At 41.7% G+C, this 133,523-nt stretch overlaps 11 protein-coding genes and 1 non-coding gene across 19 annotated transcripts in view; 3 read left to right on the top strand and 9 right to left on the bottom strand.

Moving 5' to 3' along the window:
- Window positions 1-1,222, bottom strand: part of LOC107394667 (leucine-rich repeat and immunoglobulin-like domain-containing nogo receptor-interacting protein 1) — a 16,526-nt gene extending 15,304 nt beyond the window's left edge. For 3 of the 4 annotated variants that reach the window (XM_070547432.1, XM_070547433.1, XM_070547434.1), the window contains exon 1: window positions 803-1,222. The gene's annotated coding sequence lies outside the window, so the exon portion shown is untranslated. The remainder of the gene's footprint in view (window positions 1-802) is intronic. The other variant, XM_070547431.1, reaches the window with a different exon arrangement.
- Window positions 1,223-11,890: 10,668 nt separating this feature from the next.
- Window positions 11,891-20,237, bottom strand: LOC129157310 (uncharacterized). 2 transcript variants are annotated; one of them, XM_070547421.1, is made up of 8 exons: window positions 18,669-20,237; window positions 17,920-17,976; window positions 16,962-17,298; window positions 16,738-16,852; window positions 15,673-15,872; window positions 15,307-15,524; window positions 14,458-14,617; window positions 11,891-14,127 (listed from the first exon to the last, which is right to left on the bottom strand). In XM_070547421.1, the coding sequence occupies exons 3-8, from the start codon at window positions 17,296-17,298 to the stop codon at window positions 13,985-13,987; spliced, it is 1,173 nt and encodes a 390-aa protein (XP_070403522.1). In that variant the 5' UTR covers window positions 17,920-17,976; window positions 18,669-20,237; the 3' UTR covers window positions 11,891-13,984. The 2 variants fall into 2 exon arrangements, with proteins under 2 accessions (XP_070403522.1, XP_070403521.1); XM_070547420.1 differs by having other exon boundaries at window positions 16,959-17,298; window positions 18,669-20,232.
- Window positions 20,238-21,174: 937 nt separating this feature from the next.
- On the top strand, window positions 21,175-22,708 carry LOC139064254 (cathepsin S-like). 2 transcript variants are annotated; one of them, XM_070547424.1, is made up of 7 exons: window positions 21,175-21,333; window positions 21,458-21,580; window positions 21,659-21,808; window positions 21,874-22,098; window positions 22,171-22,336; window positions 22,413-22,515; window positions 22,574-22,708. In XM_070547424.1, the coding sequence occupies exons 1-7, from the start codon at window positions 21,220-21,222 to the stop codon at window positions 22,674-22,676; spliced, it is 984 nt and encodes a 327-aa protein (XP_070403525.1). In that variant the 5' UTR covers window positions 21,175-21,219; the 3' UTR covers window positions 22,677-22,708. The 2 variants fall into 2 exon arrangements, with proteins under 2 accessions (XP_070403525.1, XP_070403526.1); XM_070547425.1 differs by lacking the exon at window positions 21,175-21,333 and having other exon boundaries at window positions 21,490-21,580; window positions 21,656-21,808.
- A 323-nt stretch (window positions 22,709-23,031) lies between these two features.
- LOC139064252 (synaptic vesicle glycoprotein 2A-like) lies at window positions 23,032-60,264 on the bottom strand. Of its 2 annotated transcripts, XM_070547417.1 has the most exons (14): window positions 60,099-60,264; window positions 52,194-52,926; window positions 50,887-51,067; window positions 49,025-49,176; window positions 46,560-46,693; window positions 46,359-46,448; window positions 42,507-42,614; window positions 38,161-38,249; window positions 37,911-38,075; window positions 37,702-37,835; window positions 28,657-28,863; window positions 28,422-28,581; window positions 27,115-27,337; window positions 23,032-24,278 (listed from the first exon to the last, which is right to left on the bottom strand). In XM_070547417.1, exons 2-13 carry the CDS (start codon window positions 52,798-52,800, stop codon window positions 27,154-27,156), a joined length of 2,211 nt encoding a protein of 736 aa, XP_070403518.1. In that variant the 5' UTR covers window positions 52,801-52,926; window positions 60,099-60,264; the 3' UTR covers window positions 23,032-24,278; window positions 27,115-27,153. The 2 variants fall into 2 exon arrangements, with proteins under 2 accessions (XP_070403518.1, XP_070403517.1); XM_070547416.1 differs by having other exon boundaries at window positions 23,032-27,337.
- Window positions 60,265-60,924: 660 nt separating this feature from the next.
- On the bottom strand, window positions 60,925-63,446 carry sf3b4 (splicing factor 3b, subunit 4). The gene is made up of 6 exons (XM_070547422.1): window positions 63,178-63,446; window positions 62,613-62,741; window positions 61,985-62,527; window positions 61,720-61,890; window positions 61,348-61,494; window positions 60,925-61,252 (listed from the first exon to the last, which is right to left on the bottom strand). The coding sequence occupies exons 1-6, from the start codon at window positions 63,209-63,211 to the stop codon at window positions 61,104-61,106; spliced, it is 1,173 nt and encodes a 390-aa protein (XP_070403523.1). The 5' UTR covers window positions 63,212-63,446; the 3' UTR covers window positions 60,925-61,103.
- Window positions 63,447-63,678: 232 nt separating this feature from the next.
- On the bottom strand, window positions 63,679-71,927 carry lix1l (limb and CNS expressed 1 like). The gene is made up of 6 exons (XM_070547423.1): window positions 71,312-71,927; window positions 68,921-69,084; window positions 68,697-68,837; window positions 68,407-68,502; window positions 67,275-67,352; window positions 63,679-67,038 (listed from the first exon to the last, which is right to left on the bottom strand). The coding sequence occupies exons 1-6, from the start codon at window positions 71,646-71,648 to the stop codon at window positions 66,787-66,789; spliced, it is 1,068 nt and encodes a 355-aa protein (XP_070403524.1). The 5' UTR covers window positions 71,649-71,927; the 3' UTR covers window positions 63,679-66,786.
- A 5,099-nt stretch (window positions 71,928-77,026) lies between these two features.
- On the top strand, window positions 77,027-78,957 carry LOC139064256 (type-4 ice-structuring protein-like). Its single transcript, XM_070547429.1, has 4 exons — window positions 77,027-77,118; window positions 77,844-77,914; window positions 77,989-78,064; window positions 78,252-78,957. The coding sequence occupies exons 2-4, from the start codon at window positions 77,866-77,868 to the stop codon at window positions 78,436-78,438; spliced, it is 312 nt and encodes a 103-aa protein (XP_070403530.1). The 5' UTR covers window positions 77,027-77,118; window positions 77,844-77,865; the 3' UTR covers window positions 78,439-78,957.
- On the bottom strand, window positions 78,621-85,511 carry LOC139064253 (polyadenylate-binding protein 1A-like). Its single transcript, XM_070547419.1, has 14 exons — window positions 84,833-85,511; window positions 82,186-82,379; window positions 81,568-81,683; window positions 81,294-81,433; window positions 81,120-81,214; window positions 80,892-81,029; window positions 80,526-80,621; window positions 80,079-80,445; window positions 79,895-80,005; window positions 79,673-79,812; window positions 79,490-79,574; window positions 79,272-79,402; window positions 79,093-79,192; window positions 78,621-78,999 (listed from the first exon to the last, which is right to left on the bottom strand). The coding sequence occupies exons 1-13, from the start codon at window positions 85,023-85,025 to the stop codon at window positions 79,100-79,102; spliced, it is 1,899 nt and encodes a 632-aa protein (XP_070403520.1). The 5' UTR covers window positions 85,026-85,511; the 3' UTR covers window positions 78,621-78,999; window positions 79,093-79,099.
- On the bottom strand, window positions 80,704-80,837 carry LOC139064323 (small nucleolar RNA SNORA5). The gene has a single exon (XR_011517391.1). It is a non-coding gene; the product is annotated as a small nucleolar RNA SNORA5 (small nucleolar RNA).
- Window positions 85,512-89,438: 3,927 nt separating the features above from the next.
- Window positions 89,439-98,657, bottom strand: LOC139064255 (14-3-3 protein beta/alpha-B-like). Of its 2 annotated transcripts, none has more exons than XM_070547427.1 (6): window positions 98,523-98,657; window positions 96,271-96,566; window positions 95,386-95,509; window positions 92,670-92,833; window positions 90,926-91,021; window positions 89,439-90,850 (listed from the first exon to the last, which is right to left on the bottom strand). In XM_070547427.1, exons 2-6 carry the CDS (start codon window positions 96,559-96,561, stop codon window positions 90,764-90,766), a joined length of 762 nt encoding a protein of 253 aa, XP_070403528.1. In that variant the 5' UTR covers window positions 96,562-96,566; window positions 98,523-98,657; the 3' UTR covers window positions 89,439-90,763. The 2 variants fall into 2 exon arrangements, with proteins under 2 accessions (XP_070403528.1, XP_070403529.1); XM_070547428.1 differs by lacking the exon at window positions 98,523-98,657 and adding an exon at window positions 98,182-98,355.
- Window positions 98,658-102,997: 4,340 nt separating this feature from the next.
- znf706 (zinc finger protein 706) lies at window positions 102,998-110,019 on the bottom strand. Its single transcript, XM_070547430.1, has 3 exons — window positions 109,870-110,019; window positions 103,748-103,883; window positions 102,998-103,667 (listed from the first exon to the last, which is right to left on the bottom strand). Exons 2-3 carry the CDS (start codon window positions 103,880-103,882, stop codon window positions 103,572-103,574), a joined length of 231 nt encoding a protein of 76 aa, XP_070403531.1. The 5' UTR covers window position 103,883; window positions 109,870-110,019; the 3' UTR covers window positions 102,998-103,571.
- A 6,806-nt stretch (window positions 110,020-116,825) lies between these two features.
- Window positions 116,826-133,523, top strand: part of grhl2b (grainyhead-like transcription factor 2b) — a 23,728-nt gene continuing 7,030 nt past the window's right edge. The window contains exons 1-8 of the mRNA XM_070547412.1: window positions 116,826-116,958; window positions 118,260-118,449; window positions 119,136-119,203; window positions 122,547-122,913; window positions 123,157-123,215; window positions 123,278-123,434; window positions 125,287-125,398; window positions 131,279-131,373. Coding sequence (XP_070403513.1) covers window positions 116,939-116,958; window positions 118,260-118,449; window positions 119,136-119,203; window positions 122,547-122,913; window positions 123,157-123,215; window positions 123,278-123,434; window positions 125,287-125,398; window positions 131,279-131,373 — 1,068 coding nt within the window. The 5' untranslated portion in view covers window positions 116,826-116,938. The remainder of the gene's footprint in view (window positions 116,959-118,259; window positions 118,450-119,135; window positions 119,204-122,546; window positions 122,914-123,156; window positions 123,216-123,277; window positions 123,435-125,286; window positions 125,399-131,278; window positions 131,374-133,523) is intronic.

Here is a 133,523-nt window from a genome sequence, read left to right as displayed (position 1 = left end):
GTTCTAGGAACAGCTACGATACCGCTCAGAAGTCTCAAGCTCCCAGTTGCCTGGTAGAGGACCTGAGCTTGGAAAGATGAGACCAGCGTGGAGGGTGAGATGTGAATTTTTTTTAGAGGAAACCAAGAGTCTCAGAAAGTAATCTGCAGATCTGCAATGATTCAGCTCTTCATAGAATGTGTGACTTGCTGAAAATCACTGCAGAAGTGACCGCCAAGAGAAAAATTACACATTAGTGTGCTGCCCCCCATCATCCCACCCACACAAACACACACACTCAGTGTTGGCAGCTCAGCTCACATTTTGCAACGTGACAGAAAATGCGGTATGTCAGAGAAAGACTTGACTTGTTGACTAATTTTCCTCATTTCTTCCAGGAAAAACAGTGATTAGAGATAAAAAGTGTCATGTTCGTTAACACTGAAGAGGAGGATTATGTGTTTTCTTAAACATGCGGAATTACCAGCTCTGGCTTAACTGTTTAATGCATCTAATTATGAACAGGTGGTTTCCCTGAACACCTGAGAAGGTCTGCCAGGCAACTCTCGTGCAGGTTGAAGTGATCCGACACGTTTCAGACAATAAAATCATCTCAGGGCGGTTTTTTGTTAGTAGAGTCTGTCTGCTGTTGTGATGACAGCAGCTCTACGCGGCAGACATTTTAGGGATGGAATATGATGCTGAGAGGTAAAATTGCAGTATCTTCTGCAACAGTGACTCAAACCCAATGATTATTTACACGAACGGAAAACAAGTGCAGTCCTTTTTGAAAGAAACAAGACAAACAAGTGTAAGGACTCACCTTCTCTTCAGAAGGAAGGGCTCGTCATTCTGATCATTCACTTTTCAAATAAATTATAAGCGTAAAAGATCATGCAGGAGCAGAAAATACACAGAAGTAGAGCAACAGAAAAGCTCCGTCGCCCCTCCATCCCGAGACTCTAAACTCTGAGGGAAGCTTGATGCTGCAGCTCGGTTCCCCCGTAGCTCGGCTGTCCTCATGGCAACAACAACAAGCCGGCTGTGGACTGGCCCAGTGCATGCTGGGGGATCATATGCACTAGCTGCTGGACTTGTGCCAACACGCTGCACTGGATGTCAGGACGCAGGTGAGCCGTGCAGAGATACCTGAAGGGGAGGATTCTGAGACCTTCAACAGTCGATTGTTCATCCTTTCAAACGTTCTGCAAAGCTTGATTAAGTCAAGTTTCAGCTGGAAATTCCTCAATGTTTATGTTTGGCAGCAGCTGCTCCTTTCATCTGAGCTACTTTATTAGGATTAAAGTATTAATGCTTCCTTATAAACCACTGCAGCTAAATCCTTTCTTAATTGAAATTAAAAATAAATATAAGATATATTTCTTGCTGAAAGATTTTGGCATCTTCCTTGATGGTCATAGCAACTAAATACAGTTTCCAGTTCATCTTAAATCTGTGGGTATCCCTACTATGATTTACTTTATTTGGGCACTAATTCAGATGCTAAATTAGTATCAGAAACACAGTTTTCAAAGCGTGTTTTCATAAAGTCGATTAGCTGTGGCGGCCATCTTTAATCTAATTATCTCCAAAAGTTAATCAGATGGATTTTGATTAGTCCATGTTCACATTAAAATGTAGTGTTGGAGACATTAGGAATTTGTTTTTACTCTTTTAATGGCAGAACTGTTAATTAGCAGATTTTGATTTTAAACAAAAAACGTCTTCAGCAACTTCTCCCCTAACTCAAAATGTCCAAATATGACAGATCTGAGGTGAAGGGTATGAGATATTTTTATTTGTTTGACAAGTTAAAACAAACAAGGAGATACAGGAAGTTAGTTACCTAAAATTATTTAGTTTTTTTTTTAAAGATAGGACGGGTGCATAAATTGGTACTGGTTTACATTGATGTTGGAAATTAAGAGCAATAATACATTGGTATTAGGGTACTTCAGTATATCTATGTATCGATACGTTGGTGTATCAGTATTTCAGTATATATCCTCTGGACCATTAGTAGTCAGAATCTGTGTTAATTAAACGCTGAAGTTCTGGTTTTACACTGTCAACAATAAAGGTACGGAAGAAACCCACCAGGGTACAATTTGAACAAATGTCCTCTTTACCGTTGAAAATTTGACCTCAAGACGACCACAGAGGATCTGAAAGGACTATTTTTATACCAAAGTAGTAGATGGTAGTGAATGTTAAGGTGATGCCAGAAGATTTATTGTTTTTGGACTGGAAGCTAAGAGCTCAAATTCTAGTCAGGGGGACCTTATCACTACCAGATGGTACCTTCAGCTGAAGATACAAGAACAGTACCACTACTACCCACCAATGTCAAGCCTCAATACTCGTAATGGTGCAATTGGATACTTTTTTATTTCTAAGAGTGATAGATGATTAGTTTCTTTTGGGCGACGGTGGCACAGGAGTTAAGTGCTCGCCCAGTAATCGGAAGGTTGCAGGTTCGAGCCCGGCTCAGTCTGTCGTTGTCGTTGTGTCCTTGGGCAAGACACTTTTACCCCCCTTGCCTGCTGGTGGTGGTCGGAGGGACCGGTGGCGCCAGTGCTCGGCAGCCTCGCCTCTGTCAGTGCGCCCCAGGGCAGCTGTGGCTACATCGTAGCTCATCCCCACCAGTGTGTGAATGTGTGTGTGAATGGGTGAATGACTGATTGTGTTGTAAAGCGCCTTGGGGGGTTCCAGGACTCTAGAAGGCGCTATATCAAATACAGGCCATTTACCATTATCAAAGTGTGTTAGGAAACAATCATTTATTAAAAACACGAAAACACCCGATCTGCACATTTCATTCTAAATAGATAATTTAAAGAACGTTTTAACTACCAGCCAGGCTCCAAAACTACAAAGAGTCAAACCAAGTTTACTGAGATTTTGGTGGATTAATGAATCGGGGCGGAAAATAATCTGTAACCACTGAAACACGAGTAAATAAAATTCAGTTTTAGGTCTCAACCTTTTAGCCTAGAAAAGTAATATCTGTGAAATGAGTCAATGAATCAGAGCTATAAAATCATCTTTCAGTGAAAGCTAATAAAGAAAGACAATAAGGTGAAAGAGCTGATCATTCACCACAGAACAAGAGATTGTGCTGAGTCAGAACCTTACCATCTGGTACTGAACCTCAGGGAACCTGCATCCGTCAGCAAATCTGTCCAGGACCGGGATTCGGGACGGGGGGGTGGGGATCAGAGGTGAACACTTGCAACCGTGGAAGCCCAATCGGAGTTCAACATACTCATAAGATGTGTTACATCATAGCTGCTTCCTGTTGGCGGTGACCGCTGTGACGCGTCTGGGCTTCCTGAGATTCCATTACGTAGTAAAAACTGGAGTGGCAGCACAAAAGGACATGAGGGATAAGTGAACCAAACAAGGAGCAACATGGTCACAGCTTCACCGTTGATCCAGCTGTTCAACCGGAGGAAAGAAAGTAGCACTAGCTTGTAAATTAACAGACAACAAATTCAATTCTATTCAATTCAAAAATACTTTATTAATCCAAGAGGGAAATTCTATTGTTTCAGTACAGACAATTCCAAGATAAGACATACATACATGGACACTAGGGTTGTCACGGTGTGAAAATTTAACCTCACGGTTATTGTGACCAAAATTACCACGGTTTTCGGTATTATCGTGGTATTTTTTTAAGCGTGTTACATTTTCACACAATTAAATAAACCCTTTATGTCAGGAAATATTGTCCCCAGTTTGTGTCTAAATTTTGTCTAAAATGTGTTATTTTGTAATTATGTTGTTTATTTGTTTACATTTTTCCCTTTAGTCTTTAAAATACCAATATTTGCCCATAACTTCTTATTTGTCGGTTTGATGTCATCAGTGCTCAAGTAGCCTTCTAATCAGATACTTTTTTTACCCTTACTTGAGTAATAAACCCTATATCAGGAAAATATTGTCCTCGGTTTGTGTCCTTCCAGTGAGCTTTGCAGATGTGGGAAAATGTCATCAGGCAGTAATCATTGTTAAATTCATAATTATTCTCGGAGAGAGACCAACTCTTATCTGCCCCTGGGAGCCCCGTAATGCATAGCGTCATTTCAACATGGGGGTGTCCGCGACACTGTTTATATGCAGGTAGCGGTGCTGCGGCTGCTTTATATAGCGACTCGTTGCATTCTCCCTCAACCCAAATCCTCGGATCACGCATTTTTAGCTAAAACGCTAACGTTAGCTTCCCCTGCGTTGACTGTAGAGTTGTGGGTGATGGTCACGCAGATGTGTCATGAGATTTGAAGCGTTGCTGCCTTTCACAGACACTTTTTCTGCACGTGCTGCAAACAGGATAGCCGTCTTCTGTCAACTGTCCCTCGGCATTCTTCAGATATCCAAAAGATGCCCGTACTTCCCACTTTGTCTTCTTTGAGGGATAATAAATGTCCTGAGCACTGCCGTCTCCTCCTTTGACCATTATTTCAGCTTTAGCTTCAAGAAACTTTTGGTTGTAAACAACAAAGTGCACATGTGCCGCCGGCAACTTCAGCAGATGATACGGTGGCTGGTAAGGGTCCCCGCGCCTACACTGCAGCCACGGTAACCCACCGAGATAATGTAGGTTTTTTTTTTAAACAAGACAGTTATTATTGTTGTCAACTTTTTTACCGGGGTTTACCGCTACACCGGTTACCGTGACAACCCTAATGGACACATGACAAGAATCGGTGACTGTGGTCATTCACAACCTGAGTCGAGCTACCGTTATAGATCAAGAGGGTTTATATGAGGATAGAGTCAGGGGGAGGGGAAAAAGGCACTTCAGAGTTACCCCCAACAGAGAGGGCAGCTTTGCAATGCAAAAAATAAAAAGCCACCTCAGACAGAAATGCACACAGACTTTCAGACGATACACAACATAAGTGTCTTGGGACTGTCACTTCAGAGCGTGCAGCGGCAAAAGCAGCGCTCATCACCTCCGTTTGGACAGGGGAGGGAGATAATGGGTTAGAGAACATATTGAATCCTAGATACGGTTCCATGGCCTTCACCGGTCAGTCCCGCCCAGGCCGGGATAGGGAGAAGAGTTAACATAGCGACAGACGCATTCCACATTTCTTCCGAGGGGGAAATTTTTACTTCAGCCTCACGGGCTCAAGGGCACCAGATTCAGATAAGAATTGTTTTGGGGACAGGCAGAGATAATTTCCTCTATGCCTTAGAGTTCTGTGGGTCATCAACCCCTCTAGATCCAATAATGGCGTAATTAATCTATCCCACTCTGTGCTGATCCATCAACAACTCTGTCCTTGATGGAATCCACCTTCTGGGTCAGAGTCTGAATCTCAGCCAAAGTTCCACGCTTACGACTCATCTCAACAATTATACGAGTCTGTGAGTTTACAGACTTTTACTTTAGGAAGTCAAATTCAAAAATACTTTATTAATCCCAGAGGGAAATTAGAGCACAATTGAGATCACTGCCGAACCTGTTATCACTCTAATTGTGAGTTCTGAATGGCTCTCATCTCCACCCACCTAAAATGTGATTTAAAAATGACAGAAATTTAACCAAAGTTCAGTTCTGTACTGTTACTGTTGAGTTAAGTTGCAGTATGCTACACCCACCAGCTGAGGGCACCAGACCCAACAGCACCCAATAACTTCTAATTCCTCTTTAAAGTTCAAAAGTAAGCCACACAAATCTGAGAGAAAACAATTGAAAACATTTTCTTTGGTCCACATTCTTTGCTAGACCTCGTTCTCAAGAATATCCACAAAAGATGGCTGGATTTGAGGGACTTTTTTATCAGCACCACTGCTGGGATATTTCTGGGCTGCTGCAGCTGCTGGTAGATTGACTTCACATGACTGACCACAGAGCAGATGCAGAGGGAAAACAGGTTTCAACAAGGTTTATAAAAAGAGGGCGAATGTGATTAAAACTAAGGTGCCGTCTTCGTAGATCAATCTTCTGCACCACTGCTGATTATCCAGCATTAAGGTGGGTCTGGAGCCAGTCTTCACATCGATGCTTTACAGTGTTCGCTCATTAAACTTTGTGATTGGATGAATGCAAGAGGCTAGTGAAACACGGCTGAACTTCCCTTTTAAACGTGACGTTTATTATTAGTTCTGATGCTAAAAACTTGAGCTAGTGCACATGACTACATGTATGACAGAATGATGGTCTGTTACTGGGGGGAAAGTGTTTTATATCAACAAACTGAGAAGAAGTTTGTACTGAGATGTTTTTTTTTTCATTCTGATTTGATTTTGTTGTATTTGATGTGTATTTTTTAGGTTTCTAAGCGCTCTTTAACTCTTTTTTTTTTAAGTGTAATATGTATACACATGTGGGCTAACATTAACCCTGGATTTAAACATCCATTCATTTTCTTCCACTTATCCGGGGTTGGGTCATGGGGACAGTAGCCTAGGCAGCGAGGCCAAGACTTCCCTCTCCCCAGCCACTTGGGCCAGCTCCTCCAGGGGAATCCAAGGCGTTCCCTGGCCAGTTGAGAGACATAGTCCCTCCAGCGTGTCCCGGGTCTTCCCTTGGGTCTCCTCTCAGTTGGACGTGCCCGGAAAACCTCACCAGGGAGGCATCCTAACTAGATGCCTGAGCTACCTCAACCGGCTCTTCTCAATGTGGAGGAGCAGCGGGTCTACTACGAGCCCCTCCCGAATGACCGAGCTTCTCACAGGAACATAGATCGACCGGTGTGTAACGGAATGAAATGACTGTTTTCCACCTAAAAGTCATTTCCCCTCTCTCCTCAGCAAGAACTAATCTGCATGAGATATTGTTCAAGGTCTCATGCATCTGCTTCTAAACTGTTTTCCATTCCAGCGCAAGAATGAAGACAAAGGACTCGTTCTTTTTAATAAATCAAAGAACTCTATTTTTAATAAGCTAATCAAACAAACTGTTAGTCAATAATAAAATGTGAACCAATCTGTGAAATGAAAATATTCGTTACTTGATATTATAATCCTACAGAATATAATAAGTAATATAACTTTAAATGTTTCCACTAGAGACTGATTACACGTAAGGTTAAGCCACATCACACATTGTTTTTACTGATCCAATCAGAATCTGCCAGATCTGACGGAGGCGTGGTTTTGGCAGTGCTTGGTAAATCTGTCACCTTCTCACCATAAATCAAAACATCCGAATTATAAAACTATGCCCACGTCATCTTTAACGCCAGTTCAAAGCTTTCTAGAGAAGTTGTCGGAGTGGCCAATCCGTAACTTTCCTCTTCAGCCGAAAAATCCAACGACAAGCTGGAAAAATCTGCTGCTGTTCCAACTGCTGCAACGGTTCCTTTCAGAATAAAAGCTGAACCATCACGACCCCATTTTGGGTCTCGCTAGATGCCAACAAAACTGTTGTGACCCGGAAGTATCTCAAAGACTGGTCTGGTCGGCAGCCGCTGCTTTTCCTACCGGCTTCGGTTCCAGAGAGGGTCAAGCTAGACCTTGACATTCCTGATCTAACAGGGACTTCCGAAAGGGTACGTAGGCCGACAAAATGGCGTCTTCTGTGTTTATGAATCTCCAAATCAAAGCTTAGCGCGAAGACATCACCTTCACTCCCACCAGAACTAATCGTTTCTCCGGATTTGCTGGCTCTGAACATTCCACATTACACCATTCTCCATCTCAATTCACCTTAGTTACACCATACATTTAGTGTTAAAGTTAGTCTAGTTTAAATTTGTTTAGTAATAAATCTTTAAACTTTTAAAACTTGACTCTTTCTTTTGTCTCTGAGTTAATACGAAGTTGTTGCATAATCCCTGCAACAAAAAGTTCCAATCTTCTGGTTAAAAGTACCCAAAGATCCATAAGATTGATTTCATATTTATTATGGAATCTCATGTCTTATGGTTCATTAAATAATATGTATAATAAATTCTTACAGGTGAATCTTCACCACGATAAACCGGTACAACAGTCGCAGCACCAATCTGGCTGTCGATCTCACGCTCCAGTTTTCCCTCACTCGTGTACAAAACCCTGAGATACTTAAACTCGTCCACTTGAGGCAGGACCTCATCCCTGACCCGGAGAAGGCATTCTACGCTTTTCTGACTCAAGACCATGGTCTTGGATTTAGAGAAGCTGATTCTCATCCCAGCTGCTTCACACTCGGCTGTGAACCGCTCCAGTGAGAACTGGAGATCACGTTCTGATGAAGCCAACAGGAGTAATCAGCATAAAGCAGAGACTCGATCCTCAGGCCACCAAAACTGATCCCCTCAACACCTTGGCTGCAACTAGAAATCCTGTCCATAATAGTTATGAACAGAATCGGTGACAAAGGGCACCCTTGGCAAAGTCCAGCTTTCACTGATGAGCCTGACTTAATGCCGGTAATGTGGACCAAGCTCTGGCACCGGGCAGAGAGGGACCCCCCCCCCCCCCCCCCCCCCCCCACAGGGTCCTCCAAGGGATGCGGTCGAACGCCTTCTCCAAATCCACAAAACACATGTAGATTAGTCAGGCGAACTCCCACTCACCCTCCAGGACCCTCCTAAGGTTGTAGAGGAATAATTATCCAAAGAGTCTAATCTGCTTCAGAAGTATTTGCTTTGTTCAGTTTTTTCTAGAATGGACGTCTTCTACATCACGTTTCCTTTGACCTTCCTGATCCTAGCTGGTTCTTCTCCCGCCACTAGCAGGATGTGGGATGAGTGGAAAGGTCAACACAACAAAGTTTACGATAATCAGGTGCGGCTTCAGAAAAAGAGGCGCTCGTTCCTGTTGTCTCCTGTACAAACTCAAGATGCTTCTTTCAGACGGAGCTGGTCTTCGGGAGAGCAGTGTGGGAGAAAACCCGGCTCCTGGTGCTGGAACACAACCAGGAGGCGTTGGAGGGGAAACATGGATTCACAGTGGGACTCAACCACCTGGCTGATATGACTCTGCTGCAGAATAGTAGCGCCAATGTTGAGATGCTGCATGGATTTTAATCAAAGTTACCAAAGGTACAACATGCTGGTTCTTCCTCAGTTATATAAGGCAAAAAACAAACTCCAAATTCCAAATTCTGACTTATTAGATTGGAGATTTTTACTGGATTCCACCCTCGGAATTCAATATGGCTGCCAATGTATAAAAATAGCCAAAACCAGAATCCGCCGGGGGTTTTGGTTGTGACCATAACTCCGCATCTGATTTTCTGTTTCGTGTCCTGCTGATGTTGCTGAACAGGAAGGAAGTGGGGGACAAAAAGTATGCTTCAGGACACAAAACCTGCAATGTTTTAAGTGTTTACATTACATTTTAATAATATTTATACACATTATAAGCTCTAAAATAATAAATTATGTCACTCTCTTTGTCCCAAATGGAAAAAATTGCACAAAAGAAAAGGTTTTGTTGCTTTTTTCTTGCCAAAACTAAAAGGTCAGGGTTTACATCCAGCTAAAAGGCTTCTTCGTTGCATGGGTTTTGTTTACACCAATTAGAAGCATAAGATAAAGACTCAAGGGCATTTTTAAAGAGAATTCATAAGAAGGATGCTGCTTATTTTGTTGGCGAGGACCACAGGAAGCCCAAGCAGAAAAGCCTGTATGGGTGTGACGTGTCAACTCTCTGTAGGAATCTGGCAGACGGGTTTGGAAAACTCACAAGCTTTTGGCCGACAGTCAGAGGACGGAGCGTTGCAGTGGCTTTAGGGAAGGGAATTGAACAGCAGCTAGATCCATATTAATGTTCTTTATTTAATGGTACGGAGTTTATAAGCTTCTTGGATAGGAGAGGAGAAATTCAGCAAGAAATTATTGTTAGAATTTTGTAAGATTTTAATTTCCAACAGTATAAAAGGAGTAAACAAAGTAAGAAAGATGATTTATGCTTTTTGGTAAAGGGTCAACATGTTTAAAGCAGGAAAAACAAATGGTATTCCTCTGTCATAGAAATTCAATATTTACTGCAACAACCACTTTCAATCCAGAGGAGCCATTGATATCGTTATGTTCTATGGTGTTGGAATGGTTGTTTTTAAACTTGTGAGGTAGGGAGGAGGGGTATTCATAAGTAGTTTCAGCTTGTTAAACAACAGACAGCTACAGTTTATAAGCTCAACTCTCCCATATTCCAGTCAGAATTGACAAAACTCCTTGGATGAGAAGCAAAACATCATCAAGAAAACAAAAGAAGTTCAGTTTACTTCATTTGAACCCTTTGGATTACCATGACCTGGATGACTGAGAACCTTCACCAGCACCACTTTCCAATTTCTGGGTCACAATAGTCACCATCATCTGTTACTGCATATTCCATGAGAATATCCTAAAATCTACACAGAGACACCAGTCCTGGGACTGAATCCAGCGACCTTCTCTTTGCATGACAACTGTGCTACCAGATGCTCCACCCTCAGGCCCTCGTTTGATGTCATAAAACTGCTATTTAAGTGTAATTTGGTCACTGCCACAAGATCCTGTTCTGCACAGATTTATAATTGTGAGCTGTAGGGGTTTTAAGAACTAGTCGACTTCACTGCTCTGTAGTGACTTTTTATGCCCGTTATTGACTAGTCGCTGTCACGTGATAATGACTGACAAGATGCAGTCCTCGGAAAAGACAGCAGGTGACAAGCTCCTGCGCATCGGGAGGCAACGCGCTGTGCCAGAGCGTCGGTACTGACACCCGCCGTAAAACGGACATTTAACCAAATTGTGACCTTTACCCTCTTGCAATTTAACCTTCCCCTCACCCCCATCCTAACCTTAACCAGCTTGCGCATGCAAAGCTCTGATTGTTGACGTGCTCCAGACATCTGCGTCCTGAGCACGGCCACAGTAACATGATCAAATCAGGTGTCGCCACCTCAAAAACTAATTCAACACGCGATTGTTCATGTCGGCTCATTTCCTTTCATGTTTTCTGTCTTTTATTTGTGCCTGATGCTTTTCACTGCTGTGGAGCGGGGCGCATGGTGACGCACCTCACTGATGCAGCCGGCGAGCAGCGCACACTCCGCTGTTTATGCGGTCGGTAGATCTTTTAGAACAGCGGTTCAAAGGTAACTGTGAATATATATGAACCCAGGTAGCAGTTTTTCTTTAGGATTGAGAGGAGATGCAGGAAGATAATAAACAGGCAGGACAGAAAAATAGTCCAATAAAAACAAGTTAGTTTTTGTACCTGGTGGTTGCAACAAACAGACACCATTGAAGGTAATCAGAAGTGAGGAACAGAAAATGAAATAATTATTTTAATGTTTAGAGCAGCAGGAACTCTGAGAGACTGCAGGCGCATCAGTGAGTTTGCGGCCGCTGCACAGGGGGAGGGGGCTGACGAAGGATGCAGAAACTACCGTTAAAAGAGATGCGTTAACTTAGAAAATGTGGGCGCAATTTTAATTGTCAAAAACTCCAGCGAACCAAACGACCCCCCACCACTTCAGGTGTATGACGTCATCAACGACTAGTCAAGTCGACTCGATTTTCATTACTTGACTGTCGACTTAAAAAAAAATTAAGTCATGCAGCCCCTTGTAACGTGATGAAGGAGCTGTTTCCACCAAGGTTATTTAACCTCTTTCCACAGATGCCTCTGACAGTGCTCAAGTGCATGCATTTGCTTCTAAACTGTTTACTTTCCAGCAAGAGAAGAAAGATTAAAAGACTCTTCTTTATTAAATCACTCTATTTTTAATAAAGCTAATCAAAACAACTGTTAGTCAATAATACAATGTTGAGCGATCTGTGAAACAACAATGTTATGATTAATATGTTTTAATAAGTAAATGACCTAATCTAGTTCACTAGACACACTGACACACGTAAGGTAAACCACTCACACATTGCTGTTACTGATCCAATCAGAACCTTCCTAGTCTGAAGCGTGGCATAAATGGTAATGGTAAATGGCCTGTATTTGATATAGCACCTTCTAGAGTCCTGGAACCCCCCAAGGCACTTTACAACACAATCAGTCATTCACCCATTCACACACACATTCACACACTGGTGGGGATGAGCTACGATGTAGCCACAGCTGCCCTGGGGCGCACTGACAGAGGCGAGGCTGCCGAGCACTGGCGCCACCGGTCCCTCCGACCACCACCAACAGGCAACGTGGGTTAAGTGTCTTGCCCAAGGACACAACGACAGCGACAGACTGAGCGGGGCTCGAACCTGCAACCTTCCGATTACAGGGCGAGCACTTAACTCCTGTGCCACCGTCGCCCCACATAGTCTCATTAGTTTATTAATCTGCCAGCTTTGATTCGACCAGTATTCAAAACATCCAGATTGGTAAAACCAGTTCCAACGCCATCTTAGTTCAGTTCAAGATCTCACTGGAGTTCACCGCATGCTAAGCAAAGTAATCGGACCGGCCATCCGGACTTCCCTTTTTATGCTGAGAACCAACAAGCTGGGAAAGTCTGTTGCATTTTACCAACCAAGCAACGGTTCCTTTCAGAATAAAAGCTGAACTCACTGACCCAAGGAGGGTCCCCTTTTGACACTGTGAACCACCTGTCGCTTTTTCCCTGGAGACGATCCAAGGACTAGTTTGTCGTGCTGTGACGCTGTACCACTGGCTCCAGTACCGAAAGGAGGGTCCGTGGACCTGACATTCTGGATCTGTGAAGGAGGTCTCATTCTAAGGGTATGTGGGGATGCGACAAAAATGGAGTCTCATGTGTTTATGAAACTCCGGTCAAACTCTGATCATAGTTAAGAGCAAAACATCATCTCACTCAGACTTGCTTCTCCGGATACGAGAGTTCTGATTAACACGATTCACACACACCATCCATCTCACATCTCATTCATACCAGATACATCCATAATTAGCAGAGTTAGTCTTGTTTAAATTGTTTTAAATTATTTAGTAATAAATCATCTTAAACGTTTGAAGGACTTTCTCTTATCTTGTCTCTCAGTTAATACAAAGTGTTACAAATCCCTACATTAAAAAGTTCCGATCTTCTGGTTAAACAACTCAGTGGTCCGTAAGATTGATCCCATACTCAATATGGAATCTTAACGTCTCACGGTCCTTTATTAAATGTAAATTAACTTTGTTACACCCTAGTGAGCTGTAAATTCAGGGTATTTGTCTGTTTTGTTACTTATTAAAATCACCAGAGACATGATTAAGTTTTATCGCAATTCACATCAAACCATTTCCGGCCTTAAATCATCCAGATGGAGTATCAGGAATAGTACCTTCACCACAGACATGCCATATCCAGTTCTAGACATGCCTACTGCCCTCTAGTGGAGGATGTACAGGTGACAAGGGCCAAATTTATTTCTTTAGAACTCTTGTTAAATTACAAAATAACATTAAACTGTTCGTTATATTGAGGTTTTAACATCATTAGCCAATAAACATTATTTAATTCTTATTTTAAGGGATTTAAAGTAACACTGAGTTTCCTGCTCCTCTGCCCTACTGGTTAACAGTGTAATTACAACTGTCGTAAACAACCCTGATGTAGCTACCCAGATAGCAAACGGACTCCAGACTGGATCCGTCCTGGAGGTACCGTAAGCTTTGGAACGGATCAGCAAAACGGACCCATAACGGAGTCCACTTGCTCTCCGGAAAAGATCTGGCACGGATCCGGATCATATCTGACCGGATCAACTCCTTTGGCACATCATCCGATCCGGATCCGTTTTGGACCCGTGCATCACCAGGTTCGCCTTTGTGTGCGCTTTCATAAAGAAAATAATCCAGCCTGTTTTTTATTTAATAATTGGAATTCCTTAATGTTTAATTAGTAAATGAAAACATGCAGTAGCTGAGAAGTCTTTACAGAAAATAAGAGCTTCGCTGTAAATGATTTAAAATTGTCTGTCACACCACACTTATCGTTTATGTTAAAGGAAATACACATCCAAACCATAAAAGTATTTTGATGAATATTTATTAGTAGTAATACAAAATGTATAAAAAAAAACTGTTACATGTGCAAGTATAATAATAGTAACGCAAACAGTATTAAAAAAATTGTGTTACCAGACTAATTTGTGTTAAAAAGCTAGTCAGCGGGTTGAACTTCTTGTGTACCACTACGTCGCCTTGAGCAGTCTCGATCTGCTGCCAAGTTAAACCAGCGGATAGCATGTTTACAAATGTCGTGGTCAGTGGAAGCGAAAGCGATGGGATTTTTTCTCACAGAATCTGCAATCACAAAAGCAGATTTAAATGTTAATCATCCACCACAATTTTCTATTGCAACAGGACACAATCTCCACTAATATCATCTTTCTGTAAGCAGAAAATAATTTGTCAACTAAAGATCTCAATACGATTTCTTCTTTTATTAAACCAGCTTTAGAAGTAGCTATACACGTTTATATTGACGCTGTGTAGCGTTTATAAGAAGTGAAACGCTAATTCCTCAGTGAGTGAATAGCAAAGGTATGAACTGGCTAGTGACAAGAAGCGTCGTAGTGGAGCACATATTGTTGACCCAGAAAAATGTGTGAACATTTTAAAATGGGTACTTACGCAGGAGCAGTGTTTTTGATGACATCTGGTTGAAAGACTTCTTCCCATTGACACCTTTCCAATTAATCAGCTTTCCAACATCATCGTGGAAAATGTGTGCCAGGATGTTCCACGTTATGCGTTTGGCGTCATGGCCCCCAATAGCTGCCAGCGAGGAAATCTAAAACGAAACAAAAAAATTATTATAATGAAATCATACATTAAAATAAATTTTTTTTTTTTACACGTAGCCAGGGATCTGCCAAAACGTAGATATTTTTCTACGTTTTGGTCTGTCATCCACACGAAAACGGATCTTTTTAAAAACTCCGGCCAAAGTGAAGATCTGCGTTTTCTCCGTTTTGGGTGTCTGCGTGTGGACAGACAAAACCGGAGTTTTAAGGTCCGCAACGTCACTTTCCGCGACAAAAAAATGCTGACATCACGTGTGCGACCTGTGTTTACACTAGCCGACAGCATGGATGCCCTCAGAGCTGCGCTCGCTTTATCACTCGTCCAAGCGCTTTTTGCTTGTTTGTTTTTGCAAGCGGAATTACTGCTCCTTGCGGAAGACCACAGACGAAGGACGAGGTTAAGAACGGGGGAAGTACTGCCGCCTACAGGTCTGGCATGTCCTTAACAACGTATTTATCCGGGTACGTGTGGACAGAGTTTTTTTTTTTATAAACGAGGTGGTGTGGATGCAAGTTTTTGGAGGGGCGGATATTCGTTTAAAAAAAAAAACAACCCGGCTACGTGTGGACTAGGCCTAAGCCCAGGGTGGATAACCCCTGTCGTCAGGTGACATCAACTTTACTCAGACCTTTTCACAGAGCATAGATTGCATTCAGTGCAAACAAACAAACTCACCAACTTCTGCTTCAGCTGGGAATGAGCAGCATCTTTGAGCCAGTTCTCAAAAGTGTTCACTTCCTCCACTGAAGCTAATGGCAACTGGACTGGAATCTGCACCTCCATTTCCTGGGGAGTTGCATCCAGCTTGCTGGTTAAATAATTGACCTTGGCTTCTAGTTGCTCCATCTGTTTTTTTAGATGCTCCAGCAAGTCCAAAATCTGGGCTTCTGTGGCTGTTGGGAAGAATATTAGAAAATATACGTCAGTCAAGTTTATCAGCTTGGAAAACAATATGTAGCAGATACACACTTCATATTTTATATAATGAAAAATAAAAAAAAATTAAATGATTAATTCAAACCAACAAAAAAAATTACTCACCAGAGCAGGGAAGGGTGCCCGAGTCAAGCCTTCTCCCTCGCCAGGCAGGTGTGTGCACCTGGCTTGCAGACAAGGTTTGTTGTTGGCATGGTAGGGGTTCAACAGCAGGAGATGGTGGCTGTATAGATGTTTTGGATTGGCTTCTGGATTTCTTTCTTGGACGTTCGTCTTCACCATCATCAGAATCCCCCCAAAAATGACTAATTTGGACAGGGAAATAACACTCAGCTGTCATGGTACCATCATTTCCATAATCTTTAGTTATTTAAGTCAATTTTTTCCCATCCTTGCAGATTTACACTGGCTCCCAGTCAAATTTAGGATCAACTTCAAGGTCTTGTTATATGTTTACAAGGCTTTGTACTGCCCATCCCCATCCTATCTGACGGACCTGCTGACCCCGTATGTTCCCACCCGTGCCCTTCGGTCAGCAGATCTGCTGCTTGTTGTTCAGAAGGTTCGGTACAAATCACGGGGGGAGCGTGCCTTCTCTTATGCAGCCCCAAAACTCTGGAACTCTCTGCCCCTCCGTGTGCGTCTGGCTCCGTTAGCAGTTTCAAGTCGGCCCTGAACACACTTCTTTAGCATTGCCTTCCCTCCGTGACACTTTTCATGACAATCTAGCACCAGATGGGAGTTTAATTCCATTTTTATGATTCAGTTGCTCACTTTTGGCATCTCGCACCATCTGGTATTTTATTTCGTTTTATTTGTGCCATTTTAAATGTTTTTATCATTCGTTGCATTATTTTCTTTTATAGTGCTGTTGACTGTTCTCCTATTTTATCGTTTTTAGTGGGAATTTTTATCTCCGGCTATTTATGCTTTGTTCTTCTGCATTTTGCCTGTTCTTATTGTGTTTCTTGGTCAAGGATTTGGCTTTTTTATGTACAGCACTTTGGTTAGCTGCCATTTTGAAATGGTGCTTTATAAATAAATATGGTATGGGTATGGTATACTAGGTATTGTCTTCTCGGACATAGAAACTTGGATAAATGTTCCATACACGACATTTGCATGCATGTTTCAATTACAATTCACAGGAAGATATAGAAAGATGCTAACATCACCTTCGGCTTCCTCTTGGGTCGCACGTCCTCTTCCTCCTCTTCCGTCTGCAGGTCAGAAGTGTGGCATGACAGAGACTTATTTAGGTGTTGTCTTGCCTCGAAGTACGGATCTAAAATTTGGCAAAAAAAAAAATCAGATAATTGAATGATTGAAGTCATTCTTATTTTAAAAAAAATTATATATATATATATATATATATATAATAAGTAGCTTACCACCTGATTTAGGAATTCGGACATCATATGTTTCCCAGTCAGGTCCCAGCTCCTCTGCGTTTTGTACTGCCCGGTTCACCCTTGCATCACTTTTATAATTGGGCCAACGGGTCGAATAATAATACACTACAGGTTCTGAGACTGCACAAGCTGACTGGTGTGGGCAACTTGAACCTATTTCTAGAAACTGTCCACTATCATGTCCAATGTCACTCTCTGTTAACTGAAAGCCAGCCAACGCAGCGTTGTCGTCCCTAATCTGCTGAAGTCGTTTTTCAACATCTATGCGTGTCCTTCGTCGTAGGGTGGATCTGCAGACAGGCAAAGTTTTCCTATTCATCTAAAAGAGATGGTTCAGGGAAAAATAAAAAAAAAGATTAATTGTTCCTAGTGTTAATTGAATTTGTCCAGTGCTAACAAGAATTTAACAAGCTAGTGAGCTCACTTCCTTGACTAATCAATTTCAGCTGTGTGTAAAGAGAAAATATGGCATCTACAGAAAAGGAGATAAATACATTTCTCCACTCAAACCTGTGTAGTTCCTCCTCCTACAGAAAGGATAATTTTGGATCTATACAATGAAGACATGTTACCCAGCTGAAATTGATTACACACAGTGAGACGACCATAACATTTGTGGCCTTGTCAGTTCAGCTGACACTACCTTATTTTCTTCGACTAGCAATGGATTAATAAAGGCTTTTAAAATCATTATCATCATCCTAAGTGCCTAGTTGTGCCCTGTTCAATTCTATGACTTAATGAATAAAATCAGTGTTAAAGATTGTCAAATAATCTCATTTTCAGTAAAAAAAAATCTAGCTGACGTAATTGGTGCTTTTAAACAATGCAAAACCATCCAAATTTAGTTATTTTTGCAAGCTCTAAAAACAAAAAACTTCTAAATCCTTTTTGAAAACAAAGTCTGCCAACAGAAACCATGAAATCATCTAAAACTTACCTTAATGCCTTGGTGATAGTTCTCAGTCCACTGTAAAGGGCTGTTTCCTGACAAAACCTGAAATAAAGAAGAAATGGGTTTTTGTATGTCGTAAAATAGTCAAAGACCACACAGTGGTTTGATTCTACTCCAACTGGTCTCAGAACAAAGAGCAGCAAACACAAGGCGCCAAAATTAACATTTTCACTCACAACCCCCTACATCCTGTTTACCTGTGTGTGGGGGAGGCTCCCAGCGCCCCACCCCATATCTTATCCTTAAGGCCACCTAAAATATCCTTGATAAAACGATTAATTTGTTTTAGAGCCCTTTATGTGGAATATTGGAGAAATTTGTACACTCGTTAACACGTAGTGATGTGGAATTGTCATTCAAAGACACCCCTAGCTCTAAAGGTTTATCTTAGCACTTTGTTTACTTCGAACACACGAGTTCTCGCGATAATGTAACCCTTTCTCGCGGGAATTAAGTTGGTCCCTCACTCGAAAAACATTTATTTTTGAGCGCTTTATACGGCCTTTATGCTTTTAGCTTTGTATACACAATCGTTTATCGCCTGGAAGCCCAAACAAGAAGCAAAAGTTCCCGATACAGGCAGGCACTGCAACTATGGTTAGCATGTTGCTGTAGTTAGCATCTGCATCTCTCAAAGTGCTGTTAAAGCAGAGGTTACGTTTTAAAAATGTAAATACACTTTGTCTATCGAAAAGAAAACTTGTTACCTTCAAAAATATGAATATGTAACTTACCGAAAAAGATGTCTAAACCAACGGTTCGTTGCTTCGTCTGTTTTTATCCACCACTTGCTTTCTCACGTGTTACCTGATGGCGGTCGGCAAAATATGCGCGCGCAACTGGGTCACCTCCCACCGGATTAGAACAGATCTGCATCCGCAAACTGCATGTGACCTGCCTCCTGAACACAGCATCCGGTCAGGCTTCATGTCGAAAACGGATGCGACTGAACGCGTATGTCCCGGTCTGGATGCTCTTCCAAAAAAGATATCCAAAATGGTGAACATTATTTTCATCATGGGAAAATACCATTTACATAAGACTAAATGGAAAAACAGCAAGCCTAACATTAACCATTTTAAAAATGAAATAAAACAATTTACAACATCTCTAAGAGTATTATCAGAAAATAACCAATCGAATTGTGCGAAATGTCTGAGTTTCTTGTTCTTTAAATTACAGTCCAATGAATCAAACATGTTTGAAATATAATGCTGAAATATCAACGTCTGAACGTTTTTTTTTTGATGTTATATTATTTTTATTATTATTATTTTACATCATAATTTATTTTATGGTAGTGTCCTGCGGTAATTGTTGCAAGTTCTAAATGTAATTTTTATTTTCCTCAAGTGAGGTCATTTGTCTTTATTATATTCTTCAGTTTGTTGAATGTAGGTTTCATTGTAAACTGAATGTATGTGAAAACGAAGATTGAAAAAAAAATCCAGACAGGAGTCAGCTGCATCCCTGCACAAATCCTTTCCACTGGAAGGGCTGTGCTTAAAGCGGAATTAAAGTTTACCAGGACTTGGAGACAGGACAGGACCTTAAAGCCAACAAACCAAAAGTCACACAAGCATTTAAAACGTTGCTCAAATTCAACCTTTACATTCTGCTAAACGTTCACATAAAGACACTTATCTTCTATTAATCTAATCTTTGGGTCATGGGGCGGCTCAAGGTTTCAAAAAATGACAAAATTCTTTTTAAATCTTTTTTTTTTCCTTTCTAACTTTTATTACAATTTTTATTTTCTGTAAAACTGACTATTTTGACTTGGTTCTCGTAACACTCAAAATAATGATCGGATGTGATAATTAATGATTATTTTGTTTATTACCATAGCCTTCACTAGATGGCGCTCTCATTCCATCATGGAAGGTGACCTGATGTGACTTTGTATTCTCCGAAGATGTTTTATTTCTTGTGTTCTATTTTAATATATGGAAAATGTGCTTTAAAAATAAAATGTGTCCATTAAACCACAACCTGTGTTTCTATATGTTATATTAGTTTTGCATATTTAAAAGTATTTTGTGTTTAATATTTTTTGGTTTGGGCTGCGCAGTGATTAGAGCTGTTGCCTTGCAGCGAGAAGGTCCTGGGTTCGCTTCCCGGCCTGGGATCTTTCTGCATGGAGTGTGGGTTCTCTCCGGGTACTCCGGCTTCCTCCCACAGTCCAAAATCATGACTGTTAGGTTAATTGGTCTGTCTAAATTGTCCTTAGGTGTGTGTGCATGATTGTTTGTCCTGTGTGTCTCGGTGTTGCCCTGTTGCCCTGCGGTGGACTGGCTCTCTGTCCAGGGTGTACCCCGCCTGATTGCCCATTGACCGCTGGAGATAGGCACCAGCCCCCCCACCACCACCACCACCCGCGACCCTGTGTGGACAAGCGGGTTCAGAAAATGGATGGATGGATGTTTTTTGTGGTTTTAATTTAATTATTACTTCAAAATTTGTGTAAAATGCATTTTTATTGCCAATCTAAAATATTTGCATGTCCCCAATTTCAACAATTTAAAGTGTAATTTCTTGTATAAAACATCATTTGTTTAATTTTTTATCAAAGCTTATTATCAGTTGGTTTTAATGTGAGAAAAATAAAACTTTATCTAATATTCTATTAAAAATTTAGGAGTTGTGTATATTTCACAGCTCCCTTTAAATTCAATTCAATAGAAAATAAGATAGAAATGTTTTTGAAGAGGTTGTCTTTCTGTCCTTAGCTTGTTTTTGCTGCCCTCAAGTGGTCAAAACAAGCCAGTCCACCTAGGTGTGATTGTATGTCAGCTGATAAGAGGTTGGATATTTTGTATGAAATATTTGAGTGCTTGTTTGGGTTGATGAAGAATAATTCAGAGGTTAGATTTATTTGGGTTCCAGCTCACAGTGGAGTAGAGGGTAATGAAATAGCTGATTATTATGCAAAGCAGGCAACGAAACTGGATATGATGGAGGTTCCATATTGTGTTGCAGAAGTGAAATCAGTTCTTAGACAGCAGATTCTGGATGAATGGCGAGAACAACGGATAAGGGATGTGAAAGGAAGACATTTATACAAATTAAAGGGAAAGGTTGGAAGAATGGAAGCTTAGTAAGATGATCCCCACATCAACTCACACTCCCATTCAGTAGGTGGCGGAAATGCACCTGAAAGTTGGTTGCCACTCGCCAATTAAATGACAAAAGAAGAAGAAGAAGGTGTGATTGTTTGCAGGTGTGTAGAGAGAGACCTGATAAATACAAGCTGTTCTTTGAACAATTCAGTGTGAGCTCTTGAAAATGTTTTACATCCTGCTGTTCACAGTACTATGTGGTACTGTGTTGTCCGTCACACATTTGGATCAGCAGTGGGAGCTCTGGAAGAAGACCTATAACAAAATGTATTCCCAACAGGTGATGGTGTCTTTTACTAGCCCTTTCAGGGTTCTGCTCTTTAGTTTATATTTTTAATTTTTCAAATAATTCTTGATCTTTAAATCCTGCAAATGAGATGAAACATTTCATTGCCTTTTGCAAGGTTGAGGAATTGGGCCGCCGGCGATTATGGGAAGAAAACTATGAAATGATAAACGTCCACAACCTAGAAACATCCCTGGGCTTGCACACCTACGAGCTGGCGATGAACCACCTGGGGGACCTGGTTGAGTATCTGGACAGACGATTGGACCATAGTGTTTGAAGCTCCCAAACAATGACAGTGGCTTCTTCTATTAAGTAGACATTTCAGGAGGTCATTGGGTCGCTCACTGGAACGATTGTGCCGACAGACGTGGAGAGGATGTCGTACAAGCTATTTAATATTAATATGTCTCTTCCACATTCATTGGACTGGAGGGATGAAGGGTGGGTCACTCCAGTTAAAACACAGGTGAGGTCCAATTTCATCTAAGTGCAGAAAGATTTTTCTTGCATTTTCACAATCCTGTTTTCCAGGGTTCTTGTGGCTCTTGTTGGGCATTTAGTGCAGTGGGTGCCCTGGAGGGGCAACTAAAGAAGACCAAGGGCACCTTGATGTCACTCAGTCCTCAAAATCTTCTAGACTGTTCCTTAAAATATGGGAACAATGGCTGCAGGGGCGGCTTCATGTCCAACGCCTTCCACTATGTCATGAAGAACCAAGGCATCAACTCTGATGCTGCTTATCCCTATGAAGGAAAGGTGAGTCCATAACTCTACGAGGGGGTGTAATACTTGTGATAAAGCCTCCTAATACAAAGATTATACTTTCAGCGAGGCAAATGCAAGTATGACCCAAAGTATCGAGCTGCCAACTGCTCTGGGTATGCCTTCTTACCAAAGGGGGACGAGTTTGCATTGAAAGTAGGCTTGGCTAACATTGGCCCCATCTCTGTCGCCATTGACGCTTCCAGGCCCAAGTTTCTCTTCTACCATCATGGTCAGTACTTTTTTTAAGAACATTTTTTTTGCCTTTATGGGGATACTTTTTATCAAACCTTGTGTCGGTCTAACAGGCGTGTATAAGGATCATACATGCTCCCACCATGTGAACCACGGAGTGCTGGTTGTGGGATATGGCACTGAGAAAGGACAAGACTACTGGCTGGTCAAAAACAGGTTGGTGATTAAGTTTCTCATTAACATGCCAATGATTTAAAAAAAATATCTCTTGCAGTTGGGGTGAAGACTATGGAAACGAGGGGTACGTCAAAATGGCTCGAAACAAACACAACCAGTGTGGGATTGCTTCTTTTGCTTGTTATCCCATTATGTTGTAAGAGTTGTGTTAATAAAATCTGGTTTTCTTTCAGTTGGAAGTTTGATTATTTTTTTTACCAATTAACATTGATTTTGTACTAAAGACACTCACAAGATTCTAATCTCATACTGGTTTCAAGAGTTAATTGGACTCCAGTGGCCTGGACCTTCTTAGTGGCCTAGTGGTAGTGTTCACCCATGGGTCTGGGTGATTGGGGTTCAAATCCTGGTTGGGTCATACCCATGAAGATATAATTTCACCAGTGTGTGACGACTGAGACTTTAACTTTGGGATGTTGTAGAACTGGGAAACAAGGATGGGTGTCAGGTCTATGGACCAGAGACTGAATCTGATCTACAAATCCAAATACAAAATCTTTCTCCAGGTTTTATTTCCATTACAATTTTATAATTTTCTTCATAGAACTGGGAAATGGGCACAAAAGTGCTAAACCCAGCATGATGAACAATTCTCACAGAAAATACATACAGCACCTTTTCAGCATCACTAAAATATTCTCAATACCCATAATAAATACTAAATTTACCAAGATTTTCAGCCTTCATTTAAAAAAACAAAGATGACACACAATAGATTTTTTTGTTTTCAGGTTGAACTGTTCTGGAGTTATTCTGGATTTTTTTGTTTTCCATAAATTCCATACTTTCACATACAAACATTTACAGTTTCCACAAACGGTACACTGAATTCTGAAGCGAACTTACATTTAGTTTCATTTAATAAACCGACCAGAGTCAAACTAAAGAAAACACAAATGGAGAAATCCCTCTGTCCCACCAACAGCGAGGGATTCCTGGAGTTCTCGGCGGATGGACGTTTTTCTGGGATTCTTAGGAATTCATCTGAATATGACTTGAAGTTGATTAGACAAAAATCATGCCATTGAATCACCTTGATGTGGTGGTTGCTGCTTATTTTGACTACGGTCATTGTTACAAACCTTTTTGTACATCTTTTCTACACATAGTAATAAATGGTATAATTTTACATTTTGGACAGGAGCTTTAATTTTAGACGACCTTTGCCCTTTGGGGATTTTAACCTTGTTCCATCAGACTTGTTGGAAAGCTTTCACTTTATTGCTCGCTCTTCTACTTTTTGTCCTTTAAACTTACACAAACAAGCACAAATTAGACTTATGCACATTTTTGGCTCCCACTGCCACTATTGCCTTTTCCCAGCCTCGGCTATCTACGACAAAATGCTTTACTCTAGGCATCTTCCCAGATATTCAGGAATATTTGTTATACTATATATTTTTTATATATATTTATATGTATAAAAGTAATCTGGGTCCAAGGGAAACAAGGAGCACAGTCACAATTAACTTACTTTCAGAACACATTTTCACCAATTTTTAACCCCACATTTTAAAGAAAAAAATCACTGCAAGCAATAAATCTGTCAACAATGAAACAGCTGTTCCCGCTTTAGGTGAGAACAACCGGCATACAGGACATCCAAGAAATCAGACAAAAACGACACAAAACATGCGTCAACTTCAGTTGAATACAGAGATTTTGGAGGGTGAAGTCATCCTTTTGGACTGAGGAATCGGCAACGTCTCTCCGTGACTGGCTTCGGCGAGCACCCGCGTACTCTACGCAAGGAAATAAACAATGAACTCTAAACTGCATACGTTTTCTTTCTGTTTTTAAAATGTATCCAAAAATAAAATAACAGTTAAAAAAAAGTAACAGTTTTGTCAGCTCAGACAGACTCAAAAACACGCAACAAAGCAAAACTGTTCCTACGTTCACTCATTTGGGAGAACGAGTCACGAGTTTACCGAGGAAAGTGTTTGGTAAATAGTTAGCTTAGCACAAACATTTACCTTGAGCTATGCTAACAGAAGTAAACAAGGTTTTTCATTAAGGAGGCAATGATGTTGGGAGTCTGAGAAATGCCATAAAAGTAAGAAATCTGTCATTTTCTACATTTGTAGTTAAATGGTCAAAACTCTTATTCTGAAATTTCGTTTGTAATTTTGCGGTTTCTTTAAGGATCGACTTTAGAGTTCACTTGCTTTCTTTTTTTGGTGGGAATATTCAGACCAAATAGAAAAAAAGATAACTACATTTTAAATAATTGTGTTTTATTCATTATTATTGTTTTTCTACTTTTTCTTTTTCTTATTTTTGCTTTTATGGCATTCGTGTCTCCTAGATAACAGTACTGTAACACACACACACAATCCAAGCAACTGTATTCTCTGCCCATACACTCACTCACTGATTGTCAACACAACTAGATGTACGACTGTAGAGAAATAAACTTATTGTTCTGTGATCGTTTAAGGTCCCAACAGGTAGTAGAAGATTTGAAAATGCATGCAGAGAAGAACGATTTAACAGGAGCCCTTAAAATAAAAATGTCCTTGTGAACCACTGATCATTCAGATCTCAACTCTTCTCCTTTTTGGTCCCATACTATTTGTGCTTATGGTTGTAAATCAGGATTGGGTGATGCGATAATACAATATCACGAAAGATTAGATCATGCCTGCCAAAGCAGAGACGTCACATAATCATCTGTAGGACATTTTCTGACAGAAAGACTGAAAACAGCATGATTCGGGACTTGTTTCTACCCGGACAGTTTAGGATGTGACACGCTCTAAGCCTGACCAGTTAAAGTGGGAGTGACACCATGGGTGGAGACTTATTTTAACCAGATCTCCTGTTAAAAATACCTGGAAAAAAGGCGTCATGCCTGGAGGAACGAGAGAGCGACACTGAGGCAATGATTGCCCCCCCCCCCCATGAGCCTCTCAGTTGGAAAACTAGTTGTTAATAATGCGTGAACACGAGCACACAAAAAGCAGACTCACCACTCAGGAGAAGCGCATACAAAATTTCAATATGTTTACTTAAAATTATTTAGTTTTCCTAAATATTCTGTATGTGTTTCATTTTTGGGTAGTTTTTATTGAGGGAAGTAGAGTGATTGTATTGTTCAGAAGCTTGCAAACTCATAAAAAACATGGCTAGAATTTTATAAATAGGGATAGGCCTAAACTAAAAGCCTAATTTTTTGACTTTTTAATCTTAATTTTTGTCCAAAAAAAAAGAAAAATAAATCTAGAAAAAGAGCATTACTTAAAATAAAACAAGGTGGGGGGCGGGGGTATCTGCCTGCTTCTCGTCCATTGACAGTTGGAGTTAGCCATTAGCTCCACACGACCCTACTGAGGAATGAGTTGTGATAAATGGATGTCTCAAGATTGAGCTTGAAACAGACATGAGCAATCGATTCTGGATCAAGAAAAACCTCATTGTCTCTGTGGATCAGATGGATTTTTTGGACACAGTGTGTCACATGACCAAAGCAGCAGGATGTGATTAGCTCAATGCTGTTAGATTGATTTCTCCCGCCTAAATTCCGACGTGAGATGCGTATGTTGCGTATTTCACTTTGTTGGAAAATTTAATTTCCCGTGAGACCAATCTTCTTTCATAGCTACGTAGAAACAATTTGTTTTCCTGCTTTTGTCACACAGAACGGTGGAATTTAAACGAATTTCTATCTCACACAGCATAAAAACAGATGTATAAACACACACACACATCATCGCACGACTGTGTTTACGAAAGGCAGAGACATTTACACTCGTGAGTAACACACAGACACACTCAGCTAAAATCATTATCGCACTTTAGGTTCTTCTCTCACATAAAACAGCTGACAAAAATCCGTCTCACAGACGTTCCTGCATTTTACTCATAAACACCTCAAACTGCCACACAATAGGGAGAGTAAACTTTGTTTTAACACTGAAGATCTGTGTCCATCTACTCCCATGTATCACAGAGAATCCTGTGAAATGCATCTACTGGTGATAATAATTTGGGTAAATTTAGATTTTCTGGAATGTTTAACTTGTATTTGGAGAGATTTAACCTTGTTTAATGGGACAGGCAGTGGTCAAAGGCTATGGGGCTTTTCAAAGAAAAATAACCATTTTTAGATTTATCAGGGTCAGCCTGAATAAAAATATTACTACTAATATCAGCAGCAGCTAATTATGGTGCTCAAAAATGCACAAGAATAAAAAATACTTTAATCTTAGCTGTAAACTGACGATAATGAATTCCATCTTTACCCCAGAAAATAATATTCTCTGTCTAATTTATGTCTCCAGCGTCCAACTCTAAATGCTATTCATTCTGGCTGCACATTTCCATTTATTATCACAAACTCTCCTCATACAGTAGGATTAGATTGTTACCAAACCTGACTAAAACTGAGCCCAAGATGTTACGATGTTGCAGGTATTTTTCAAATATTTTTCCACTTTTTATGATTTCTGTGTATCAGTAAAGACATTTCAAAGGATTCTGGGGTTACTATGGGGAAGTCAGTCTCTACTGTTGCTGTGAGAACAGACGGGCAACGCTGAAGCTCTCAGGGATGTAAGGGTTTCTCAAACAACTCACTCCAGCTAAATGCTGCTGCCCACTGCTGGTCATCCTGTTTTACTGCAACACTTGGCCTCTTGTTTCTGGTAATTTTGTTGCCAGGAAGCTGCCAGCGGCGAGAGCGCCACCGGCAAATAGGATGGGCACAGCCTTGGTGATGCCAACAAATGACTGGAAGATGCTGATGCCCAGTACAGCCGCCAATTTACAGAGGGCATTCAGGAAACCAAACGCTGTGGTTCTGGGAACAGATACAGAGGGACAAATACTGTTTTAGTGAAGAGTTTCAACAAAATATCTTGATACGATATGATGCTTTATGATACAATGCAATACAATATGATACAATACATTACGATGTGATACAATGCACTACGGTGTGCCATGATACAATACTATGCAATATGAAATAATATGTAATGAAATGATACAATGCGATGAGATACAATATGATACAAAATAATATGATATGATATGATGCAATATGAAACGATACGATGCTATGCAATACGATACGATGTGATACAATATGATACGATACTATACAATGCAATACAATGCAATACGATACAATACAATGCAATACGATGCGATACGATGCTATGCAATACAATACGATGTGATACAATATGATACGATGCGATACGATGCTATGCAATACGATACGATGTGATACAATATGATATGATACGATGCAATACGATGCAATACGATGCAATACGATACAATACGATGCGATACAATGTGATACAATATGATACGATGCTATGCAATACGATACGATACGATGTGATACAATATGATACGATACAATGCAATACGATGCAATACGATATAATACGATGCGATACAATGCGAAACGATGCGATATGGTGCGATACAATACGGTACGATGCAATATGATATGATGCGATACGATGCTATGCAATACAATACGATGTGATACAATAAGATACAATATGATGCGATACGATACAATACAATGCAATACGATACGATACAATGTGATACAATATGAAATGATATGATGCTACTGTATATGATACAATACGATGCAATACGATACAATACGATACGATACGATATGATACAATGCAATGCGATACAATACGATAATTTATTAATCCCAAAGAAAGTAAATTATTTGTAACTTGTCATTTAAGTTTTTTACAGTCGTTATGGATGTGTTTTGATATGATTTGATGAAATACAGTGCATTACACTACAGTGTGATTCGATATGAAATGACACTAGGTAATATGATACAATGTCCACGAACCAGAAATCTAGAATCAAACGAATAACAACAGCTGTTCTCCTGCTACCTTTTATCCGAGGGATAGAGCTCCACCGTTAAGACGTCCAGGGCGTTCCACGAGGCGATGCTGATGCCACCAAACAAACACAAGAGGGCGATCATCCCAGACTCACTGTTCCCAAACATCAGGAAGAAACAGCTTACACAGGATATGATGCTGGACCCCGCTGAGTAGAGAAAAGAAAGATAATTACTCTAAAGGAAAAACACCCTAGGGCCAAAAGCGTATATGACGTACATACCGAGCATCCTTAAACGGCCAATTTTATCCATTAGTAGGGCAGACACAATGTTCCCCGGCAGCACAGCCAGCGTACCGAGGAAATTGACGAAGTATATCATGTAGGCATTGTTGAAGTCGTCACTGAAGTCCAGTATGCATCCCTCTTTGTTGTGGAGGAACGTGCTGTTGACCAGTTTACAGTTGACGAACCTGTACTTGAACAAATCTGAGAGGAAACCAGATTAAAGGTTTTATTTTTATACCGACTATCTTTCCTATCATAAAAGTTATTGAAGCCAAGCTGATGAAGTGAGTCTCACTTCTTTGTTGTGGTTTAAGGAACTGTCTCACTTAGATGATTAAGATTTATTGAGTTTGAACCAGGAGATAAATAATGGAGCATAACTGTTATTTTCACACTGAATCTGTCATCAGAAAGTCCAGACCTAAACCACACTAAGAATCTGTGGAATGTGCTGGAGAAGAAAAAAATTTTAATCGAAAAGACAAAACTAAAGGTTAAGGGAAAAAAACTGTATTAAAGCATTTACCCATAAAAACATTCTTGCATTTATTTGAAGCAATGAAGGCTATAATATAAAGGAAATTATTGTTATTATAAAAAGTAATGATGTTAATATTGGAGTATATGAGCTGCTAGTGTTTAACTTTTTATTCAAACCATTTACTAATTATTTTTGAATTTATTTCTGTTTAGTGGTGTCCTATTTAAGTCTCCATTTGTGTCAATAAAACATTGAGAATAATTAGGGTTAACTAGATAATGGGGAAATTTCAGGTGTAAGTTGTCTGATTTCTTAGCTTTAAAAGGAAACAGAAAGAAGTCATGATCTTGAGAAAATAAAAATTTAAAGGTCTCCTAAAACCACTTTTTCACAATTCAAAACCATTCTTTGAGCCTTTGTATGGCACACAAATTTTGTTGGGGCTCTAAATGCCCCAGGAGCCCCGATAAATGGACAAACACAGCCCCATATTAAATCCCTAGACTGGTTTTTCCTGCTGATTTGACCAGGACATGAATATTAATGAGCTGCAGAAAAGTAAGTGTACACAGCTTCATCGGACAAGGGTGGGGGGCATGGACAAGGGAATGTGCAGCTGTACTCCGTTGGGCTGAATCGTAAGCTATGGATGTAATTCATTCAAAATCAGGATATTTTCAGTACATTCTAGAACATGAGTGCTCAAACATTCTTCTTTGTTGATTTCCTCACGTCCAACAAGGATGTTAGCAGAAGCTCAGGCTAGCAGTAGCAATAGCTTGGACTAGCTTTAGCAGTAGCTTGGGATAGCATTGTTCTACGGTTAGCATTACCACAGCAACGGTATATTGATGATGATGAAGCAGGTTGGGACATGAACATTTAAGGTGGTGTGTCTAAGCTTGTGACGCGTTAAACCCAAGCCCCCATAATTCGGATCTGGATATGAAGCAAAACAGGAATTGACAAAAATTGCAGTTCCACCCTCGTCCGCTAGGGGGCTGGTGTCAGAAGCGAGCAAATCCTTATTGACTCCCATGTTAAAAATACCAATTTCACAGCAGAAATAAATATGTTTACAGCCTGGTTCCAAAACATGTTTTAGGTTTAAATGATCTAGTTTACACTCATAACAACTCTGAGGGGGGTGAATTTTTTGTCACTCTTCTGTTTAAGTTTATTAAATGCCTAAAATTCTGAATAATTAATGAGCATCAGACCCACGTGACCGCAGAGCTAGCTCCGGGAAAAGGCCTCAGCCTGAGCCTCGGCCTCGCCTTAAAACTGTTCAGTGGTTTTCAGTCTCTCAACTTAGACCATTAGTTGTAGCGTTTGTGCATTCTCTTTGGATATTATTTGTGCAATTGATGGACAAAATGACTTGCTGTGGTATTAATTGCACAAATAGAGCATCCAAGGAGTCTCCACTAAATTTTTTTCTGTAAGTAAAATTATATTTATTTATATATGAGCTTATCAAAGGAGCTCACTAACTACCATTTGAACATGTACTGTTTAACCATGAATTTTTTATTTAATAGAGTAAAACCCTGTGCATTTAACATAACGCTGCATTTTTGAAATTGGGTTGAAATATGACATGTTGGTGGAGCTGGGTTCCGACTATCGGTATGGACTCCCCTCAGAGGCAGCTCGGTGCATCTCTGATCGCAGCGGCGCCTGTCTGCTGCGCGGCTGCCAGCTTGTGGAGCTCTCGGATGGAAACCTCTGTGTTCCACCCGATTTTACCCAGCGGTCAGCCCGGCGTATCTCTGACTCTGAAGCTCCGGTGTTGTGCACAGTTAACTCTGCTTGGTAGCTACCTCCGTTAGCTTACCTCCCACCTCCGCGTTAGCTTTGGGTTAGCTTGTAGCTACATCACTTAGGTTCGCAGGGTGTTGTCATTTGATCCCAGCCTTACAGCCCCACCCTCAGCTCCACCTCTTTTCCCTTTTTTGGAATTGTCTGGGCTTGACGGAACCTTTGACACGGTCAAAATGGCGGTGGTGGGAACCTCCCATTTTGGCACAAAAACTTATAATTGGAGTGCTACGTGCCGTGTCCCTTTTCGGCCACAAGATGGCCTCAGTGGCCTTTGTCTCGCCTGTCTCCCAGTGCCCAGCTGTTCCAAATCATTGATGATCACTTGGCAGCAGTTAAAAGCTGCTCCCAGCCACCAGTTCGGGGAGAAGGTCCAAGGGTGGTGTCGACTCGTCAGAGTTTGCACTATTCTCTTCTCACCGTTCGCTTTTGATACAGCTCGTTAGACTTTGGTATTTGACTTTTGGAAATTGGAATAAGATTAGACCATTTGGTAATTTGACTTCGGACTGGCTTTAGACTTTTGACCTCGGATCTCCCCTTTTAGTATAAAGTTTGATATTCTCGGTTGTTTATCCCCCTCCCCTTCTGGGTTGGCGCTTTACTTTATCTCCTTTTTGAATATTGCTCCTTCGGTGTTGTATTTAGTATTGTTTTTAGGTTCTTTGTAAATATCCCGTGTTTTGTAATAAAATTCTTTGGTTTTTAAGTGACACAGCACGTTGATTATTATTTCACCCACAAACCACTTTTATTACTCCCCTCCTCATCTCTCCTAGAGAGCCGGGGACGAAATATGGAGCCTATGGACACTAATTGTCCAGTATATATGTCGATGGTTAAACCAGATGTTCTCAGAACAAACCAAATCTTCGTGGCCATTACTTCTTTACTTCTTGCATAGGAAAGCAGGTCGGAGATGGCACAAGCTTTTTGGTTTGCTACATTAGACACCCCAAGCTGCCTATATTTAACTAGTTTATTGAATTGTTTATTACTGTTTTGTCTTTGCTGCCTGTGACTGATTAGATTATTCTCACGCCACCAGTAATTAATCCCAGCATCTTTAAAATGCTTTAAGTTGTTGATTATAAATATTTTTGATGCTCGAATGACACATACGTGAAAGAATGCCTCACTGGCTTCAGAAATCAAAAAGACTTTGAAATAAATCCGCCACGTCTGGGAGAAAAGCAAAGACCTCTCAGATGTGTTCTCCGACATGCTGATCTGAACTCAAAACCACAATTCTATTAGCCCTAAATGGGTCTGTGTCCCACACGGGTCCGCTTGTTTCCACGTTCATCCCTATTTCATTCTGTTTCTCATTCGACCCTAACAAATGTCGGGGCTTGGATTTGTTTGTGTTGCTATGGAAACCAGATGAGCTGCTGCTGGGGCGTAACCCATGGTTACCAGTAACAGAACCATTCTGTTTTCTCTCTGCTGCTAAACTGTTTCTATTCATGAGATTTAATAGCTTACTCCTGGCCAGTTGAGATAAGAAGATCAGGAAAAAAAAGTCATCAAGACGTTTGACATATTTGGAAAAAATACATTCATCTGTCTTTATTCTTTTCTTTCTTAACATGGTCAGATATTCCTGACTGATTTCTAAGTCAGTGATCTTTATTTTTTCAATTATGTCCTTTTTTGTTTGGCAGCTCAGTTTCTAGATGGAAAAAAAACCCACAGAAATTTTTTCTTCAAAGCCTGCACACCATTGAATCTTTCTAGGCATCCAACCAAGAGTGAGATGGGGTTGGGAGCGGACCCGTTTGGGGGGGGGGGGGGGGGGGGGATTAATATTGAGACTTTTTGCGCTCTACATTTTATTTATTTATTTCTACTCTGTACGGACGAGGATTAGAGCCACTGACAAGACAAAAAAAAAGAAAGGAAAGAGAATTCTTACTTTTTTCTCAGAATTCTGACTTTTAATCTTGGAATTCTGACAGGGAATTCTGGGAAAAAAGTCAGAATTCTCTTTCTTTACTTTTTTTTCAGTGGCCCTAATCCTCTTCCGTACCTCTGACTTTACTGCACAGGCAGTAAAGGAACTGACCTTTGTTTCATACAAATTTTCTTTTCGTGAGGAAAATTTAACATCCATCTCCCCTGAACTCCTTCACTCTATCTATCTATCTATCTATCTATCTATCTATCTATCTATCTATCTATCTATCTATCTATCTATCTATCTATCTATCTATCTATCTATCTATCTATCTATCTATCTATCTAGGCTGCATGGTGGCGCAGTGGTTAGCACTGTTGCCTCGCAGCATGAAGGTTGCAGGTTCGAAACTCGGCTGTGACCTTTCTGCGTGGAGTTGCGTGTTCTCCCCATGGTTTCCTCCGGGTACTCCGGTTTCCCCCACAGATCACAACATGCCCTATGGGTTATAAAAATTGTTAGTCGCTTTGGATAAAAGCGTCAGCTAAATGAATAAACATAAACATCTATCTATCTATCTATCTATCTATCTATCTATCTATCTATCTATCTATCTATCTATCTATCTATCTTCTGTCTGTCTGCAGTAAAGAGTTACAGCTACATGTCAAAAATGGAACTTTTAATTATAATGAATGTAAATGTTTTAAATTCCATAGGGGTGGGCAATATCAAGTCATTCATTAGTTATTATTTCCTGCCAAGAAAACAATCTATCATGTTAAGCTAACTTTAATGATGTAATTGCATCCACTAAACAGAGGATTATGTTCATGTGGGTCATCAGCATGAAGTTATTGAAGTTATCAAAGCAAACATGGCTGGAATCAGTTTTACTGTAATCTGTGTCTCTAAGTGTGTGTGCTGCTGTAATGAGTGGATGTCCCCACTGTGGGATTAATAACATTTACTCTATTCTATTCTATTAATTCAGTTCAGCCAGTAGGGGGGAAAAAACCCATTTGAGGAATTTTGGCCTTTCCAGCCTTCCGTACCAGTAACCTGGCTATAGGTTGGTTTATGCTTGACGCGTCCGCGAGGTCTGCACGGCTCCACGCGGAAAAGTTGCATCATTTTGCGTCATTTTAACAACCACGCCCCTCCACCGCGCCTCCGCACGGCCCAGAATTTCCGCAACGCGCACCTCGGAAAATTTCTAACCACGCGGACAGACGGACGCGGAAAAACATGGCGGACCGGCAAGAACTAGTATGGCAGAGGTTCGTAAATACAGACATTTGTATGATTCAGCTCTCAGAGATCACCGTGATCAACATGTTGTTAATAATTCTTGGAGAGAAATGGCTCGTACTGTCGGAAAAGACGAGAACGCTGTTAAAAATGCTGAAATGCCGTGTTGTAAACAGTAATTTCTACTTCTACTATGGTGTAGTGTTGGATGCTTGCCGTAGAGCTCCATGCTGCCCCGTTCAGTTTGGGAGAATATTGGCTCACCGCAGAGACAAGCCGTACGAACCATAAACGAGGTGAGTTGTGAAGCGCGTTCCATCCGCGAGCCGCATCACCGCGCGGAAAGTGAATGCGTCAAGCAGAAACCAAGCTTAAGGAGGAGGGGTTCATCTCACAAACAGGAAAAACACACAGGTGAAGTGGTGAATTAAAATACTAGGATTCCTAATGTTTTAATTCACCGTGTCACCAACTAATGTAGGAGAGGGAACGTGTGAGGGAGTCACCACGGTAGAAAGCCCAGCTTGCTGTGAGCAAGGATCGGTGGCTGATGAGTGAAAACAAAAGAAAAACATTCGGGACTGAAGCTCCATCAACACCGGCTGGTTTCTAAATAAAGCATGTCATTTTAGCAGCTCACGGTTCTGGGAGAAAGAACCGGGCATGCCCATCCCATCAACAGCAGGTGGAGCTCACCGCTCCGCCCATCTCACAACCAGAGCGGAAAAAAGCACATCGGCATGGATTATACATATGGGATTCTGTGTGTGAAATAACGCCGGTTAAATTATTACTTAAGTGCTGTTTGTGTGCATGTTGTTCAGCAGCTAATGCTATAATTAATATCATCTGTTTTTCTTGTTTGTTTTTTTCGTAAGCCCTACGCACTGTGCGTGATGCGCGTTTGGGGAGCACAGGCGCTGGTTTAAGCTTGGTTCATGCTTGACGCATTTACTTTCCGCTTGGTGATGCGGCTCGCGGATGGAACGCACTTCACAACTTGCAGCGTTTATGGTTCATGCGGCTTGTCTCTGCGGTGAGCCAATATTCTCCCAAACTGTAGGGGGCAGCATGGAGCTCTACGTCATGCATCCAACACTACACCATAGTAGAAGGCGAAATTACTGTTGTTTACAACATGGCATTCCAGCATTTTTTAACAGTGTCCTCGTCTTTTCCGACAGTGCGAGCTATTTCTTGTCACGCCCTGTCCTGTCTTCTCTTAGGTTTTAGTCTGTGTCTCCGTTAATTGCTCCCACCTGCCTCTTGTTTCCCAATCACCATAGCTCCCGCTCCTCATGTATTTAAACCCCTTCTGTTCTGTGTTCCATGTCGAGTCATTGTTTCAGTGTCCAGTGTGTGTTCAAATAAACCTATGTTAAACAGACTCACCTGTTCGCCTTTTTCCTCCCCGCGTTTGGATCCTCATCTGATCACCGCTCCACTCACCAGGCACGCACGTTTGTGACATTTCTCTCCAAGAATTAATAACAACATGTTGATCACGGTGATCTTTGAGAGCTGAATCATACAAATGTCTGTATTTATGAACTCTGCCATAACTAGTTCTTGCCAGTCCGCCATGTTTTTCCGTGTTCGACCGTCTGCGTGGTTAGAAAATTTCCTTGGTGCGCGACGCAGAAAATCGGGGCCTTGCGTAAGCGCGGTGGAGGGGCGTGGTTGTTAAAATTACGCAATTTTTCCGCGTGGAGCCGTGCGAACCTCGCGGACACGTCAAGCATAAGCCAACCTTTAGGGTCAGAGATTGAAGGTGTGGCGTGAGAGCGTGTGAAGAGGGTCAAATGCGCGTGTCTCACGCTCAGTGCGTGAGAGTTGGCAGAAGCAAAACAAAAAAGGATGTGGTTAGTTTTAATAATGAAGATGTTTTTTTTTACTGTGTTTCCTAAGATTTAGATTATTAAAGCTGTGGTATGTTGTTCAACATTTTTTTAAGTAGCTTAAAAATGCTTGAATTTGACTATCTGGCATTGTTCTATGACATAAAGTAGGTAATCTTTCATAATTTACATTTCCGCTATTCCCCTCGCCTTTATGGCAAAACAAATCATTTACACAGGTCTAGAGTGCTGACAGTAGAGCTGCATATCCACAAGAGGGAGCTGTCAATCAATGAGAATGTGCCCCAGTTCCCAGCATGCACTAGGGGGTGAGGCACTGATACACAGTTAGCTTAGCACACCAACATAGCTTGAAGGCTAACTCAACCTTCATTGAATTAATGTCGGTCTGTAAACTTCATGCTAACTATGAGAGAGATACAACTGTTGTGGAGGCTAATTCCTGCCCATTTTAGATGATTTCCTGCATGAACACTACATATTTTATTAAAACCTGTGAAGTAAGGCTAAGAAGATAATTCAGCAGTTAGAATGAGGCATCTCTGAGGAGAAAAGTATCAAACACATTATTTGTCCATTAGCACTACAAGACTATTTGTGTGTGCATGCATGGTACAAGATGAGGCTGTTAGCTCCATTCAGAAGGAGAGGAGGAGTAAAACATCAAAATCTCCTCCTTTCCTCGATGGCATCACGCTATGGACCACAGCTATAACCCTTCCACTGTCTTATCGCGTGATCCTGCCAGGAAAGTTGACCATTGAGCAGGACTGATGGTTTATCCCTTGAGGTCCAGATGGCAGGGGGTGAGGAGTGAGCACAACCTCACCCCTGCCACGTGGACCTCAAGAGATAAACCATCAATCAGTAAGACAGTGGAAGGGCAACTGAACTGCTAAGATTTACACTATTAAATGACAAATGACGTAAAATTCCTTAAAAGTAAAAGTTGAAATGGTGTGTGTCGGTGGTTTCTACAACACAGCAGTTCGTAGACATTACCACCAACCTCCTGGTAATCCAAAGCAACAACATCAACATGTTTGTCAGCCATCTAATTATTTGCTACGTTTCAAAAATGCATAAAAAGGTGAAAGAAAAGAAAGAAATGCAAATAACATAAAGCCTGATTTATACTTGTCCATCTGTGTGGGAACAGAGGCACACAACGCCATTATGCGCCAGCGAGCCTGTCGGAGTCATGTCCAACTTTTTACTATCCGTTCAAAGTGATGGAGACCGCAAGCTTGTGATTGGTCAGGACGTTGCTTCCTTAAACTTTGTCACCTTTGCCCCCTCACAAATAAAGACAGAGCCGAAGATATTTAGTAGCAGACACAGAACAAATTGAAAAATCCCGTAAATACTAACGTGAATGAAAGAGTACAAAGATATGCAGCAAGAATTTTATTCGTGGACAGAAATCATGTGAAACGTGGGCTTAGAGGTGGCCAGAATGAAGGTCAAATTCATCAAACACGTAAACGCAATCGAAGCACACTAGTAAAAACACTATCTCTGATCGGGTACATGACTGTAATGGTGGAAGGATACCCCTAAAAGCACTACACCCTCTGTTTTCCTAGTGGGGAATTGCTTTGCAACACCCCCCAGGTCACAGAGAAGTCTGAAGGCAAAACATCTTCAATGCGTGTGTGCGACTCCACACTCGAGCTTATGGAGAAGTATAAATCAGGCTTCATGTAGGACGTTAAGGGGGTCTCTTTTACCTGTGTTGTAGAACAAACTTGCAATGAAGGTGCAGTTCCTGAAGAATGTGTGTGTGGATGTGATATCCTCAAAGTAGCACTCCTCAAACACAGAGTCTTCAAACACCATGGACTTCATCTTCATATTCAGGAACCTGTGCACAGATTTATCTTTTTTTAGTTGTGTTGCATCATTTACATTTTTAAGTATTGGAATAAATAAGCCCTACTTGTCATTGAAGTAGTGTCCATCGCGATGAATTTGGTTTTCCAGGGTGAAGTTAAAGGTGACGTGCTCTACTCGCTCCTTAGTGAACGTCTTGGTGCGTGATTCATATTCCTGTTTCTGGATGTACTTGATCATGTCAGGAAACCACACCGTCAGGCCGTAGTAGCTGCAAAGTCGGGACAGACGAGATAGGAGTTGATCATGATGTATATAAATGAGACACCAATGGATCAGCTGAAAGGTTAGTTTACCTGAAAGACATGCTGAACCAAACAGCCATGAGCATGAAGGTCGTCCTTTTATATTCTGGGCTGAAGCAGGCGAGGATGTTGTTACGGATCTGCAACAAGTGAAGAAGAAACTAGTTTCACAAATAATAATAATAAATAATGGCTTATTATATAGTGCTTTTCAAGACACCCAAAGCGCTTTCCATTATTCATGCACTTTCTCATTCACACACTGCCAGTGATGGTAAGCTACTATGTAGCCACAGGCGCCCTTGGGCAGTCTAACTCAAACTTTGTTTTTTACATTAATGCGTGTATTTTTAGTAGGGGTGGGACTGAATTTTTAAAAATTAATCTAATTAATCAGGGTCTTTGTATTGAATTGATCTAGATTAATCGCAATTTAATCAATCAAGACAATTTACCCCAAAGCAATTTTTAAAAATAAAATAAGGTTCATTCGTGATTCCAATTCTTGCGCTGCTCTGGGTGGCTGCATGTTAGAGTAGCTCTGTTAACTACATGTAAGTTTAGCCTTTTTTGGACATTTTTTCTTCTAGCGTCTTAAGAAAAATTGTATTTTATTGGACCTTTCACTTTTCTGTTTGTGGTGCTGTGAAGCTTAGAGTATTTATTTTTTCACTTTTTGAGCATTTGTTATGATGCCTAACCATGGCAACAAGCTGGTTTACAATCGGGAGCAGCTGATTAACATTGGAAAGGCTGAAATAATACCTCAACTGAAGCCACAAATGCCAAATGAGCTAAAACGCAAGAAGCGTGGATGCAGAGTGAGAGCAAAATGGAGACAGAGAAAGAGGAAATTCAAACCATCTCTTCCATCAATCATAATGGGCAATGTGAGATCACTGGCCAACAAGATGGATGAACTCCAAGCCCTTTCAAGGACTCAGCCAGTTTCGGCAGTGCAGTGTTATTTGTTTCACTGAGATGTGGCTGCAGGACCATATCCCCGATTCTAGTGTCTCCCTGCCTGGATTCCTGACTGTACGAGCAAACAGAGATCTGAAGAGGAGCGGGAAAAGAAAAGGAGGTGGAGTGGCAGTGCTTGTCAGCAACAGATGGTGCCATCCATGTCATGTTTCAGTTAAATGTCGTCTCTGCAGCCAAGATGTTGAACTCTTGGCAGTAAGTTGTCGCCCATAATATTTGCCAAGAGAGTTCACCAGTGTTGTCTTGGCAACCGTTAATATTCCACCTTCAGCCATTGCTGAAAATGCATGTGATGCCATCAATTCCGTTGTCGCTAAGCTACAAACCCAGCACCCCAATGCATTTGTGGCCATATCTGGTGATTTTAATCATGCCTTACTCTCTGCTACACTTCCAACATTTCAACAGTTTGTCAGCTGCTCCACCAGAGAAAACAAGACACTGGATTTGTGTTATGCAAATGTAAAGAATGCATACATGTCCAAAACAAGACCTCCTCTGGGACATTCAGATCACAATCTTGTTTTTCTCTGCTCAGAATACAAACCATTTGTTCAGAGGCAACCTGTGACAAGAAGAACTGTGAGAAAATGGTCAAAGAACCCTGAAGAAGCCCTGCAGGGTTGTTTTGAGACCACAGCTTGGATGACTCTCTGCCAAGGATATGAAGAGGACATCAATTCCATGACTGGATGTGTCACTGACTATATAAACTTCTGTGTGGACAACATCATACCCACCAGAACAGTGAGATGCTTCGCTAATAACAAACCCTGGATCACCAGTGAACCTGCTAAATGTAAAAAAACAGCCTTCAAGGAGGGAGATGGGGAATTATTGAGGAGTATACAGAAGCAACTGAAGATCAAGATCAGAGACAGCAAGATGGCATACAGGAAGAAGCTGGAGAAAAAACTACAGAGGAACAATATCAGAGATGTCTGGTCAGGGATGAAGAAGATCACAGGCAGCCTGGACACAGCCAATGAACTGAACAAGTTCTTCAATAGGTTCAGTTCAGGAACAAACCCAGCATCCTCCTCGCCTGTCCCCAGCCAATCAGACAACCCATCCTCCTCTGATCCAACATTTTCCTCTCACTTGCTAGCTCTTTTTTCCTCTAACGCAGTCATGGACTCTTCTGGTTCTACAAATCTGTCTTCAACCAAGTCAGGAGATGCTGCTGCCCCAGTTACCTCCCCCTCCCACCTATCTGTCTCTAGAAGTCAGGTGAAGAGGCAGCTAGGGAGACTGAACAGGAATAAGGCTGCAGGTCCAGATGGTGTCAGCCCCAGAGTACTGAAGGCCTGTGCAGAGCAGCTCTGTGGGATTCTGCAGCACCTCTTCAACCTCAGCCTGGCCCAGGAGAAGGTCCCAGTCCTGTGGAAGACATCCTGCCTTGTTCAAATTCCAAAGAAAACTCACCCATCAGTCAATGACGACTACAGACCAGTTGCCCTGACATCCCACATCATGAAGGTCCTGGAGAGACTCCTGTTGGTCCACCTGAATAAGCAAACTATAAAATATCAGGACCCGCTGCAGTTTGCTTATCGCCATGGAGTTGGAGTTGAAGATGCCATCATCCAGCTGCTTCAACCAACTCACTGTCATCTGGACAAAGCAGGCAGCACTGTGAGGGCCATGTTCTTTGATTTCTCCAGTGCATTTAACACAATTCAGCCTGATGTACTTTGCCGGAAACTCCAGAAGATACAGGTGGGGCCTCAACTATCGCCTGGATTAAAGACTACCTGACAAACAGGCCACAGTTTGTGAGGCTGAAGAACTGCACATCAAACCAGGCGATCAGTAACATTGGAGCACCACAAGGGACTGTACTCTCACCATTCCTTTTCACCCTGTACACCTCAGACTTCCAGTACAAATCAGAGACCTGTCATCTACAGAAATACTCAGATGACTCTGCAGTTGTCGGGTGTGTCAGAGATGGACAGGAAGCTGAGTACAGAGAGCTGGTGGAGTGCTTTGTGGCATGGTGTGGAATCAATCATCTGACCTTGAACGTGAACAAAACAAAGGAGATGATTTTAGACTTCAGAAGAAACAGGGTGAAGTCAAACACTGTTTCCATCATGGGAGAAGAAGCGGAGGTGGTTGAGGATTACAAATACCTTGGAGTTCACCTGGACAACAGACTGGACTGGAGAAAGAACAGCGAAGCCGTTTACAAGAAGGGACACAGCAGACTGCACTTCTTGAGGACGCTTAGGTCCTTCAATGTCTGTAGCAAGATGCTGCAGATCTTCTACAAGTCTGTTGTTGAGAGTGTAATCTCTTCAGCCATATACTGTTGGGGTAGTAGAATCAGAAGCAGGGACCTGAAAAGGCTCAACAGCGTAATAAAAAAGGCTGGTTCTGTTCTGGGGACGACTGTGGAACCGCTGGAGGAGATAATGCAAAGAAGGATTCTCCAGAGAATCAAGAAAATTATGGACAACCCTGCATTCTCTTCACAAGACTGTCCGACAACGGAAGAGTGTCTTCAGTCAGAGGCTTCTTCAGTTTCGCTGCAACACTGACCGCTACTGTAGATCCTTCCTGCCAACAGCCATTGTAATACACAACTCTTTGACGACTTGATTATTCTTTTTATTCTGAGCTACTACAACAATCAATTTCCCTCTGGGATTAATAAAGTATTTTAATTGAATTGAATTGCATTGAATTGAATTAAATTGAATTGAGGCACAGATGACATACCCAAACTTTAATGAGTATATTTCTGTAACTACAAGGTCTGTTTGATTGATTTGGTGTCATTATTAAGATAACTATTGTTGGACTTACCCCTAGTGTTTAGTCTAAAACCTCAATTTTTGTATTAGAATCGGTAATTTCCTTAAAAACCTGATGCATCTGCCCTCTGGTGAATAATTTAAGTATTACAGATGGTGGGTGCCAATTTTATTGTTAATTATTACAAAATTACCAAATGATACATATTATTATTTACTGTAAAACTGGATAACTGATTTCTGATTTCTAGTGACCTCTATGAAAATAAAAAAAAAACTCCAAGCTCCAACTCTTATTTTATTTTAGTCAGTAGGCAGGTGGGTGGGTGGAGGGTGTAGGCTGAATGCAGATCATAACTGAGCATCAATTGGGTTGAAAGTTTCATGCTCATAACAGTGATGCTGCAGCAGTTTTTAAAGCAGGACAATTATATAAACTGCTTGTGAATTTAGAAATCAGGAATTCCTGCAGGCAGTTCAGACATGAAACTGCCTCTTTTTCAGTAACCATCGTAATGCAGGTTTATAGAAGTTGCTACCATTTGCTTTCAATAGTTAATTAGAAACATCAGAAGAGGCTACAACACATCAGATCTGATTATAACAGGCTGATATGACCAAAACAACATTGGCAGCTTCAGGAATTTCACCGACCTGCTGGGAAAGACTCATAATCTTCAGTTTGTAGCGCTGCCAGACCGGAGTGTCGGTGCCAATGTCCACCAACTCATCAATCTGCTTCACGGTCTTGATTGTGGTGACCTTGAAATCAGCAGACGCAAGTCATTCACCTGGTTTATCAGCAGCCGTGAATGGAATAACACGTGGTTAGAAAACAGATGCCCAGAAGCACCAGCGGAAAATTTGATCTTGTTTTGCTTTGCTAGCATGTTCTTATATTGCTTTACGCTCCAAATGTAGTTCCATGCTTCTTGTGGTGGCAAGTAGAGGAGGCAAAACACACTAGCAGTGTATGACAAGCAAAAAATAAATTGTTACAGCCCCCGTCCATCTGTTTCCTGCTCTTCTCTGCTTTTATAGCAGCACTGATTGTCAGTGTTTTCCTCACAAGAAACGTCCATCAGTTAGTCTACCTCTACATGTGTGAATGTTACAGAAAATTGTGTTTGTTACATGTCTTTGCAAAATAGGTCAAAGCAGTCATCATCGTCGTCGTCATCTTCCTCCGCTTATTCGGGGGCAGCATCCCAACTAGGGAGCTCCAAACAGTCCTCTCCCCGGCCACCTCCACCAGCTCCTCCAGCAGGACCCCAAGGCGTTCCCAGACCAGATTGGAGATGTAACCTCTCCAACGTGTCCTGGGGCAGGGGCCTCCTGCCAGCAGGACATGCCCGAAACACCTCCCCAGGGAGGCGTCCGGGAGGCATCCTGACCAGATGCCCAAACCACCTCAACTGACTCCTTTCGATCCGGAGGAGCAGCGGTTCTACTCCGAGTCCCTCCCGAATGTCCGAGCTCCTTACCCTATCTCTAAGGCTGAGCCCGGCCACCCTACGGAGTAAACTCATTTTGGCCGCTTGTATCCACGATCTCGTTCTTTCGGTCATTACCCAAAGCTCATGACCATAGGTGAGGATTGGGACGTAGATCGACCAATAAATCGAGAGCCTGGCTTTCTGGCTCAGCTCCCTCTTCACCACGACAGATCAGCTCAGCGTCTGCATCACTGCAGATGCTGAACCAATCTGCCTGTTGATCTCCTGATCCCTCCTACCCTCACTCGTAAACAAGACCTCAAGATACTTAAACTCCTCCACTTGAAGTAGGACCTCTCCCCTGACCTGGAGTTGGCAAGCCACCCTTTTCCGGTCGAGAACCATGGTCTCAGATTTGGAGGTGCTGATCCTCATCCCAGCCGCTTCACACTTGGCTGAAAACTTACCCAGCAAGGGCTGAAGGTCAGAGGTGGATGAAGCTAGGAGGACCACAAAAAGCAGACACGCGATTCCCCTGCCACCAAGCTCGACACACTCCACACCACGGCTGTGCCTAGAAATTCTGTCCATAAAGGTTATGAACAGACAAAGGGCAGCCCTGGAGGAGTCCAACCCTCACTGGGAACAGGTCCCACTTACTACCGGCTATGCGGACCAAACTCACGCTCCTCTGGTAAAGGGACTGAATGGCCCTTAACAGAAAGCCACCCACCCCATACTCCTGGAGTGTCCCCCACATGGTGCCCCTGGGGACACGGTCATAAGCCTTCTCCAAATCCACAAAACACGTGGATTGGTTGGGCAAACTCCCATGCCCCCTCCATCACCCTTGCAAGGGTATAGAGCTGGTCCACAGTTCCACAGCCAGGATGAAAACCACATTGCTCCTCCTCAATCTGAGATTCAACTATCGATCGGACCCTCCTCTCCAGTACCTTGGAGTAGCCCTTTGCAGGGAGGCTGAGGAGTGTGATCCCCCTATAGTTGGAACACACCCTCAGGTCACCCTTCTTAAAGATGGGGACCACCACCCCGGTCTGCCACTCCACAGGAACTGCCCCCGATGACCACGCAATGTTGCAGAGATGTGTCAACCACGACAGCCCTATAACATCCATAGCCTTGAGATACCCAGGACGAATCTCATCCGACCCCCGGGGCTCCGCCGCTGTGTAGTTGTTTGACTACCTCAGCAACTTCTGCCCCCGAGATTGGACAGTCCACCCCCAGGTATCCCGGCTCTGGTTCCTCCTCAGAATGCGCATATGTGGGATTGAGGAGCTCCTCAAAGTATTCTTTCCACCGTCCGACTATAGCCCCAGTTGACGTCAGCAGCTTCCCATCCCCACTGTAAACAGTGTGAGCGAGTTGCTGCCTTCCTCTCCTGAGGCGCCGGACAGTTTGCCAGAACCTCTTTGGAGCTGATCGATAGTCTTTCTCCATGTCCTCACCAAACTCCTCCCACGCCCGACATTTTGCCTCGGCAACTGCCACTGCTGCACCCTGCTTGGCAATCCGGTACCCGTCTGCTGCCTCTGGAGACCCACAGACCAGACACGCCCTGTAGGCCTCCTTCTTCAGCCTGACGGCTCCCCGAACCTCTGGTGTCCACCAGTGGGTACGGGGGTTGCCACCACGACTGGCAACGGCCACCTTGCGACCACAGCTAGCAACAGCCGCCTCAACTATCGCACAGAGAAACAAATCCCACTCGGAGTCAATGTCCCTCACTGCTCTCGGGACGCGGTCAAAGCTCTGCCGGAGGTGGGAGTTGAAGACCGTCTTGACAGGTTCTTCTGCCAGGCGTTCCCAGCAGACCCTCACTATGCGTTTGGGTCTGCCAGCTCTACGTGGCATCTTCCCCTGCCATTTGATCCAACTCACCACCAGGTGGTGATCAGTTGACAGCAACGCTCCTCTCTTCACTCGGGTGTCCGAAACATACGGCCGCAGGGCAGATGACACTACTAGAAAGTCTATCATCGACCTGCGACCTAGGCTGCCTTGGTACCAAGTGTACCGATGGGCATCCTTATGTTCGAACATGGTGTTCATTATAGCCAAACTGCGGCTTGCACAGAAGTCCAATAACAAAACACCACTCAAGTTCAGATCAGGAGGGCCGTTCCTCCCAATCACACCCCTCCAGGTCAAGCTGTCATTGCCCACGTGAGCATTGAAGTCCCCCAGCAGAACAGTGGAGTCCCCTGATGGAGCACGATCTAGCACTCGTCCCAGGGACTCCAAAAAGGGTGGGTACTCTGAACTGATATTTGGCCCATAAGCACAAACAACAGTCAGGACCCGTTCCCCGACCCAAAGGTGCAGGGAAGCTACCCTCTTGTCCCCCGGGGTAAACCCCAACACACAGGCAGAGAGTCTTGGGGCTAACAAAAAGCCAACCCCAGCCCTCCGCCTCTCACCCGGAGCAACTCCAGCAAAGGAGAGTGTCCACCCCCTCTCCAAGGACTTGGGTTCCAGAGCCAATGCTATGTGTCGAGGTGAGTCCGACTATATCTAGCCGGTACCGCTCAACCTCTGCCACAAGCTCCTGCTCCTTCCCCGCCAGTGAGGTGACGTTCCATGTCCCAAAAACCAGTTTCCTTGTCCGGGGATCGGACTGCCAAGGCCCCCGCCTCGCTCTGCCACCCGATCCACACTGCACCAGACCCTTCATGTTCCTCCTGCGGGTGGTGGGTCCACAGTTGGATGAGCCCATGTATCTGGTTCGGGCTGGGCCCGGCCGGTCCACCAGGCGCTCGCTCACGGGCCCCTACCCCAGGCCTGGCTCCAGGGTGGGACCCCGGTAACCCTCCGGGCCGGGCCATGAAAGATCCTCTGAACAGTTCTTTGTCTCACCCTTCACCTAAGTCCAATTTGTCATGGGAGACCCCACCAGGGGCACAAAGTGCCCCAGACAACATAGTTCCTAGGATCATTAGGGCACTCAAACTCCTCCACCACAATAAGGTGACGGTTCAAGGAGGAGCGGCCAAAGCGTTTAACTTCAAAATAAAAAAAAATTCTGTATTTTGACTCAAATACTTACAGAAAACACCCTCTCTGGGTATCCTTTAGCTCTCATGTTTGTGTCGTGAACCTGCTTCAGAATCATCCAACCTTCATCATGTTTGCCATTCTGATGCAAAAACACACCAAAGCCACATTAGTCTTATCTGGAAATTAAGAATTTTTTTGGGTTAATTCAATTAACAACAATAGAAAAGTTGATGTTAGCTCATCTGTTGACCTCTAAGTAGAAGCGCGGGCTCTCTGGCATGGCGTTGAGGGCAGCGATGGCCGCAACGGATGGAAACGCACACACTAACACAAACACACGCCAGCTGTGGAACTGATACGCCGAGCCCATCTGAAAACTCCAACCTGCAAACAAAGGAATGAGATGAGCTTAAATACGTATAAACAATGGTCCGACAGATTTATCGGCCATGGAAGATAAAAAAACAACAGACTCTGAACCAGATCTCTGAACCTCAACTATTTAATTTAATCGAGTTTCTGCAGATTGCAAGCTATGATTTGTTCCGTCGTCTTACATTGAATGGATTCGCTTCATGTGAGTTTAGAAGCTCAGTTTTTCAGAAGCTGTGTGAAAGATCTGCTAATTGGGGGTGGTGTTTTGCAAAAAAACCTGATTCCCTGCAAAAGTCCACCCACACTTTTGGCCCCTTTACAAATGTGAACCAATAATAGCAGTTACAAACACAATCAGATGTGTTCACGTAATTGACTCTTAGTGAGTGGGTGTTATAAGTGTCTTTGTTGTTCATTAAGATTTGTTTTATACTGTATGAGATTGAAACATGTTCAAAATGCAAAGTGTGCAGATGTGTTCATAGCTTTTGCTATGATGACTGAGATTTAACTCCTTGTAGACTACTACCCTGGATTTACATCAAACCAGGTGGAGTATGAGAATTTGTACCTTTATTAGAAATCTGTCAGATCCAGTCCTTTACATGTCTACTGCCCTCTGGTGGAAGACCTACAAGTGGAACGTGTCAGGATCCATGTTCCTCGACTGTTTTTATGCCTTTCTTTACTCTGTCGCTTAACCATGATCACCTGTGCAGGTCTATTTATTTCCACCTGTGTTCCCAAGATTTAAGCTCTCTACCACCGCTGTAGTGCCTGATCACATTCAACTGTCATGCAGACCAGACACAGCCTGTTCCAATTTACATTCAGCCAAGCCAGTCCAGGCTAGTCAAACCCAAGTCAAGTCAAGTCTGTCAAGCCAAGTCAGTCAAGCCAAATAAAGTCAAGAAAGAAAGAAAGCAATCTTTTATTTAGCGCCTCTCAAGATAAAAATCACTAGGTGCTTCACAAATAAAATATTTAAGTATAAAACAGATTTCAAAAAGATGATTAAAAATATGTTTAATATGAGAACAAATAAAAACTGTGAATTTTTTAAAAACGTAAGGAAAGGGGAAGAAAAATGAATAGGAATGAGGGGAATCAGTGGATCCCGGAAAAGGCAGAACAAGAGCAGAACAGTCAAGTCAACCAAGCCAAGCCAGGTCAAGCAAAGTAAAGCCAAGTCAGTCAAGCCAGATACAGCCTGTTCTTGTTTATTTCCAGCCAAGCCAGTCCAGGCCAGGCAAACCCAAGCCAAGTCAGCCTAGCCAAGTCAGCCAAGCCAAGTCAGTCAAGCCAAGCCAAGTCAACCATGCCAGGGCAATCAAAGTCAGTCAAGCCAAAAAAAAGTCAAGTCCACCAAGCCAAGCCAGGTAAAGCAAAGCCAAGTCAGCCAAGACAAGTCAACCAAGCCAAGCCAAGTCAGTCAAGCCAGATACAGACCAGATACAGCCTGTTTTTGTTTATATCCAGCCAAGCCAGTCCAGGCCAGGCAAACCCAAGCCAAGTCAGCCCAGCCAAGTCAGCCCAGCCAAGTCAGCCAAGCCAGGCCAATCAAAGTCAGTCAAGCCAAAAAAATAAATAAATAAGATAACCAAGCCAAGCCAGGTTAACCAAAGCCAAGCCAAGTCAAGCCAGATACGAACCAGATACAGCCTGTTCTAGTTTATTTCCAGCCAAGCCAGGCCAGCCCAGACAAACCCAAGCCAAACCAAGTCAGTCAAGCTAAGTCAGTCAAGTCAAGCCAAGCAAAGTCAAGTCAATCCAGCCAAGTCAAACTAGGCCAAGCAAAGTCAAGTCAGTCAAACTAAACCAAGCCAAGCCAAGTAAGCCAAGTCAAGTCAGGCCAGGCCAGGCAAACCAAGCCAATTTATATGTTTGTGTTCAATTAGGTCAAGTCATTAAAACTAAGTCTTATCTAGTTTACTCTGCTCGGTCAATTCACTCCACACTAATCAATCCTGTTTTTCCTACTCAATAAATTTACTTTTATTTCTTGGTCCAATCTGAGTGTTCACTGAATCTTTGGGTCCAAATCTCCTGAACAGGAAAAGTCAATTTTATTTGGTTACTGCTTTTTTATAACTTGGTGGCATGTTTTAAAGGTTCCTACAAATAAAAAGCAGTCTTGTTTTGTTTCTAATCAAAACAAAGGTTTTTAATTACCCACAGAACAAAACAGAGCTGAATTCTGCGTAGTCAAGACCTGGTTGGGCAGGGTGAATAAGAAACCGAGTCAAGCAAAGAGAAGAGAAAATAACTTGACAATAAAAATTCAGACTAGGGAAACTAACAAGAACAAAACAAAGTCATGAGCATTATTTTCATGCTCACCATAATGTGGGATGATAGCCCAGGCCATAGCCGATGCATAGATCCCCCCTATCATCCAGAACATGCAGAGCCAGCTGAGGTGCTCGCCGCGTTTCTCTTGGGCCAGAAACTCAGAGTAGTATGAAAACACGATGGGAATCGAGCCACCAATCCTGTAAGGTTTAGGAAATAAAATTAGGAATTACATGGAAGGTGTCAAATCTGTCATTTGATTCACCCGTTTCCAGGTTTCTACAACCTTTACCTCTTTAACAGATTATGTGCTTTCCTCAAAACCCTCATATCACCCTGCATTTAGTTGTTTTTTACTACAAATGAGCCCAGCGTGGGCTGCGCAGTGGTTAGAGCTGTTGCCTTGCAGCAAGAAGGTCCTGGGTTCGCTTCCCAGCCTGGGATCTTTCTGCATGGAGTTTGCATGTTCTCCCTGTGCGTGCGTGGGTTCTCTCCGGGTACTCCGGCTTCCTCCCACAGTCCAGAAACATGACTGTTAGGTTCATTGGTCTGTCTAAATTGTCCTTTGGTGTGTGCATGATTGTTTGTCCTGTGTGTCTCTGTGTTGCTCTGCGATGGACTGGCTCTCTGTCCAGGGTGTACCCCGCCTGATTGCCCAATGACTGCTGGAGATGGGCACTAGTCCCCCCCGCTACGTGGACAAGCGGGTTCAGAAAATGGATGGATGGAGCCCAGCATGACCGTAGACTAGAGTTTATTGGATGTTGACTGTTTTTCTCGTTTCGTTGAAGTCCAACTTTTGCTGCCAACAGTTCTAGCTTTGTTTATGTTCTTGTTTCTTGTTAAAAATGAGCAAAGACCCAACATGGGAGACAAAGACACATCATCCTTATTAAGTGATAGTGTCTTTATATTTATATAAACTATGTTATGCAATTATATAGACAACAACACTGACTCATCCCTTGAGTTAGGTGCCTGGCTGATTTATAGATGGAGTTTATCAGTTCCTCATTTTAAAAAATCTCTTGGAACTAAAGAGTCTTTATAGGTGAAAATTAGGATTTTTTTTTTATCTGTACGGCTCCAAAATTGGTGTTCTTAGTTAAATTCTGAGCATTTAAATCTTTAAAAGTGTTTGTTTACATCATCGGCCTCCTGGAGAGATAAAATCCTACCACGGGAGCCAAACAAAACCCCCCTGAGAGCCACAGATGGTGCCAGGGCCGCAACTTGGACATGCGTGCATGACTTAGAAGAAAGATATGTGATGATCAATCAAAAAGATTGCCTGACAGCTTCTACAAACATCCAATTCTGGGGAGCAAGTTACAAAGAAATGAAGCTGAAGTCCAGATTGGTTGGAGGGGACATTGATTTTTTTATAGTGATTTTGGCCTTTTAATTTACCAGTTCACTAAAGCAGAACAACAAGCTGCAATAATTATTTTCTGTCAGTTGTCAAAGTGACAAAAAAAATGGCGAGAAAGGGTGTCGACATTAAAAAACCGTGATAAACACAAATTATCTTGTTCTGCTCAGAATATCATGAACACTTGTAGACTTTGGTTGAACTATTGGCCCTTTAAATTCCACACCAATAAAAAAAAGCTTTGAAAATAGCTCCTTTTGTAATTTTTTATTCATTTGGATCAATGGAGATCATAATTTAATCAAAGGCAATAATGGTTTTGTTATAATAATTGAGGCTAATAATTATAACATTTTATTGAAGCATCACCATATCTTTCTGAATTTTTTTATTTTAAATGCTTTCAGCCTTTTTTGACTAGATATAGGAACTAAATTGTGCTCCACCAAAGTGTTGACCTGCCATTTCCGAGTTTAAGATGACTTTTAAATGACACATTTAACAAAAAAACGTTGTAGCAAGTGAAAAGTCCCATTACCCAACACCTGAGAGGAGACGGCAAAACAGAAACGTGCTGTAACCCTGAACGAAGGACGAGAAGAAGGAGAAGATACTGTTGATGGAGAGAGAGATAATGAGAGACTGCCGACGACCTATTCGATCGGCCATAGCCCCCCAGAGGAAAGCCCCGACCATCATCCCAAAATATACGATGAGACCTGTGGAGAGAACAAGCCAAACGGAGAAGTTACAGATATGCCGGCTTTCGTAAAAGGCTCTAAATGTAAGATTAAGATAAGATTATGAGTTTTTTACAGCATGCCCCCATGTGGCTGGTTCCAGAACTGCAGGTTTAGAAACATAATTTCAGCCCTAAGAGCATCTGAAATGCTTTTTTTCTTGATTTCTTGGTGCATTAAAGAAAAAAAAAACAGATACATCCCTGGAAACTCAGACCCACGTAGACACGTATTCAGGTATCTCACAAAGTAAAGAAAGTTTCCTACAATTTGGACCGTCATCCACATGAAAGTGAAGGTAAATGCCATCAAAAATGAATCTTTTGAAAACTCTACTTAAGGTGGACATTTGCTAATTATCTGTTGTCACCATTTGCTTGTGGAAGTAAATGAACAAAATTAACATTGTTGCCTGTAACATGAATGCTAAAAGATTATGTATGAATTGTGTTTACACTTGCTTATTTTTACAAGCTCAGTCACTACTCTACGTCAAAGGACGATGTTAAGGAGGGTCGTTGCCCACCGACTAGTTGTTCCATGTACAAGCTGAGCTGGTACACGCCAGCAGACATTACCTACACTTTAAAATTTTACCTCTGAACCTACCGGGACAATATTATAGCTTAGGGTGCAAATCGGTAGTTTTTCCAGTTACTTATCAGTTGAAATAACAGAAGTAACTGAATAAAATCTGCCTGTCTTCTGGGATACAGCAGCTGTCCACAGTTAACCCCCGTCCGGTTAACGGAGGCTGGAGAGTACTCTTTCCTTTGTACTTTTAGCTGCATCTAAGAAATGTGTTTTGGCAAAGATGCAAACGATTTGGGGAACTACTGCCGCCTACAGGCTTGGCATGCCTATGAATGTGCTTCACAATGCACTGGATCTTTTGCTGAAAACAAGGTGGTGTGGACCCAAGATTTTGTTCCTGGACAGGGGATGATGTTTTGTTTCACAGAAACCCAGCTACGTGTGTACATGACCGAATAGCTGCAATGAGTACGAATCCCTCCTGTGCATGTTTATCAGTAAACAAAGGGCAACAGTATCGCGACATACATGTTGGTCTGGTCAGAGCTTGGGTCACCATTTGTAGTCTTACCTAGCATGCTTTTGTTGGGTTCAGACAGACACATGTCCTTCTCTGCGCTGGGCAGGACAAACCCGACCACAAAGATTTCTACGCCATCTGCCATGAGTGCCAGCCCCAGCACGAAGTACAGGGTCCACTGGAACCTCCCATGACCACATTCCTGTAAAATGGTTTCATACTGCTGAGCCAGCTCCTCCTGGTCCTTCCTCCTCTCAGCCTCAGACACGCTGACATCTCTGAACTGCTGAGCCCCAGCTGCCATGGACTCCGGACCTCCACCCAGACTGCCCTTGCCCGAATCGGCTCTAGGAATTCCTTGGTACTCTCCCTCGTAGATCTCGTCGTCCTCATCATGACCCTCTGTGGAATCGCTGTGGCCGCCCTCGTCATCGTTGGCTGCCCGGCTGTCACCGCGGTAGTAGCCTCCATCCTGACTCCCCTGCATAGGGTAGTCATCGTCGTCTTCCTCGAAGCGGCTGTAGGAACGTCGGCTGTACTCGTCGCTCACCCGATCCACCGAGCGGCCCACCTTCTTACTGGCTTGCCGCTTAACTTCTTTGGCAATGTCTTTGGCTCCTTTTATGAAGGCAGTCCGGTTTTGGTAGCCATCCTCCATTTTTATGAGTTTTCAGAAGAAGAAACAAAAAGGCTCAAAGGTTAACGGTTCCTTGAATGAGCTGGGTCTTCAGATCGGTCCCTCCAAAGAGTTAAAGAGTTGACTGAGAAGAGACTCTCCTTTTGTCTGAGGAGAAAATGGAGATTTCAAAAAGTTAAACCAAATTTTTTTCCAATCAGACAAACAAATTGCCGCAGAAGTCACCTAAAAGAATGTCTGATTACCTTTTAATTTGAGATTAAACTATTATTATTTAATAATTCAAGTTTAAGGATCCAGGAGCCCCAGTTTTCCGAGACCATGAGAGGTCAATGCCTTGAAGGACTGGGAACGTTCTAAGCTAGGACCAATTACAAAGAATTTAAAATAACTCTGGTTTCAACATTTTCATTGTACTTAATTCAAATGTTTTATTTTAAATATTTAACCAAAATAATTTCCCATATGACACTGAAATATTTGGAAAATGATTTGGGGAAATTCCAGCTGGCTGGAATCCCATAGAAATTCTGCTGAAATAACAATGAAATGTAAAATGTATGTCAATACTGAGGTTATAAAATGGTTTTTATTAAATTGCTCTGATATTTTTTACATTGGAATTACTGAAAACTCATTGTAACTAGCTGTTAGCTTCCCCCTGAGAACTAATCTGTTTCTTCAAACTGAGGCCCTTCAAAGAGCCATCGACAACAGTACGTTTCCACAGAATCCCATTTTAAGAGATACAGACTTTCAGGTGGTTATTAGGTGGGACGTATATTTGTTAAACTTGTGAAACTGGAACTATTTTGGGTTCTTGTTGATGAAAAAATATCTTTGAGCTGTTCTTTTTCATTCTGTACAGCGAACCACACCACCTATACCAAGCCTGTGGGAGTTCATTTCCACGTTACACCTGCCGGCCATCTAATTTCCACCCAGCACGCTCTCTGCTAAGCCACAGAAACGTCTGAGCCATAGTTAGTAGACGAGACATCGAGCATCAAAACAGTGAGTGGTTTCTAATGGAAGCCTTTTGGTGCAGAAAAAAACTTAAGTGCCTCAAGAGCTACAGCGTAGGACTCGAAGGGACACAACTCCACTGAAATGATTCTTTTGTTTATTGTAAATTATTAAGATACCCATAAAAATCAGAAAGCTTAAGTATAAATTCCACATTATTTTAATGAGAATTTAATGAGAAATTAAAATCAATAGTACGATAAAAATAGTTCAACAAAAAAAAACATTTGCAGGTTTACAAGCAAACACACAACTTACACAATTCAAAGAATGGGTGCAGGCAGAAGCAGAAGCTTATAAGCCCAACCCCCCAAACCCTTTGAACTTAAGCAAAATTTTAGAATAGCATACCGATTCCATAATTTATACATCATTACTGAAATTTATGGGAATATATTCAAATCCCCATTCTTGCTTTATAAAAATAATAATGACCTTTAATATTTTATGCATTTTGTCATTGAAATTGGTCTATAATTAGAAAAGTCATGTTTGTCTCCAGCCTTATTGTCATGAAATGCTTCCAAAAGTGGGAACCAGATCTGCTTTTAAGGCTGAAAACGGCATCAGTTAATGGAAGTGAGGAAATACTACATTATAAATATTACATTAAAGGAAGTGAATTAGAACAGGCCCACAGCGTCTGGCTTTTGTTTACGCAGTTAGGCATCAGGTTTGACAATAATGCATTAGCAGATGAGAACTAATAAGTTCTGCAGAGCCGCAACTGCAAATGATCCATGAAATTAAGATGAAAAAAAATAAATAAAACAAGAAGCAGGATAAGAGACGTCTGTTTTAACGGCATCGTCTTGTGAAAATCCTGTTTAAAAAACCTTTAAGAAGGCACCAGCATGTTCCTGCAGCTGATGGACAAGATTTACATCCATATGCTTCTTTATTATCACACTGAGCCTCGGGGTGACTGGTGCAATAAGACGGCTTGTCACTTTGAATTTGTGGTGCGTAGAAACAACAGACAAGACCATGTTTCACACAAGTTTCATAAATAAACTCTGGCAGGTAATAACGGGCCTCACAGAGTTAGAAATACGGCTGGTGGTCATAAAAACTTTTTAAAATGGTTTCTATAATTAGCCATTAAAGGTGGCACCTCTATAAAATACCTCCATTCTCACAACGAATTGGGAAAAATATTTTAGCTGACGATGCTGGTAGACATGTTTTCAGATCTTGTCAGGTTCATTAGCATGCTAACTAAAAAATACATTTCAACACAACAGATCTCTCCTCCAATATCTTTAAACTGAAAAAATTAGATGTCCGATTTTATTTGAAACCTGCAACATTTGTGTGATTTCTCTCTCTTTGAAGCATTCTTGTGAAAGATGTGCTAGCAAACATGCTAAAATGCCAAAATGTCAGGCCCATTTCAGTCCTAAAGTTTTGTTCATTCAAATGTTTTAAAAGTATGGGTTCGGATGAAGGTTATGAACATTTATTATATTTCTTAATAAAGAAAATAGCTGTTTAAATGACTTATTTTTGAAGAAAATTGTCTAAACTGCACTAACGAGCTAACAGCTAACCCGAGCATGGTCAAGATCACAATCAGCTTCAAGAAAAAAATCTTTAATATTTCATAGTAGTTAATCAAACCCATATTTTATACACCTTTACACTATTACAAATGTCATGTTACAGGACAATGCCAGCAGAAATAATGTGTTGTTTTCATTAGAATTGCCTCAGGCTTCGCTGGAGGTGCTGCAGCTAGCTTTGGCAGTTGGCACATACAAATATACTTGCAAATATAATCCTTTAAAGATAACCATTTAATGTGGACTTGATGATGATTGACAGATTATTAAAGTAGCTTTTGTATGAGCTGCTTTGAAAGTGTTCAGAGTAACTTGAACTAGCCGTTAGCTCCTCAATCTGAACTGATTTCTGTTTCTCCAGTTCATACTGAGATTATTCAAACAGCTGAGATATGCCTTTGAATTTAGATCTCAAAAATTATACGTATAATGTTAGATTTTTTTTCTTCAAAGTAGTTACATTGAAGTCTATCATGAGCCAGACTGAGATTATTTTAAGGCTGTTTTAGCCTCCAGAACGTATTTTGCTAATGTGTGGTAAAAAGAGACATGGTCAATCTCTCTAGAAATGTGTCTTAAGGACCCAGATAGTAACAAAATCTGATAATGTCTAAAAATGGTGGTCAAATTAACAAAATTATAGGGGCTTGAGCAGGTTGAGTAGATTTTGTAACACATAAATTACAAAAAAAAATTGTACTTTACAAAAACTAGTGAGACTAAAAGGTTTCAGCATCAACATGAGTGTTCAGCACTAACGCGGTGTTGATTTGATTACGTTGTTATGTTTGGAAACCCTTTCCAGTCATGAGGTAGCATCTTTTCCTGACAGCATGATGAGGACGGATCAAAGGAGCCCAACCAGGCCCCGTCAGCCATACTGAAATATCTGACCCAAAACCTAATAATATCTCAGACTGACCAGGCCTGTTTTCTTTAGTACAAAACAACAACATATCACTCTGTTGCATAAAAAGCCTGATTTGTCACAATCAACTGAACAATAACAACTTCTCATTAAAAATGTTTCCATTATCTTAGTCTCACTAAGAAACTAACAGGTGTGAATACGATCATTCTCATTAAACGTCATGAGAATGAGGACAGCTGTGATTAGAGTAATTATGGCACCATGCAAAAGTATTTCCTACACTTGTTACTACCAGACCTGTAGGACTAAGAAATATTATCCACAGAACCTGTATGACTATGTGAATTAGGCTAAATGATCTCAAAAAGCAACACATAGTGGCCAGGAACAAACTCAGAACATCTAAAGCATGGCTGGACGTATTTGGGGTCAAAGTTCATGATTCAATAATGGTAGGGAGCCATCCATAAGAGCAGTCACCTCCAAGGACTCAAAGACCAGTCTAAAATTTACCAACAAAAGTTTGATGATCCCAGAGACATTTTTGGAAAGTATTCTGTGAACTGCGCTGATGAGCTAACAGCTAACCCAAGCATGGTCGTGATCACTATCATCTTAAAACCAAATCTCAAATATTTTATAGTACTTCATCAAACCCCTCTGAGTAGTTTTTACCGTTAATCTCTGGAAATATCCATCAGAATGTTGTTGACAATGAATTAACCCTTCCACTGTCTTATTGGGTGACCCCGCCAGGAAAGTTGACCATTGAGCACCACCTCACCCCTGCCATGTGGACCTCAAGAGATAAACCATCAATCCTGCCCAATGGTCAACTTTCCTGGCGGGGTCACCCAATAAGACAGTGATGCCCAGTTGTTGAAACATAGTGGCGGCTTCGTAACATAAAACCATAAAAATCAGGTCTAAAATACATTGGAGCGAGTCTAAAGCCCGATTTATGCTTCTCCGTCTGCGTCAGTGCGGAGACACGCAACGCCATTATCCGTCCTTGCGTAGGGCTCCGGCAGGCACGCAAGTACGTACGGAGTCGAGCCCACTTTTTTAAACATCCGTCGAACGAGACGGATTACGCAAGCTTGTGATTGGTCAGGATGCCGCTGTTGTTTACAGCGCCGCCATTGCAAAGAGAGCCGAGGATAACTAGCGGCAGACACGGAGAAGCTTGAAGAACACCTCGCGAAAAAACTCTAAAAATATGAACGTTTCATCCTTCCATGACTGGAGGAGTGAAAAGATGCGCAGCAAGCGTTTTATTTGTGGACGGAAATGACAGGAAACGTGGGTTTAGAGGTGGGGAGCGCATGAAGTGGTGGGAGAATGAGAGACAAATATGTCTGTGTTAAAAGTCTCTTCTATACACAAAAAACACAATATAAACACACGATCTTGGACCGATACATGACAGGATACCACAGAACAGCGCTACGCCCTCTGTTGTCCTGCTGGGGAATTGCTTTGCAACACTCCCCAGGAGACGGAGAAGTATGAGAGCAAAACGCTTCCGTCAATCCGTGCGTGTCTGTCCCTTGCGGAGCTGACGGAGAAGCATAAACCAGGCTTAAGGCCCATTTCCAATACTCGCACTGTGGCCTACAGTCTTCTGTGAAGTGCACTTGGAGGAAGTGCGCAGTAAGGCTTCAAGTGTGTGGTACACAAGTGTGCAAATAATCGGGACATGGACCATTGCATCACTGATCGCATTGCACGCTGGGATGCTGGTTGCTGTGCTACTTTTGTAAACACCTTTGTTAACGACTTTCTAACAAACAACCAAACAAATATTTAAAATTCGTTTACATTTATTGCTGCTTTGTCTAAAACATTCAGAGCATCAATCAATCGTCCTAAAATGAACTACTTTCATTTGAAAACATATATTTTCAGTAAAGACACTTGAGCCTTTTCTCTTGCAGCAATGGATTGTGGGTAATACCCTTTTGTAAAGAGTGGATCAAGGGTGCAAAAGGGGCATGATCACTTGAGAATCGGGACACCCTACGCACTCGCATCCCTGGCCGGGATCACGCAATTGAAGGGCGCAAGTGTGGAAGTGTGAGTATTGGGATAGTGCCCAAATCTCTCGGCAACGCCATATTAGATGCCGTGTTTCCTTCTACCGGAGCCTGTAAGGACAAAACGCATTTACAGATTTGTAACAAACGGTTACTAAACTTTTGCCATTCATACACATTGTTTTAAACATTCACCTCTTCACTCGGTGCCAGTGATAAACTGGAGTCTGATGTGCTTGTCATGTTGCTGGTCATCTGTTGGTATGGTCTTACTCAGACACAAAAATACTGCTTGCTTGCTTGCAATGATTTAGGGATGTACTGCCCCCTATTGCCAGGGAAAATACACATTGTCACTTTAAATATGCCATGTTACGGGGTGATTCCAGTAGAAATATTGTGATGTTTTGATTGGAAGTTTCCCAGGATGCGCTGGAAGTACTAAAGCTAGCTTTGGTTGTTAGCACATCAGTAGAAATCCTTGTAAAATAACATCTCATGTGGAACTGATGATAATGAAGACTCCTAACATCGTTTTTGCATGAACTGCTTTGAAAGTATTGGGATTGGATTGAGTAACTTGAACTAGCTGTTAGCTCCTCAATCTGTTCAGAACTGATTTCTGTTTCTCCAAACTGAGGTTATTCAAACCACTGAGAAATAATTTTAAATTTATGTCTAGAATGTTTTGAAAGGCATGTGTCTTGTAACATCTGGACTAAAACCAAATTTCCTCGTACCAACAGTCAGGCACGGTGACGGTAGTGTGATGGTCAGGGGCCGTTTTGCTGCTTCAGGACCGGGGCCACTTTCTGAAACTGATGGAACCAGAAATTCTGCTCTCTAGCACAAAATAATGCTGGAAAGCCCTCCAATGCGGCTGCAAGGGACAGCCTACTCGTTTCCTGTTATCACAAACACTTGATTACTACCTATTATGTCACAACCAGTTAGGTTTAGTGGTCTGTGACGTTTTCACACAGGATCTATTTGGTTTGGAGCTTATTTATTTTAATTAATAAATACATGTTTAATTTACTCCGTTTTTCTTTGTCTGAATCTGAAATCTGTTGGTCTGAAAGATTTAAGAGAGAAAATGCAGAACACAGATAAATTGATGGATGGATGGATAGAAAGATGCAAACAAAGGTCCGTTCTATCACTTCATCAAGCTGACAGCCTCTCCACAGCTCAGGGCCTGCAAAACAGGGGATGCAGCTGAAGGAGGAGGAGGAGAGAAAGGCCTGGGGAACAGGAGGGTTTTTTCTTTTAATTGCTCCTTTACAAACACCCCCTTGGATATAATATACCGTATATATATATAATGTGTGCGTGCGTGTGTGTGTGTGCCTCCATTCTTAAATGAAAGCACTATAGTTAATTTAATTTCAAGACATTATAGCTTTACAGACTGGACACCTGACAGAATCATCTGAGGGAATAATGTTCCCCACTAATCTGCTCTAGACTGACACCTTCACTGGATTAGGTTTATTAGAAACAGCTGGATGTGCAGCAATAGAAATAAAAATAAACACAATAAACAACAATAGCCTGGTCGCTGACAGGCTAATTTCCGTCAATCCCAGACAGAGATGCTCCCTCCAGGGATTCTCGCGGCCGGTCACGACTCGGATTAGATTACAGGGCCGCGTCTCTATTCACAAAATCGGTCCTAATTTGCAGCGTGAAGCGCGCGGTCGGTGCGCACGCCCATCGCATCTTTCACAAGATGTCTTCATGTGAGAAGAAGAGGAAGAGGAGGAAGAAGAGGAGGGGGTAAAGCAACGAAGCTGCAACCAATAGCGTAAAAAATCCACTCACCTTAAATCCTGCGAGTCTCCAGCGCGGAGATGGAGAGGAAGAGGAGGAGGATGCGCACGAGGCTGTTGCTGTAAACCGAGTGATGATGATGATGATGCGCGCTTCGGAGGAGAGAAGCCCACGCCATCCACGCACACCGAAGTGGTCCCCTCCCCCCCTCGCGAGCTCACATCTCGCAGCGCACATCTTATTTTCTGGCGCAAATCTGTGCATAATTAGCGATTTGTTTAATTTTTTTTAAATGCGCGTTTTTATATTTTTAAGTTCAGGAACAATGTGTCCAAAAACCGGAACTCATCACACTATCAAACGTTGCGCACGTGCGATTACGCCTGATTCCTGTTGCCATGACAACCTTTGGTTGCTTCGGGATTGGCTCCAAGGTACTTCTTACTAATATTTTTTTAACTTCAACTGTGAGAAAATAAATGCGCAAATCAGCTGATGGATCTATTTTAGGAAAATTAAATACAGCATCCAAAACTTAAGGAAACTATTCTCCCCTTTTCTTTTATTTCACAACTGACTAAAAAAATTTTGTAGAGCAATAAATGTCCAAAGAAAACATTTTAAAAAAATTCTTTTAAAAATATTTTTGGATTTTAATCCCAACAGTAGGGAATATCACTTTACTTTTTAAATAAAACCATAATACCTGAGAGTATATGACCTACTGGGGCCCCTGCCTCAAGTTATAAATACCTTTTGGACATAAATTAGAACATATTACTCTCTCACCTGCTTATTATGCAGCTTTTACTCATAAACTAATTTCTGGTACATTACAAGTTTATTAGTAATAATTAAACGCAAAAATATCCAAAAGTTGTACTAAAATGTTTATTTGCCAATTTTCTGTTTATCTGTACAATGAGCATAAATCAAAAACAGTTGGTTAAATTACTTCCAAGATAACAAAATCCAGTAGATCGAAACATGTATTTAAAAAAACAACAAGCTGAATGTTCCTGTGGTCTGACGTGGATCACGGAGCTCTTGGTGCTCTCAAGGGACCCGAGGAGGGGCACCGGGAGGTCTTGGTGGCATTGGAGGTGCTCTCTGGAAACCAAAAGGAGGTGGACGAGGAGGAACGGCACCATAGCCGGGAGGAGGCATGGGGGGAGGTCCTCTCATACCTGGAGGCACAGGGTGGGCTTGGGAAAAAAAAAAAAAAAAAAAGAAATAACAGGTTAAAAACAACTTTCATTTAAAAAAAATTGTATTTTTGAGAAAATGCCACAGTGCTCACCCATGGGGGGTCCATACGGTGCTCTGGGAGGCATGCCCATAGGAGGTGGGGGCATGCTGGGGGGCGGTGGAGCTCGAGCCGATCCTGGTGGAGCAGGTGGAGGCACCATGCCAGGAGGAGCAGGCGGCATGGGCATCTGAGGCATACCTGTGGGCCCGGATCAAACAAATAAAAATAACTCATTCAGGGCTAACAGCTGCATTTTAATAACCTGACATTTAAATTGAAACATTATTGTTTTTATTTCTTCACATTTGAAGGAGATGACTGAGGTTGATCCTGCACAATTTTATTAATCGTTATTGGACTTCTTAAAGCTAAAATGGGGAGCAGAGACTTAAATTTTCAGGCTTTTCTGCAACCGAGTTATACCTGGAGGCATGCTGGCCGGTGCGAAAGGTGGAGGAACAGCTGGAGGTCCACCAAGAGAAGATGGAGGACCTGGTGTCCCTGCTGATGGAGGCATGCCCATAGAAGGGGGCATCGTTGGAGGCATTGATCCAGGGGGAGGAACGTGAGGAAAGGCACCAGGAGGCGGCAAACCTGCGCAAAAAAAAAAACAAAACTATTATATAATTAACCCAATAAATGTAGAAAGGTACTTCTTTATCGGCAGTTAAGATTAGAGCAGTCATACCATGAAGAGGAATCCCGGGGCCCATTGCGGTTAGGAGTGGCGTCTGTGCAGATGGTGGGGGCGGAGCATCTGCAAACAGCTGATGTGGCCTGTCTGCCTGCGAGAGAGGGTTTTGTGCAGCTAGCAGTCGCTCTGCCGCTGAGCCATGGCGTTCTCCTTTAGAATCTTTCTTGAACGCGTACGACACAGTGATGGGCCGGTTGCACAGGTACTGGCCATTCATGGCCTCGATGGCGGCGTCGGACGCATCAAAGCTGGCAAAGTTGATGAAGGCGTAACCCTTGGAGTTGCCGGTGTCTGGGTCTCGCATGATCTTTGGAGTTTGTAGAATAACGCCAAAAGCACTGAACGTGTCGTAGAGCAGTTTTTCATCGATCTCCGGGTCCAAGTTCCCGATGAAGATATTAGCGCCAACATCCAGGTTTTTGTTGTGGGCGGAGGCCTTATTCACGCGAATCGGTTTGCCGTAGAGCTTAATCATGTTCATGATTTTAATGGCATAGTCAGCATCTTCCTCACTGAGGAACTCCACAAATCCATAACCTGAGTGGAACAGTTTCATTTGTTATGTACATTGTTACAGTGAATTTTAGGACTTTCATCCCATCTTGAATAGCCTGATTCTCACCTTGATGTTGACCTGTGACCCGATCTTTGGGCATGTGTGTGTTGACAACAGGGCCAGCCTGCAGAAAAAGCTCCCATAGCAACGGCTCTGACACCTTCTCATCCAAACCACCGACATACACGGTGGCATCTGGAAACACAAGAAAATACCTATTAAGGAAAACGGTGTTTACATTGATAGGTGAGCATTGCTACATGCTAATGTCGCGAGTTTTTAAGGCTAACTTTAGTTGTTTAGTGGTTCTAGTCCTGACTTGGAATAATCTCTGCATTTCAAATAAACAACATAAAACTCCCGTATGCTATCGTGAAGTCAAGCATTAAGTAATACAAGCATTAAGTAATACAATTAAAATAAACAAAAAACGGCTAACTTAGCTAGAAGCTAGGCTAACGAGACCGGAGACTTCCATGTGTTTGAGTACGCATTTACCCCCAAAACACGGGCTAATTAGACAGCTAACATTGGTGGGAAAGAGCGGATAAGAATTTCAATTGTTATAAATCAAGAGATATCGCTAAATAATGAAGGTGTAAGCGTTAAACCATTTAAACAATGAAATTACCTTGGTTTCTTTCTGAAATTGGTCCCGCTGCCATGTTGAATGACCAACGCTGGGAGAGCGTTGTGAAGGGAAGGCCCGCCTCTTCCGGTAAAACCCAACAAAATAAAATAAGATCAAATAAATTAAAGTAAAAATAAACTAATTCTTCTGTTTTTGTAGTTACATAAAAAATTGTTATACTCTGATTACACTAAAGACCCAGACATTCCTAAACAAAAAAAGACAGCAAATAAATGAATGTTAATTAAAAACTTGAAAGGCAATCAAAATCACTAAGTTTCATTTGAATTGATTTGATAGTTTTTTCTGGGATATTTTTAGTTGTATGGCACTTAACCATTAACAACAAATTCAAAACAAAGCCACAATTATTTTTATTATTTGATTTATTTCATATACATATAAATATACTAAAGGTATAAACATGGAATACAAAGTGTTCATAGAAAATACACACATTTAGGGTCTCAAAAATTTTAGAAAGTAACTATTTTTTATATATATATATATATATATATATAAAACACACATTAAAAATAGAAACTAACATCATGCACCAAAGACAAAAAATAAAACTGTTGCCAAAGCTGTTTATAAAATGAATTTAAAATAAGCATCAGTAAGGGAGCCTTCATAGATAATAGTCATTAAAATAACTGAAAGAGCTGAGAATAATTAATGGCTTGTGAAGAAAAATACATCTACTGAACTTTATTTTAAAAAGTAAACCTTAAAAATAAACAAAATTAAAGACCTCCAGGCTCACTCATTAAACCTGCTCAAATACACTTATTACATTTTCTTTTTTTGGCCCCTAAAACGAGAACAGAATTTCACAACACAAACCAAATAATGCAACACATATTTCACAAGCTGATTCACTAAAACCCGGTGTTCATAAACACAATCGCCTTCTTTTAACCTTCATAATATTTGTCACATAATAAAGAAATAATTTGACATTATGGCATAAATATGAGAAAGTATAGCACTGTCATGATACTTAGAGATAGTTTGGCTAGCAGGGAGCGAACCAAGTTGCTTCCTGGTTAGGAAGTGTTGCTTGGCAATCACCAAAGACCACAGAAAGAGAAAGGTTTAGACTAATTAAAAAAAACAAGTTATAGGCTGTTTTGCAATATGAGTACTTGTTTAAACGTGTGTACTATATTAATTGTGAAATGTCATTGGCGTTAGCCCGTGTACTGTTCCAATACCAAGTACGCATCATGGCAAGTACGCTCAAAGTTCCTGGATGTGTTCGTCCTTCACCCATTACAATAAAGTATCCATCTTTGGACTTGGACCAGAAAAGTATCCCATAATGCATTTAGTCACAAACCGTTATACCACAAATAGATAGTAAAGCTCATAAAAATAAAAATAATTACGTCTTCAAAGGGCCGCTCAAAAGACTGGCTCTTTTGAACGAAGCAAAGAAGTCTCAGTGAGAGTGGAAGGAGGGGGGCTGTTCATGATGGACGAAACCATAATGCATATTATTGAGCCTTTTATATACTTCAGCCTGATAATTTTGTTGTTTTATTTCATATTTTTTAGCAGTAAACCAGTTTTTTTTCGCTTGAAACGTTGTCGGATGGAATAGTCAATTAATCAACAGAAGCTTAGAATAGAACACTTAACAAAAAAATATTTAGCCTTTAAAAAAGAGAGGCAGTTGAATGCACAGAGTATGCATGTGCCGGCGCATGGTCAGGATGGTACCACCTTTGACTCAATTTGAGCCAGGAAAACCCTGGTTTAAAATAAAATTATTTTTGTATTTTCTTTTCTATTAAAAAAATCCAATTTTTCTGTCCCAAGAGGACAATTTAGGCTCTCGTCTTGAAAAGTTTGGACACCCCTGTTTGGCTAAAGGTAGCTATAGTATATGCATTATTCTATAAAAGACAGAGAAAAGCTACTCTCTTTAATAAAACTAAACTCTTCCTTCTAGTGTTTTATTTGCCAGCTACTAAAATTCTGTGTAATAAGTTTCAGCTGCTGATAATTTAGCTTTCAGCCACAAGAATGAGCCCGTGTGTTTCTGCTTTCCAAGCTTCTGCTCATTTCTCTCAAATCAAGAGCCCCGCTTCAACAATGACTCGCTTGTCTTTTTTACATTAAGCTGCCAAAATACTTCTTGTTGAAATGCCTTTATAATGTATTAAATATATTCTAGAAAAAAAAAGAAAAATATGTTTTTAAATTCAACATTTAACCCTAATAATAAGAGTGAGTTACATGGTTTTCAGTCCTAACACTGAGGCTCTAAGCAACTGCGATCATATGGAGTAGCTTTATAGTTGAAAGCACTTAAAAAATAAAATAAAATACATTCGGCTAGTGTCGTAATCACAAATCACACTAAAAATATAGAAAACAGTGAAAGAAACCTTCACAAACAAGTGCCGGTTTGCTGATGTTTGTAAAACCCTGAGCTGCTGTCAGAGCTGTTAATCGTCTGCTGACGTATTTTTAAAAAGTACCCTCAAATTATGATGCAAACTTCCTGTTTAAAGTGGTCATTTTCACAAACTTGGAGAATGTTTCGCTTCAAACTGAATTTTTTATTTTTTTTCCTTCTTTGTGTTGCAGATTTTTGCAGTCAGGTGACCCTCTGTCTGTGGTTCTATTTTAGAAATACTTAAGACTGTTTTTTGCATTTTAATACAAAGTCGTCCACCAGAGCCGGCCCAAGAATTATGCAAATTAAGCGACTGCTTTGGCCCCCCACACCACCAGGGGGCCTCAAGAGCACCGAGACGACACAAAGGGAAAAAAATGTTTTAATTACTTTAAATAATATCAACTTCATAGTATTTCACATGAAAAAAATGATTTTTCTGTATTATTTTCTGTAGTGTCATCATGTTTTTTTTTGCTGTTTTTTTTTGTAGTGCTGCACACTTAACACATGGTTCAAATTTTAAAAACAAAAGATAGAAAACCCAACATTTTTATTGTAATTTCAGTGTCTGCTGATGTTTCTTTCAAGTAGTTGAATTCATATGCCACACTTACATAACACTGTATTAGTTCAAGCGTTTTTGTTGGTTCGCTGCTCTGGTAAAGTTAAAAATCAATATCCATAATAGCATCTGTATGATGTAAGCTAATTAAAAAAGACGCTAGTGATAGTGGGCATGTTACACAAATGGTGTAGCCTAGAAATGATGAATCCTTTGGTGTTGGTATGGCGGGCCCCAAAGGGAAACCGGCTTAGGGCCCCACAAAGGCTTGGGCCGGCCCTGGTCATCACATTCAGAACCGTTAAAAAAATCCAAACTGACTTGCATTTATCTGATTATAATTGGGTTAACGAGTAACTTATTACTTGTACATTCACTGATCAACAGTAAAACCTGTTTTGTAACACCCAAGTTGGAGCAAATGTATGAATTAATGTGAAAACCGCGATGCAAGTAGCAGAATCTTACAGGGTTTTTTGTAAAGGAAGTACCCTGTCATTACTAGGCACAAAAAGGTAACGGCTATAGAAGCAAACGAGTGTGCTTACCTGGTCCTCACAAATAATACAAAGCCTAAATAGTTTAGAGCAGTGATCAACACCGTTGCCAGGACTCCCACAGAACGAGGAGGATGTGTTTAATGCGACGGCAGAGTGGCCGCGTTGGCGGCGCTCAGCTGACCGACGGCCAACATCAGGATGTCTTTCTTTTCCTTGTAAAAGCGCAGCTCCCTGCCCGCCAGCCTGGCGTCCTCCAGCTCCCGCTCCGTCATAGCCAGCTCCTGCGCGATAGTACTCGCCGTGCTCTGCTCCCGGTTCACCCAATCAGCCGCCATCTGGGTGCGCATGTCGTCATCCAGGGCTCGGTGGGAGTAATGGGCTAAAACCTCCTGCAGGTTGGGTCAGAACGGAGACGTTTCGTGTGTTAGATGAGGACGTTTATGACGATGGATCCTTTTAAGTATCACCTAAATCAAGCCAAAAGTAGATTTTCCAGAACCTTTTGTTCTGTTGAAGTAAAGAGTACCTCAACATATAATAAAAAAATTTGTCAACAGCTGAGTAAAGCAACCCTGTATTTGTATAACTGTAGCCATCTGTGAGGCGGTTCAGTGTCACACGGTACCTGTCGGGAACACTGTCGCTCCCTCATGGCTTTCAGGCTTCCGTTCCAGTGCAGCAGCTGGAAAACAGTCATCAGCTCCTGCAGGGAAAATCGAAAAACATCCAAACCAAGACAGAACAAGAGAAAAAGCTCAGCTTAGAGCACTCAAATTTAAGCTTTGAGTAGGGATGTAAGAAAATATTGATGCACTGAAATATCGCATGGTTTCTCCCAGAAAATGGGTTAAGCCTGGCGGATTCAGCCGTCAGGGGGGCAGCGCTCCTCCATGAGAGCAGTGGTGGGGGTGGGGGGGTGTACACGTTCCGGTGCTGTTTCTCACCAGTATCAGCTGACGGAGGGCTCTGGTTTCGGTGCGACATTCGTGTCAGCAGACACGGTAGGGTAGGGGAGGGGGGTGGGACATGACCATTAGCCTGGCGAGGCACCAGGCTTATAAAGCGCTGGGGGAAACCCTGTATCGTGATACTTCATATTCTGATTCTTAATATTTAAAAGTAAAGTCTTTGTTTTTTAATTGAGAATTTATTTGGACACATTCACTGTACTTCTTTTGTGGTGCAATTCCAACTCCAATCGCTAGGTGGCAGACAGTTTCACCGCCTTCACTCTGACAGAATAATGAGCTCTCACAATAACGTTGGTGCATGGACGTAATTTTCCCTTTAGATGTGGGGGGGGGGACACGGGGGGGTATCTTTACAGTATGTTCTAATGGGAAACAGGCTTCAACACAAACTTTTCTACTTGGTCCTAGAGCTCAACCAGTGTCAATTTAATAAAAAGTAATATTGCTTTTGGATGGTAAAAAGTGCAGGGGTCAAAACATGACTTTGGAAAAAGTGGGGGGGGGCATGCCCCCCCCCCCCCCCCAAATTACGTCTATGCGTTGGTGTGTCTTGGAGGCGTCTGGCCCGAGTTTCTAAATCTAATTCAGTCTTACAAATTTTAAATACTTTTTGGTTTTTAGTATTGCGATATATCCAATTGCCGCATTCCTTCTAATAAAACACCCCTAGCTTTGAGTTAATTATAAAAATACTCTAAAATCAAAGGGTGTGTATAATATTTCGTTATTCTTGCGTTAAACACACACAAACATTTTTACATAAAGTTCTTCCTGAGGTTTTCCCACCTGGAACTCCAGCATGGATTTCCCTTTGTTGGACTCGAGCATGAAGCGAAAAGCCCCGATGCCCGTGTTCGGATTGTCAGCCTCTTCTCTGTTTCCCTGTTAAAAAACAACGGTTCAACATTTTCACAGCAGAAAATCCTGCAGAAACATTATGCTAGAAACATTCATCTCCTTAGGGGCCAGTTGGACAGCAGGATTTTTTGTGATTTTGAGGCTTTAAATTCAACAAGTCCTAAAATGTGAAACCTGAAGCTTTGTTCTTTCGTTATATTGTTATCTATTGAACTTACATTGAAGGAGGCCAGCGCCTCGCTTACGCTCTTCTCAATAAAGTCATCCGTGATTCGACGAGACGGATGTTCGTTAAAAACGGAGTTCATCAGAGCGATCTTGGCTGCGCTGCGTCGGGCCTCGGCCTTCGTTGGACAGAACTGTCAAAACAGCACAAAGAATTAAGTTTACGATCATCGCAAAAATGCATAGCTTAAAAAACATTACGGAGCAGCACCCGTACCTGGAAACTTCCGAAACAGCTGCCGCCCGGAAGGCTGACATAGCAGACATATGGGGGACTATTGGATGGGACCATTTCGTAAACTACCAGAGCTCCGTTCCGCAGATCGGCTCCTCTGGTCAGCTTCATCTGCCAGAATTCCTGCAAAGCTTCCACCACGTTCACTGAAAACACACACATTATACAAAACGCGTAGAGCAGAGCCACGTCAAAATGCACCATTGTTTTCACATCTAGATCTGCTTCCTAGTTCTAGACAAAATAATAAATAAATCGACAAAATCCAAAGCACGCTGTAACATCAGAAGCATAAATCCCTTAACTGCCATCCAAATAACGCTTGGTGCTTCCATCTGAGGGGCAGTAAAACACACAGCAAGAGCTCTCATCTTGCTGTTATTTAGCCATAAAATAAACTTTATGTGCTTTGGAGATGTTTATAGACTCTTATCCACCCAACTCCACCATCAGGGAGGCATCTGTTTGAATCGTTCAGCAGTGAAAATGAGTCCAAAGACATGAAGCCAGATTTGAAATCTTCAAGAATCGTCCTGCAACAGATGGTCTAACCCCCCCCCCCCGCCCCTTCCTACACACACACACACACACCTAAAACCCACCCAACTGATATCAGCATTACGGTTTGGGATTACTGCACATGGAAAAAACTACAGATAAACAAGGAAAGCAACAAGAGAGTTTTAGTGAATGAGCACAAGATAACGGGCTCTTCTGGGGGCATTTCCCTTGTGATAAAAGTAGAAACAGGCAGGAAACACATGAAGGTAGTGAAGGACTGGATGTGGAAGTGGTGCTGAACACACAAAAACAACAGAAAACTAGTCACTCATAGAACCCCTTTTCAAATGAATCCAGATCCACGAATAACAGATCATCCTGTGGGTGTATTTTTACAATCCTACAGTCTTCTACTTGAGTTGGTGGCATTAAGGAGCCTAAATAGGATGGAGGGACGATGGTGTCAGTCAGTGCACACAGGGCCAGTCTTTGGAAAATAAATCCTATTAGTACAGGGAAGAACCGCTTCCATTAGCTGAAACTGCCAACGCTCCGTTTTTGGGTTAAATACTTCAGTGGATCCCAAAAACCTGGCTGTGGGCTGAAAAGATGAACATTTGAAGTCTTGAGCTTCTGAAGTCAAATCCAGCAGAAAAATACTTCCTGGTCTTTTATGTCGTCGTCCTCAGCAGCAACAAGTTACGCCATTGAAATGGCTTTGGTTACAATAATCTGGCTGATTTCTTAATAACGGAGGACAAAAGACAAATAATCTGCAAATTTTACATTTAGCAGTGTAAACGAGTAAATACAGCTTATTTTTTATTACTAAAGCCTATTTTCTGGTAATACCCATCATGCTTTGTGTGTGTCCACCCCCCCCCCCCCCCCCCCCACCCCCCGCGCCAGCCTATATTACTCCTCAATTTCCTCACATCCCAGTGTGCCACCTGGATCTGGGTAGGGATGCAACGATACCACTTTTTCCCAAACCGATACGATACCGATACTTGGATCTGAGTACTCGCCGATACCGATTACCGATACAGATACTTCTACCACACCAAAAAAATGCAATGAATTGGAATACAGGTTTTATTTTCTTCTGTTTTCAATAGGAAAAGACTGTGAGGTAGATAAAAAGTAGTATAAGTGATCATGAAACTAAAATATTAGGTGAACAGAAATGACAAGTTACAGTGAAGACACTTTCAAGCAACTGCATTGGTATCAGTTACTGGTATCTGTTAACTTTCACCGATGCCGATACTGGTATCAGTATCTGTATCGGCACCGATTCCGATACCAGTATGGTATCGGTGCATCCCTAGATCTGGGCCCTTTGTATGGCTCCTCAGGACCTGCTTGTTGGGTCCACGCCATTCAGTTCATACAGAACTTGGACTTTGTGCTTTTTAACATCAGGTTGGACCAAAGCTCCTCCTAATTCAGAGATCTAAAGATAATAAACTCAGTTCGACGTTGCTCCAGTTCCAGTCTGGATCTCATCACCTCCAGATCCCACAGCTACTCTGGCTCCAGACCCACACCACCAAACTCCAGCCCGCCTGGGAAACCACTAATGATCCAGAGTTGCTGGCAACAATTTACTGAACAGATGCCAGACCACAAAGTTGCTGGAATTCTGAGGAATGTGATGACGTCAACATATGTTTTATGGGAAAATTGGATAAATACATACATTTTGTCATAATAATATATTATATCAGTGAGGTGGAACAAATGGCACCAGTGAAGGTCTAAATTCCCCTCCCCAGATAAAATAAAACACGAATATCACGGTTTATTATTATTATTATTATTATTATTATTTTTTTTTTTTTTAATGACAGCACATCTTCTAGACATTACCTCTGCCGTAGCCCTGTGTGTGTTTAGCGAAGCTGCGCACCACAGCCTCCACCGCCTCCTTCAGCACCGCCGGGTTCCCCGGGTTGCAGTGGCCGGTCCCCGGCCCCAGACCCGCTCCCACTCCGCCGTACAGGCTGTGGAGCTGCAGCGGCGGCGGCGGAGGAGGAGGCCCGGACGAAGCGGACAGCGAGGCCGGAGAGGAGAGCAACGGTGCGATGGGGACCGTAACCCCGGGCCGGAGAGAGGAGCGGAGGGTCCCGGTGGGTCCAGAACCGAACCCTATCCCCGGCTGCAGCCTATGAGGGCCGATACGGTCCGGGATAACGTTAGATTCCATTGTCCCCACGTCACGTCTGCAAAGTCCAGTTCAGGGGGACACACCGCAGCGACTAAACCGAGCGCTGACACGGAAAAAGTCGAGCTGGAAGGGAGCGCGAACGAAGCGGAGGCTGAGTTTCTACCGTCAAAGCAGAAATAAGAAGTTACGGGGCGCAGAACCGAGTCACACCGAACATCCGCGCTCCTCTCCGGATTAGGTCGGCGGAGTGCCACTCAAGCGTTGCCTTCACTGACTCCTCGTACGCCGCAGCTTTATTTTCTAGAAAACTTCGACAAGCAAACAAACAAGTAAAAGATGCGCAGCATCCAGACTCGAGTATTTGTCTTGTTATATTTTAACTACTTTTACAGAAATGTATGTTTGTATTCAGGTGCTTCCTTAAAAAGTGATTATAAAAAAGCACGCGATATGGTTTCTGTTTTGTTTACTTATTTGGATTTTTGTAAAAATTTCTCGTCTTTCTGTCTAAACTGTGAAACAGCAAACTGATGGTGTGTTCCACTACACCAAATCATCTAAAAAATTATGATATGACTAATGACTTGTAAAATAAGCTCTCAATTTACCGGTTGATCTACCTTCCTACCTTCGCCTATGGTCAGAAGGATTCCCCTGGGAGAGGGAAGTCTGGGCCTGGATGGATAAAACATGTTTTTTACAGTGTAAGTCCAACAATCAGATATCGTTGGAGTCATTTACACTCATTGTGGCACTCTTTATGGTTGATTTGAGCTAATTTATTTTGGAATGGAATTTTTATAAAACATACTTCTCGAAATAAAAAAAAAGGTTCTTAAGATTTTCTGTCTCTCTTTTTGGTCATGACAAAATAAATACAATTTTGGACAAGTCATTGTGAGACTTCAAAATCTGCAAAGACCATCTTAAACCCCAAAACCTCAAACCTGTTGAAAATTTGAGAAATATTCCTAAAAGCCACATACATCTGTGCCAGGAAACCAGCCAATTTAAATAAATGTGACCTCTCTTACCAAGCAGAGTGCTTAGAGACATTTACCAAAAACATTCTGTGGTAAAAAAAACATTTCTAATTTTTTATGTACCGTTGTTTTCCTAAATACATTATTTAAACAATTTTTTTAAACTTGCAACAACAACAAAAAACCTTAATGCAATCAGGCTGATAGGAAAATGACTCCACATGGTGTCAGAAGTACATCACAGTCTGTACCAACTACAAACAGCATCATGAGTCTGATTATAGTATTTAAAACTTATTTTGTACTATGTGTATAAGGTGGTAAAAGATTAATGCGGCTGCCACCAATACAAAATAAAATGAGAACAAGATCAGGTCTCATAACTTTATTCTTAACAATATAATTTTGAAGGTGGTACACATTTTATCATGTTCTTCCTTTATAAATATTATATTGTGCAAACATGAAAATGATATTGTTAGAACAGTAAATGTGTTATACCACATTGCTCCAAATTCATTTTGCATGGGTGACCTAGTTAAATGTTACAAATACAGATTATATTTTACTCTCTGGGACAAAACATATAAACATAACAAATGTGGTTTATTTGAGTTTTTGACCAAGATGTGTGTAGTTGCAGACATTCCTACGTTTTTTGCAGGACATGAACGCAGCAGTGGAAATTCGGGAATATCTGGGCAAGAAATCTGAGCTTCCTCTGTTCTCTGGCAGCAACAGCTACAGAGAGACCACAGCTTCTGCTCTGCTGCTAAAAAACGTGATTAAACATAAAAAAATAAACAGTTTAAATGATAACAAGGTTGGATAAACAGATAATGTCTGCATTTAAAGGTGTGAAGATGGAATAAAATTAGAAGCTGGATGGAATTCAGCATGTGGACCACCTACTTTGGCCGAACAAAGACTTGAAGAGGAAATGAGACCTTCTTCTGTGTGTGTGTGTGTGTGTGTGTGTGTGTGTGTGTGTATGTATATATATATATATATATATATATATATATATATATATATATAATAGAACATTGCAAGACGCAGGGAAAATCTTAAGATTTTTATTATGAAATGCAGAAACAACAATTCCAAGTACAAAAAGTGCATACTATACATCACTGTGGGTTTCTGTTACTACTTAAATGAATGTGAATTGAATTTACATGTAATTTAAATGACTCTTTGTACAATTTACCCCAAAACGTTTAAAGAAAAGCTTTAAAACATTTATTTTGAGGGTGAATTTCGACCTTTACTGAGTTTTTATGACGTTATTATAGTTTTATTTGAGCATTAAAAGAAAATATTGATGTTTTAACATAAATAAATTATTGTTTTTACTGATTAGTTTAATATTTGGACACATCTCACTCTGGTTTATGTCGTGGGTTTGAAGCAAGTCACAAACAGATTTGAGCAAATCTTCAAAAACAAGGTTTCATTTGGCTTCTTATTGTTTATTTGACACTGGCACAGTTTACAGGAAGATTTAACAATCAGTCAAAGTATCAGCGTCCTTCTTTCTCCGCTTTTTCTGATCCTGCAGCTCTTCACAGCAAAATGAAACATCCAAACCTTAAAGCGAATTCACAAGCATTTCCACAAACACTCAGGTTTGGTGGTGAGCCCACGGTGGAAACAGAGAACAATGTCGAGTTGAAAACATGCTCCCACATCTGGTTTGGATTAAAGTGACATCAGAATCTTGAAACTCCAGCTCAGGCTTCAGCCGCAGATGAATAGAAGCTCAGGATGTTTATGTCTCTGGCAGCTTGAGTCGTTTATGCTCCCTTATTACAGATTTGGATCCAAATGCAAAGTTTTTCTTTGAAAATGAGATTAAATTAAATAAAAAGAGGGAACTATTGAAGAAGACGTCCTACCAAGTTCACCTTGTAGACTCTACAGGCCTCAGCTGCTGCTCAACCTTTGGCCTGAGGAAAAAAGGGTGAATAATTTATGGCAGGAACATCCAAAACGGGCTTGGGGCCACATGTGGCCCTCGGAGCGATGTTGTCTGACCCTTAACTGCTTTTGAAAAACAGTGTTTTTGTCTCCCCAGCAGGCTGTAGCTGCAGATACTTTAATAGATACTTTTTGGCTTGTTAAAGAGCAAGTCACCCCCTACCAGATTCTTACTCAACTCCCACGTCCTGTTTGAAAAATGCTGTTGCCTAGCAGACCGAGAGGGTGGAGCCGCTAACAAATACACACTCATGACATTGTGACATCATACTGTACCATCTAACATCATAGTGTACCTCTTAGCCAATAGCGACGGCAGATTTAGGCCTAGTCCACACGTAGCCGGGTTTTTTTAAAAACGAATATCCGCCCCTCCAAAAACTTGCATCCACACCACCTCGTTTTAAAAAAAAACTCTGTCCACACGTACCCGGATAAATACGTTAAGGACATGCCAGACCTGTAGGCGGCAGTACTTCCCCCGTTTTTAACCTCGTCCTTCGTCTGTGGTCTTCCGCAAGGAGCAGTAATTCCGCTTGCAAAAACAAACAAGCAAAAAGCGCTTGGACAATTGATAAAGCGAGCGCAGCTCTGAGGACATTCATGCTGTCGGCTAGGTCGCACACGTGATGTCAGCATTATTTGTCGCGGAAAGTGACGTTGTGGAACTTAAAACTCCCGTTTCGTCTGTCCACACGCAGACACCCAAAACGGAGAAAACGCAGATCTTCACTTTGGCCGGAGTTTTTAAAAAGATCCGTTTTCATGTGAAAAAACTCCGTTTTCGTGTGGATGAGAGGCCAAAACGTAGTAAAATATCTACGTTTTGGCAGATCCCCGGCTACGTGTGGACAGGGCCTTAAATTCAAATGCAGTGCTGAGTTTTTACCTGAAGAAGAAGAAGAAGAAAATATCATTTCTAAAGCGCCTCTCAAGATAAAAATTACGAGGCGCTTCACAAAAACAAAAAAATTTAAAAATATAAAAAAGCATTTAGAAAATGTTCAAAAATATATTTAAAATGAGCTAAAATAGACAAATTGTGATTAAAAAAATGTTAAGAAAGAGAGAGAGTGAACAGGAAAGAGGGAAATCAGTGGATCCTGACGACGGTGCAACACTGACAGTTTTAGGCAGAATATTTAAAATTTAACTAAGATGCACTAAAGTGCCGAATTATTGACTACACGTGTCTGCATTACGATCAGACACTCATTTATATAGTTTATCAGCAAAAAAAAAAAAGTTGATTTGGAGTGACTTGCTCTTTAAGCACTTGGGTCAGCTTTTGTGCTGTTGTAAAGTACTTTATAAATAAAGTTGACTTGACTTAACTTAAAAAAATTTAAGTTCCAGTAAATCTGAAAATTGTTTAAAATGCAAAAGGCTAATGGTACGATAGAGTCTAGGCGCATGAACCCACACTGGGAGCGACGCCTCCTCGCTGGACTTGTGAGATTACCACATCAAAACTTCATCTGCTGTTAAAGCAAAAAGGAGAAAAAGGAGATCGTGTCCATGAAGAAAAACACCGCTGCAATTCTCAATAGATACTGGTAGAAGATAAGCCGTCAGGTCACACACATAGATGTTATCTACATAGATAAGACATTGCATTGCTGCAGTAGACTTTTATTTTGAAATGTTTTACACTGTTTTCCTGTCTAGCTCTTAAAGGCTATTAAGTTATTTTCTGGTCTGCTTTACCTTGCGCCCTGAATCACACACATGTTGTACTTCAGTTTAAACGCTAAATAATCATGTATGTTGTAGCTATGTCTGCATGTAATTTGAGATTTCTTCATTTTATTTATTTATTTTAAACGTTTCTATGAATATTTCAAAAGATTGACAGTAAAAAATACACATCGTCTCTTTAAATAACTGATTTTATAACTCAGTTTCTTTATTTTGACTTGAATTTTAAAGAGTGTAACACTCATGAGCTTTTAGTTCTTTTAATGTTAAAACTATCTTTTTTCTCTTTGATAATACAAATAAATGACAAACTTTTACAAAACTTGATCAAAATCTGAACTCACTGAAATACTTTTAATGTTTTTCACTAAAATGAGGAATTCTAATAAAGAACTCCCAGAAGAAGACTTCTTATGTTTTAATGTTGATAAAAACGCTCGCCTAACCGGAATATATCAATATTAACGGACGTGTGATAATATAAAACTTTTTGAGCCAAACGTCACAAATCAGAACAGAACATAGATGCAGAATCATCAGATATGCTGTCAGTCGTGCATTATCAAATCACAAGTAGCAGAAGTTCCTGTAAACATGGTCTGGATGCCTCAGATTATTTGGTGTCTAATTTAATCTGCATGCTAAAATGACGATTACTTACTGGAGCTGATACGAGGACTCAGTTTGTGCCGCACTGTGAGTATCCTGCTGAAAAAGAACATTTTATCTTTTTTTTATCCAATCAAGTTGCCATGACAACAGAGATGCATAGCCACCTTGGGCTATAAGAGGTGTGAGGGTTCTGCTTGAAGGCACCATCTGGTCCAGACATCCTGCAGAACCAACAGGTGAGTCTCCTTTTTTCATCACATTTTGTTATTTTTATGCATTTTTAAATCCATCTGGGTTCATAAGATTATAATATATTTTGGGATTTTTTGTACGTGATTTCAAAAATTGTTTCCTAAAATAAAGATTTCAAGAGTATTTATTTTGGAAATACAGACTTTTAGAAGCATATTGGAGCAGAGAATTTTAAAAGCAGATTAGACATTTTTTTTACTCATCATTATATATATATATATATATATATATATATATATATATATATATATATATATATATAATGTAAATTTAAACATCTTGGAGCAAATCAACCCTTTCATGCATTAATCACGGAAAGGATTTATTTTTATTTTTTTGCAAAGTGTAACGTTTACTTTTTTGCACGAGTATATGCTTTTTGTTAACCTGTCATTCCATTGTCTGCCAGTAGGTGGCAGTATATACACCATCTACTCACACGAAAACAAGTTTAAAAGCTGGTAAATAAATAAACATGAGTTAAATTATGTCTGATCTAAAATGAAATAAAACAACGTTGTGTTTGAACATTTTAAAAAGCATTTTTGTGGGTAAAATATAAAAATCACTTGCTAACATTTACCAGAAGTTACATATGTCAAAGTTTACAAATAAGAGATTTTGACAGGGTGGGGCTTCTAAAAACGTACAAATCCATTATTAAATAATTTATTTTTGATGCATATTCTGAATTATTTTTCCTTTTTAGAGGTCTTATCCAGTCAGCAGCCATGAAGTTTGTCCTGATTGCGGCAGTCTTCTCCCTCGCTCTGACACAAGGTAGTCATGATCAGGAACATTCGTTACCTAGGAAAATATTCCAACTTGCTCACCTTTAACTATTTTTGTTACAGTGAGCTCTGCAGGCATTTCGGATTCAAAGGCCAAAAGGAAAGAAACGTTCAGCATAGATGTTCCAATGGAAGTGCAGTGAGTAATCTTCAAGTCTACTTTCTACTGTGGGGATAAATTTATAATCAAATGATTCATCCTGGGAAAAGTTCAGTTAAAATAATCTGAATATTTCGTTTTTCACACTTTAATATCAATAAATGATATTAAATCAGTTTTATGGTCGGTTTAGGGAAACATTTGATTTTTTTTTTCTTCATCACAGGAACTTCTTGGGTAATAAGCAGCAAGAGTTTCTTCAGCTCCAGGAACAGATGAAGGCTGCTGCCTCCAACTTCCAGAGCCAGGCCCGGCCTGTGATGGAGGACTTCCAGAGGAAGATGGACAACCTCTTCAGTAAGATAGCAGAGCAGGCCCAGCGCTCGCACCAGCACCAGCGCCATCGCAAATAACCAGCATGACTGCAGTCGCCGTGGCAACCTTGTGTTGAAGAGCTGCTTCACTAATTTATTAAATAAATGTAATTACTAACTAAACAGTTTGATTTTGTTGGAATTCATTTTTTCTTCAAATGTCCTTTATTAGCTGTGAATCGTGTGTTTAAGCTGGGAGGTGATGCAGAAGAGACCAGCAGAACCAGTAGAACTTTTATTCAAGCGAGCAAAGATTAAGGGAAATTTCACAATAAGAGCCTTCAGCAGCTCAAACATTCAAACAATAAAAAGGGATAAAATACAGAGGAACACTTTCAATCCCATTCTGTGTCAGATTTCTCCTAAAACCCAAACTTTTTATTTATATATTTTTTCTCTTTTTTGTGTATTTTGTCTTTAACTCAAACCAAACCAGCTGTGTTTATTTTAAGCCTGGTTGAAAACTTGTTCCCATATTTTCCTCTTTTTTTTAATTATTCAACATCTTTTTACTTTGTTTTGCGTATTTAGATTTTTCTTTTTTTTTTTTTTTTTTTTTTACTTTTTCAAGTCTTTTCTCCCCCTCGAGGTTCCCGTTTCCTGTGAAGGGAAAACACGTTAGTGTAAAAATAAAAATAAAACACCTTTTGTTTGTTTTACACACAAACACCTAAAAATGGCTGAAACTCCTACCTTGGGCTCAGATGCCTGGGACACCGGTAGAGTTGGTGACAGTCTTCTGGACGGCCTCCTTGGCCTGGTGGGCCTGCAGCACAGCCACGGCCTCATCCACCTGGACAGGTAGACTGTTAAAATCAATCACATGCCACCATCACATTCCCGTGCACCACTCTGAGAAAGTGGTTATGAACCTTTGAGCGGAGAGACTCTGGAGACTCCAACATGTGGAGCAGCTCGGAGTTGTCGATCTCCAGCAGCATTCCTGTGATCTTTCCTGCCAGGCTGGGATGCATGTTCTGGATCAGCGGAAACAGGCGCTCACCTACAAGAAGGACAAGATTCAGAACAAGACCTAATGGACGCCCTAAGATCATTGGGACAGCCACAAGGACATGTTAGGAAGTCCTACCCAGCATCTGTTTCTGTTCCTGCAGGGGAGCGGAGGCCAGCATGGAGGCAGTCAGAGGCTCCTGTCCCTGAACGTGGACAGCCGGCTGAAGGAGAGGACAAGGAAGCATAATTATTATTAGCAAATGTCCAAAACCTCCTGAGGCGTCTTGGGAGAAGAGACTGGAGGTCCTGGCAGCCCTACCTGCTGCAGGGGGACTTGTGGCTGAGTGCTGAGGTGCTGCTGAGGATTGCGGACCCCTGCTGAGTACTTGTACTGCGGTACTCCACGAACCGGAGCGGCGGCTGTGGCAGCAGCTGGTCGGGGAACCACAGCCTGAGAGGCTAAAGAAGAGCCAGAGAAGCAGCGCGGTGAACACAAACAGCTCTGCTGATGGAGTTTCTGTGTTTAAGAAGACTGACTGACCGACACGCTGGGTGGACATCATGCGGGGGGCCTGGGAGGTGGGACGCATCGTGCTGAAGCTCTGGGGACGCGGTGCTGAGGGACGCATGCCACCCGACATGTTCTGGAAGTCTGAGAGCACAAAAACACCAGTTTAATCATTTGTTAATAAAACTAAAGGTTCTGCTGCGTGAGCCACACTCACGCTGAGGGCGGACGCCCTGGGTAGTCCAGCGTGGACTCGGGCGCAGCGGAGTCATCTGGCCAGCAGCCGAATAGTACGAAGTTCGGTTCTGAGCCTGAGGTATCGCCGCCATGAAGTAGCCAGAGGGCGGGGCGGGCTGGTACGGGTTAATGACGGGATTTGGCACCGCACGCACGCTGGCCATGCGCTGCATGTACTGGTTGGTCAGGTGAGCCTGCCGCTCCTCCTTCCTCTGGGCCAGAGCCACATACAGAGGCTTGGTGGCGACGATGCGTCCGTTCATCTCCGTCACGGCTTTGGTGGCCTCTTCTGGAGACGAGAAGCAGACAAAACCAAAGCCTTTGCTGTGCCCGCCTTCCGTCATCACCTAAAGGAACAGAGTCACATAAACCTGTTAGTGACTATTCTTTGAGTCCGTGTCTTCCAACCAGAGGACAGATGTCCCACCTTAGCACTGGTTATGGTGCCAAACGGTGAAAACTCCTTTCGCAGGCGTTCGTCATCGATCCCGTCATCAAGGTTCTTCACATACAGGTTGACCCCCTAAACGTAAACACAAGAACAGATGCAGGTTTGTTTGTAAACAAAAGGTCAGACCCTTCAATGCTGAAATCTTTAAATGTTTAATTGTCTGTGGAACAAATTTATCCCCACGGCTCACGGTTCAGAAGCGTGGGGCCCATAAACCACAGAGTTAGTGTGGCAGCCATTTTGGCCAGTGCGACCCACAGAGGGAGCACTGAATTTGACAAAGCTGCGGTCGTTGGATCACCTTCAACAGAAAAACCTCGGATGTTTGCAGAGAAAACCGACCTGGTAACGAGTCATGCGGTCTTGTTTCATTTGCTCAAATTTACGCTTCAGCTCCGTCTGCCGCTCCACCTTCTTCTGGGCTCGGCCGACGTAGATGGGCTTACCATTCAGATCCTTCCCGTTCATTTCATCCACCGCCTGAAATAATAAACATTGATGAACACTATTAGTAATCACGCTGCTGTGGTTACTAAATAAAAGAAGCTAAACAATCAACTGGTGTCTTACTCTCTGGGCGTCCTCGTGCCGTTCAAAGCTGACGAAGCCGAACCCTCTGGACTTTCCGCTGTCATCAGTCATGACCCGAATGCTCAGGGCGTTCCCTAACCGGCCAACACACCAGCACCATTACAGGCTCGCTTCCAGACACTTGCAGGTGGGAATATGGACCATCAGACTCACCGTATTTGCTAAAAACTTCTCTCAGCTTCTCGTCGTCCATGTCGTCACCAAAGTTTTTGATGTAGACATTAGTGAACTCTTTGGCCCGGGCGCCCAGCTCTGCCTCGCGCTCTTTGCGGGATTTGAAGCGACCCACAAACCTGCGGCAAAAACATTTAGCTAAATCCTCCACAGATTAAATTAAAAAGATAAATCACAGAAATGGCAGAATTTATAACATTCTACTCATCATAAACAGGTGTTAGTGTCTTCTCGTTAGCAAACATTCACTTACACTTTCCTGTCATTGAGCAGCATGCCATTCATTTTTTCGATGGCTCGTTCAGCGGCCTCATGAGTCTCAAAATGCACAAAACCGTAGCCTTTAGACCCATTTTCATCACAAACCACCTAGGACAGAGAACACACACGTGCTGCTTTAACACACACACACACACACCTGACATCCACTAAAGCAGAACCCTTTTGTTACAGCTGTGATGCAGCATCTCGTTTCATTAGTGACATTTTTAGCCTGAAACTCTTTGTTAATGACAGGAGAACTTTCAGCGACGCCGGGAAGCATTCACATGCAAACGACAGACAATGACAAATGCTCCATGTTCCACCAGAGGAGTTCCACTTCTGGTTTGGCACCAGAACCTGAAATAGAACCACGTCTTTGTTTGGGCAGAATAAACTGCTAAAATAACAGCTTACATCAAGGCCCGGGAAATGGCTGGGGAGGCCAAGTAAAAGGTGTGGTTAAGATCTAGAGCTAATAGCTAATGTAGCTTCTAGTTTGTCTTAACACAAACTACATAAAGTCGTGATCTCTGGCTCCGTTAGAGACCAGATAGCAGCACAGGGTCATTTAAGCCACGAGGAGGTAACACAGCAGATAGTACTCCACCTTGCATGACAGGATGTTGCCAAAAGCAGAGAAGGTGTCATAAAGTGCCTTGTTGTCGATAGACTTGTCGAGGTTTTTGATGAAAATATTTCCCACTCCGCTTTTCCTCAGTGACGGATCACGCTGCGACCACATGATGCGAACAGGCTGGCCCTTGATCACGTCGAAGTTCATGGTGTCCAAAGCTCTCTCGGCTGAAGGGAAACAAGCTCAGTTTATACATTTAAACTCTCAGGTGTAACAGGAGTTATCTTAGTCCTAATCTGGTGATGTCATGTGTTAAAAGTTGTGATATCATAAGTTAAAGTTGTGATGTCATATGTTAAAGGGACTTTAAGAGTTTCTATACAAGTTATAAACACTGTCTTACACGTGTTAAGGGTCCTGAACAGCTGATGAGCTAATATACGTGTAACTGTGTGAATACTGAGATTGGAGTCGTTTCAACCGTATGAGACCATGCATTCACATATGCAGATGTAAGCATCCTGCACTATAAAATTCTGTTCCGTTTCTCTCAGATCTATTATTTAGGACAGGTAAGCTTCGATTTAATAAACCTAATTTCTCATCATCTACTTTAGGTCAAACTGCTTTAACATTTCATTTTCAGGATTTTGAACTGTTGAAAAGGATTTTTCCCAAAATAATCCCAAATAGATGGAAAATTTTGAATGGACAGAGCAAATGCTCTGGTCTCTGGAGGGTAAAGCCGTTTTGGCGAATCTACAAACAAGCGAGATTTTGAACGTAAACGCGGCACAGAACACTCACCCCTCCCCTTGTGTACATTCCATTAGACGCTTCTGCCGGAACTGGAAACCCGTGATGCAAGAGCAAACGAGATGGCACTAAACACCAGAATTTGTTTTCTAGCCCCAAACATCTTTTATGTTTGTGACTTTAAATGGTGTTTTTCTTTTTGGGACTCTGGTGGTTTGTCCTAAAGCTTAAGTGGTAGCAGCCAGCTGTTTCTCCATTGATATTATAATATAATATAAATATTATAAAACATAATTTCCTTGGTTGCTTTTTATTTTTAAATGTATTCATTATGATCTTCCATCTTATCTGAAAGTTTTGTTAGTTCCCGTCATCCCAGAGCATTATACTCGATCTAATGATGTAGAGTTAGACTACAGATGTATTTCTGGGTTTTAATTATGATCTGATCAGCTGTCATTTGTTATTTCCCAGATTAGTAAAGAAGTGGGGCGACATGCCTTCTGTGTTAAAGCTCCTTGTGACTGGAATAAGTTACCTTCAAACTTGAGGTTCATTTCTTCAATTTGTTTATTTAGAATTTTTATTTATGAGCATTTAATGCCCATTTGTGATTGTTTTGCAGTCACTGCTTAATTTGGGCACGTCTGCATGTGTATACTGGGTCTGCTATAGAAATGATATTTTCTTCTTCTTCTGCTCATACTGTTATATTTACTCAAGATGACCCTAGCTAATATTATTGGTGCGCCATAGCTTGGCAGGACTTATCCCCCCCCCCCCTCTCTTTTTGTTTGAATTTGTGATCGTGTTGTGTTTATGTAATTTACTCTACTGTCTTATCTGCTATTTTGTTGTATGAGCTGAGGACCCGCTCGAAAATGAGATGCCACATCTCAAGCTGTTTCTATCCTCATAAAATATAAGTTAAATTAATCAAATTAAATAAATTATTGAGTGGAGAACCTCACAGCAGTGGTGTTATGCTGCTAAATACACGAGTGTGTAACAAACGAAGGACCCAGAGACGTGCAGATGTTCGATGAGACAAACAACCAGACAATCGTTATTGGCTGAGTTTTTTTTACACAAAGGCAGGGAACCCCTTTATTATTGTTATTTTCCATCTCCACAATATATTTATAGCTATGTTATAACGTTAAAAGGCATGAAAAAATGTTTTAAGCCAATTTGTTTTCTAAATTTGCCATTGCAGTTTTAAGACGGCAGCTCTTCGTGGATTTAAACGATATTTCACCAGACAGAGTCTATTTAAGAAGCCGTCTACAACAATTAGTAAATATTTATAACTTTTACACAGAAACAGTTTAAAATGGCTAATAAATCACTAATGGGGGACTTTAGAGGCTAGCGGATACTTCAGAAGGGTCTAAGTGGCACAAAAAATGTAATGATTAGTTAAACCATTAGCTAAACATGTAAACAGACTAAATATGAACAACTGTACAAAGTTTAAGTTGTTACACAATTAGTGCACAAGACTTCAATGAGTAAGTGTAAAAAGCACGCCCAAGACAGCAAAAGGGCAGAGGCAGACTTGTGTTTGGATCACTTTTACTTTGCTATTAAACATTAAGCAGTGTTTTTCCTTCTACATGATACTGATAAACAGAAATGTCTGTTTTTCCACAAAAACATTGGTAAAGCATTTGGAGGGGATTATTTAGCCTTCAGTTGGGGCGTTGTCTGAAAAGAAAAGATAAAATGAGGCTTTCTTGGTAGTTAGGACATAAACTGCTACATGACTGACGAAGGGGACTGGGCCGAGGTTTTTCTTGCTACGCCCCTGCTGGGGAGGTTCACACGAACACCAATAGCATGTCCGCCGCAGTCACATGTAGCGGAGACACCCGGCTCTTGCTTAAAACGGTCTTATTGTTGGTATTTCAGCACATTTACTCACCGTCCACTGGCTGTTGGAAGTTAACATAGGCGTATCCGAGGGAACGCCGGGTGATCATGTCCCTACAGACCCGGATCGAGAGAATAGCTCCGGCTGGGCTGAATTTCTCATACAGCATGGCTTCGGTCACATCCTGGTGCAGGTCCCCGACGTAAAGGGAGGCCATGGGGTAGGAGGGGGCGCTGGGGTTCATCTTCTCTCGCTTGCTGTGCACCGAACGAAGCTAGAGTTGCTGGAAAAGTTGATAACGTCTCGGGTTTCCTAACGAACACTGGCGTCACGTGAGGGCAGATTACTGATAGTAACGCGACCGTTGGCTTGTCAGTGTTCGCGTTGGGAAAGAGAAGGACTCTATAGAGTGACACGACTTCCGTCAGAGTTAAAGCACACTCGAAGCTGACGCACAAAAACCGAGACTAACGTTACGCGGCCCTGCTTGTGAACGGGACTGACGGAAAAACTGCTCGTTCGGTAGGTTAGCTTGTTTCTTCTACGTTACCGTTTACTCCTCCTCCCGTGTCTGCTCCTGCTTTACGGACTTGTTTCAACAAAAAAAGGGAGGGAGGAAAAGATTTTTTGGCTTTTTTAATATTTTAAATTTTTTTTTGTTATTTTTTTTTTTTTTAGAATGTGTGCCGAGCGAGCTCAGAGCACACACGCACTCACACCGCACCGACAGCCGGGGTCGAAGGGAAGGAAGTGGAGGGGAGCACGTGAGTTTATATACTTCTGATTACGTCGCGAAAATGGGCCAATGGCCTTTCAGAATGTTCTAAAACGCCAACAAGGGGGCGTTGACCACAAGTGTACGCATGATGATGAAATGACAAACGCACTGTTAAAGACACGCACTGTGATGAAAAACCCCTTTTGTCTACGTGATCTGGAATGTGGTGGATAGAATTATCACACACGTTTTTCACAAACAGCTTCAGAGAATCCTGGGAACTATTCATGTCTTAATAACTAAATATTTGCATACGGGGCACACTGGAGGGGTTGCCACCATGATAGACCAGTTTAAGGTCAAGGGTCAGGCATTCTTCAGAACCGCTGATGCAGAGCAGAAGTCATCCAGGTCCTAAACAGCATGCTGTTTAGGTTTAGGACCTGGATGATTTCTGCTTAAGTCCTGCTTAAGCAGCTCCAGACTATCACACTACTGCCACCATGTCTGATTTTTTTGTGAAATGTAAATGTACAGAGACACACAAAAAGTTCCACCTATGTCTCATCACTTCATGGAATAATTTCCCCAAAGTCTTAAGAACCAATACAATGTTTTTTGGGGGGCAGTCCTGGTTAGCAGAGGCTTTAACGACAGGGATAATTTCTATTTTGTCTTTATTGTTTAATCATAGAGTTCTACTATTAGGACCAGGTTGGTTTGGATAGCTATTTTTAAAACTAAATTTAAAAAATATTGTATTGACTAGGTTTTCTTTGATATTTAAAGTATAATGTAAGAAGGAAGTTAGGGTGACATCCTGTGGTCAAATTGAGTTACTGCAGCCAATTTTCCAAACAAAGACTCACTTTCTCACTCCCGTACTTGAGTTTCATGGCTGTTGCTAGCTACAGATCAGCACGAGAAGATTCTAGATGACAAGTCATACACAGTTAAGTGGATAAGTGCATTTCATTGTCATTTGGTCAGCAAAACCAAAGATATGGTGGTGACCTTCTGCAGGAGGCAGAGGGATCCGGCTGCTTCAGTAACCACCATTATCCATGGGAACCCAGTGGAGGTAGTGGAGGAGTACAAGTATCTGGGAACCACCTTTGACAACCTCCTGAAATTCTCTGCTAACACAGAGGAGATTCTCAGGAAGTGCCACCAACGGTTATATCTCCTTAGGAAGCTCAACTCCTTTGGAGTCAGCTCCTCAGTCATGATGACTTTTTACTGTGCCTTCCTGGAAAGCATCATGACCTTCTCCATCACTTGCTGGTTCTACTCCCTTAGCCTCCAGAACAGGAACAGACTGCAGCACACTGCATCAGTGTGCTCCAAAATCGTTGGCCTGCCTGTCAGAACTCTTGCTCAGGTTTTCTATCAACAAGCCCTGAGACAGGCAGCCAAAATCCTCCACAACCCCTCTCACATTCTTCACCCCGCATTTCAATGGCTCCCCTCTGGGCGACGCCTACGCTGCATTTCCTGCAAGACTGAGAGGAGGAGAACCACCTTTGTCCCCAAAGCCATTCTGCTCTTTAACTCCAGCAGATAAGATAAGACCATCCCCCGATAAACCCTCTTCTTGGGCTCTCCATATATTTAACTTTTATACAGACGACACTTTATTCACTTACTCAGTGTTGTTTTTTGTGTGTGCATATTTTACTGTTTTATCCGTCTTCTTGCTGCTTTATTACTTCCTTATTGCCTATTTATTCAATGTTTGTATGTCCAACGTCATGCTGCTCTGCTGTTATTTTTTTAATTGCCCCTCGGGGATAAATAAAGTTTTTCTGATTCTGATTTGAGTTATTGATAATTGAAAAAGTAGCATGGGATCTGTTTTAGAGCTGACCATCTATTGCCAATTCACTGTTTGCATTGTTAGCTCAACATTAGCATCTAGCCTCCTTTACCCAATATTAAAGTGAAACAAAAAGATGCCACGGCTTCTTAGGGTTACATGAAGTAACACCTGGGTTGAATTATGTTCAATTTAAAATGCTGGTGCTGCAGCATCAGGTGGGGCAAACTGCAACCTCACAGGCTAACAGATTGTAAACAAAGAGTACATCTCTCTTTTGCCATTTTAAAGGAGAAACACTGATAATGCCTCATCCAGCTGAGAAGGAAATTCATTTCAATGTAATCCTCCTTCCAACATGAATGAGACAGATTATTTTATGTGTATTTCACTGTAGAAATTTTGCATGTGACTAGCAAAACCTGCACAGAAAGTGAAAAAACAAATAAGCGAGCACGTGATCTAAATTAAATGAAACAGACCAGAATTAACTGCGATGGACTGGTTCTCTGTCCAGGGTGTACCCTGCGTGATTGCCCATTGACCGCTGGAGATAGGAACCAGACACCCCCCCCCCCCCCCCCCCAGTGTGACCTTTGTGCATTTCATTTATGTTGGGAACATTTTTGGTATATTTTGTGCATCACAATGTTCAGTCACCACCAGTAGATGGCAGCAGCGTTAGTGCAAAGCAAGCCCCCACAATGCAGCTCTAAAATTGAAGCAATCCCGGAAGTACCAAAAATTGCAGTTCCACCCTCATCCGCTGGGGGCTGGTGTCAGAAGTGAGCAAATCCTCATTGACTCCCATGTTAAAAATAACAATTTCACAGCAGAAATAAACATGTTTACAGCCTGGTGCCAAAACATGTTTTAAGTTTAATAGATCTAGTTTACACTCATGACAACTCTGAGGGGGGTGAATTTTTTTCTCACTCTTCTGTTTAAGTGTATTAAAAGCCTAAAATTCTGTATAATTAATGAGCATCAGATCCACATGACCACAGAGCTAGCTCTGTGGAAAGGCCTCAGTAGAGCCTCGGTCTGGCTCTGCTCCGGGATTTTGAGTCTCTGTGTTTGTGCGTTCTTTTTTGGATATTTTTTGTGCAATTGTTGGACAAAATGACTTGCTGTGGTATTAATTGCACTAATAGAGCACCCAAGGAGTCTCCATTTTTTTCGGTAAGTAAAATTATATTTATGTATTTTAGGTCACTGCCGAGCTGAGCTTAGATTTTAACATGTACTGTTTAACCATGAAATTTAAATGTAATAGGGTAAAACCCAGTGCATTTAACATAATGCTGCACTTTAGAAAATGGGTTGTAATATAACACGTTGGTGGAGCTGGGTTTCCACTATCGGCTTGTGGAGCTCTTGGGAGACCTCTGTGTTCCACCCGGTTCTCTCCTCCCCGCAGCTCGGCGCATCTCTGTCTGCTGCGCGGGCTGTCGGCTTGTGCAGCTCTGGGATGGAAACCTTTCCACCCAGTTCTCCCCAGCGGCAGCTCTGCGCATCTCAGATCGCAGCGGCGCTTGTCTGCTGTGCGGCTGCCGGCTTGTGGAGGTCTCAGAGACCTCTGTGTTCCACCCGGTTTTACCCAGCGGTCAGCCCGGCGTATCTCTGACTCAGAAGCTCTGGTGTTGTGCACAGTTAACTCCGGTTGTAGCTAGGTTGCTACCTCCGTTAACTTAGCTCCCACCTCCGCGTTAGCTTTGGGTTAGCTTGTAGCTAGTTTGACAGGTGTTAAGTTGATCCCAGCCTTACAGCCCCATCCTCAGCTCCACCTCTTCCCTTTTTTTGGAATTGTCTGGGCTTGACAGAACCTGTGACACCGTCAAAATGGCGGTGGTGGCCACCTCCCATTTTAGTACAAAAACGTGTTATTGGAGACTATGGAAACCCATTGTCCATATATGTATGTCGATGGTGCAAAGCCTGCATTTTTTTCAAGGACCAAACCCAGATTATTGCAGAATTTAAATTCCTCAGTCCACAGATAAACAAATCTTAATTTAAACCCATGCAGGTGCATCATTTTACCCAGCTGGTCCAGATTAGAACCAAACGCCACATGTTGCAAAACCTATCGTGCGTTCCAAAAAACACGAAAGAAGCCCTGCTCAGTTTAATAATTTTATTTCCACTTACATGAAAGTACATAACCAAATAATGGACTCAAAGCATAACTTGCAACTTCTGAATCCTGTATCCCAACGTTTTAAAAACCAAGATACTGTAAGAAGAAACTGGCACTATTTTATGACAGAGACATGGCTTTAATGAAGCTTTCTACTAAGTTACGTTGATAATCCCTTTACATGTAAGCACAGATTTAGATCATCTGTTCATGGCGCACTTTCAAAGAAAACAGTTAAATGTTACTCTAAACCACCAAGTTAAGTTAATCCTAACAAAGAAATAGTCCGTTTCCAAGAATGTCCCAACCCTCGCACCGTACTGAGAATCACATACATTCTAGGAGTCAATGCAAAAGTCAAAGGGAATAAAACACAAAAACAAAATACAAAAAATACCTGAATAGAAAAAGAGTAGAAAGCCACATCAAAGCACATGGCAAAAAAGTATCCTCTGCACCGCTGAAAAGATAAAATATCAAAAAGTTACAGTATCAAGCCATTATTTTCCCAACCATGTTGTTCGCGTTAAATATCGTCTATACCATAAACGGTTCTCAAAACTGCAGGAAATTAGTCTACACATTTTATCGTGGAATATAATAACAGATCAACCAAAGTGAAAATGGTCATTTGCACAAAAACATGATTTTCTGAAAACACGTAGAATCATGACACGTGTACCAAAACACTACCTGCTACACGGAACACCAACAGGGCGGGATGCAGACGAGCACTATGGAGAGAGATCTTCACCAAGGTAATACCTTCAACAATCACCGCTACAGTCAGACGTTGGCGACATTTAGAGGAATCGAACTGCAGTGGTAACTTTTTTTTACGGTCAAAGACGATTTCTGGACCAAAGTGTTGCAAAGGTTCAGTTCAAGTAAAAACGTACAAATTCTCCAGAGAGACGATTAAAGAGGTTTCCTTGTTCTTTTTCCTGCATCGGCAGCAGTTTTGCTACACTGAATAATGTTAAACAGCAGGGGGCGGAGCTAAAGGAGGGATCTCATCTGAACCAAAGCAGACCAAAATAATAATAATAATAATAAAATAAAATTAACGAGTCACACAATGAGGCATGTTCAAAACGAAAATCTAATCTATTCCATTCTTTTCTGTTGAGGTGCTCAAACAGTTACGCGCACACACTCGCACACTTCAATGTATCTGCACACACATACGGTACTTTACACACTGTGAGTGAAGTGTAAACTGCATGTATGTGCACACACACCCACACACACAACTTAGGCTGGTGAGAGGTAAAAAAAATGTGTTTTTTTGTCTCCGTTTTCTGAAGTTCAGTTCTTCTCAGCAGCCTGCTCCGTCTCCTCGGCTTCTCCCTCGCCCTCTCCCTCACCTTCTCCCTGAGCATCGGACATCCACAGCTGCAAAGAAGCAGAGGATTTGGCATTTAGCGTACAGAGAAAGCGTTCATCAACGATAAAAGTTGAGACACTCACCGTCAGATTGTCGCGAAGCAGCTGCATGATCAAGGTGCTGTCTTTGTAGGAGTCGCTGTTGAGGGAGTCCAGCATACCGATGGCTTCGTCGAAAGCCTGGAGGAGACGGAGACACGCTCAGCTGTGCTGTTGCAACCAGTAGACCCCACAAAACACAGTAAGATAACATCTCTGCCTATTTTTGTTGTTGGAAAGTGAAGCTCTGCGCTGAAAGTCCAGCCTGTTTAGGCTCTCAGTCTTAAAACAGGAAGTTATAACAGGAATAAAAGTGCGTGTGTGATTAAACAGGACCACGGCACTGTAGTTTGGTCATAAAACTTACTGTGTATACTTAATACACTATTTCACAAGTAAGGTAGCTGAACGATATAAACTAGGGGTTGGCAGTAAGACATGAGGGATTTAAACGTGTCGACGATCAGCTAAATGAGAAATTATCTGTAAAAAACTGCACGTTTAAGGGTTGTTTGTGCCTAGGTTGGTTGAGATACGACACTCAGACACAGAGTTTGAAACAAATTAATGTTACAGATGAATCTGACTCATGATTTCCTCCAGCTTCGAGCTAATAACCCTAACCTCACCGGGTTTACACACCGCTCCTAAAACACCCTTTTTACTGCAAGTCTGGTTAAATAATTTTGTATTTCTTGAAATCGTTATCTGGTTGCTGCTTTAGCATGCCACCATACCCAGCCGGCTTGCTAGCTAGCCACCTGAACTGCCTGCTGTGGTAAAACATTAGCATTATTAACGACTGTTAGCATTAGACAGCTAAGGCCGTGTCTGTCAATAAGCCAATGCTTTTATTACAGCGTTTCTTTTTCATTTCTTCCGTCTGGTATGTTGTTGCTGCTTTAGCATACGCCTGCATCCAGCTGGCTTACTAGCCGGACGCCTAAAAAGCCTGCTGTGATAAAATATTAGCATTACTAGCACCCGTTAGCATAGGACAGCTAATGCTGTGTCTGCTCATATGGAATAACCTCATGTTTAATAAGAAAATAATGTGGTTGCATTGTTCAGCAAATGACTAAATATTAATTACAAAAGAAAACAAAGTTAAAGGTTAGCTGATAATTATGATTTATGGTGAGACGTTTGTCGTTTCAGCACAAATAAAATCTTCTTAAAATGCTCTTTTTCTAACCAGTTTTATTCTGTAAAAACCGACAGTGAAGTCTATACATACTTTTGAATTCAAACAAACTAAATCGAAACAGACCATCAGAATGGCTTTAATTTTAAAATAAACTGAATTAGACGATAACGAAATCTAACATTACGACTGTAATAGCTTAAGAAGAAATGAGAGAAAACTGGGCACCAGTAAGTCAGCTGGTTTAAAGCATAACGGAGACTAAAATTAAATAAATAAATGGTCTTCGTATCGTTTCCTTTAATCTGAGCCGTTTTTAATGGCTGATCAGAAGCGCTGCAGGCACTTTGAGTGACGAGCACCAGAGTCGACACACTTCCACATCCCCCCCTCGGTTTGTGTGAGCGTCAGTCAGTTTTGTAGAACAATGGAGGGGAAACTCCTGGAACGTTTCTTCCCGTTGAAGAAAAAGGTTAACAGCGAAACTGGCTATTTGAGAATTTTATGAGTGAAAGTAAAAACTGACAACTAGGAGGCGATTTTTAGAGCTTCACTCGGAGTTCTGGTGGCGTTTGCAATTCCAAACAAAAACAATGATTATAAAATACACACATAGTACAAACAGGACCATGCAGATGTTCCTACCGATTTAGCCAGTTGGCAGGCCTTATCAGGCGAGTTGACGATCTCGTAGTAGAAGACGGAGAAGTTGAGAGCGAGGCCGAGACGAATAGGATGTGTGGGCTGCATTTCTTTAATGCTGATGTCCAACGCGTTCTGGTAGGCCTCTTGTGAGCTGCTGATGATGGCTTTGTGATCAAACAAGAACAAATCAGTGAAAAATTATATCTTTGCAAAGAAATAAAAGTTTTGTCTCAGTTTTATTGTGCAAAATCTTTGTGTTGCTGATATTAGGGGGCATCAGAATCACGTCAGTAAATATCTACTTCCATTAATGAAACCAAATAAAACCCAATAGGGATGCAACGATACCACTTTTTTCCAAACCGATACGATACCGATACTTGGATCCGAGTACTTGCCGATACCGATTACCAATACCGATACTTCTACCACACAAAAAAAGCAATCATTTGGAATACAGATTTTATCTTCTTCTCTGCTTTCAACAGGAAAAGACAGTGAGGTAGATAAAAAGTTAAATATATGAATAGAAATCATCACAGAACTAAAATATTAGGTGAACAGAAATGACAAGTTACAGTGAAGCCATTTCCAAGCAACTGCATTGGTACCGGTTAACTTTTGCCGATATCGGTATCGGTGCATCCCTAATCAGCATGCAGAAAGAATTGCATCCAAACAAACGTGTCCAAGTTTGCCCAACTTGGGCCTAACTACCTCTCGAGCTTCCTACTCACTTCCTACCGAGGGTTTCAGACGCGCAGCAGCTGGACCCATGAAATCACATCATCACTGTAGAAACGCAAGATCACGCGTGATCTTGCCAATTCACGTGAAAACAAGCAAGGAGAAAGAGAGCAGCATTCATCTTAATCTTCTAATTTATATTCTGTTCTTTTTACCTAAACAAAGGAGGTGTCATGGGTAGAGTTTTTTTTATAGTTAAGCATCTTTTATTTTGAAATTTGCTGGATATTCTACACTATTCCTGCGTTTCACTTCCTGTCTGGCTCGATCTGGAAGCATAGTGCAAAAAAAGAAGAGACAACGTGCACCGTTATAAAAGCGGTACGACACTACTTCTCTGGGACGTTCAAGCACGCCACTGGAAAACAATCTGCTCTAATGGCGGCCATTAGCGGTGATTCGCGGGCGTTACACAAAGCCGGAGTTAGATAGCCTAATGAACTAGACCAAATTCTTGCTTTGCAAAGAATGGTCTAGGCATGCTCCATTGGAACCTCAGCAGCTCCTACCAGGACTCTGGCTAGCCAATCACAGCTCTCTAGAGGGGTTTCAAACACAAAGAGCTGTGATTGGTCCATAATGGTGGGCCAATCATAGTGCTCTATCTGCTTAGTGAACAGATCACAGAGCTTTATCTGCTTTGTGGGCCAATCAGGGCACTCTATATGCCTGGTGGGTGGGATGATGCAACAGAGTGAAACAAGAGTATGTCACATTCATTGTCCAGTGGAATGCAGAGATCATTTGAAAGACAACGGTAGAACCCGCCCCACAACCGAGAGCCGTCAATGGAGCATGGCCAGACTAAATAATACATTTATTTAGTCTGGCTTGCCAGGCTAGGAGTTAGATGCTTCAACAAAATATAAAATCTGCATGTTCAGCTTTAAAATGGGCACACACTCATTTGTTTCAATAAATCTGCAGTGAATGAATGCCTTGCGAGTCGTTTTCTGTGGAGACATGGCTCTGGCGCTCTTGTTTCAGGAAATAGAAGTCAGCCAGGGAGTGGGTGAGGAAAACGACAGGATTTGGAGATTTACTTATTAGTATTCATAAAATTCAGACATCTCTCTTCTTATTGGCCAACAGCAACATGACTCTTCCATTTACAACATTTGCTCTGCAACGTTGACGTTTCATCTCGACAAGTAACAGGAGTTCCACTATTTTGTGTGTTGCTAACGCTAACTGTTAGCTTTTACTAGCCAAGACGCGTTCTGCTCTCTTCTGGCTGAAAAACAAATCAGCTATTCACCATTTTCACGTCCTGCCTGCATGTAAAACTCAGCGTGACTGATCGTATCTCCAAACTAACGAGCATCACATGTCTGCCAGTGAACCTAACCTTTAACGAGGCCCAGAAATGATCAAATCTCCCCGGAAACAACGGGCGCTGTGGGACAAATTGATGAGAACGCGTTTCAGATGCATCTCAGTGGGAAACGCCCACCAATGGTTCACAACAGGAAAAGGCCAGATTGCAGAATTATAGATCAGTGACTGAACACGGCCTCCAACCACCCAAAGGGGGTTTGGTATGGATTTTCAATGGAGATGAAACATCACTACCAATGTTTCAGGAAGAAACATAAAATCAAGCTGCTGCTGAAAAATTCCATCTATAATTAAGTATATTAGGGGAGGGGGGGGGGGGGGGTCCCGCCGCCACCAAAGAAACTCAAAGCTGTTGCTGTTGCAAATAATCAGCCAACACCCTGGTGCTGCTCCTGTTGCCATAACAACGCAGCAGCAGCCTGTGCCTGCCTGCACTACTGGCAGTTGTAGGTCAAGGACGAAGAGGATGTCAGTATTCTGGCAAGAAACACCTGAAACAAGTCAAGTTTCTTTATGTTTTATGTGACATACAGAACTCCTCATCAGGAACACAAGCTACACATCAGAATATTTTCTTTTCCATTTTCATGAACCTACGTTCTTCCAGGATAAGAAAAGTGCCTTTCCTCACCCTCCTTGCTGTCTTCAGTCGCCACCTCGGCCAGGTAGCGGTAGTAGTCTCCCTTCATCTTCAGATAGAAGACTTTACTGTCAGCGGGCGTGGCTTTGGGAATGAGATGCTTGTCAAGAAGGTCCTGCAGGTGAGAGATGCAGCTTTGATCAGCGTTACGGGTCAACTAAAGACGGGCTGGCGTTCATCACTAATACTAATTTAACCGTTTTATTTTAACCCTTTGATGCATAATGGTCACTACAGTGGACAGGTACTCAAAATTGTTATTTATTTTTACTATTAAGCACTGCTGCTGAAGACTTTATTGCATGTAAGTCCCTCCATTTGGACTTCAGTAAGTCAAGCCAACATATTTCATGTTCAGAATGCACGCTGTCCACTGAGGTAGACATGTAATAAATTATTTGTAAATTAAATGTTACAAAAAATATGTAAATATGACATTTGTTTCATTCACACCTAAAGATGGATGAAAAAAATTGTTTAAAAAAATCATGGTTGAATATTTAATAATTCAAGCATCAAAGGGTTAAAGCCAGCTTCCATTGCTCTCTACTTGATGTTCCTGTAATTTATCATCACCGGTATGCCTCCAGGTCACACATTTTAAAAAGAAAAATTCATTCAGTGAGCATTTAATGCATTTTTTGTTAATGTTTGCCCAAAATTTCCCAAAAAAACACAAAGCTTCACGCGGATCAGCAACACAACCACCTTGTTCCTGTTCGTTTGGAGGTAAATTATTCAGTTTGATCGAGGGTTAACACACCAAAAGATGTTTTATATCTGTTACATGAAAGTTTTATTAACCATATTAATAGGTAGCAGCAGCACAAACGTTTACATCCATCTCTGGAAAGACTCCAGAACCACGCTACTTACCAGAACTTCCTTGCAGATGTCGTTCAGCTCTGCCTCAATCTTCTCTCTGTACTCCTTGGTCAGCGGGGTCTTGGAGCTGTCCGTTTTCGCCTCTATGCTGGACACGACCCTCCACGAGGACCGCCGGGCCCCCACCACATTCTTGTAGGCGACTGAGAGCAGGTTGCGCTCCTCGTTGTTGAGCTCTGAGCCCTCCTCCGTGACGGCCTTCATGGCTGCCGCCATGTCGTCATAGCGCTCAGCCTGCTCAGCCAGTTTGGCCTTCTGTACCAGCTCCGCCTTGTCTGCCATGGCTTCTGTGGGAACCGAAGGGAGGAAAGACCGATTTTAAAACAACCTACTTCCTGTGACAAACATTATTTATATCAGTGATATTAAGTAGAATAAAATCTTAAAATTAAGTTCTAATTGTAAAATGTATAAATACAAATGGGTATTTTTTTTCATGTGTTATAAATTTGGTGAGATTTATTTTTGTGGCACAGAAAGAAATCAGAGAATACAACTCAAAGGTCAGAAGTAGCAGACAGACAAGCACCAATAAAAAATAAATAAAACAATCAAGATGTTTTAAAAACATAGTTTTACCATTTAAAGTGTTTCTGTGAAACACGTGTGCGCAAATAGCATTTTAGCTATTGCAGGGAACAGCCTCAGTTTGGAGAAAGGGAAAAAAGCTAATAATTTTATTTATAAAGCACTGAACAGCAAAAATAAAGTAGTAAAGAATATACAGGATGCAATTAAAATATAAAACTACAATAAAACCATAAGATAGGTAAAAAAATGCATCCTTCAGATTATTCTTAACAGCAATTTGATAGTTTATAAGCTTAACCACCACTATAATTTTAATACTTTGTGATTTTACTGCAGAAATTAGCTTTTGAGCTAACTTCAGTAGCCACAAACCATTAGAATAAACTGCTAAGATTATTTTTCTAGTTCGGGATTGTTTAAGGCCCCATTATGACTAGCTAGTGTTTATTTAGACCCGTTTCCACATATTAATGCCATTCAAAGAGCAATATACAGCAGGTAATAAACTCATTCCCACAGAATCCACTTCCAGAGATCTAAACTATTGCTTTAAGGTGAGCAAAGGTTAACTCTGACTTTATTTGATTAGAGCACAAAGCACTGTTTACATACACTAGATTAAAGCTTTCCCTGCCCGTCACATGTAAGTATCGGGGCTGCGGATCTAGAATTAGGATGGATATAACCAAAAGTCAACATTTCAGTGTGTACAAAGGTGTAGATCCGAGACATTTGATGACCATCTTTGGAATAAACATGCCACTGAAATGTTAATGTAAAACACACTGTGCTGAATGATAGTTACATGGCACATTGATTAAAAAAAATCAACGTGGGAACAAAACGCTGCCCTTTTGTTTAAATACAATAAGGAAGAACTAGACTCTGTAAAATGATGAAATACATTCAAAGAATGATCAACAGTAAGCGAAGAATAAGTAAATAATGAGCTTAATATAGCTTAAATTTGAATTCTAATTATAGAACATGCGGGGCAAGGCTAAGCAATTAAATTAAAAAGCTTATTATTGGATGTCTAATGGGAGCTGTCCGACTGTTTTTTAAAATCAGGGTCAGTTTGTAAAAAATAAACAAACAATAAGAATCCCCAGTCCTGTACAGTAAGTCAGAGTTCCCAGCACGCGCACACACACACCTGCGCCCTTCTGAGGAATGTCGCCCACCCAGTTCCCCTTCACACACACCTGCCCACAGAACCAGTACGGTGTCCGGAGAGAATACACGCCTTTCTACGGCCTTCCTATACCGATTATAATGTCACATCCTCTCTAATCAAATGAATAAAGCTAAACGACGCCTCGGAAGGGTGGACAAAATGATAACGGTGTCCAAAAAACCAACCTAGCTTACTTCGATTCACAGTGAACGCCCTTTTTCGCTTCCTGGAAACAACGGAGCTGTAGGCTTTGCGGATATTAAGCACACGTTTCGTTGTCCCAAAACCAGTTTACAACACGTAAAGGCTGCATTTAAAAACGGTAAATCCGCGAACAGATAGGCTGAGGTGCAGCAACTTGAGCTACCCATTCAGAACGCGCCGAACAATGACTGACTGAGCAACGGTAGCATCAATGATTTCCACCTACGGAGCCAGAACGCGGCGGCAAACAATAAATAGCTTGCCCCGAAGCACGCGACGCTAATTTACCAAAATACACATCGACTGTGAAAAGCTGTGAAAAGCGTGTTACCTGCGAGTGTCGTTAAACGGTGTCGCTCCTGATGGTCCGGTGTTGTGTCGAAAAATGTACCCCTGCTCTGCTCAGCTGATGATCTCTCCCGCTCATCCACGGGGTTTCCCTCCAATCAAAGACGGAGCAGCAGGGTCGCGCCGGGACCGATTACGTCAGCATCCAGTCGCTAGGCAACCAAATTTACGGTGAAAAAACAGGGCGATGTGATTTATATATATAATTTTTTTTAACTTGTGTAAAACTTTATTTAGAACTCCAAATCAACATTAATGGTTCGGAAAAATGACTTTAAATTCGTTTTTCTGTGTTTTATTGTTAACAGATACTAATTGTCACGGGAAACTAGTTCAAAAAACATTTAAACAACCCATTTAGCTGCTCTACAAAATGGCTAGATGTAGATATTGCTTAGAGCTCAGGGCTATCAGAATTGTGCACTTTATTATATATTTATAAGAAACTAGAAGCTATTGCTTGCTGTGGAACCAGGAGGGATGTTTTGTTTGTCAGGACAAAAACCTCACTTCACCTCACCTTCCTCCACTTCTCTGAGGTCTGGGTCACGGGAGCAGCATCCCAAGAAGGGCCTCCCAAGCAATCCTCTCTCCGGCCAAGTCCGCCAGCTCCTCAGCTGGGACACCCCGGCGTTCCCTGGCTAACCTAGAAATGTATTTCCTCCAGGTAGTCCTGGGTTGACCTGGAGGGCTCCTGCCAGCAGGACGTACCCAAAACATCTCCCCAGGGAGGTGTCCAGGTGGCATCCTGACCAGATGACCGAACCACCTCAACTGGCTCCTTTCGATGCGGAGGAGCAGCGGCTCCACTCTGAGTACCCCCCAGACGCCCGAGCTCCCCACCCCATCCCCAAGGCTGAGATGAGGACAAAAACAGAGTTAAGAACAATTTGTATTAAAACCATACATGCCAATAATTGCATTTAGTTTATATTAGACTTTCCTTAAGGATTAAAAAAATCAGAAGCATGTTGAAATTAATCCTGTAAAGTTTAATAAAATACTTGATAAAAAGTCAATAATGTGGGGTTTTGTGTTTTTACAACCAGTTTTACGTTTTAGTGGGAGGAAGTGGTATTTGGCAGCTTAACAAAACTTCTAAGTAAATTCTCCCTCTGGTCGTTTCATCCAGAGGTCCAGCCGGCTCGCTTTTCCGGCTAGTTCTTCTGGTCGTGAGTTATTTTTGTTGAGAAATAGGTACTGAGTCGGGTGTAATTGTGAGAATGAGTCCTTCCATCATCAACTGGACACTCCCTAAACAGCTGATGACTAATAGGTGATTAGGTCCATGACTTTGTCTCAGAATGCCATGAATCATGTTAGGAAAACCAACTCAGCTTCAAAATAACCCCTGTTATTTACAGGAATCTGGTGGTTTGGATGGGATTTGCTTCAGATTTGGGTCATAATGGTGCTTTTCCAGCAGGATGGCTCAAAGGTTTGGGAGTAAAAGTAGGCCAAGGCCAGAAATGAGGTGATCTATAGCTAGGGAGAATTCCAGCTAATTAAAGCAACTCATCGTGCACAGATGCTCCTTATTCCACAAGGCTGAAGCTAATTATTTTTTATATGAATGAACACAAGAGGCATTCTTTCATTCATAAGTTTACAGCTGGGAAGGAAGGATGTGGATCATGTGTGAGTAGTCTGGGTTGTGACTCACCGAGGCGAGTTACTCAGACCCTTACAGCAACAGGCAGCGTAGCTCTGACCCTATTTGTTCCAATGAGAAGACAAGAAAACAACAATTAAATCATAAAATGACAAATTTATAATGAAACAGAAGTGTGTGACTGTCTTTAAAAGCATCTGTAAGTGAACAAGCAGCTGATTCTTTTGTCAGTTTGCGTCCATCCTACATGGAGCTTTTTAATCGACTCTTGTAGAAATAATGTCCCAGGATGGATATGTTTTCAAAAAAAATCCTCAGAAAGTTCTGTAACATTTTACAATAAGGGTGCTTTTATTAATGTTACTTAGTGCATTATTAAGCATTAATAAACAAAGATTTCCTTTAACATTATTGTTAACGATAAGTGTCCTTAAAGTTAGGACAAAGGGGTGTCTGCCTAGTACTGCATTAAGGTTAAGCAGTTGTTATTACTTTATTCAATAGTTTATTAATGCTTAATAATGCACTAAGTAATGATTGATAAAGGGACCCTTATTGTAAGGTGTTACTGAAAGTTTTTATTAACTGTGGGTTATGAAACGTTTATTTATTTATTTGCTGTTCAAGCAAGCTACATTTTGAAAAACCATGATCCAAAGGTCTAATCTTTTTGCGTAGGCCCCACCCCTTAGCCATGCACCTAGAATTCAGGAGAGTGCCGAAAGCAAGGCAAACTGTCAAAAAGCTATAAATACATAACATTATCTTACCTTTTAACCCTAATGTTGGCATCTTTTCTACCATAATTGCTAATTTGACGCTCCTTCATTACAGCCAGGCTCCAGGCTTTCTCACAGACTTCACCAAATCCAGTGCCAGCCAGGAGATCCAGACTCCGCCCCCATTGAAGGTTTGAGAGAGTGTTACGTCGATATGTGTTCCCCCTCGAGATCTGTTTCTTTTGCACCCATCTACTCGAAAAAAATGTGTGTCCTATGCTACATATAAAACTTTCAAAAATGTAAATTATGCAAAACATACATTTTTGGTGACAGGGTGGTTATGTTTAGGGCAAGAGTTGGGGTGATGGTTATTTATTTTTAGTGGGTTGTTTCCACTCGCAGCCGAGTGCAAAAGAAAAAGATCTCGAGGGGGGAACACATATCGACATAACACCGGCATGGCACGTTTATAAGACACACATCTGTGGTAATATTACACAGATTTGCCGGCACGGTGTGTCTTGTAAAAAGACTAGCCCAGCTCTGGCTTTACTTCCTGTTCTGCTGCTCCAAGCCAAGAACCTGCGATTCGTGCAAATGTGCAGGGGGGTGGGACCACAGACATGGATACATTGATGCCCCATTGTGTGTTGCAGGGAGTAACAACATCACCGCCATATTGGGTGGGTTCTTCACTCTCCAAACCCAACTGGAGGGTGGGCAACTACGCCCGTTTTTGTGCAGCCTACGGCTGCAACAACTGGGGCACTGGGGTTACTATTGACTTTTCTATCCTACCTGTTGAGATTTAATATTTTATTTTATGAGTTTTATATTTTAACTATCATGCCATACCAAACGTGTTATTTTGTGAAAAAGCATATTAAAATGTTTTTAGTTTGGTAGGCACCTTCCTCGGTAGAAATAAATGAACTGGGGGCAATTGGGAACCCATCATAGATGGCGACCCGCTGCTACGCCAGGTCTAATAGGCAGCACCAGTCCTCGGGATGTCTACCTGTATGATGTCTGTGGGTGGGACAGAGGGCAGCTTGATGGATAGCTCAAGATTCCATGGACGTAATTTTTTTTGGGGGGGGGGGGGGGGGGGAGAGGACATGTCCCCCCCACTTTTTCCAAAGTCAAGTTTTGACCCCTGCACTTTTTACCATCCAAAAACAATATTACGCTATATTAAATTGACACTGGTTGAGCTCTAGGACCAAGCAGAAAACAACAATTTGTGTTGAAGCCTGTTTACCATTAGAACATACTGTAAAGATACCCCCTACCCCCACCCCCCGTGTCCCCCCACTTCTAAAGTGAAAATTACGTCCATGCAAGATTCAATCATTAAGAACAAGATATTCACAATGATTGGATGAGGATTTTCCAGGATTGCATGTTTTAGATTTGATTTAATGTATTTGTTGTTTTTACAAAACATTTAATTTCCTGGTTGCCATCAGTATGTGACGAGCATTTCAAGAAATGTCAGAAAATGCTCCAGATAAACACCTCATACCCATCTTTAAGATGACCAGTGCAGCTAATCAACTTTAGCTAACACTATAAATAGCTCAGCCAACGCAACAGATACGGAGACCAAATCAAGTGTCCTGAAAGATCTTGACACATATGCAGTATATATCTTTCTGATACTTTTAAATGTTATAAATGTGCGTAAAATTTTGAGGTAAACCTGATTCCATCGGTTTTTTTTAGCTAGATGACAGGTTGGATTAATCGTGTCACACAAACCGGCAGAGCTCATTTATTCCTTTTTAAATGTCAGACTATTACCAGCAACACATCCTCCTGGAATGTGGTCCAAGTCAGATGTCGATTTGACTTTTTATGCATTTCCTTCTCACATCCTGACGACCCCAAAAGGCTGCATGCTAACCGTTCACTACCGTTTACAGATTCCTTCAATAATTAATGTAGATGTGCAAAGATAGAAAGCTGGCATCATGAGGGGGATGCAGTCCCACTTGAAGGAAAATATTGAACCATTATGAGAAGTAAAACAACATATTTTGATTTAAACAAGCTGAATAAAAAAACAAAGAAATAGACTTAAAATGCTTCTATTGAGTCAGATTTAAAGGCTGTAGACAGACATACAACAAAGTAAAATTTATTAAGATGTTATAATACATTATTGGAGCATACATTCTTTTAGCATATAAATCTTGCCGTCAGGCTCCAATACAATTATCTGTACTTACACTTTGTGCAGCAACTTGAGGAGCTGGCAGAGGTTCACATTTTTCATGACCTAACATCAAAACACGCTCAGCTAAATGAAAGGTTGCAGTTTAACAGGGCAAATTAATTACAGTGTGCACAAAAAAAGGTGTCACGGCCTCCTTTTGATTCCGAGCTCGTTTTAACGTTAATGAGGTCACGTTTGTCACCACCCTAATTGCACCCCTCCGCAGTCAGATCCAGGCTTTGAGGAGGATACTGGTTAATACTCGCAACAAGGCAGTGAGCCTGGGTTGGTATAGACCCGCGACGGCCCTCAAGTCATCACACCACGTTTAGATTTAGCCCCGTATCAAAACACAAGTACACACACACACACACGTAGCACTGGACTGGGAGACGGCATTCAGAGTAAGGTACATTAAATCATCTGTTGCATCCATGTGCTGAGCTGGTTCTGCAGGATTCTCGGGTCCAGTTTGGCCGTTTATGCCTCCACCCCCTCCAGCTCAGGGGGCAAAGGGGATTTGGGATGCTTGCTCTCGAAGTGCTGCTTGAACGTTTTGGGATCGGGCATCTGGGACTGTTGGGGAAAACACAAAACTATTACACATCACGATTTCTGAGTCAAACCGCTTACCTCCTCAGAGACGCTGGACTCACTTTGCACACAGCGCAGGTGAACACTAGCGCCGCCTTGGCTGCAGTCTTCTGATCGTGACCTTTGCCCTTCTTCATCTCAGCCTGCTTCTTGGCGTTTTTCTGCTGCGACTGAATCTTCTGGTGTCCGCGGGCCATGCTGGGAAATCACAGAGGAGTGGGTTAAGCCTTGTTTATACTTCTCCGTCTACGTTGGTACGAAGACGCGCAACGCCATTATCCGTCACCTCAAGGGCTCTTCAACAGGCTCGCAAGTATGGACCGAGTAGAGCCCACTTTTCTAGCTAGGTGGGCTACATACCAAAGATTTTGGAAATCAAAATGTATATCCAATACCAACGTCATGTTGATATATTAGGTGTTCCAAATGAATCAAAAGGTGTGTGTAGGTTGCCGATGTTCATGGTCCTTTAAGATGCTACAAACTGGACGGGGTGGAATCACATGACTCCACCCTATTGGTCTGTAACAAGAAGGGAAAGACAGTGAGAAAAATGGAGGATGATTCAGATGTTGAAGCAGTGGATAGCGGCTGGCAGAAGACGGCAACAACGACCAAATCCAAAATGTTGCCAAACGATTGTTGAAAGATTTTTGTGGGAACAGGCTTCCCGTCAACCAGATCTGCCACCACCACCGCTCGCTCTCACTGCTACTGCATGGGTAGTTATCGTCCATTTATCGTTATCGAAGTGTTCAGCCAATCTATCTTGTAGGCGTTGTTTGGTTCTGCCAACATAAAATACTTTGCAAACAGGACACACTAGCCTATAAATAACAAAAGTAGTTTTACAATTAATGAAATGATTATTCGAAAAATGTTTTTGGGAGACAACATCTGTAAACGTTTTAGTTTGAACTTGAGTAGGGCGATTTGTATAAGTTTTCCCACCGCCAATCGTCAGTCCAAAAACAAAAGACGATGAATGATTTATTCGTGCATGTGACGTCATGACGCACTGACTGATTTGCAAATGCAGAAGAAGCCCAAAACAGATTTTTTTTTAGACATATGTTTGCTGGAAGAGAAATTTATATTTTTCTTTGTTTAATTTTGTATTTGTAGTTTGGTAGAGTGACGTATAAACGGCCCGTAAAAAACACGGTTAAAATGTTCAAAAGAAGCCTCGCCTTTGTTTTCCTGTGGTGCCCACTGTTGTGGTTTTTATTTAAAGGGACTTTACGGACTTTTGAATTTTTATGCTCGCGACTGCCCCCTCAGGCCAAAAGCGTAACGGCAGCTTCAATAGTAGGCTCGTGCACGAGGCGCGCATGCTGTACGTGCACACTCGTTAACGAAAATAACAGCTGAGACAGTCCTGTGTGTGAGTGTGTGTGTGTGTGTGTGTGTGTGTGTCCTGGAGGACAGAGGACAGGAGAACACGCAGCTAATTAATTAAATAATTTGGTTCTGTACTTTTCTCTTCAGCACAGCCGACAAAGGTTTATGATGGGTCAGTCCTCCTGCATGCTCAGATCATTCCCTTCCCTTGCTTGAAAAATTGTTCCAAAATGAAAGTTGAACCCACATCTTTTTATCTGTGAATTCAATGCCGTTCGGTGAGTCTCAAATAAAAATTTGGGCATCTTACTGTAAAAAAATATACCATTAATGTAAAAAATGAATCTCTAAATGAACTATGTTCACATCCAGAATCGAACCCAGGACTTCTGCATGAGAGTCAGACATCTTACAAGGTGAGCTACACTCTAGTAACATTTACAGTATCTGTAACATTTGTATCCTTGATGACAGCTGAAACAACGTCCAACCAAAGAACGGTTTGAAGCGAAAATGGCTATTTTGTTGCTAATTTGCAGGAAATATCTAGAAGAAAGTAGCTAAGGGTCCTCAGAAATGTAGCTAGGTTCATCACTAGGCGTTAGGAACAGCGACAAAGTGGCACTGCCTCTCTCTCTGCTGCTAAAGCTATGGATAGCAAATGCTACGGGCGATGCCTGAGCGTGAACGCGCATGAAGCAGCCTGCTCGACCCGAGCATCTCTCTTTTTCTGTGATTTTACAGAAAAACAGGCAATCACAGTAAAAATGCCAGGGCTCATTCTACAGGACCAGGGCATTGCAGGAGAATGTATGAAGAAGACATTTATTATTTCTATACATGTTTTGGCTGTCAAACTTCCATAACGTCGCTTTAAGCAAAATGTTTCTTTCTGAACAAAAACTTCTGAGGCAGTTTCTTTTATAAGTGGGGGATGGAATGAATCGTTGCTGCGTTTGGACGCACTCTGAGGAGGCAGCTCGCTGCCAGAGGTCACATGATCCATTTATCCCCGTCACTTTTTAAAATAATAAATAATCATTAAATTTCCATTCATTTTAATTAATATTTAGTCCAACCAAGCTGATCAGAACGTCCCAGTAACATGAACAATGCAATTAATCAATTTCACCTAACTTAGGAACATTTTACCTGCTGCGGCTCGAACGCACATTCCACCTGCGCCGCGTAAACCTGAACTGGTCAGCTGCAGCTTGTGTGTAATCAGATGTCTCTAGGGAGCTTTCTGAAGAGGTTATGAGCTTTTAGACGTTTGCCTCAGACAGACTCATGGCTGTTTAAATAATGTTCTGGATGGATCCGTGCTCTGCTGACACACTCGAGGCAGGTGCTGAATAACGACGAGCGCTACTTCAGCCAAAGTGTTAAATCAGGAAACATTTCTCCAAATGAAATAACCAGAAGTCTTCCAAACTCTGAAAGAGAGAAGGATTTCCACTTTCCACTCAACGCCGCGCTGTAGTGCACGATGTTGAGTGCGTCAGACGCTCTCCGAGCCTCTCCTCAGCGTGCCGCTTACCCCTTCTTTCCACCGGAGCCGTCAGCAGCACGTTACTGCAGCAGCACGTCTTGCTCGCGTAAGCTGCTGCTCGGCCCTTCCCACGAGACGCGGAGCAGCATGGAGCAGCTGTCACCGACAGAGCACGAAGTCACACGAGTGACTTCGTCAGTAAACACAACAACAAGCAGGAGAAAACTACAACATGGTTTGTGTTTTATGTTCTGTCCGTTTTATAATCGCCAATACGAACCTGAAAAACAGAGGAGACCGCTAGCTAGGTGATAACTTCTCACGGGGCCGCACAGTTAGTAACTTTTTTTTAAAGTAAAGCAACCGGAAGGCAGTACGTTTCTTTATTCTGAAAATCTCGGGAGCTTCGCTCCGTTTCCGCGTCCGATTTCCTGTCTTTCCTTCCCCAAAAATGTCGAACTTGACCCGTTTCAGAGGCGTCGCGTGTAGAAAATAGAACCGGCGCATAAAGGCCGCGACATGCTGCTCCTGAGACGCGGCCGACTCGCGCTGCTGACGGCTCCGGTGGAAAAGGTTCTGTTGACCACAGCGGTTCCTATCAGCAGCTATGACGTGCTGCTGCAGTAACGTGCTGCTGACTGCTCCGGTGGAAAGAAGGGGTCACGCGTGCACCGTCAGCAGCCAGAGGCAGAGTAGGTGAGAAAAGGCTCAGATGCGCTGATGGAGATCTTTTCTTGACTGTTACCTCCGCGATGTTCTCTGTGCATAGCGTGTAAAATATTCGTCAATAACAAACAAATAAACAAACAAATCACCTCCTGTAAAAACAACAGTAACGGCTCAGCCCATCGCTGATGGTCGATTCATTCGTCCCACCGCCCAACCTTAGTTTGAACAACATTAGTACAATGGTTGCAGCGGTGACGTTTATAACAACCCCTAGATACAACAAGTATGTTATGTTGGCAGAACAAAACGACATCTACAAGATAGATTGGCTGAACACAAATATGCTATTCGTACAGGTAACACTAACTACCCAATGGCAAGACACTTGATGGAACATCACAACAGTGACACGTCCACTTTCCAGGCTTGTGGGGCTGACCATGAGACATGGGGACAGGCAGAGAGCGAAATCAGAAGGAGATTTTTGGATATTTAAACTGTAGGCCACTAAACATCCAGGCATTAATGATGAGCTAGACTTTAGAGTTTTTCTTTGATCGGTTTAGTCTGTTTGAAGTTTTGGCATTATTCTTATCCCTTTTGCTCAATATTATTATTTTACTTCTATTGGGTGTTTTTTAACCATATGTATATAATATATGATATTTGGTGTATTTCATTTACTATGCCTGTTTCTTTCAATTTAGTAAGGATGACACCTGCTGGTGATTATAGACACTTGTCACCTGTCTAACACGTCTGCTATTGGAGCTTTCTGATTGGTGATCGTAGTGGTTAAGAACCTCTCCTTACTGCTGAGAACTGTTTGACTCCCTGACGAAGGCTACATTGCTGAAACGCGTTGGAGTTTTTAAAACAAGGCCACATGTGACCTTGCCAGTACAATAAAGGCTTTTAAACTTTTTCTATTTGAGAGTGCCTTGTAGTTTTTCTTGTTTTTTTTTTGTTTTGACTGAATCTTCTCATCCAAAGAGCAGAAGAAATAACAGTTCATCACCTCCTCACCTTCCTTCACAAGACCTGGTGGTGTTGAAAAGCTTTTTGAAACAAAGCTTCTGCCAGGGTGTTGCCAGAGTTAATACAGATTTTTGTGAATGGGCGATGCCAGTCAAACAAGTTAAATCCCGTCTTTCCCATGCAGGAATGTACAGAGAAATCTGATACGCTTGTTTTCTGGGAGGGCTACCATCACTAAGATCCTCACTTGATAGTTTTCACACTGACCTGACTAAGTTGGACAAACGTCTTACTGGTGGGTTTACATTACCCCGGAAAACCAGTAAGTTGCCACAACAAACAGATGTAAGCAACAAGTAAAGATGGGGGTAGAACAGTTTCAACTGTATTTACTTAGAGAGGATTTCTATTTGATCATTTTAGGCTTTTCCAAATGGTTTGGGGGCCATTTTACATCTATAATTAAAAATATCGTCTATAATTTTACAGATAAATATATTTAAAATGTTTTATTTCCTGTTTTCTTCAAATGAAGTTAGAAAAACATCTTTAAACTATTTTACTAAGATGTCTATGATCCGTAAAAGCTTAACTCTATTAGAAATTATGGTATTAATGAAATAACATAAGTTAGAAGTTCAAATCTTTTCCCAACATATTTCTATACTTCTCTAGACCACTAAAATACTAGAAAAAGGTACATTTCCTGCCTTAAGAGGAAATAATTTAAGTTATTGATTTTTTTTCATTTGAAATATTTTTTTTAATTTCTCTACCACTTTAAAAGTTAAACGTTTCCACTCCATACAACACATTTAACAACAATAATTACTTATCAGTTTGAATATTAATGGGGTTTCCCCTGCAAATTTGATATTTTGGAAAGCATGCAAATCAAAATATCGGCCATTAAGATTGTAAAACTGCAAAAAACTGAATATTCTGCTGATCAAACTGCTGAATTAAGCTAAAAAATACATGCAGTGTGATGTGTAATATATCAGTAAACGGTGCAAAAGCAACAATGCAGAAAATCATAAGAAATATGGATTATTTAAGCTGTAAGTGTTCTGTAAGGGAGTTTTCCATGCCATTTTGGATTTTTACTTAAAGTAAAGAATGATGACAGTTTAAAATGCATTAATATACTGGATCCTGCATGTTTTTGGTGGTGTAATATCCAGTAAACCACAACCAGCCTGACAGCATGTAAATGCTGGAGGTTCCCTGCAGGTTTTAAAACAAATAAACAAGTGAAGAGTTTAGGAAAACGCCTTAAATAATCAAAATCTGTACCTGAATAATGCCATATGTTTACTGGGTAGTTAAATATTTAATTTCACAGATTTAAAAGTACTTGTAAATACGTAATATGCAGAAGACATTAGCATTAGCTAACTATTGCTCGCTTGTTATCCGACTTTAACCGGTTTAAAGAACAAACAGCAATCGTTACCTTATTAACGTTGTCCACACAAAACCGTAGACTAATGAGCGGACTGATACATGAGGTTTGTGAATTATCTCTAGTTTTGTCTTCGCTAAATCGAGATAGCAACAGTTTGTTAGCTTAACGTGGTTAGCATGAGTGCCTGTTGTAAAGCAACAAAATGAAGGTTTTACTGGTTGCAAAGTCCGCCTTAGAAACGTGAATCATAGAGTTACGATATATTTCTATAATATTTATGAGTAAAGTGCCCTTACCTTTTAAATGTAAGGTTACGTGTCGTTTGTAAAGCGCACACAGAGAAATGTGACAGCTGCTGGTTTCTCACAGGCAAGTCAGCGGTGCGTTCATGGTCTCTTGTAAATGTAAGTAGCAAATCTGCCTATCGCAAATTTCAACACCTAAGACTCGATCAGATTAAGCCAACATTACTAAAAATTTTGAATAAATCGCAATAAATCGTTTTATGTGAAATATAACGAGGTAGGTGGTCGTTAAACAACTTTCCTAACACAAGTCCTTCTTTGGAGATTTGTTTTGTGCTATTTTTAAAAACGCACTTGAACGCATTTGAGCTTACATACGTTGACAATGTCTCCCCCGAGTGGTCATTGCTGCTTATTGTAGCTCTAAATAAAATCCTGAATTCCCTTTTAGGGTCTTCAAAAACAAACTGATTGTATCAATGTTCTGGAAAAATGAAACGTCATAGAAATGTACGTTTATAACTCATATTTCAGATTCAAATGAGTTTTATCTTGACTGTTTATCTGTAACCTGACCTGCTTAAGGGGTTGTTGTTTATTTTGTTTTTTCCAGCGGGTGTATTTTATATAAATGATAAAACCAGTTTACCTTGAGGGATGTTAAAGTCTCCCAGTAAAGCACAGGAAACACTTCAGATAAATCTGAAAGTCTAAACATGTCAGATGTTGGGCTGGGTTGTTTGTGGGTAGTTTTATTACCTGCTAGAGCTGCTCTCTGGAAGACTAGTCAGCAAATACACCCATCACTGAAGGAGTACAAAGATACGCAGCAAACTTTTTGTTTGAGTCAGAAAAATACCAGAAATGTGGGTTTGGAGGTGGTGACTGCATGAAGAGGTGGTGGACAAATTTGTCAGAGTTAAAAAGTCTCAGAAATACACAAATACAATATGAACACACTAGAGACGTGACTGCAATGATGGCAGGATGCGCAAGAAATGCGCCAAGAAATGCACCACACCCTCTGCTGTCCTGGTGGAGAATTGCTTCCCAACACACCAACTGAGAAGTATAAACTATCACTTTTACCGATTTCCATAATAATCATACATACATTACTGCTTTAATGAGGATGGGGCCAGTGGGGTGGCCATGGCCCCACCCTGGCCACCCCTTAGGGACACCACTGTTACCAAATCTGAAAAAACCAGGCCCTTTTTCCAGAAACCTGGAGCTGATTGCTGTTGTTGTGAATCATAGAACAACCCCCTGAAGGTGGAACCTAATTTGGTTCTCTGGTCTGCGTTACAGACGTTTATCTCTTCCATCTGCGTGACCTGCAGGTAGGAACACTGGAGCTGTTCACCACCTCTCTGCATTTGACTAAATTCAGCTAATATGTAAATAAACTATACAGTTTCAGTCATTACACGACTCAGACGGAGACAATCTGTCAGAATAAATATTAATATATCTGTATGGAAAAGCATGTTTTTATGGCTCTTCCTCCCAGTCCGGGGTCACGACTTCCTTGAGAGAAATCTTATCATTGTGAGAAAAGTCTCCAGCCAGCCGTTGTGTCCTCCCTCTCCTCCTCCTCCTCCTTTTTTTTTTTTTTGCCTTTTCATCCTAAGAAAGAGACAATCCTTTCAGCCTTTTGTGCAGGAGATGAATATCTCTCAGGAGAGAAGGATATGATTATGCTTTCACTAAAGAGCTCTAAGTTTTTTTTAATAAAAAAGTAAAAGAAGGGGTGTAAAAACGACAAAAGCCCCACGTTGCTCAGGTTCCCCCCCTCCACCCTGGAGGATGCTGTGCAGGGACTTGCTTCCTTACAGGTTTGGGGTGGGGTTGTCCAGCCTTAGGGCCTGTGTGAAAACAAATCTTCCAGGTGTCAGCTATTCACTCGTGTTATCTGACGCTTCTTTGTGGTTATGAATGAGAAAAAAAACTTCCTTTCAACAGAAAATCTTTCAGGTTTGCTGTAAACTGTCATTTTTGTTAATCATCTTTAGTGCGAAGAACGGTGACCTTCAGCCTGGTTGAATGTGACCTCCCGGTTTCACTGTTGAGGGAAGGGGAAGTCGGGTTTCATCTTCCTCATCGGCCATTTCCTCTTTCCTGCTTTCCCCTTTGTGTCCCAAACCGACAGGTTGCACCGTGGCTCCTCGCTGCTCCACAATAATGCCACCAGACCAGTCGGGCTGCACGACAGGATCAGATCCGCCTGCTTGCAGCTCCCAAACACCTGATCCCACCGCTATAAACAGCAGATATGCAGATGACCTCTGAGTGTTTTTGCTAATCTTCGTTTCGTTTGAATCCGCCCTCCAAGAAATCCCATCAAGCGGGTAAATTGCGCCTTCGGGGAGAGGAAAAAGTTAATTTCTTACCTTTACACACACACACACACACACACACACACACACACACACACACACACACACACACACACACACACACACACACACACACACACACACACACACACACACACACACACACACACACACACACACACACACACACACACACACACTCATAAAGCGAGTGCAGCAGGAGGGGTGAGGTCTTGGGTCAGCCAGACAGAGGCTGATTGTGGAGGTGGTGACAGCTCAGCTGCAGCCAGCTCAGATTTTTCTGTGACTCTTAGAGGATGTCAGAGAGTTTCTGACCTATCAGGAGCTTTCCGGTTGGTGACGATGAAACTGATTTCTTTTATTTAGAGCAAAGATTTAATCCCGTGCAACAAAACGTGACGTGAAACCATCAAATATATGGATTTTATGATCTCAGGCATGATGTAGATCGCCTTGCATGTTAAATAGAGTCCAAAACAGATCTGATAGACAAGAAAGCTTGTTGTCATCTCTCTCTCTCTCTCTCTCTCACACACACACACACACACACACACACACACACACACACACACACACACACACACACACACACACACACACACACACACACACACACACACACACACACACACACACACACACACACATACCGCACGTATGTCCCTCTCAGCTGTTAGTTCCTACACTCACACACTCAGACACTGAATCTGGGCCAAGTCCAGACAAGCTGCTACTGATGTGAAAAAAACTCCTGGTATGTGTGATACACCTTTTACCCCTTGCACACACGCACACACACACACACACACACACACACACACACACACACACACACACACACACACACACACACACACACACACACACACACACACACACACACTTGGCCCTGCTTGTGACAGCTTGTTCTGCAGGCCTTTCACTAGCTCGGCGCTCGTTTCGCCACATGGCCGACATTCCTGGTGATGTACGGAAAGCAGCAGATAAGAAAAAAAGCTTATTTGTTGTTTTGATTTAGTTCAGAAATGCTGCTTTTGCTCCGTCTGAGGACAACTAACAACTCATGGATGGATTGCGACACTACAGATTTGAGGACATGTGCTTTTATTGTGGAATAGTTACAAATTTCTAACTTAATTTTTCAAAATAAAAGCCTGTAACTGTAGGAGAAAGCTACACAATTATGAGAAGGAATCAGGAATTTAAATTATGATTGTTGCAAAGGGCACCCTCATAAAGGATTATAAAAAAATAATAATTTGGCTAATGATGTAATCTGACAAAGCAATAATCAGTAATATTTTTGCATTAAACAAAAAGGCACATTATGGAACTATATTGGCCAAAATGCAGATTTGATTCATATTTTTAGAAAGATTTCTTTGTCTTCTTGATGACTTTTGGTTTTAAACATTAAAAACTTGGAAAAAAAAATCTGCGCGAATGCAGAATTCATGATATTCCTGCAGCTGGTATTGCAGGAAAATTTGTTTATAGATTAATCTTCTTAATTGAAATGTTATCAGTCATAATAAATGCACTCTGTGCACATCTCACCATGACAATAAATGTGCTGTTTTCTAAAAGTATGGTTTATTTCATCTTTTTTTTAGCTTTGAAAAAAACTTTGATTTGATTTGGTCATTTAAACATGAAATATTCAACATTTTGCAATATAGAATAAAAATGTTGCTGTTCAAAACTTGCCTAAATGATGTTTTTTCAAAGTTTTCTTCATTTATTTGTTTGTTTGTTTGTTTACATGTTTTACTGTGTGTTTTGTTTCACAAATTGGGAAACAAAGATTTCATGTAATTCACAATATTTGCCATAAATATTAGAATAAAGTTTAAAAATGTCACACACAAAAAATCAAGGAAAAAAAGAGAATATTTTATTTCCGTCTATTTGTCTGTGTGTTTGAGCTGACTTTGTCTCTGTGCTGTTAGGAGAAAAGAACCCCACCTGTATTTATCTAGCACATACACACACACACACACACACACACACACACACACACACACACACACACACACACACACACACACACACACACACACACACACACACACACACACACACACACACACACACACACACGCACACAAAGTGGCTCAGTTGAGGCTCAGGCACTCTGTAAAACAAATTGGACAAGGGAGGATAGTTGTTACCCATCTGCAGCACACACACACACACACACACACACACACACACACACACACACACACACACACACACACACACACACACACTGATGACGGTTAAACTGAAACATAATTTTGTGTATTTCCATAAAGAAGAGCCTAAAGGCATTCATGGTCAACAAACCCACGTTTTGCCATGCAAACACTCCCAGGACTCATAAAGGGACATCCCTACATTTCTCAAAAAGGTGCATGAGATCATGTTCACATTGTGAAATTCATCTTCTTGACTTAAAATGTCAAGTAAATCTAATTAATTTGTGCTGTTTCCTAATTAGGTAGAACATAAATAAAAAGAAATGTCATATTTTATTTAATTTAGGTCCTTAGCTCCAACTTTTAAAGACTAAAAATCTTTTAGAATTCACAAATCCCACCTTTGCCTTGTCTAAGTCTCACACACACACACACACACACACACACACACACACACACACACACACACACACACACACACACACACACTGTTTGCTCAGTCGGGGTATTCCCAAACAGCGGGATCTCCTCACACAATGGTTTCATTAAATGGACAATGGCATTATGTCAGCTAATGACAGGGCTCCGCCTTGGCCTGGTTCTACTCTGAAATTACCTAAAAACACACACAGGAGAGCCACTATTGAAATCCGAGGGTGAAAAGGTTAAATCAGTGGATCTAAGAGAAAGAAAATCTGATATAGTGCATTCCATTTCATCATGTGACAGAGCCACCCCAAGGCATACGCTGATCAAGCAACTGCTTGGGGCCCCCCCATCAACAGGGGGCCCCCAAGAGCACCAAGGTGGTGCAAAGGAAAAGTTCTTTTTAATAACAATAAATACATTACCCTCCAAAAGATGTGATATGCAAATGACTCTCAGCCACCACCACAGAAAGCTTCATCTCATCTGTAAAACCGACTGAGTTACAGCCATTTTATATGTGTGCTAAAGTTGCTAGGCTGTAGTTGACAAGATTTCTACCAATAAGGAACACACACAGGCAAAAACATTATCATCCGTATATCAGAATTCTGTCTCTTCTTTAAAGCTGCTTTAGCGAATTTATAGAACAACTAGGTTTTGAACGCAAACGCGGTCTCTAAACACTCACCCTCGGGTGACTTCCCTAGCGGAACTGGAGACTCACAATGCCGGGGAAACCAGATAGTGCTAAACACGCTAGGTCCTAACGTCTTTTGTTGTCAGTAAAATGGTTGTTTTTTTGTTTTGTTTTGGTAGTTTGTCTTGTAGTTGAAGTGGCAGCAGCCAGCTGTTTCTCCTTCTGGTATTATTGAGCAGCAATGTTTGAAGTTGGAGAAAGAACGCCGGTACTGCCAGTGATGTGCGTGCGGTGCACCTCACGGTGGCGATCCACCTTTTGAGCAAAACGCGGCCCCTCGTGGAGCGCGTGTTCGTGGATTGGACATTGCGGGGGGACTTTGGATGGCTGGTGTTTGAGGGCGGACAGATATTTTACCAGAAGATTCTGACCATAAAAACTACCGGTATGCATTGTACCCTGGAAAAGTCCCAGTATGCTGACAGGTCAAAACTGCGTACCGTTGAGTACTAGCTTGCTTAAAGAACCATTGAGCGGAGAACGTATCGCACCAGTGGTGTTGCTAAGTACACTTTGGCACCTTTGAACCGCACTCTGCCCACGTCTGCATCGATGGGGTTAGGGTTAGGCTGCGTGGGAATTTTGAGAAGAAGGTGGAACAATGGCTCAATTTTATTTCTGAAAATATGCATTTTCAAATGTCGGAAGTTCACTTTAAGATAATTAATGAAGTTTATTAGTTCTCTGAAAGATTTAATGTAGACAACAATAAATGTAGATGTTGTCAAATGTTTGTTTGAAAGTTGTTAGGGTTAGGGTTAGACTAGCCTAGTTAGACAAAAGCAGACAGAATCACTTCATTAATTTTTGGGGGTATTTTTTTATTATCTCCACAATATATTTATAGCTATACGATAAAACATTAAGAGTCATGAGAGATGTTTTAGGCTCATTTGTTTTCCAAATTTTACATTGCTGCCTTTAAATTATTTTTAAACTTAATTAGCTTTTTCTAAAGATCCTGAATTGCCCTTTTTCCAGTGTACTTGCAGGTTACGCGGGCCCAAACTTCACCTCCCAGCCAATCAGAGTGCAGCTCTGCCATCAGCAGCCAATCAGCGCGCGTCTCACCCTCAATTCTCTGCTGTGAAAGAATTCCTTCAGAAAAAAACGAGAACAGGTTTGACCCGGTGCCATTAAAGCGATCCAAAAGCAAATAACACAGGGCATAGCAGCAGGATATTTGTTGATGTTTGTCCTGATCTGCGTGCAAACCGAGTCCGGGATAAGAGAAGCGATTGGCTGCAGGAGGGTGGGGGTGGCGGGGGTACAAAAGGTGTTTTACCTGCCAGGTGAAGGGAGGGGGCAGGGGGGGCAGGGAGGAGAAAACACGCGGGGCGAGAAAAAGTCGACTTACCTGTAGCCCAACTTCTGGCAACTCACTCACTCTGTGAACCTGCTCCGACTTGAAAGTCCAGTTTCACCAGGAAGAATCGGGGAGGAAGCAACAAAATATGTCACAGGAGGCGGACAGGTAAGCGCTCGAGCCGGAGGAGAGGACCTGGGATGAGTCCTGATCGGAGCTGCGTTTCTCTCGAGGCTGTCATTTCAAACAGCGGCAGAAAAAACTTAAAGGGCGACAGAAGAAGGACAAACACAGCTGTGGATTCTCACTTATTACAATTATTCAACGGGTCCGGGCCTGAAAAGAAGATTTTTACACCAAACTTTGACGGATTCGCCATATTTCTTTCTCATTTTTGACTCACAACACCTCGAAAGCCTCTCTTGTCTTGCTTTTTTTAAAATAAACACGTTGATTTATTAGAACAAAACTAGGCTTATAGGTCAACTTCTGTATTTATTTCCCTCTTTTAGGCCTTTAAAGTGCTTGATTTGCTTTTGAATGACCACAATCCGTAACATTTTAAGAAAAAAAGAAAAAAATGATCATTTACAGGAGAATCTATGCCTTTAAAATAGAATTAATAGCTTAATACATATTATTACTATACTTTAAAGCACCCAAACAGAAATGATCTATAACAAGTGGTTTATTTAAAATGCCCTTAAATAATAATAAATGATCTTTTCAGCAGATAAGTGGGTCCTACTTATTTTTTCTTGAACATGTATTATTATTAATAATAATGTGTTTTTTTGGCATTAGAATAAAAGAATAGTGAACCTTTTCTCCACTATGGAGCATTTCTGTGTTCACTGCTCTGCATCAGTGCCAGCAGCAGGTGTTTGCCACTATTTTGATTTGCAGTTTTAATATTTTTGTAAAAACCTGCCAGTTCAGATCATGCATTTCATTCAGAGGTACAAACATCTTTAACGTACCTGCTTTGTGTTGGATTTGGAAATCTTGGAATAAAAGTGTAATAAACAAAATATCACTTTTTTTAATTAGCTAAAAGGTAATAAAGGGTTTGTCATTTAAAAGTATTTCACAAAAAATAACTTTCTACTTTATGAGGAAGATTTTAAAGCTGTTTGCAGCCTTGAATGCTTGCTTCTGATAGTTTCAAATGATTAGATTTGAATAATTTGTACTTATTTTGGTTCAAAATGGCACACTCAGAGGCTCTCCTCTGATTGGTTGAGCAGACGGGGATGTTTTGCCAACACCATGTGTGTTTGGTCTCTGATCTCCGCTTAAATTGGGCTATAAAGAGTGGCGTAACAACCTCACAAGAAAAGTGACCAAAGTGTGAAAAGCAGCTGCAGATTAGAAGATTATTCAGGAATAAATCATCTGAAGTGTTCAGTGATGGAGTAAAAATAAGTTCCAACCAGAGGATTGTTGCTGTTGTTTCTTGTCGGTTCCAGTAAGCGGCTGGTGGTGGTCGTTCCCAATGAGAGCTCTTTCCCAACCGTACGGCGGGCTTACACCAGCGAGGATGAGGCGTGGAGGTCGTACCTGGAGAACCCGCTGACAGCCGCCACCAAGGCCATGATGAGCATCAACGGGGATGAGGACAGTGCCAACGCTCTGAGCCTTCTGTACGACTACTACAAGGTTCAGAAAACTCTCACATTCTCCAAAAACAGTCACAAAATACACAGAAATCAACCAAATATGTTGATCAAAGTTATTTTGATGCACTCTGTTTTGCAAGAATGTTCTTTTTCCATCATCATGGAAAACTAATCTGAAATTAGACAAACTCCCTCTAGTGGCTGGCTGCAGTATATGATTTAAGTCTCGCCTCCTTCGTGTATTTTAATGGGATTTTTTTAACCTATTGAATTAAAAATACATTTTGGATCATTTCTCTGTAATAAAAGCATTCGATTGGTGATTCTCCAAACAGTTTTATCCCTTTAAAATAAAATGCCGTTAATAACTTAAGGAAAGAGCACATTTTGCTGCCCCTCCTGCTTGTGTGAGCAGCGAGCTGAGGCGAAGAGGTACGCTGCAGGCGTTCAGCAAATCAGTTCATCTCTAATCTTTCTGGGATTTAGGAAAAACAACATGTTAGTAAGTTTTGTGAACGTGAGATCGAAATAAGGCACAAGCTTATTATAAAACCATAGTTTTACATTATATTTTATGTAATTCTTATGAAATATAGTTGGATTTTACAGGTTCTTGTGTGAAATTTTACTAAATCTGTAATTTGCCTCTGAAGTAAAATAATAAAAGCCGCCTTGCTCCTCTGGTTTTTCTCCTGACTTTTTCACCCTTGTTGTGTTTTTTTCCAGGTGCCCAAAGAAAAGAGACTTTCACAAATTCCCAAAGTTCTCGAACTTACGGAGGAACAGGAGAAAAGGTCAGTAAATCTGAGAAATTCTCAGTATCAAACTTGGGGTGCATAAAGACAGGAAATCCATCCCTGCAGCAGGTGATAACAAATCACAGACAGTGAAAACCAAAGTTAATAAGCTTAAAAAATAAACGGTTTACTGACAAGCTTTTAGTCTTCTAAGATCTAAAACATACGACAGATAAACATTAAGATCTTAGCGATTTTGAGTGTGAAGGATTACATTTCTCTACGTCCTTATTGACTGTTGATTACTCAATCCTGACTAAATTAATAATAATAATAATAATAATAGATTTTATTTGTAACACACTTTACATTTCAATGAAATCTCAAAGTGCTACAGTAGGAAATCAGAAACAATGTATGGAATAATTAAAAACAATGAATAAAAAAAATACATAAAACCATACAATGCTAAGTTAACACATGGTAAAACAACAGCAATACCAATCAGTTTGGAAAAGCTTGTGTAAATAAAAATGTCTTCAGATGTTTTTTTTAAACATTCAACACTCTGAGGTGCTCTCAATGTTTCAGGGAGTGTGTTCCACAGGCGTGGGGCTGCTGCTTGAAAAGCTCGATCTCCCATGGTATGAAGTTTTGTTCTGGGCTGTTGCAGGAATTGAGAATGTCTAGAGCGAAGATTTCTTGAGGTGATGTGGATAGTAAGGAGCTCTTTACGATAAATACGAGCATTTCCGTGGATACACTGATAGGTAGGGAGACCTAGTTTGTATTTAATTCTATGGGGGATTGGTAACCAACGAAGAGACTTCAGTACAGGTGTAATGTGGTCATATTTGTGACCCCTTGTCAGAATTCTGGCAGCACAGTTCTGGATGTGCTGAAGTTTCTGTAGGCATCCACTAGAAATTCCAGTAAGTAAAGAATTGCAGTGGTCTAGCCTAGACGAAACAAAGGCTTACGTCTCGGCCCGGCCACTCCGTTCATCACAGGATCGTCGGCTAGCAGTGCCTACACCACGCTCAGGACAATCCAGACTTTTCTCATGCATCGTTCCACAAATGTGGAATGACCTTCCAAGCACTACCAGAACTGCGGCTTCCTTTTCAATTTTCAAGAAACTCCTGAAGACCCTGCTCTTCAGAGAGCATCTTCTTAACTAGCACCTTGCCTGCACCCGTCCCCCCTCTCTACCGTCCACTCCTTGTTCCCTACTCTCCATGACTGATGTCAATGTTGTTGTTGTTATTGTTGTTGTTAGCCTCAAGGGCAAAATGCCGATTATCACTTGTAAGTCGCTTTGGACAAAAGCATCTGCTAAATACATAAACATAAACATAAAGGCATGGATCAACTTCTCAGCATCTGATTGGGTAAGAAACGGGCGAAGTCTTGCTATGTTTTTTTAGATGGAATAATGATACTTTAGAAAGGTGACAGACATGATTTTCAAGTGATAAATGTTGGTCCAGTTTGATTCCGAGATTAGTGGTAGATGTAGAAAATGTTATGTTACTACCTAATATTTTTTTAAATCTCTATGTAGAATTCTATATTAATAACTTAACTCATTCGCTGCCAGCGTTTCTCACCGTTTTTACTGTTTTTTTAAGGGTCACAGAACGTTGCGCGCTAGGATGATGTCGACACCAAAACAACCAAAGCAAAGAGGAGACTCACCTCTTACATCAGGAAGAATCAGCGCGTTTCGAGCTTTATCCGTTCTTTCATAATCCGTTGTTGAATTGTGATCGGCAGAAGCTTTTCCGGTTCGCGCCTCACTTTTTTTTACAGCAGCGGCCCAAAACGATCTCCTAACACGTGGATTTTCTGCTTCATGATCATGTGACGTGTGACGTACGCGGATGTAGATCGGCTTTAGAGCTGAGATGTTTGTTCTCATGGTGCGGGGGCTCGTTCCAATGCCCACACAGTAAAAACATGCAAATGACGACTTTAGTCGTCATTGGCAGTGAATGAGTTCATATTAATTGCATGTTTTGTAGGATGGTGGTGGATCTAGAAATTTTCTGAGTCTAGGGTCATCAAGGGTGCCCACAATACTTATAAAGGAACCAAGTATTAGTCCAACGTCCTTCCAAGATTTCATGCTGGAAATTCCTATTTGGCCCATTAGCGCCACTAGTGTTTGGACTTGGAATTGCACCCACCTATAATCTGATCATCGCACAAAGGATAGATGATTGACAGGAGAGGATTACTTCCGGGGGCAATCAGATTTCAGCAGGGGCCAATGCCCCATTGGCTCCGCCCCTAGAACCATCAATGTTCTAGATAAGTTTGGGGCATTTTAAAGCTGCTGGGCTTTTTTTGTCTGTAATTTATTGGCGATTTTGAAATTAAGCACATGAATATTCTCATAACTATAAATTTTCATTATGTTGTGCAGCTCTAATTTTATTAAATTGCATCATATTAGATCACAGAAAATTGAAATATGTTGCTGTTTTTATTGGTTTAGACACTTTTCTTTTTTACAATTGTCCCCCACTGCCGAGTTCAGTTTTGGATGATGGGCTATAAAGAGTAAGAGAAACTTTTTTTTTTTTAAAGTTTTTTTTGCATACTGCACCAGATATTTTGTTTAAATGTGGGCGACGGTGGCACAGGAGTTAAGTGCTCGCCCCGTAATCGGAAGGTTGCAGTTTCGAGCCCCGCTCAGTCTGTCACTGTCGTTGTGTCCTTGGGCAAGACGCTTAACCCACGTTGCCTGCTGGTGGTGGTCGGAGGGACTGGTGGCGCCAGTGCTAGGCAGCCTCGCCTCTGTCATTGCGCCCCAGGGCAGCTGCGACCATATCGTAGCTCATCACCATCAGTGTGTGAATGGGTGAATGACTGATTGTGTTGTAAAGCGTCTTGGGGGTTCCAGGACTCTAGAAGGCGCTATATCAAGTACAGACCATTTACCATTTTTACCATTTAAATCAATAGTTATAATTTACCAAAGACCCTCACAGCAGGAGCCTCATCAGCCAAAACCCCAAAGCTAAAATCTGAGTTTAAAACTTGTGTTTTGTGTATTTGTCTCAGAAATGATCACAAACAAACAGGAAGTGATTCTGAAACATCAGTTGTAGCTAAAAACAGAAACAAAACACCACATTTGAAGCTGAAATTAAACACTCCCTCTAGTGGCTGGTTGCAGTATATGCTTTAAGTCCCGCCCCCTCCATGTATATTAATATAATTTTTTCTACTATTTCCCTGATGTTCTAACTTCACTGATACAAGAAAGTTTTATTCATGCAGATATTTTTTTCTGATGTGCATAAAAATAATTTATGTGGAAAAATGAAGCTGAAGTTTGTGCCAAATGCTGCAAACTTTAATCTCAAAGGGAAACATTTTTTCATTTACTCAGATCTTTGTTGCCGGGCAACCCCAACAGCCAAAACGAGACAGAGACAGTGGACAACCACGTCCAGGTCCTGAAGTCTGTCCCTGTCAACCTGTCTCTGATCACCGGGCAGCAGGAGACCAAACGGGAGTCGTTATGCAGCTCGACGGCAGACGGCTCGGCAGACGGCGGCTCTCCAACCATGGCTGTGGTGAAGGCCGAGGTGTATGGTTCCGTCTACACGGCGGGACTGCACCACAGGGTGGAGGGAGAAGAGCGTGTGGTGTTTGACCAGAGTCCATACGAGGTGAACGCCGTCAGTCATGCTTCGTACGGAAAGGAGGACAAGCAGAGTCCACCGGACAGTCCGTATGAGGAGGAGACGGACGGGGTGAGGAAGGACAAATAAACACAAACTTAATAATGAAGAAATGCAAAAACGGAGTTCCACATTAACAACGTGGAAAATAAACAAATGGAGATTTCTTGTGTTCTTGTTATTTTTATTCATTAATAATGAAGAGTTTGTTTTTGACTGTCCCACTGCTCAGGTTTTCACTTCCTCTCATGCTGAATGAAAATTATTTCCTCTTTTTTTGTGTTTTTTCTCCTTTTTTGTCATATTTCTGAACAGAAGTACCACTCACCTTCCTCTCTGGCTATGGATGACTTCTTATTTCATCAGGAGGGAGTGTAAGTCACTCATTCACACCAGATTTGTGTCGTTACCTTTTTTAATGTGTGTTTCTGTGTAGAGACACCTTCCAATACACGCTAGATGCTACCCGCTCGCTGCGTCAGAAGCAGGGCGAAGGACCCATGACCTACCTAAACAAAGGCCAGTTTTACGCCGTGACGCTCAGCGAGCTCAGCGCCAACAAGCGCCTTCGTCACCCCATCAGCAAAGTCCGAGTGAGTGGGTCCCGTTTCCGTCTCAGGGACATTTGAAATGTTTTAAGTCACTTTGAAAACAGTTACAGTAAAAGGAGGTAAAAGGATTCAGTTTGACATTTAGATGTCTAAGCTCATTGCTTTAATTTTGCTGATCTTTTCACGTGCTGCAGGCAGCTCCTTCAACACAAGTGCACGAAAATCTCTTAAAGAAGTCGCAGTTTGTTTGCAGCTGATGGATTTAGGGAATTTAGGGAGCAAGAAATCATTCCAGCTCAACCGAAATAAACGCTTTTAGTTATATTAATAATGCTAAGCAGAAGATCTAAATACCCTTAAACATCAGCATGACTATCTGGTAGCATGTGCTTGTTTATCTTTTAAATCCCCCAACATACATCAGCATCACTCACTGATGCCTAGAAAAGCACCAAAAAATCACAAAATTACCCATCAGTTTACACGGAAGGGGCGGGGCTTAAGTGTTGCTGCAGCCAGCCACTAGGGGGAGTTTTCTTTTCTTTCAGCTTTAAAGGGGCATTATGGAAGTTTGACAGCCAAAACATGTATAGAAATAATAAATGTCTTCTTCAGACATTCTCCTGCAATGCCCTGGTCCTGTAGAATGAGCCCTGGCATTTTTAATGTGATTGCCTGTTTTTCTGTAAAATCACAGAAAAAGAGAGATGCTCGGGTCAAGCAGGCTGCTTCATGCGCGTTCACGCTCAGGCATCGCCCGTAGCATTTGCTATCCATAGCTTTAGCAGCAGAGAGAGAGGAAGTGCCAACTCAGCGACTTTGTCGCTGTTCCTAACGCCTAGTGATGAACCTAGCTACATTTCTGAGGACCCTTAGCTACGTTCTGTAGAACTTTCTTCTAGATATTTCCTGCAAATTAGCAACAAAATAGCCATTTTCGCTCCGAACCGTTCTTTGGTTTGACGTTGTTTCAGCTGTCATCAAGGATATAAATGTTACAGATACTGTCTATGTTACTAGAGTGTAGCTCACCTTGTAAGATGTCTGACTCTCATGCAGAAGTCCTGGGTTCGATTCTGGATGTGAACATAGTTAATTTAGAGTTTCTTTTTTACATTAATGATAATTTTTTTACAGTAAGATGCCCACATTTTTATTTGAGACTCGCCGAACGGCATTGAATTCACAGATAAAAAGATGTGGGTTCAACTTTCATTTTGGAACAATTTTTCAAGCAAGGGAAGGGCATGATCTGAGCATGCAGGAGGACTGACCCATCTTAAACCTTTGTCGTCTGTGCTGAAGAGAAAGCTACAGAACCAAATTATTTAATTAATTAGCTGCGCGTTCTCCTGTCCTCTGTCCTCCGGGCCACACACACACACACGGGACTGTCCCAGCTGTTATTTTCATTAAGGAGTGTGCACGTACAGCATGCGCGCCTCGTGCACGAGCTTACTATTGAAGCTGCCATTACGCTTTTGGCCTGAGGGGGCAATCGCGAGCATAAAAATTCAAAAGTCCGTAAAGTCCTTTTAACTTCCACGTTATAGTCCCATGTTTACTTATAAATGAGTTGAATGTTTGAGCCAATATCCCACAAATTGTGATTTCCACAAATTCAAAACATTTCCCAATTCCCACGTGAGGGTTGCAGGGTCCTCTGTCGTGTCAGCTGGAATTTTTAACATGTTTGAGACGACTTTAGGACAGGGTGGTGACCAAACTGAGAACAGATTCATACAAAAAATGACACTTTTGTCACTTATTTGTGACAAGAAAACAAAATTAATGAATGCATCTTTTGCAAATATAGATAAAATGAACTAAAATAAATGAACTCTTCTAATATTAAATAATTTTGATCATGTCTGTGATTCCGTCTTCTTCTCAGAGCGTAATCATGGTGGTGTTCAGCGAGGACAAGAACCGAGACGAGCAGCTTAAATACTGGAAGTACTGGCACTCTCGGCAGCACACGGCCAAGCAGAGAGTCCTGGACATCGGTAAGACGTCCGCCAGCCTCCTCTTGTCTCCAACTTTTATGAAACTCGACAACGGACGACAAGATGACAGATTTGTGTTGTTGTGAATGTCGGAACGTGCTCAGCGAAAAGCACGACGTGTTTCCAAACTGACAGCAGACAAGCCTCCACCCAAACTGTCTGCCTCTGGCTGTTCAGCTGCCCACCACCATACGGGAGCTGAGCCGTCCTGCACACACACACACACACACACACACACACACACACACACACACACACACACACACACACACCTGAGTGTTGGTGTTAAGACGTTGCTGAGACACAACGTAAATCCTATAATCTCCTCAATGTTCTCTGAGAGAATGAGCAGGATTTCCATTTGTCAAAGAGAACATGACAAGTCAAGTCAGTAACAAACTTTCATTTTTGCGACATTTCCCACGGGGACGATGTGTGGGTGTGTGTGTGGGGGGTGGGGTGGGGGTTCATCAATCCGAACGCGCTTCTCCCACATTGACCTTGCCTTCCATTTCGGTTGCCTCGTTTGAATTTTAACCGACTTTTCTACGCCTGGTTGGACGGATGCATGTGAGAAGGATTCAGGCGGTTTGCGTGTGACAAGCTCGGGCCTGCTGGGTGAGCCAAGATTCAGAGGTATGTGGGAGACTTGGGATGGAAACATGATGCACAAAAACACACACCTCTGTACAGCTTGTTGGGACATGGAGAGGAATGCTAGCCACACTGTTACCTCAACATGTTTGTTGAAAGTCAATTTTTTCCAGTTTAGATTTTCACTTCTTACGGACCAAAACAAAACCAGTCGACCAACATTTGCATCAACTGAGCCACATCAGGGTAGAGTTTGCTGATCCACCGCTTTGGGTCGGACCAAGAAAATTAAGAGAAGCAGATTTGTGCCCTAAATTGATTAATTCTGGAGATTAAAATGATTACTTGACTGTGATTCATATGGAACCTTGGTGATTTCAGGTCTGATCACATGAAAAAAATGGTGGTTTCATCCATCATCTGAAGTCATAATGTGCAAAGTTAGAAAGAAAAGTTCATCATTTTGAAAAGAAACCTAAACTGTTCAATAAATTCAGAATAAAAACAGAATAGTTGAACAAGATGCATTGCTAATATTGTGAGTAACCAACAAACCAAGTCAAAACTGGAAAAATTATACTAAAAAATTCCTGAAAAGGTGGGATTTCTGTATGTGTTGCTTTTTAAGGGGGAATTTTATGCAAACCTCCATTTTTGCATCCTTTTGTGTTGCAATATAGGTCTCTCTATAATAATAATAATAATGCATTGAACTTATATAGCGCTTTTCTAGACACCCAAAGACGCTTTCACACACTCTCACATTCACACACTGCTAGTGATGGTAAGCTACTTGTAGCCACAGCCGCCCTGGGGAGGTCTGACAGAGGCGAGGCTGCCATTTGGCGCCGTCGGCCCCTCTGACCACCACTAACACAGGCAAGTTGGGTGAAGTGTCTTGCCCAAGGACACAACAGCAGGATACCCCTGGCGGGAGCTGGAATCGAACCCATGACCCTCCGATCATGAGGCAACCCACTCTACCACCTGAGCTACTACTGCTGCTAAACACTCCAAACACAAATAAAAACTGTTCTATTGTCCGTCAGATTTTGGTTTCAGGAACCAGATGCTTCTATGAGATGTTTAAAAATGTCTCTTATTGTGATGTCACAATAAGGACAATTAGCATAAAGCCACCCCTCACCTGTCAACACTTCCCTCTGGATGCAGCAGACCAGTGGCACTATTATGAACCCCTTTTGGATATTCAAGCACCTAAGCTCATAGCAGCCAATCAGAGATTGGGTGGGCGTGGTCAGTAACAGCTTTTTTACATTAAATTGACAGCGCTCTGAAATGGCTCACTCTGAAAGATACGGAAATTGCCAAGAATATCCTTCCTCAGAACAACGCCGGTGTTGGTGGTGTCACTTTCGTTTCCAATTATCTGTGGGCAGCAGAGGACGATGTCGCTTTCTGCTGCCCGTGCCATCCTCGCTGATGACCGACGGTCCAGTGTATACACTTCTTCTTCCCTGTTCATTGTCCTGTGTCCACATCTCCTTATTTCTATTGCTTCCTTAGTCCATCTTCTTTATTTTTGTTGTTCTGTCTTTATGATCCATGTGCTGTCCCAGTCCGTTATATGATTTTCTGTTGTGCAGTACTCCATTACGGCTGATTTTTTATTGTACTTTCTGCCTCCTGCTTTGCTGCTTTTGTGTGTCTTCGACTTTTTTCTTTCTCACACTCCTTTCTGTAGTCTTAGCTAGCCGAAACTTTTTAGCAAAAAAAGGTAAAAAGAAACCTTTATTACGCTGTGTGCAGAAAAGAACCAAATAATGGAATTTGAGAAACAACACCGAACGAACGTGCCAAATATGTAAATATATAATCTGGCCACGATCCATAGACGGAGCTCGGTTGTGGATGGGAGTCTACAGTCTTTCAAACTTTCTCTGCACACAATTGGACAGCAGTAAGACCAATCAGAGCAATGAAAAGGGTGACATGTTAATCTCTATGGAATTCAGAGCAGTTCGCCATACACCAATGAATAAAAAGGAAATACGTTATTTCGATCTGCTATATCGGCTTGTCTCAAAGAAAAGCCCATGTCTAAATTGTCCAAAGTTTATGAACTGGTGGACAAACTGTTTAAAATGAGCGCCGTACTTGAGCTGACGCCATCTTTATAGTTTTTCTTTATCACACCTCTAGTGCGTAGCCCACTCAATGCCTCTCTACAAACATAGAGCACTGTGACTGGGCCAATCTAAAATTCTTCAGGCCAGTGATAGACCTTCTGAGACTACAATGGAGCGTGGCTAGACCAACCTGCAGAGCAAAGTCTTTTCCTACTGCTATGGCTTGTCTAGATATCTAGGCTATACAATTATTGCTTTGGGTTGGAAAAATCCAGTGTTCAAGTCCCGGACAAGCCCCCAATTTATAATAAAAGTGATGTTGTACAAGAATTTAGGGCTGTTGAATTCAGGTGTTTTATGAGTTTTCTGATTTAAAACAGCCATTTTTGTTAGAAAGCATATACAAACCAGTGATAATCTATCTAGAGCCTTGCCAAGCAGCTTTTTACAGTGTACAGTCACAGGTGATCTCAGTTAACTTGAGGTGATGCAGACGGTTGCACTTGCACTCCAAGGCCAGTGAGGTTACAGAGGGCTGTCATACACAAAGGTTTTCTAAAGACAAAAATGTTAATCTATTTATAACAAGAAAATTCAGGACTTCAGATGTTCTTCTCTTTTTTATGACGAGGCAATGGAAACATTACACCAAGGGTACAGTCTAATATCCCGATAAAAGAAAATAGTTGTTCTCAAGCAGAAATCGTCAACTATTTTTAATGTCTCTGAATGGAGATGCCTCACAACACATCTGAGACAATGTTTTGTGGACAGATGGGACAGGCTGTAGATGTAGCCTTCAGGCTTTGAGCTGATTTAACTCTCATATTGAATCTACACAGCCGTCTTTGGTTATGTTACAAGGAAGTGTGTTAAACTTAAAAAAATCTATTTCTTTTGATCAGGACAAATCCCTCTGGTATCCAGTTTGCAAGTGTAATGAGTGTGTTGATATTTTTGTGTGAGATGTAGAGATAGATCGCATGCATCAACTGCTTAGCCCCAAGGGCTAAAATAGCTTTGCATGGTACAGACACATGCACATGCACACAATGATTCGAGAAAAACTTTGGCAACAAAGGCACCTTGTTTATGAAAAAGCTGCACCTAAATCAGCCTGCGGAAGAAAGGTTAATTTGAGTCACGGAGGTTGAAACTCAGTGCATCCTTTACCATCTTTTACCAAGAAGGCAGGACGGATCATTTGAATAGTTTTTTTAACTGGGGGTGGGTGGGCATGTTGCTGCCTGTCCAGTCACTTTGTGCACCTGCCCAGGAACCAGGAAGTGTTGATGAAATGGCGGTTAGAGCAATGGAGGTTGTCACTGACAGACGAGGGGACACTTTGATTTCTACGGGGACAAAATGGTTACTTCTTCGATAAGGGTTATGCAGACAGTTGTTTATTTACAATTGTTTACACATTCTAATAAACTAGAACCACAAAACACACAGGATTCATCATATCAATTACATAGCTGTAGTTCAGCAAAACCCACAATGGTAGTCATAGTGCTGTTTGATGTCAGTGTGTGTACCGCACTGAAGGTGGACCACGGAAAGCTGAGGATGGAGTTGTCTCAGGAGATTAGAAACACTATTATTGACTAGCATGTTGAAGGGAAAGGCTGGAAGACCAGTACAGTTAGGGGTCAATTAGAGGTTTAAGGTCTGCGGGACTGTAGGCAACTCCTCTAGAAGTAGACGCAATAAGAAAAGGGAAAAAGAGGAAACAGATAATATAAATGGAAATCAGAGACCTGAACGTCAAATGTCAAAGTTCATTGGTGTCATGATTCACTGTTAGAACCAAAGTGGACTTAATGGAAGACAACCAAGGAGAACACAGCTGTTAAAATCCATGTTGACGGAGCTTTTTTTCTAATTAAAGGGGAGCTAGGCAGCTTTGGTTTGCTGTTAGCACCCCCTAGTGTCTGTTTGTAGAACTGAAAGCAAAACCTATCTAGTTTTAACACCTTAAAGAGCAAGTCACCCCTACCAGATTCTTAATCAACTCTCACTTCCTGTTTGAAAAATGCAACAAATGCTGTTGCCTAGCAGACTGAGAGGGCGGAGCTGCTAACAAATACACACACAGGCTCACAACGGCATTGTGACATCATAATGTACCAGTTTACATCATAGCACACCTCTTAGCCAATAGCAGTGGCAGATTTAAATTCCAATGCAGTGCAGAGTTTTTACCCGACGACGGTGCAACACTGACAGTTTTAGGCAGAATATTTAAATTTTAACCAAAATGCACTGAAGTACCAAATTATTGACCACACATGTCTGCAGCACAATTAGACACACATTTATATAGTTTATCAGCAAAAAAAAGTTGATTTGGGGGTGACTTGCTCTTTAATCAAACAGTTGAAATGTTTCCACAGCCTTCCTTACCGTCTAGAGGAGCGATTCATCACTAAATAAAACAAATCAGCTGTGTTGATGATCTAAAACGTGCTGGAACCAGACTCCAGCGCCAGGTCCCAACAGACCGAAGCGGTAACTCTGAAGTTGCAAGTGGACTATTCTGGGGCAGGGGGGCGATGGGGGCTGGGTGGCCTTTCATAACCCTGTAACGGGTCAGTGTAGTGCATACTGGCTCAAGAAAATGATTTAAAGATATAAAAAAGTTGCGAAGTATCCCTTTAAAGCATCCCACTGGATCTCATGGAGGCTCTGGCACAGGGAGTGTTCAATCTGTTCAGGATCCAATGGAATTTTAATACCTTTGCAAAATACTGGAGCAAAATGTGCTCCTCATTGTCAGACTTTGGGTCTCCGTTTGATGATGTAGAGTACCAACACTTTAATCCACATCTTCATTCACCTGACATGTCTTGTAAACTATGTAATTCTTAGTGTTTATTTGTACAGAACCACTTAGCCCCACAGAGCCCTGGATGTTTGGGGTCAGAGGTCAGTTAAAGCACCAATGCACTCATCTGTCACATCTTTATTTTGGACCCTGGAGCCAATCGGCCTCATGTTCTCCCACTGGGTCCCTTTGAAGCCCGAGAGTCTGTTTGCTCGAGCAGATAAGGCTTTATGGTCTAAAATCGAAGCGTGCCGTGTGATTACTTATCTGAACAATAGCTACCAGCTTCTTTCCTTTATCGGCCTGATTCTTGAGACTTTTTTATGTGTGAATGTAAATAATAAAGCTCACATCTGTGTTTTCACCCAGCTGATTACAAGGAGAGCTTCAACACCATCAGTAACATCGAAGAAATCGCCTACAACGCCATCTCCTTCACCTGGGACGTGAACGAGGAGGCCAAGGTACAGACGGCTAACGTTGCAGGACTTTTATAATCCTCTTTTTGCATGCAGTAGTTAAATGTCATAGTCGTGTTCCCAGAAACTCATGTACTATATTTACTCTCACTGGAGGCGTGTTATGAATGCATCAAAGCTGCAGGACTGGTTTTTTAGCGCTGATTCATTTGTTGGCAAACAAATGACTAATCAACCGTTTTTTTTTAAATGTGATGCAAGCGTCCGAACGTAAAACACTTAGGAGCTCACTTTAATATGCAGGCTTAAATCCCATAATGCTGCAGTCTGTCAAGATTAGAGCTCCACAGGCAGAGTCTTCCCCCTCGGCTGGCGCATTTTCAGCTGAGCGTCATTAAAATCGAGCGGTGTAGCGTTTTGTTTGCTCTCTTTGTTTCTGTCAAACCCACTCCTTTGTGACCACTCCTTTAAATGGAGCCCCATCAGTGTTTAAACTTCAGAATGCCCCCAAGAGCCAACACACACACACACACACACACACACACACACACACACACACACACACACACACACACACACACACACACACACACACACACACACACACACACACACACACACACACACACACACACACACACACACAGACTCATGTTCACACAGAAATGAGGGCAAAACAAACAAGGGAGGGTGGGGACAGGTGTGTGTGTGTGTTTGTGTGTGTGTGTGTGTGGGCGTGTGTGCGTGTGTGTGTGTGTGTGTGAGAGAGAGAGAGAGAGAGAGAGAGAGAGAGAGAGAGAGAGAGAGAGAGAGAGAGAGAGAGAGATTGAATGAGTGGAGTGGCTTTTGTCCTGTTGCAATACCAGCTTTTGGACAAAGACTCCTGGAATAAATCAAAGGAAACTTTACTTCCTGCAAGTTCTGACATGCTCAAATCCTTTTTCATTGAATCTTTTTCCGACATAAACTTCATAGTTGGTTGACAAAACACCCGCTAAAGCACAGAAACAGGTGTAATTTAATCGTTAAAGTAACACTAAGCAGTTTCTGCTCCTACACCCTGCTGGTTGAAAGTGGAATTACAACTGTTGTAAACAACTCTGCTGCAGCCTGCTGAAGCTAGCGCTAACAGTGAGCTAACACTAAGTCAAGCCATCTAGTACTAAAACAAATCACGAAATAGAAAGATCCACACTGTTGGACTAAAAAGAATATCACTTATAAGTCCAGTAGCAACAAAGCCAGGTCATCATCAGTCTGTGATTGTAGCCTCCTTTAGCTCCCTTAAACTAGTGTAGGACGTGTCAATGTTCACTATGGTTTTAGCTCTTTGTTTCACCTCCCAAGACATTACTCTCTTACTTTAATCTCCAGGTGATGAATTGACAATTGGCAAACTGACAATGCTAACTGCTAGCCTAAAGCATGATTCATGCTTCTCCTTCTGCATCCATGCAGAGGCACGCAACGCCATTATGTGTCGGCGCAAGGGCTCTCCAACATGCTCCCAGAGAGTGACGGAGACATGGACAAAATTTCAAATATCGGTCGAAAGTGACGGAGACCGCAAGCTTGTGATTGGTCAGGACGCCGCTTCCTGTAAATTCATCACCTGCACCACCGTTGCCCCATAAAAAAAGGAAGCAGATATCTATCGGCAGAGCCAGAACAAACTGAAGAACGCATTGCGGAAAAAGTCCGACAATATGAACGTTTATTCACCCGTGACTGACGGAGTACAAAATGCGGAGCAAACGTGGAGGGAAATGGTGGGAAATGTGTGTTTAGAGGCGGCGACCGCATGAAGAGGTGAATGAGAATGAAGGACACATTTGTCCTTGTTATAAAGTCTGAAATATATAAGCACATCAGTAAAATACACTATCATGGACCGGATGCATGAGTGTTATGGTGGAAGGATACCGCAGAACAGCGCTACGCCCTCTGTTGTCCTGGCTGTGAATTGCTTTGCAACACTCCACTGCCTGAGCAGAAGTTCCAATGTGAAAACCTTTCCGACACGCCGTGTGCGTCACTTCGTTCCAACGCTCACAGAGAAGCATAAACCAGGCTTAACAGCTCACGGTCATAAAGCAGGTAAAGAGTGCCCCCTATAGGACACCTACCTGTTTCATGGGGCTGCAGAGTGGTGTCAAATACGAAACTGGTCTCAGTTCTAACGCAGCAGTCACTGA

Source organism: Nothobranchius furzeri, chromosome 19 (genome assembly GCF_043380555.1).
Source record: "Nothobranchius furzeri strain GRZ-AD chromosome 19, NfurGRZ-RIMD1, whole genome shotgun sequence".
In the NCBI taxonomy this organism is placed as follows: Eukaryota; Metazoa; Chordata; class Actinopteri; order Cyprinodontiformes; family Nothobranchiidae; genus Nothobranchius; species Nothobranchius furzeri.
This window is presented reverse-complemented; position numbering and strand designations above follow the sequence as displayed.

What these genes read in the sequence shown, in the direction of transcription:
- LOC129157310 (XM_070547420.1), bottom strand. Translation starts at nt 17,298, where the DNA reads ATGAATAGGAAAACTTTGCCTGTCTGCAGATCCACCCTACGACGAAGG. An exon ending in CCGAATTCCTAAATCAGGTG is followed by an intron (nt 16,853 to 16,958) that starts GTAAGCTACTTA and finishes GCCAAATTTTAG; the next exon opens with ATCCGTACTTCGAGGCAAGA. An exon ending in GGGCACCCTTCCCTGCTCTG is followed by an intron (nt 15,525 to 15,672) that starts GTGAGTAATTTT and finishes TCTTCCCAACAG; the next exon opens with CCACAGAAGCCCAGATTTTG.
- LOC139064254 (XM_070547424.1), top strand. Translation starts at nt 21,220, where the DNA reads ATGTTTTACATCCTGCTGTTCACAGTACTATGTGGTACTGTGTTGTCC. An exon ending in TGAACCACCTGGGGGACCTG is followed by an intron (nt 21,581 to 21,658) that starts GTTGAGTATCTG and finishes TCTATTAAGTAG; the next exon opens with ACATTTCAGGAGGTCATTGG. An exon ending in TACTGGCTGGTCAAAAACAG is followed by an intron (nt 22,516 to 22,573) that starts GTTGGTGATTAA and finishes TATCTCTTGCAG; the next exon opens with TTGGGGTGAAGACTATGGAA.
- LOC139064252 (XM_070547416.1), bottom strand. Translation starts at nt 52,800, where the DNA reads ATGGAGGATGGCTACCAAAACCGGACTGCCTTCATAAAAGGAGCCAAA. An exon ending in ACCCAGAGAGGGTGTTTTCT is followed by an intron (nt 42,615 to 46,358) that starts GTAAGTATTTGA and finishes GCTGATTTCAAG; the next exon opens with GTCACCACAATCAAGACCGT. An exon ending in TGGCCGTTTAAGGATGCTCG is followed by an intron (nt 28,582 to 28,656) that starts GTATGTACGTCA and finishes TTCTCTACTCAG; the next exon opens with CGGGGTCCAGCATCATATCC.
- sf3b4 (XM_070547422.1), bottom strand. Translation starts at nt 63,211, where the DNA reads ATGGCAGCGGGACCAATTTCAGAAAGAAACCAAG. An exon ending in AATTTCAGAAAGAAACCAAG is followed by an intron (nt 62,742 to 63,177) that starts GTAATTTCATTG and finishes TTGTGTTTCCAG; the next exon opens with ATGCCACCGTGTATGTCGGT. An exon ending in CCCCGGGATTCCTCTTCATG is followed by an intron (nt 61,891 to 61,984) that starts GTATGACTGCTC and finishes TTTTTTGCGCAG; the next exon opens with GTTTGCCGCCTCCTGGTGCC.
- lix1l (XM_070547423.1), bottom strand. Translation starts at nt 71,648, where the DNA reads ATGGAATCTAACGTTATCCCGGACCGTATCGGCCCTCATAGGCTGCAG. An exon ending in AATCCATGCTGGAGTTCCAG is followed by an intron (nt 67,353 to 68,406) that starts GTGGGAAAACCT and finishes TTTTCCCTGCAG; the next exon opens with GAGCTGATGACTGTTTTCCA. An exon ending in AGCGACAGTGTTCCCGACAG is followed by an intron (nt 67,039 to 67,274) that starts GTACCGTGTGAC and finishes CCCAACCTGCAG; the next exon opens with GAGGTTTTAGCCCATTACTC.
- LOC139064256 (XM_070547429.1), top strand. Translation starts at nt 77,866, where the DNA reads ATGAAGTTTGTCCTGATTGCGGCAGTCTTCTCCCTCGCTCTGACACAA. An exon ending in CTCCCTCGCTCTGACACAAG is followed by an intron (nt 77,915 to 77,988) that starts GTAGTCATGATC and finishes TTTTTGTTACAG; the next exon opens with TGAGCTCTGCAGGCATTTCG. An exon ending in GATGTTCCAATGGAAGTGCA is followed by an intron (nt 78,065 to 78,251) that starts GTGAGTAATCTT and finishes TCTTCATCACAG; the next exon opens with GAACTTCTTGGGTAATAAGC.
- LOC139064253 (XM_070547419.1), bottom strand. Translation starts at nt 85,025, where the DNA reads ATGAACCCCAGCGCCCCCTCCTACCCCATGGCCTCCCTTTACGTCGGG. An exon ending in CTTCCAACAGCCAGTGGACG is followed by an intron (nt 82,380 to 84,832) that starts GTGAGTAAATGT and finishes GTTTCCCTTCAG; the next exon opens with CCGAGAGAGCTTTGGACACC. An exon ending in ACCGCATGACTCGTTACCAG is followed by an intron (nt 80,622 to 80,891) that starts GTCGGTTTTCTC and finishes GTTTACGTTTAG; the next exon opens with GGGGTCAACCTGTATGTGAA.
- LOC139064255 (XM_070547427.1), bottom strand. Translation starts at nt 96,561, where the DNA reads ATGGCAGACAAGGCGGAGCTGGTACAGAAGGCCAAACTGGCTGAGCAG. An exon ending in ACATCTGCAAGGAAGTTCTG is followed by an intron (nt 95,510 to 96,270) that starts GTAAGTAGCGTG and finishes TCTCACCTGCAG; the next exon opens with GACCTTCTTGACAAGCATCT. An exon ending in GACTGAAGACAGCAAGGAGG is followed by an intron (nt 92,834 to 95,385) that starts GTGAGGAAAGGC and finishes TTGATCACAAAG; the next exon opens with CCATCATCAGCAGCTCACAA.
- znf706 (XM_070547430.1), bottom strand. Translation starts at nt 103,882, where the DNA reads ATGGCCCGCGGACACCAGAAGATTCAGTCGCAGCAGAAAAACGCCAAG. An exon ending in TCACCTGCGCTGTGTGCAAA is followed by an intron (nt 103,668 to 103,747) that starts GTGAGTCCAGCG and finishes TTTCCCCAACAG; the next exon opens with TCCCAGATGCCCGATCCCAA.